The sequence below is a fragment of the Diadema antillarum genome, unplaced genomic scaffold (genome assembly GCF_040938485.1).
Source record: "Diadema antillarum isolate AM-2024a unplaced genomic scaffold, OU_Dant_1.0 seq00000389_RagTag, whole genome shotgun sequence".
In the NCBI taxonomy this organism is placed as follows: Eukaryota; Metazoa; Echinodermata; class Echinoidea; order Diadematoida; family Diadematidae; genus Diadema; species Diadema antillarum.
In genome coordinates, this window is record NW_027271386.1 from 287,615 (window position 1) to 415,423 (window position 127,809).

The window sequence follows — 127,809 nt, forward strand, 5'->3', positions numbered from 1 at the left end:
AGATGTTATATGTAAAAAAAAAAATTAAAAATCTTATACTAGAGTATGTCATATTAATATTATTATTAATATTTCTTCAAAATTGTAGAAAAAAGCAGGTAACACAGATATAGGCTTACAATTATTAATCATTACTTGCTCCCTTTTTTAAAAAAAAACTGGCATAATTTTAGCAATTTACGTAGTTTATTTGGAAAAATAGCAGTGGATATTGCACGACTAAAATTTGTTTTATTGATAAAACTTACAAAACCTACCCTAACAAGGCAATAAGGTTGATCTCGTCAACTCATTTCGTACTTACTTATGCACTTTTTTCAGTAAATAGGATATTTTATTTATCTTTTATATGAAATATTTTTCTTATGACATAATTTTCGTATATCATTAAACCATGGCTTATCTAAACGACGTTTACCTCTGCTCTTCATTTTAACAAAACATTTAAAATATTAAATAAAGCGTGAATTGGAAATAAAAACAAATGGAATATAGGCATCACAGTTAGCCACATGCGATATAAATGTGATGAGTTCATCATATTTGTATACATCTCTCATTCATCAATCGTTTATCAAAACCGTCAGAATCATTACTTTCACTAAAATTCCATAAAGTTACCTTAATGTTTAAGTGGTTACACGGTTAAGGTGATGTAATGCTGTAGCATGTCGATGGACAAACTTCATCTTTTGTCATCGGAAAATTGTGTTGCCATATTTTAAATGAAAATACAGGGTAATGCAAATTACCAATGTATTTGTTTGTTTGTTTGGTTTATTTTTGCATTTTCTTTCTCCGAATACAATTGCAAATGAAAACAAAATGATACAGATACATACAAATCAATACAAAGAAAAATCATTTGCGTTACAACATTCAGTCTGAAGTGGCATAATTATGAATCAAAATAACATATTAAGGCATACTGTATCTATTAACAAAGGAGAAATCAATACAGGGGACCGTCATCATAAGCAGAGCTTGACGTGGATGAGGCCCTATCTGAATATGTGATACCAATGTAATACAACACCAATTATATATGTACTCATAAAACTCTTAATCTTAATATACAAAACACATTTTGCTACAGAAAAAAAAAACAGAAAAGAAAAATAGTGACTTGGCGCTTTCAAAACAAAAAAAAACAGCACGCAGCACCATTGACTGCTGCATGGTATAGTAGACAATAAAAGTGTAGGTGTGTGCGAGTGACAGTGCGTCGTGTGTGCAGGTGACAGTGCAAGAGAGAATAAAGGCTGTAGCATGCCTATTTTGGGGGTAAGGTATACGCTTTAATGAATGTATGCAATATCATTATCAAAGAAAGGAACGGGAGGGAATGAAAAAAAAAAATAAAAAAAACACTTTGCATGGATCAGGGCTTACTGAGACTTCAGAAAAAAAGAAGAAAAAGTACATTGATCAAAGACTACTAACTGGAAACATATTTCAATAATAAATACTTTTTTAAATGAGCTTTAAAGGAAAACAGTGAAGTACACTGCTTTAATTGATCAGGTAGGTTATTCCAGACATCGGGACCGTAATGTCTAATTGATTTCTGAGCTAAAACAGTTTTGGGGTTTACAAGGTGAAAATCTGTCGAACGGCGAGTTGGATATGTGTGTATATTCGAATTTAAGTGAAAAATATTATGAAATAAAGAGGGAAGTTGATTTGTTGCATACTTGTACATAAATATACCTGTTTGTAAAATGTGGATGTCCTGAAGCTTCAAAGTATGCAAACGATGAAATAAAGGATCTGTATGAGATAAATATGTGGAATTAGTAATAATACGAATAGCACGCTTTTGGAGTAAATACAATGAATTCAGTTTAGTAATACTACAATTTCCCCATACAATATTTGAATACAATATATGAGGCAAAATTAAAGAATTATATAAAATAATCAGGGATCGTTCTGATAAGAGATCTTTCAACTTCCAGAGTACACCAATATTTCTTGATAGGGTCCTTTGTAAACAGGATATATGTTCGTTCCATGTCAAATGAGAATCGATTGTAATGCCTAAAAATCTAATAACCTGTTTCTCGCAAAGAGAAAACCCATCAATTGATATGTTGACATTAAGATCCTGTGAGTAGGGTTTTCTAAAATGAACGAAATTTGTCTTATTAACATTCAAAGATAACTTGTTTGATTTAAACCAATTCAATATATTCAATAATTCAGTGTTCAAACGATTAACAAGTGTCCCTATATCATAATCTGATGTAATAATGGATGTATCATCAGCAAAAAGTATAAAATTCAAAGATGGAGAAGAACCTATAATATCATTTATATAAATGTTAAACAACAGAGGCCCTAAAATGGAGCCTTGAGGTACCCCACATTTAATATCAAGTTTGTGTGATTCATAAGACTGAAAACTAACATACTGTTGACGGTTTTGCAAATAATTTATAAACCAGAGCAGAGCGTGACCTCGTATTCCATACGTATTAAGTTTATGTATCAATACTTCATGGTCGATGGTGTCGAATGCTTTCGACAAATCCATGTATATACCTATAACATGCTTTTTATCAGCAAAAGCTTCAATCATTTTATCACACATGTGAGCGATTGCATAGTCAGTAGAATATCCACTTCTAAATCCAAATTGATTGGGTATCAATAAATTATTGGTTTGTAAAAACTGATATAACCTTTTATACACAATTTTTTCAAGGACTTTGGATATACTTGGTAATAATGAAATTGGTCTATAATTACTCATTAATTTAAAGTCATCTTTTTTATGAATGGGAATAACTTTTGCAAGTTTGAATGAGTTCGGAAAAATGCCTGTTGAAAGAGACATATCAAATGAACACTAAGACCATAATGCCCACTCGATTTAGTTGTTTTCAGATTCTGAACAACATTGATTATTTCATGATCATTGGTAGGCGTGAGAAATAATGAATTTTCACAAGGATTGGGTAAATAATCAGTAAAATGTGTATTACATGAATTCATATTAGATGCTAAACTAGGACCAATATTTATAAAATAATCATTAAATGAATTGGCAATTGTGGTAAAATCAGTAATTTCCTCATTGTCAATGATGATAGAGTTGGTAGTTTCTTTTACCGTCTTTCCCATAAGAGCATTGACAGTTTTGCATAATGAAAAAAGATTATCCTTATTTTTTTCTATATTAGTTGAATAATACAATTTTCGGGACAATCTTATCACTGATGTTAATTGATTTCTATATTTCCGGTATTTCATAAATGAGTTATTACTTTGATTCTTTATTGCTTGCTTATATAACTTATAACGGGTTGATATAGACCGCATAATACCTTTGGTAATCCAGGGTTGTCTACTTTTCTTTAAAGGTTTCCGTTTAACCAAAGGAGAATTTTTCTGATAATAATACAATAATCTGCTGATAAATTTTTCATAAGCAGTATCACCATTGCTTTCATCAAATACATCGCCCCATTCTTCCTGCGCTAAATCAAAAATCAAAGAATTTATATTACTTTCTGTTTCCTTATAATACATTTGAGATTTTTTATTTTCAAAATATTGTTTTGTTTGCAAAGAACTATTGTTGATGGTAAAAACAGGTAAATGATCGGATATATCATAATAAAATATACCATTTGTGAATTCTGTGTTTATTACATTTGAAAATATATTATCAATAAGAGTTTTTGATGTACTAGAAATTCTTGTTGGGTTGTTGATATGTGGTTGAAATGAGAAAGTTGCCAATAAGCTTAGCAACTGCATTGTATGATTATCAGAATTATTTAAAAGATCAATATCAAAATCTCCCATTATAAAAGTGTCTTTCTTTTCCTGAGAAATAATACTCAGAATTTGATCAAATTCAACAAATTTAACAAATTCTTAGCATTTAACAAATTCTTAGCATTTGACTGGAGGTATGACACATTAGGCCAAAATAAATGTCAGATGTGCAAAAACGTGTTGCCATGGTACGAGGTAATTACGTCAGTTTCAGAGCACTTGGCTTGAAATTTGGCACATGTAACCGGAATAGTGTGTAGATATTTAAACTTTGTCTATCTTTTATTGTTCAACAGTTTGTTGCCAGGGTGACAGCATTTCCATAGAAATCATACAGAAATATTGTGGATCTAGTTTTACCCCCTTTTTTTAGCTGAAGTTGGGCAAAACATTAATAAAATTTGATATTTTCAAATTCAAGGAGGAAATGTGTGGTTTTTATAAGAGAATTATGCCTGGTCATCTCTGCCCCCTTACAGTCTTGAGTCGGAGTATCCACACAAAACTCGCAGTATATAGGTGAGATTTCCCAAGACCCCCGCAGCCGAGAAACGATATGATTGATGAAAACACATCTTCAAATCTATCACCAAATCTGGCAAGAAGTATCGTTATATAGGGTGGCATTACGTTTTCAACACAAGGACCCTTATTGATTCCTCTGTTTTGTTATAGAGGACCTTATTTTACTTTCTTTATAGAACCTTTGTTGAAATGTAAGAAAGCCAGTCAGGGTATATACATCAGTGTATATATTTCACGGTTATTTATGGCAGACCCAGTTTGCGTTGGGACCGATTTGGGGACCATGTAGTTTTTACCTTTTTTTAACTGCAGAGTCATATTATTTTCTTTTTCTTTTTCTAAATGTATGTAGTACACTTTGCAGGTTCAGTATATTGACCACTGTGACGATACATAAACACCATGCACTCCCGTGCTTTAGGTCCTTTTATTGAAGTTGCCGCCGTCATTGCCAGCCCCCTGGGTTTGCCCTGCTCTGAGAAGTGTGCAAAAACGCTTGTATTGTGACCCCGTCTTTTGTTCAGTGTGCGATCACTGGTTCTGTGACCGATGGTTGAATACCGTTAGAGCGCCAGCTTTTGATATGAGATTTGTCAAGCAGTAAATTTCTTCTTTCGATCATAGATGTGCAAGCTTCATCTTTCATCTATGTTGTAGTAGTACCATGTGTTGCCATAACAACCCTTTGAATGGAAATAAACTGTACTTGTACAAAAGAAAAGATATTGTAGACTAAGATAACTTCCTATTTTTTGAGCATCTTACCTGGAATTTTTCACAAAGGACCAACGTATACTTTTTTATTGCAAAGCCCATCCTCTTGTCAAGGTAAAAATGTTGCCATGGTAACCATTAGCTAAATTGCAATGTTTCTGAGTATTTGACTTGAAATTTAGTGACGGCCATAGTATGTGGAATTGCGAACTTCATTTTTCGTCAATAATATGTTGCCATGCTCACAACATTCTGTAATGAAAATCATACAGAAATATTGTAAATTGGCTAAGCTCCTTCAAATTTTATGAATTTCACTTGAGAGATGGCATGCGTACCCAGTATGATTTTTGAATGAGAAAAATACTTCTGTATTAAATGTTGAGGAATGTGTTGCCGTGGTAACAACATATTTTCGTTAAAATAGCTTACCAGGATATTGTGGAATGAGTTAACTCTCAAGCTTAGGTGGAGTTATTTAATCAAATGCAGTGATAGTTCTAGTTGGGTTTGGTCTTCCCATTTACTTATCCTTTATAAGCGGTTTCTCAAGATGGCGAGTCAACGGATGGAAAGAAAGGATACATTGATTTTGGCCCTGTGCATTCTGACGGCACTCGGCGTCATTGGATATCTCGTCGTACAAGACAATCAGTCCCCAGCTGAATTTGGCTTTGTCAGAAGGTGAGTTATCAGAAATTATCAGTTATCAACCCAAACTCCACTCCATGTTTAAGTTATATACCTTTAAGCATTAGAGCGAAATTAAACAAAAGTGTAATATATCCCATAAAATCACGCGGAGCTTGAGTAGGTGAAAAATACATTCCATAAAAAAGCCCATTAATTATGATTCCTTTAGAACATTTAATGGTGATAACTTTCTCGCTCTGAGAGAGTCTTGGTGATCTTACCAAAAAAAAAGCAACAACAGAAAACAAAAGAAAAAACACAGCCTCCTTTGAAATAGAATATGGTTCATATTAAAATATCAGAGTCTTGGATGGTAGTTTATATAGAGGATAGAGTTAATGCTAAAGTACTGACATGTAATACATATTGCATGAAGCATAATACATACGGAAACGCATACGCCAATTTTCTATGATATGAACATGATAAAGAAGTATGTTGTTGACAGTGCACTTGGGATTTTTTAGTCGTATTGAACATTTCGTCATGCGTTTTATGTTTGATACTGGATCATTTTTCCAATGCACAAACCTGCAAGTCTCTGGCTATTTATCTAATAATCTAAAACTTAATTTGATAATCTAAATCCGTTAAATCATTGGAGAAGTGGTGTAATTTTGTTTTCGTACTAACCATTGCTAACGCATCCAATTGCTTGATGTGTTTTGCAAGAGCAACTTTTGAATATCAGTTCATTGTGAATGTATTACAAAATCATAAAGGATAAGTACAGTGTGTATGAGCGTGTATGAATAATTATTCATGTAATTTCCAAACATAGGGCGAACCATATTACAACCACGGTCAGTGGTAAAAAGTACTATAAATGTGTGGTAATTACAGTCATGTATACACACATCATCACCATCCATGCAGACTGAGATACAACTTAGCAAACCTCATCAATTTGATACATGGTTGCATACGCAGGAAAGTGTGAACAAAATTGTGGGGAAGAAAAAACAAAGGTCTGTGTTGAGCCTATACTAATAGGTAGTTACTACCTCAAAGTGTCGAATATCGGTGATAGACTCAATTGACAAACTAGTCAGACTCCACTATTCAAACGTCTGTATAGGACAGGCCAGCCACCATGCTACTTCTCTCGTTTTGTAGAGCGCGTCAAAGTGGGAAGCAAGCGTTCCATCGCGGGCAGGTCTGATAGCTATACGCGACAGTGTGATTTTCCCCCACAGTTTTTGTGTAACTGGCATACTGAGAACGCGAGTACTCTAAAGCATTCACTATAGAATCTTGTATTGTTTTGCTTTCTAGTTTGTTTGTTTTAAGTTGCCATTTTTATGCCTCCGCCACGAAGTATCGCCGGAGGCATTATGTTGTCAGGTTGTCCGTCCTTCCGTCCTTAATAAATTTTGTGGACAGCGTAACTAAATATCCGTTTGAGGTATTCTTATGAGACTTGGTATGTATACATGAGTGGAAGAAGTTGTGCCTATCAATTTTGTGGTGCACATGCTCAAGGTCAAAAGTTCAAGGGAAAATGCTAAAAATTTCATTATTTCCCTCTTATGTATGCAATGCCTGAAGGTTTTTTCGTGAAACTTGGTGTACAAAATAAAGATTCTTCAGAGGGTGTTTCGAGTCATGAGGTCTAAGGTCAAAGGTATGCGGTCAAGTAAATGCTAAAATTTCACTTTTTCACGCATATTTTGGAAATTGTTCAAGGTATCTTCACGGAACTTAGTACATGTGCATGTACTGACTAGCAGTAATTATCTAGGGAAAGTTGGGGATAATGGGTCAAAGGTCATGGTCAACTCATAATTTCACTTTTCCCTATTTATGCAATACTTGCCGAATTTTTCTTGAATTGTGATCTATGCATGTATAACCAATAGAGATTCACTGGGAAGATTTTTCGCCCAAAGGTCAAATGAAAGTGCTTAATTTCATTTCTTGGTCCATATCTCGAAAGTGACTCAAGGTATCATTATGTAACTTGGTATATATCTATGCGTATTCTACCTGACAGCGATTCTCTTTGGAATTTTAGGGTCACAGGTAAAGAGGTCAAGGGTCAAAGGATAAGTTAAAATGAGAAAATATATATACTATTTGATAGTAAAATTATGTTTTCTCCATACCTTGAAAGTTATTCTATGCACAGACTTATGAAAAAAGGGTCAAAAAGGCAAGTGAAAATCTCAAATCCTCAAATACCTGCGCTCTTAGGCAGTATAGCCATCCATCCGATTAAACCTATTATAGTGCATGGAAAGTGAACATTCAACACATTGTGACAAACCTGTCATTTTGATATTTTGCTAATTATGTGAAACTCATTGTACTACAGACCTATTATCAGAACCATGCATTGATGGCGGAGGCATACCAGTCGCCATAGCGACATTTCAATGTGTTGGTTTTTGTTTTGTTTCTTGTCATACTTGTGTTAACAGGACCATGGTTATTCCATCAGTGGCAGGGGAAAAACGAATTCTCGCGAAGGGCAGGAGGAGAGGGACACCAGCAACAGGAGGATGCCACCCCACGCTAATTAACCTGTATGCGCTAAAAGTATTTTTTTTTAAAAATAGTTCTGGTACGCCCGCGGAATTGTCGAATTTGGTAGACTCTTTCGATATATTGCAAGCAAATATGAAATGTCGCAAAACGGGTTCTTTATCCCTTATGTTTTCACTTTAATTATCAGTGACCATACCGTCAGAGATAAAATCCTTAGTTCATGTAGTCTGCAAGCAAAGACTTTACGGCATGAGACTTGTGACGATGACACAGAGTTTGAAAATGATGTGCTCTCTTTCATGCAAAGTTCCATGTAAATGAAACCAGCGGCGACCATTTTAAAATCAAGGTCCGTTGCCTGTACATAAATAATGGATGTCAAGTGATAGGTTGATGATGATCTCATTTATTCCTCCCCATTGAACTCATCAAATAAACGAGGGTACAACTAAAGTAGTCCTTGACTGAACAGATTAGTGAGGCAATATTTCAATACGTTAATGGATTCTTCCATTCTAATCTTCATCTCTTGTTGCCGCATTTCATGGCATGTGTGAAGCGTCAAAGAGGGTCTCTATGTAGTGTTTCGTGTAGATTCGAATTTGAATTTGATGCATATCCCAAGCTCATTTTGTCTGTGCTAGAATTGAATTGTGTTTGTCTTTGTGCGCATTTGAGCGTAGAGAAGTTTTCCGTTTTTGTTGTTTGGTGGTACAAAACTTCAAAATTGCGTTAAACAAATACATACTGCTACTGAACGTTTTCGACGTGCACTCTTCGGAGTAGAAACCGCACGTATGAAACAGGAAGCGCGAACATAACAATATAAGCATGGTTTGCTCGTTTTGCTTATATTGTTATGTTCGCGCTTCTTGTTTCATACGTGCGGTTTCTACTCCGAAGAGTGCACGTCGAAAACGTTCAGTAGCAGTATGTATTTGTTTAACGCAAGTTTTTGTTGTTGTTTTTCTTTCTCAATGTAAGTAACGCGTATTTCATAGTTTTATTCTCATCAATTTCACACCCAGGACGAGCAACGATAATCAATCACTATCAAAACTCGAACACCAATTTTTCCAAGCGGTAAGTTCGAGGGAAGGTGCACTCGAGAAGACAAGACCACGACAAAGTGAGCAGAAGCGAATGCACAGGTACGAAAACGATGGATTGACACCAGCTTTCATCTCTTTACGTTATACAGATGGCACAGAATATCTGCATGCAGCTCAGAGAATTTTATTTGCTACGAGTCCCATATTGGACATATTACAAGGTTGTCGAAATGGAATTGTAACTTCTGTTATAACAAAGTCTTCGGGACTAACATTTTTTCTTACATTTCTTTTTTACTTAATGTACACATGAATTACCCAACAGACATTCTCTAGGAAGTTACTTGCTGAAAAGATCAACGGTCAAGAGTTCAAAGGTCAAGTGAGAGTGCTCAATTTCAGTGTTTCTCCATATCTCAAAAATGACTCAAGGTATCTCTCGGGAATTTTAGGGTTTATAGAGTCACAGGTCAAGGGTCAAAGGCCAGGTTAAAATGCTAATGTTCTCTATGTAATTCTGAAATTACACTTTTTCTCCATACCTTAAAATTACTCAATGCATAAACTAATAAGAGCGTCAAAAGTCAACTAAAAAACCTCAAATCCCCAAATACCTGCACTCTTAAACAATATAGCCATTCATCCAATTAAACCTAGTTCAAGGAATGTGAACATTCAAAACATTTGTGACAGCCCTATGGTCATTTTAATATTTTGCCAATTATGTGAAACTGGCATCACACATTGTAAAGACATTGTACTATAACCTATTAGGAGAACCATGCATTATGGCACAGGCATATCAGTCGCCATAGCGACATTTCTTTCGTTAGGATTTGAGGTGTGTCATGTACACAACCTCTCACAAATCTACATTTCTATCATTGTAGGTCTGGTAGTACTGAACCCTACGTGCACCGACTGCCGAACAGAAACGTCATCTTGCGTAGGTCCAAACACTGGGCGAACGAAACGCAGATCCATGGGCTCCTTGAAATGAGGGAAACTGGAGGAAAGGGGGGACATATTTCGGATGCGGAACTACATCTGTTTCTGAATACCAATGCGAATGAGAGTGCATACGCAGAACTTCAGTGAGTTTATGTGTTGCATGAGTAGAATTATTTCGTTATTTTCATTATTATCACATATAACATTTTGTTCTGTTTCTCACAGCGTAAACTTTCTCCTCTTTGCTCTCTGGAGCCAACCCAGTTCAGTTTAATGTCAACTTGGATAGTTGTAGTTCAAGCCGTCACTATTTTTGGCCGAGCATAGAAATAGGCTCGAAAATTTTCGCTTTCCTTTAGGTAACAGCTCATATAGTAGGGCAGATATGTAACAAAAATTGGTCGAAATGCTCACATCCGGCGGAAAGTATGAAATTTTGCATATTGGGGTATTTTGGGGCGCTGATTTCAAATATTGCCGGATCCAAGAGATCTGACCACGGGGTCGGCCGCCATTTTGAATTCCAATATGGCCGCCATCACAAAACAAATTCAAAGATCCCTATCTTCAGTTCTGAATGACCCGTGGCACCAAAATTTGGAACATATGAGCGTTTTGACATATTGAATTTGATGACAGATTGATTTAAAGTGTCTGACAAACATCGAATGGCCGCCATTTTGAATTCCAATATGGCCGCCTCGACGAAATATTCAAAATCCCTATCTCGATTTAATATTTTAACTCAGTATGTTAAAATACTTGTTTACACCTAATGTCAGCGTCACTCACCACTTAGAAATCGAGATAGGGATTTTGAATATTTCGTCGAGGCGGCCATATTGGAATTCAAAATGGCGGCCATTCGATGTTTGTCAGACACTTTAAATCAATCTGTCATCAAATTCAATATGTCAAAACGCTCATATGTTCCAAATTTTGGTGCCACGGGTCATTCAGAACTGAAGATAGGGATCTTTGACGGCGGCCATATTGGAATTCAAAATGGCGGCCGACCCCATGGCCAGATCTCTTGGATCCGGCAATTTTTGAAATCAGCGCCCCAAAATACCCCTATGTGCAAAATTTCATACTTTCCGCCGGATGTGAGCATCTTTTTCACATATCTGGCCCACAAATATGGTTTTCAAGTGACCAGAGATATTGGCTTTCTTAGAACAATATAGTGAGTGAGGTGGCTTTTTTTTCCATACTGTGGAATGTTCTAAAGATTTTACGCCTGTTGTAGAGGTTTTCCGAAGTCTGGAGATGCCTTGAGAGACATCATAGTTTCAAAAAACAACAACAACAAAATGTGTGTATCATGCCCAAATAAAGGTTGGTTAAGAAAGATGTGCCACAAAGTATTGACAAAATTTTCAGTCAAATTCAAGGGTAGAAATTCCGTGAATGCTACGGTAAAATACCTGCCAAGTGTTCCAATTTGATAGCAACTTTCGTATTTATTTTTCGGAAACTTAGAAAAGCACGAGGCGGACGCAGACCCCGCCAAGCCAGTAACCTGGCCATACACGCATGCAATTTCCGAATGTTTAGAAGCCTTTTGTTTAAGTCATCAGTTTCCAGCTGCGCGGCGCCTTTTCCGAGCAGAGCAGAGAAATTTCAAAATATGAATTTTGTCTTTTCTAGATACTTCCCCACTTCTGACTTAGAAACTTAGGAAGAATCTTAGGAAGATTTTCAGAATACCACCCGGGGGGGGGGGGGGGGGTTACAAATTAGAACATATCAGTGAAAATCTTAGGCTGTTACTCGGGTACAGACTCGTCCATGACAAAGAGGATATTGTAACTATTCATTTTTTTTTTTTTTTTTTTTTTTTTTAATGGCACTCATAGCATGTCGTGACTTCAAAAGATAAAACGTCTTCTTGATAGTTTGGGTTTCACTGATATTAGGGAAAATCAAGCACAAGACATGACACTGTCAAAATTTAAGTCAACGATGACTAAGAGATTATTGGATGTTAAGAAACAAGCTTGGCATGATGAAGTATATTCTAAAAACAGTGTTCAGTTTATAATATATCTAAATATAAACTTAAATTTAAGAATTATTTGATTCAATTAAGTCTCACTGATATAATTTTTTCTGTCGCTTTTGGAAGTTTTTATAACAGTTACCTGTGGTGACGGGACGTTACTCAAACATCCGAAGAAGTGAAAGAATTTGTGAAAATTGCTATCTCGGCCAGATTGGTGATGAATTTCAGTAAATTTATTTCATTGTCCGCTTTTTCAAACTTCCTGTTAACAAACGCTTAAAGGGGTCGTATAGTTTTGATTGAGACCTACCATCAGGTTTATTTTTTTTGTGACATAATGTGAATTATCTTATGAAATATGAGAGAGCATGTAATTTCAAGAAGGATTCAACATTTATTTGATGAAAATTGGTCTTGAAATGGCTGAGATATCCAAAAAAAAGGCGATCCTAATGAAATTGACGGGCCACGTCTTTTGATAGGATCTCTTTATTTTCCTTGTTTTAGATATCTCAGTCATTTCAGAACTGATTTTCATCAAATTAACTTTTGCTTCCCCTTAGAATTGTATCCTCTGTAACATTGCATCGAGTGGTTTCTAAATATCTCACAAAATGTTGCAAGCTCAATCCTCACCTCAACCATTACGGTACAGTCTCTTTATGAAATATTTCTTGATACTCCCAAACGTTAATATGTGGATTGTTATCACTCTCCAGGAAAATTGTTTCCACCAGAATCAGTCGATGTCTTGCCATGCAGATCTTCCGTGATGACGTACCGCTGAGCAGTATCAAAATGGAAAGCACGCCGGAACTTGTTTCAGAACGCAACCAAACAGACTGCGTTCCAATGCAGGGCAGTTGCGCCCTCGTCGGCAACTCGGGGATCCTTTTGGACAGTCGCTGTGGTGACGTCATTGACGCGGCGGACTTTGTGATTAGGAACAACGCCCCCTCACTCGAGGAGAGGTACAGGGAGGATATCGGGACTCGAACAGATGCTATGACCATGAACTTGTCCCTAATCCGCGCTCTCATTATTTGCACTAAGGTGCCAACTACCTGGAGGATTGGAAAACTACCGCCAAGAACCACGTGTCCTCAACTCATGAAGAATATGAATGTATTCCAGAACAGGCGCATTTTCTGGTTCCTCAAGCGGTATGACAGGAAGTTTCAAGCGTTCAAGTCCATGATGTCCGCCCTCAAGGCGACCCACCATCTAAATTTCCGATTAGCGTACAGTCCGGTGGTTCCAATGGCAGTAGCATCAAAGTACGTGTATGAGATATATAACTACTGTAAACAGTAATTGACTAAAACCTGTAAATACATTTGCATACACTTGTGTATTAGAATAATATCTGCAAATCATTCGGTAAAGAAGAAAATGAATTCCTAAAAAGACATTCGAAAGATGGCCCGCTCACATTTTCCATTTACATTTACTTACTTTTCTGATGCAACTTTTGATGAAACTCAATCGAACTCTATTCATAACAGTCCGCTGCAAAAAGTCCGGTGTTAAATATGAAACACCGAGCTGGTGTTAAAATTTCCGGTGCTCATTTGTGGTGTCAGATTAACACCTCCACGTGTCATTTCAAAATATAAAATTGTTTTTTGATTTTTTTTTCTTAGTTACTGTTCTTCTTGTTGAAATTGAACTTCAACAAGACAGTCAAGAATTTTCCGATAAAGTACTTGATTTTGGGAGAATAAAAGAAGATGTGAACACATTTACACCACAGTAACATCAGTTGGTGTCATTGTCTCCTATTGAAGCGGAGCGGGTGTTATACCATTGACATTAACACCAGCAATATCAAATCAACACCATGTGGTGTCATCGTTGAATTAACACCAGCACAGTGTCAAAAATATCACCAGCTACAGTGTCATATTAACACCACGAAGTGCCAGGTGAACACTTTTTAACACCATCACAACATACTTTCTACACCTGTGGGTGTGGTCCTCTATTGACATAATTGATCGTTGTTAGATCAATTAGCATGATGATATATTGTAGATAGATAACCATACCATAATACATAGATATCAACACGTGTGGACAGATAGATAGGTAAATAGATAGATAAATAGATAAATAAATAAAAATAGGTATAGATAGGAACCCAAGTCACATAAATGTACATTGACTTCGTTGAACGTACTTCTTTGTGGTTTTTACTTTTCAGTTTTCATTATATTGTGCTAGCTTTTGAACGTGTATTCCACATCACTAAGGAAAAAAAAGGCTAAGTGTGCACGTCAAAAGCTTCAGAGCCTCAACCATGAGAACGTCCCTCTTATCTTCAAGATAAGTAATTGTCCAGGCGTCTCAGAACAATATCAATGCACTGGCTAAAGTCCATCACCACATCACATTCATGACATTTGTGTGATATCAACACGTGTGGACAGATAGATAGGTAGATAGATAGATAAATAGATAAATAAATAAAAATAGGTATAGATAGGAACCCAAGTCACATAAATGTACATTGACTTCGTTGAACGTACTTCTTTGTGGTTTTTACTTTTCAGTTTTCATTATATTGTGCTAGCTTTTGAACGTGTATTCCACATCACTAAGAAAAAAAAGGCTAAGTGTGCACGTCAAAAGCTTCAGAGCCTCAACCATGAGAACGTCCCTCTTATCTTCAAGATAAGTAATTGTCCAGGCGTCTCAGAACAATATCAATGCACTGGCTAAAGTCCATCACCACATCACATTCATGACATTTGTGTGTTCCCTACGAGCTAAATCTCCTCGGGGGAATTTTATTCAAACTTGTAATGATGAAATGTATTGCGGGAAACGTAACTCACAGCGTCCTGCCTCCTTACAGAAAAAAACTAACACACTTCTACATGCTTTGCGGGTTTTTTTTCCCCTATTTAAAGACTGGTATTGGATCAAATTGCACCCTGATTCATCATTTCTGATTTTTCTCTTAAAATACAGATTGGCGTCTGTCCGTATACCGTCTTCGGGTCTAGCTGCTTTCGCCGCGTCCACCCAGTTCTGCCGCAGTATCAACCTGTTTGGGTTCTATCCATTCAACACAGCTCCTGGCAACCGAGCGGTGCCCTCGCATTACTACGATGAGTCTCTCAAGGGTTTCAGCATAATTCACAGAATTTCAAAGGAATTTCGACTTCTGGTTGACTTGGAGGAACAAGGAGCAATAAAAGTCATCAACGACTGTAAATGAATAGATAGTACTTTTCAATTCCCACTACACAATGTGTACACAAAAACAGCGTGCTAAAAACTCCGCTGCTCGGGTCCTCAGTGGAACATCTCGCTTCTCCAGCATTACCTTAGTTGTTAAAAATCTTCACTGGCTACCAGCATCCAAAAGGATAGAGTTTAAAATTCTGCTCCATATACATGGTAAGCAGTACGTTCTTCAGCTCCATAATATTTATATTTCTGAAGCCCCATCTCTCTGGAATGCTCTTCCACTGAGGAACCGATCAGCAGAAACTATTGAAACATTTAAAAATGCAGCTGAAGTCATATGTATAGCATTTTGTTTTGGTTGAATATTTGTTGAATAGCTTACCGGGTATATATATTTCTATCTCTTCCTTGTTCTTTAACTTTCATACGTACAACTATTCATGTCAATGTATGTTATTCTCTTTATATGTCCCTCTGCTCCTCAGAATAGGCCACTAGATCCATTGAGATCGATGGGGCATTACAAATGCTGTACTTCTTATTATTAAACATTCAACTTGTCGAGCAAGGATGTATCCATTGGTGGAGCTCATTAACACTCGTCCTTTCTATCGCAAGTGAGGAAAGTGGACTTTGCTCACATGTGCATCAAATTACGGTCACCTGTATGCAATTGTGTACAGAGTAAAATGTGACATGTGCTTGTTGACGTCTACGTGACTATGAGGTGAAATATCTGATAAGAACAAACACAGGAGCTGTGTAATATACCAATATTGCAGTCTGCCAAAGACAGACGCATTTGTTATGCTAGCGTGCTTTACATGTAATCAATACAGTGTAATAGAAAACCATGGCAAAGAATAGTGCCCACGTTTAATACAGCAGTAGGTTGCTTTCTGACTACAGCCATTGAATTCTTTATCTTCTTGCAATTATTAAACAGGTCAACGTGATTCTTCACATCAAGTAGTTCCTACTCGTACAATTGCCATAGAGTAATTTTGCACAGAGTTTAATAGTTGTCATAAATATAAAGAGGCTAAGTCTCAAAAACGGGTATGTTCTTGACTATATTGGGAGTGAGAACAAGTCGAGGACCATGGTATGGATGTCGGGTACTATACTCGGGTAGATAAAGTCAAGAGCTACACTCAGGTAGTCAGGAACTATACTCGGGTAGTCAGGAACTACACTCGGATAGTCAGGAACTATACTCGGGTAGTCAGGAACTATACTCGGATAGTCAGGAACTATACTCGGGTAGTCAGGAGTTACCGGGTAGTTAGATATTGTGTTTAGTCTTTAAGTCGTGCATTTCCTACTTATCCCTTGTATGCTTTTGATCACTGAGGTCTAGTTGTCTTTATAATTCTATGACTAAAAGGTGGCAAGGTTTTCTTTCCGATAGTTATAAAAAATAATAGAATACGATAATCTCATTTATCATAATCCCAGACCTTCAGCACTGCATATTAGTGCATCTTCTAATATTTCTTGAAGCAGTTCAATTTCAATTTCAATTTCAATTTCTATTTTATTTCCATTTCCATTGAATAAACAGAAAAAAATATATACAATACATTTACAGAACAAATTTATAACAATTTCAAAGAAAACGTACAAGTGGTCACGAGTAACAACAGAATTTCGTTTCTAAGGTATATACCTAATACAAAGATTAGAATGGAAATGGAGGGTCCCACTTAAATAGCAAAGCTTGTAGAGTATGGGACCCTCAAAAAATACGTACACAAAGTCAAAAAAACCAATGTCACCTGACATGAAATTAACTTAGGAAGGAAAGAAGGAAGAAAAAGAAAAAATAAAGAAAGAAAAAGAACAAAAAAGGGGGAAATGAGACTATGGTACAACACACGTCATCGTGGACACAAGCATACTGTACTTCATGATGAAAATGCAATAACAAAACAATACAACGCTCCCTGGTTTGAAATTGCGATTGATTGGGTGCATATGCCGGTATGAATGCAACGTTGCACGAAAGGGTTCACTGACAATGCACTACACAGGTCGGATATCATCGCTGCATACTTTATTGTTTATTCATGATTTATACCAGTCGCACGAAGGGATTCTGCAGGTACAAGTCACTCGCTTAAGTTCATTTAGAATATACTTGTGGTTGTATTCCAGTCTTATATTTATGTGCTGCTGTCAATGCAGATACAACCTTGTATGTTGGTTGTGTTTCCTTTGCAAACAAATGGCAATCAATTGAGCTGAAAGAGAGATATTTGCACTCTGAATCATTGAGTGAATAGTCACTGTTGTTTCACCCACGAGACAGCTAGGGGCCGCGGAACCGTAGAATCCCCCCCCCCCCCCGCACTCTACCCCCTCCCCCACCCGAAAAACGTTCCCCTGACCCGCATGCGTGACATGCATATATTTTTCAGCTCATCCATGTGAGTGCTGTTCTTATTAGCTCACATGACCTTTACCCACAATAATGTTTGTTCTGTTATAAGGAAGTTCCTCCCTCCTGTGAAGTGATTCTTTGTATTTTTTTTTAATTAACCCCACTTCCTTCTTCAATGTTTTGATGATACCATTAAACCAGATCTTACACTCTTCTAGCTCTCATTTGGTGTGAACACTTTGCTTGACTATTAAGTAGAGACTATTCTGCATTCTGAATGATTGGATGAAATGGTCCTGTTGTTTCCCACATGAGATATATGGCATTTATAATTAGTGTTCTTTCAGCTCATCCAGAGTACCATGTACACTATGTGAGTGCAGGTCTTACATGTTAAGCCCCCATGACCTTTACCCAGAGTGATATTTGCTTTCTCAATAGCAAACCAGTCCTTGTTGTAGCAGGGGCGGATCCAGGAATTCTCTAAAGGTGGGAGGGGGGGGGGGGGCGTGACTAATATTTCTGGTGCCACTTTCGGGTTTCATTTCAGTTTTTTTCTTTTTATTTTCTTTGTTTTTAACGAAAATTAAAGGGGGCCGTGCGCCGATTGCGCCCCCCTCTGGATCCACCACTGGTTGTAGTTCCCTTTAGAGCTGTCCTGAAAGGGTCAGCCTGTAATATGTAAGCAAATAATTCTACTTTTTCCTTCTTTTTTTCTGAGGGTTTCCGCTGTCCGTAAATCCGCTGCGTGTTTATTCTGAGTGTTTTGACGTCTCTGTTCTTGTACTCCTCACCACCATTATTTGATTGCCCTTTTGACAATTCCCACTCTCCCTTTTTTTTTCCATTGATATTTTTTCCCGAATTAGTATTGATCTATAGGCCTATTGCCTTTCTTCCAGCTTTGCCAAGGGTGATATTTAGGGCACTGACAAGCCCAGCTTCACATACAGGTGGATTGAGTGAATGCAGCAATATGAGTAGAACACATCAGTAAAAGTTTGAGGGAAATCCGATGAAACGTTCAAAAGTTATGAATTTTCCTTCTTATGCAGGGGATCCTTTTCCAGAATGGGACAGTCCTTTCAAACGGCTGTCTTCAAGTAATAAGCAGCGAAGTGCTTCACAAAGGCATTCTGAAGTTTGTTCTGTCGTCCACTTGCCTTTGTGAAAGATATTTTCATGCCATCTCCCGCCTCCCCCCCCCCCCCCCAAAAAAAAAAAAATAATGCAGTATGAAACAAATAAATAAATTTATAAAACAATTTTAACCATCTTGATAGACTCTGTGTGACCCTTTTTCTGAGTGAGAAAAACTTCAATTCCCACGTCATACCCGTTTGAAGCGTTATTGAATATCTTGACCGTAGCCGGAAGAATATCATGTCCTTCTCACTGCCCAATATAATAGCTCCTCTTGGGTAAGCCATGTGTTCATTGTTTTTCTTAGCTAGCCCTTTCGTTGGAATATCTTTCATTAATGTCACGTATTTGCTTCGTGTAGGCAAGGGTTTCCAGTGGATACGGTATTGGCACATTCAATTCAATTCAATTCATGCTTTATTTCATTTTTCGAAAAGAGTTGACAGGTCTCTAGCTGTCTCTCGATCTTGTCGATTGCATTGTTCGTCGCAGAGCGGGCCGTTATGGCGTGAAAGGCAATGTTAGGGTCTTCTTGCGCCTCTTCACAACCTGACAACTTGATGTTAAAGAGTCCATGTATTCGTTTGTTATTGTTCTTTCACCAAACTGCTGCCGCAGGTCTGTCAAGTAGTATGTCTTCAAATGTAGTAGATATTTTTGTCTCAGCGAGAAGACATACGGTGCTCTTTGGTATTGTCCTGTCATACTAAGGGTAACAGTTCTTTCCCTGCCTACCCCCTCCCTTACCCGTTTCTTGAAAAAGCATTCATTTCAGAAGCGAACTTGCCCTTAGTGATTGTCGACGGTAGATCCTCAGCAGACCCTTATTCTTAAGTGTGTCCATCACCGTTTGGGTGACCTAATAAATGTGTCCATATATCTAACTGGCTCTGTGAACCAGGCAGACTACCAACTGGCTTTGTTGTAACAGGAGCAGTACCATCTGGGTGTGATGCAGCAGGAATAGCACCAACTGAACATTTTGGAACAGGAACCGCACAAGCTGCCGAAGTGAAGAAAATATATGATATATGATATGTGATATGGAATCGCGAAGAAGAGAGAAGAGGCATGTTTCAGGTGGTAGTGGAACAAGTTATTAATAACATGCAAGTACACAAGTTACATACCAAAATTAATTTCAAGGATACGAAAATGATTGCCACTTCCGTTATGTGATGGGCACCAATAGATTCAAAATGTTAAACCTCAGCTTTACAAAAGATTGTACTTTGTGTAATAATGTATAGAGGTATTACAAATACACAAATACAGATATTAAATCAGATTCAAATCAACAATTGTAATGCTACGGTATTATAATTTTACAAATACAGTCATTAATTATATCAAAAAGAGCAATTGTTATGTAGTTTCTGCTCATTCATGTAAATACCATTTTGAGCCTACTAGTATGGCAAAGACAGATGAAAACCTGAAATGTTCGCTAAAATTTCTTAACGCATTGCATGTGCATTGCAATATAGTGGGTCAGGCTTTCTGAATTTTATTCCCTATGGCATACTGTTTTGTAACTTGGAAAAAACTTGAAATTTATAAGTCTGCCTTTTTTGCCAGATCAGAAATATGCAAACATGAACCAAATCTGAAAAATGATCCGAAGTTAATTACATTAACAAGCCATTTCCAGACTCTGTATCATATTGAATAGCTTCAATTTATTTACAACCACTTGTTTATATGTTTCACTCATTTTGAACTAAATCAAATTCAAAAGAGACCGACATTGTTTTGAACTGGTTCAATTTCCCTTGGTAGAGAGCATGCATATTTGGAACACCTGTCACAAATGTGTTACGGCACAAACATTTCTCCTCTCAGTTTGAATTAGTCAGGTTTTAAGAGGTACTGAAAGAGATGCGTGGCCGAACTGGTTCAATCTACTTTTCACAAATGCTACGATACAAACCTACACTGTACATACTGTACATAGTTTCTCAACTAATTAGAAATTGAAACAAATTCAAAGAGAGGCTGAATGCAAATGACTAAACTAGTTCAGTTCATCGTAGTAGAGAGCATACATAATAATTTTCGACACCTTTCTCAAATATTGTGACATAAATATATACCTCTATGTACAGTTTTTTTTCTACCATCATCTTGAATCAAAACAAATTCCAAAAGGAACTGAAGTACACACTTACATTGTAAATAGTCAAACTAGTTAGATGTTACATATTCAAGGGCACATTTATTTCCAACACATTCAACAAATGTTAAGACACAAACATAACCTCTATGTAGAGATAATTTCTTCCCATCCATTTTGTACTCGTACAGGGGCCTCTTCTCCCGTAGCCGGAAACGAAGCTTTAATATGTGGATGAATGCGAAATCTTGGTGTTTATTCACGATGCGTCTATTCCATAACTTGCCGAGAATTCAGTCCAATGATGCTTCGTTCTCAATCTTGAAGACAGTGCGTGTGTGTGATTTTGAGGATAAACCTCCATGTTTCTTAAATATGTCAAACGTTTACTTCTGTACAGGAACAAGTATTTGAACATTTTGGTCACTCTGTCGACGACAGTGTAGTTCTTCTTTGATCCTGACTTTGATGGTATGCATAATTTGAATAATGTGAAAGCATATTCTGTCTCTGTGCATTTCGAAAAAAAAAAATAATTCATCACTATTATGTGCTACATTTAAATAACAAGGAGGGGGCATAGAAAGCAGGAAATCTCTAAATAGATATGTTACTTATTATTTTGATAATCCCTGATAGCAATATATTACTCATTTGTGTCGATTGTCATATTTTTCATGAATTTTCAGTTTTACTTTGAGTACTTTCAGACTATAAAAAACCCAGGAAAACACATTTTCTTAAACAGATAGAAGAGATCTACACAACAATGTAGATGTAGTGAAAAGGTTCCTATAGCAGCATAAGTATAGTTGAGTGACCCGCACCTCGTCAGTAGTTAACAAGTTAATGTTTACCCATATTTGAATCACACGATATCACTGAAATTCTGTAAATCCTACTTACAGGAAAAATGCTGAAGATTCCAGTGAAACCACAAAGCACAGTAATCGATGTCAAACGTCCTGTCTATCGTTGTGCAACACGAACGATGTCATTTGCTGTATTTGTACGCATTCAAGGGGGGAGCGCACCTCGTCACCCCTACCCCCATTGACAATACACGTTCAACGCCCGCGCGGTGACGGTGATCACAAAGAGTTTACGGATTGTTGTTTACATCGTTATCTATTGTTGTTTTATCCAGTTAACAACGTTGTATTTATTTTTTACTTCTGCTGATAATATTTCCAATTCTAAAAACTTACGTAATATGTAAAGTGACAATTTTCACCATTATACTTTGAATTGTTAAATTCTCAGTTAGTAATGATTTGATCCTCCTGTCTTTCCTCTATTGTGCGTATGTTGCTGGCTGTTTGATATGTTTCTGTCCAGAAATGTATAACAGCGTCAAATTATTCAAAATTCCTTTATTGGAAACTTACCATAAAATCTTTCTTGTTAACGACAAAAGATTTTCTACTGAACTTGCACGTTTCGCAGGAACGATGTGTCTTCATGTTCCGATGATGAGTCGATTAGTATGTTTTGTATTTGTGTGTGGTGAATTTTCTAATATTTTATTTCATAAATTAATGACACCACTGTGCAGACAATGCACGAAAAACATGAACATAAACAGACGCACACACACACACAAAATAAAAAAACATTCATGCTTAAGGCACTTACGTATAGGCATACTATAGAAATAACCGAATGAAACATCATCCAAAAGTATCTAAAACACGTGAAAATCAGTCAAACATAAAGCAAGATAAACACTGCAATCTCCGTTACCACTATCTTTTCTTTATTTTTTTTAATGATTTCAGTGGCAAGGGCATTTGAAGACATCGTCTTCTACGAAATTCTGCGAAGGTGTGCAATATTTTGATGCTCCCAGTGTGTACAGTTGTAATCACATGCCACTTATGAAAATATCTCGATTCCTCGAGATTTAGGACGACTCGGAGGGGTGTTCTGTTTACAGACGCAGCATGGCTCTTCGTCATCACCGTCTGTGTCGTCATCATCGATGAATAGCCTTCGATTTAGCTGTGGTTGATATGCACCTGATGGGCCTGGTTGCGACTTATTGGTATGTTCAGTGTTCAGTGTCACCGCACCTGGTGGACCTGGTTCCAACTGCGTTTTCCTTCTGGCCTTTGCGGATGTCTTCTTCGCAGCCTTTCTAGATTTCTCCTCGCAAAGGAGTAAGTGGCAGCATCCTCTGTCACGCATTTTCCGGAATCGTTGAAGCCGTCACTATTTTCCCCCTACTTGTTGGGCGCATGTGGAGGACTCGGAGTTCTAGATTTGAGGAACTCCTCAGCAGACACTTCCTGAAGATCGATCTTGTTTGGGCCGGCATCACCCATGGCTCCTACTTTGTGAACACCATGGTTTTTGTGTACCTTGTCGTGGTCTATGGATCTCGGTGGGACCAAGATACTTGGTCTTGTTGCCTGATCGATGGCAACTGCGTCCGTATTGAAGGGATGTATTCCCGCCTTGCGGAATGCAGACTAAGCTTCTCCGCCTTCATGCCACAGAGGTACGCGATGGAGGACAGTCTGTCGACATTATACGTGGTGATGAGCTGCTCAGGACGCTGTTGCATGAACTTTCCACACTCCGTGAAATATGCCTTCATTGATGAGAAGCATGCGATATCCAGCGGCTGTAGTACATGAGAAGTATGGGCAGGTAGTACGAATAGTATGATATGATGTTGGCGAGCAAACGGCGCGGCGTCTGGTCGGGCTATTCTGGACCTGGACCTGGCCCTGGCTCAGAATTATAAGTTATCATTATACCCCCTCCAAACGAAGTTTGAAGGGGGTATATAGGAATCAGCGGACGGTTGGGCGGTCGGTCGGGCGGTCGGGCGGTCGGTCCGTTGCAAATCTTGCGTCGCGAACTACTTCCTCAGTTTTCAACCGATTCCCATAAAACTTGGCACAGATGTGTGCCTTGGGTTGTAGATGTGCAAGACGTATTTTTTGACAGTACCCAAAAGTACGTTGCCATGGTAACGGCATATTATGGGCAAAAATGGGTACAAATCTTGCGTCGCGAACTCCTCCCACAGTTTTTGATCAATTTTTTTATGAAATTAGGTACAGATGTTCATCTGAATATGTTAATGTGCAAGACACATATTTCCGCAATGGCAAAAAGTGCGTTGCCATGGTAACGGCATGTTATTGGTAAAATATAGGGCAAAATGCTTCATGGCAAAACTGCTTCATCAGTGTTCTTCCAATTCTCATGGAATTCATATTGAATGTTTGTCTTAGGATATAGGTCAGCATGACACATTTCTTGACAGTGACAAAAAGTATGTTGCCATGGTAACAGCTCACATATTATGAGCCAAAATGATGGAAAATTTTGTGTTGCAAACTACTTTCTCAGTTTTTGCCCAATTTCCATGAAACATGGTACAGATGTGTGCCTTTGGTTGTAGATGTGCAAGACGCATTTTTCGACAGTAGGCCTACCCGAAAAGTACGTTGCCATGGTAACGGCATATTAATGGCAGAAGATCAAAGGAAAGATCTTGCGGATTTAACTACTTCCTCAGTTTTTTGACCAAAGCTTATGAAATGTTGTTTTGACCAAAGCTTGCACTGCAAAAAGTCCGGTGTTAAATAGTGAACACCGAGCTGGTGTTAAATTTTCGGTGCTCATTTATGGTGTTAAATTAACACCTACGGGTGTCATTTCCAATTTTTAAACTGTTTTTTGAAGAGTTTCTTAGTAACTGCACTTCTTGTTGATTTTTAATTTAAACAAGACGATCAAGAATTTTACATTAAAATACTAGATTTTTGAAAAAATGTGAAAATAAATTTACACCGAAGTAACACCAGCTGGTGTGGTCCCTTATTGAAGCTGGACGGGTGTTAAACCATTGATATTAACACCAGCAAATATCAAATCAACACCATGTGGTGTCATTTTTTAATTAACACCAGTACAGTGTCAAAATAACACCAAGTACAGTGTCAAATTAACACCACGAAGTGTCAGGTGAACACTTTCAACACCATCACAGTGCATTTTTAACACCTGTGGGTGTGGTCCTTTATTGAAGTTTGATCGGTGTTAGATTTAACACCCGTGGTGTTAAATCTAACACCGATGTTTTTACAGTGTGTGAAATGTTGTTTGGCGGGGGTATAACCAGTCGCTGTAGCGACATTTCTAGTTTATACTAAGCGAATTTGAGCAGGCCTGGACCTGCCCTTGCCCTGTCTGGGGGTTGGGCCTGGCCTCGGTGATATCACTGATCAAATCTGTAGTTCGATCCAATAGACTCTCTATCTACTGTAGATCACAACGTGCGGTACAACGCATTATCTGCACGACATTACACGATCCGCCACTTTTTATTAAATGGTATCGCCCAATCGCACCATAACGAGTACGAACACGTCATTTGCAGCGAACATTGAATTGACCTTAAACTTTGAATTAAGTACAGTTTTATAGGATAATAGAATCATTTGCTCACTGTGTTTAATGCTAAAATACCTGCATTAAATATGATGTAATACTTAGGAAAATATCTCGCGAAATACTAGCGTTGCAAAATGTTGAAAATGTTGATCAGGGTGAAGCCGCACCCAGATGGCTCACTGGTCACCTCAGATACAGCGAGCGCGCGCGCATTGTACTCTCGATCAATGTGTGCGATGACAAACCAATCTGATGATCAATCAAAACCAACAAGAGATCACATTATATTACCTATGAATAAATAATCCTTAGATTTTGTTTTTTATCAGTTTTGAATATGAAAATAAATACCTATAAATAATAAGTTACAAACCTTCATAAGATCAAATCAAATAATATTACAATTGCTTAAAGGCATAATTTACCATTTGCAGATGAAACGAAAACCCAGCATTAGTGCTTTAAAATAGTTCTAAAATGTGAGTTAGGGATAGAAACAGCCACTGTAAAAATCTGAATCGGTAAAATCGATTTTCAGTACTGTTAAATACACAATATGTAAATAATGGTTATAATAAGAATGCTCCCAGACTAAATCGTCTACAGTTATGGTTTATTAACAAAAAATACTGATATCTCCTTGTATTTTGGGCTTTATTGCGAAAAATTCATATGATTCGATGTTTTTTGATACAACAGACCTACACATATGCATCAAATGTGATATCTGTAACATTTTTTAAATCACTGCTCCCAAAGGTAAACTGGATCTTTAAGCATTTTGTTGCAAATCTATTGATGCGTAATCGTAGTGCGTAAATTTGCAATAGATGACTGATCAGTACGTGACCCCAAAATAACCGATTTTATTAATATCCTCCTCCCTTGGCGGAGGTAATAAAAAAAAGGCCAGAATTCTATACAACTAATAGGAAGAAAGAATAGATAGGGCACACACCGGACTCGTACTCTTCTATTCTTCTGTACTCTTCTATTTCAACTGGTTCATTTCCGCCATAAGAAACACTTCCAACCAATCAACAAAAAAACACCTTGTCACTGTGGTTCGAAATCTTTTCCCATAAAAATACGTGTTATTTCGGGCTTTTTGATATATAGTTCGAAAACAAACAATTAAACAAAGAAGGTGTTTTCAAGCAACAACAACAACAAAAAAGCCGGAATTCTGCATATAGTACAACAGACATTGTATAGAAAATATCTTACAGGTTGATTCATTATTCGTATATTGTTTTGAACAGGTTCGATTCGTATATGAACGTTAAAGATAAGCATAATTCAGATAAGAAATTCAATATTTTTGTAATTGTTGTATACACAGGTCGTTGGAGGAGGTTAGGCACACGCGCGCGGATACAGACAGACTCGCGAGATACAACGAACTTTTCGGCATGAATAGGAATGTGTAATCAATCATGTCAAAGGTTAGGTTTGGAAAGTCAAAACTTGAATAGTGCATTGAATTTCACTCAAATATCAACCCACTTCTTCTTGAATGAAGTGGAAATCATGACGTAGGCCTATAATGTTGCTCATACATTAACCTAGACTCAGCAGTGCTCAGTATTACTCATCTCTAACGAAACCGGGTTATTTTGAGAGTGTTTACAGCAATGTAATCTGACATCTGAAGTATGGCTCTAATCCAAACAAATGATTATGTTATCAAACCGTGCCGGAGAAGGAGAAAACAAAAAATTGAAATAGAACTAACTTACTTATAACGGAGACAGGCAATTGCTATCGGCGTATAGGCCTTAATATACAGTGTTATAACCATAGTACCTACATAAACATAATTATAGTAAAGAACACCCAGTCTTCAAAATTGAAATTTAAAACAATGTCATCAACAGTAGTTATTCGGCAATGCATAAGATGGAAAACTGATGTTGTCCACTGTTGAATAGGGGGTGACTACCCCTTCATTAGGTCCTATAGGGCATCAGTAAGTCGTTGGCTGCATCTTTCCCCTTTGGATCGTGTTGGTACTCTGTATGTGCACCGATCAGCATACACATCGTGCATTTGCTATCGTAATCAAACAGAACCCGCAGCAACGCTCGAGAAAGAAGCTTTCCATACATTGGAAAGTGTAGAATGAGCAGCTTTACTTCCGCGTGTATGCTGCATTGAAATTGGATGCTCAGTGCATTTCCATCTTACACCCGTGTCTGTATACATCTGTATCATCAGCGCGAGAGGTCAAAGGCCATTGCTGCAAACAATATCAGTTCCATATTATTCTCTTTAGCATTATTTCATTATCACTATTGTGAACAAAGAAGAATAAGGAGACAAGTCGCACATTCAGTTGTTTTTAGGTTACAGTTCGAGAATCCGACGTTTTCCACACATATTGTGAGCATGTGTTGGTTTGTACGTGTGTCTGTATGTGTTTATCACGAATAAAAGGGACAATATAATATTTTTAACATCGGTTGCTGAATGTCTGAGATATCCAACAACACAGTAAAACAAAGCAATCCTTATAAAAGGTGAGTCCCACCTTTTATAAGCATATCGCTCTGTTTGGGATATCACAGCCATTTCAAAACCATTTTTTTTTCATCAAATAAACGTTGAATTGCTCTTTTATATTTCATAAGCCGTTTCACATTATCTCATACCCAAATAGAAAACTGAAGCCAGGTCTCAACCAAAACTACATGAAAATTTTCGGTCCACTGAATTAAAGGTTAACCTTTGGTCTGTGCGGATTCCCCTTCTCGTTGTCTGTACAATCCACGTGTAAAACTTACATAAGCAAGAATTAACCAATCATTGTGACTTCTTAACCTTCATGCATCTCGAGAGAATATTACCCAGGATGTTCAGGAAGATTCGCTTCCTTTTTTATTTCCTGTGTCTTATACAGTTAGACGTTCTGGTGTAATGCTATGAATTAATTTAACCCAACTGGAATAATAATCATAAAATGAGGAAGTGAGTGGAATGTTACACTATACTCTCCCAGGACCATGCCACTATTGTTGCTTTGATATAGACTTGCTCCAATGACCTCGCGTGCTTTTATCTCTGTGAAATTGCCTTCCAGTACCAAATGTGTTTCGGTGTTTTTCTTTAAGACGCATTTGAAACTAACGAGTAGCTTTGGAAACCAGTGATTCATACATTTACGGTATTTCAGATTTTATGTAATTGTTTATGCCGTGCGCAGTACATTAACACATATTATGACATTTGCAAACATCACTGAAAAAAGGCGAGTCTAAATTTACCATTTCGCCTACTACGATTCTAGATATGCGCGTTATCATTGCCATGTTGCACAACGAACAGTTTCACAATCTGTTCATTGCTTGTGTTGATACTATCTTTCCCTTTCAGAACATCAACGACTTGCATCATTTTTCTTCTATAAGTTAACTTCCAGGGCACGAGGATCTGATCTATCGATGCGTTATGGATTATTTTAGGTAATAGGTTGGGGATTTGGTTTGCGGTATCAATGAATCCATCTCGACTGTCAGTTTTTCGTCCATGCTTGCTGTGACTATGAAAGAGGGTTTTGAAAGCCACAATTGAACCAAAAAAAAAAGACATTGGGAGCCTATTATAGTTTGGTAATGCTTCCCTTGTGTGTGTGTGTGTGTGTGTGTGTGTGTGATAGAGGAGGATAGAGGAGGAAAAGAACGTTGCGGTGAAAGCAGGTAAACTTGGGTTTCATTTGCAAAAATGGGAGCAGGTGAAACTTTCATAGAGAGTGTTTATTTTATTTACTTTTTTTTTCATTGATTTATCCACATTGTTGGCAGGGGATAGGTGCCCATAGCACATTGATAGTATGAATAACATATGTTATTTTTTTAATCTTTCTTCCCCATGTCAGATGTATGGTCAGTTTAGGTTTGAGCCGTATTAATGTGTAGGAATCGGTATGTATCAGCATTATGGTGGTCACTTTTCATTTTCTTTCCCCATGTCAAACGTTTAGTTAGCTTCGGTTTTTTGGTGTGTGTGTGTGTGTGTCTAAATGTCTAGGAAACAGGTAACCATGATACCACGTGTATTGACTTGGTGTGCAAGTGTTGGTGTTTGAGAGTGCGCACTTGTGGGTATGTTTGTTGTTGTTTTGTGTTTTGGGTGTGTGTGTGTTGACGGAAAGTTACCAGGAAAGGGGGGGTATGTTAGTGGGGAAATAAGCGGGGATGGTCGGGGTTAGGTAGATGTAGTAAGGTAATAGTAGAGTACTCCGTAATGGTTAAGGGGTTAGGCAGGAATATGGTTTATTTTGATAATATACACATATGGTTATTTTGTTTTTGTTTTTGTTTTTGTAGGGGGGGTAGGTTGATAAGTTAGATAAAAATTATGAGTTTTGTTCGGTTAATTTAAGCATGTTTTTTATGACACGTTTTAGGAAGTGCTGTATTCTCAAGAGAGTGTAAGAGAATTCATGTAATGAAGCGGATATTGAGTAATCTGATCAAGTTGATCAAGACATTTTTCCTTTTTGAGAGTGATACTTAATCTGATATATTTATGTATATAGCGTGTGCTCTGCAAAAAAAAAGAAGAAAGTTATGTTAAAAAAGGAATGTAGTAGTACAATTTGGGGGGGTATGTGTGTAATAAGGCACATTTGGATAGGCTTGATTAGGCTGATCAAAATAGCTTTTTCTGAGAGTTATGCAGAATTTCATGTCATTTTTCTTATAAAAACATGGCATGATTTGGAAAAAACCCAAATATTTTGTACTGTATGCTTGAAAAATGGTTCAGCAGCTCAAGAATGAAGAATACAGCTGCTTTTTTTGTTGTTGTTGTAAGTAACATTAATTTCATCGTTAGTATGGATTTGATATTGAATGAAACTCAAAGAATATTATGAAATTTTAAAAAAAAAGTGTGTCTGTCTGTCTGTCTGTCTGTCTGCTGTTTGTTGTGTGCCTGTGTGTGTGCGTGTACATTTCATCGTTCATTTGCCTCTCTTGTATGTCCTTTGCGTTCTCCATGCATGTCATGTCCTACATGTATAACACTCACCCCATACTATCTGTAACTGTAATCGTGACTGTATCAAATGTCACTGAGAATATATATATTTGCTCTTGTGGCTATACTGTTTAAAAAAGAAATTAAAACAAATATATATATATATATATATATATATATATATATAATCCGTTATCTTATGAGTTGCCTTTGAAGTATTTACGCTTCTCAGCAACGCCAAGTTCTTCACTGAGGTACCTTGAATGAAGAGCATTTTGCTTGTAAAATGCTGTGTCCTTGATATTGCAATATAAACAACAAACATCCTCTCTGTATAATCAATGGAGTCAACTGATTCCTGCGAAAAGTATACGAAAGACAAATCCATCACTTTATAATAGCGTATTGCATATTGGTCAGTGAACAGTATGGAACTGTACGACTCTGCACTACTGAAAAATAGAAATATGCTTATAGATATTGTTATCAAAGCTTCAATACGTATAATTCATCTTCAAAAATGTTCAGTTTCTGCTGATAATGACCATTTATCTTTTGTATCAATATACAACGGTAATTTCCTTTTTTTCGTGGTTTACTGATCCACATCCTAGTCGCTTATCTCTTATATCAAATCTCAATTTGTAACAGACTCAGCTCATTTGCGTAGACATTTTTGTGACAGTATTTTACTCTGCGATAGAAGTGTTTGTTGCTTAAAGTTATCTCCATTTTGCTTGCCATGTTGATATCTTCATCGCTTTTTTGTTTCTTTTTTGTTCCAACTGTATCGGAACAATATTACAAAGTAATTCGTTTTCATCAATAACATTAGAATAAAAACTTCATGAATTTCCGCTTGACCTCCATTATCAAGTTGATTTGTCTTAAAAAAAAAGAGAATGAGGGTGCAAGAATTAGGCATTCATGAATATTTCAAAAGAAAGGTATCTGTTTCTTAGATCTGGCTCCGTTCTGCTTATCTTGTTGATATACAGCTGATATATGTTCCCTGCTTTTTCTAACTGTCTAGGAACAGTACTTGAAGGCAAAGTGATTCAATTCATCTATTGATGTTATGATAAGTGTAATTAGTATCATTATGAAAAACGTGTATTGAATATGACTATTTTTTTCGGGTATAGAGCCTCTTTCTCTGAATTCATAATCTATACTTAGATTCACAGTGCATTGTAGAAGATGGAAGTTCTTTTTTCTTATTCAATTCAATCATATTTGTACCTTCTATTTTCTGATCTAATGCATATTTGATGAACACATCGAGTTCCGTCTAACTTCTCTCCAATAGACCTACAGGATACGCAGTAAAATCAAAGATTTGCCAATTCAGTGACAGGACGTTCACGTTCTGCAGCAGAATTACATGCATGGATAAACAAACGCTTTAAAATCTCAATTTATTCCGCTGTCGCAGTGTATAGTTCTGTACTAAAGATTTCTTTTCTGGTATACTTTTCTACCCCGTGATTGTGAGCTACCAGCTTTTCACTTGCCATGCCATAAGTTGTGCCATTTTGAAAGTCACAAATGTGCTTGTTGACAGAAAACAAAACAAAACAAAAACAACTTATATCAGTTAAAAGTTAAAACGAACTTTACCACATTTTATCTATATCTTTAGTAAGTACATCTGTTTTTTTTTTTCTTTCTTTTTTTAATGAGCAGCTAACGTAAATCCGGCAATACAGTTCGAACGATTGTTTCATTAAGGATCTAAAATCAGTTTCAATGTGTGCGAACATACCTTGCCTTCTTCATAATGTCCATATAATCCGATTTAAAGTCTATTCCTAGTGTGTGTTCTTCTATACGGCAGGGGTTTGTACGCGAAATACAGTGTCATTAATGATAATCATTTATGATCGTTTATATCATTTTCTGTTACCTTTGTTCAATGTCATATTATAATTATGTGTATTTCTGCGTATTCATTAAGAAATTGTGAGCATGTTTTGGAAAATAAATCGAACTTCAACATTCGTGCAACTCTCCCGTGTAGAAATCGTTCATTTCAATATGAGCAGGGAGGTCACCTCCCTGTCATAAATATGGGGTGTATTTGTCGTCGTGAATTCCGACAATTTTGCAATGTTTCAAGAAATTTTGCAACTTTCAAAAAGCCTTCAGGGTGTCTTTCCATCCACGACGCGATTTTTGTCGAGCCCATCGGAGGTGCGGGGAGACTAAGGGAACGCCTGCGGCGTCTGTCCGTCCGTCGTCCATCCGTCCGTCCGTCGTCTGTCCGTAACGCTACAAAAACTTCAATAACTCTTTACTCTGAGCTTCAATTGCAATCAAACTTCATGGGAAGAGGGGTCATACAAATTTTCACATTTCGCCATATATAAAGGTCACCTCAAGGTCAAAGGTCACAGGCAGGGGTCAACGAAATTTAAGGACTCAATGTTAAGTTTTTATGGCACATTTCTTTTTTGCCATAAATTTTTACTCTTTTATATCTCTTTTTTTAATCTGCTATGTCCCATTCGCGTACAATTTCTTCTACGCGAATGGGCGAGACATATTATGGCACTTGCCTTGTTCATCCTATGGTTTAATACTGCACCATTATATAAACATCATGTATTATTATTTGTAAAACTTGACTTTGCCACTTATATCAACAGTAGAACGTTGAAACGAAGCAGGGATTTATGTATTTTTTTAAAAGCACACACTTAACAAATTGAAATCGATCAGTAGCCCCTAAATACTCAGCAACTATAAATAGGAAGACGTGAGCAGAAATACGCAAACATTGACACAATACGAAATGATGGTATTTGCGTGTGTGTATTAACTGTAAATCGTAAAATCGCAAAAGTCTCGACTAAATTGAACATAATTATGATCGAGCAGAGGTTGCAGATAACAGGACAAAAGCACTTATGTGAGAGCTATTACGGCAGGGCCGTCTGGTACAGCAATGAAAACGTTGAAGAGGCTACCCTGGATAAAGAAGACCGTATTATTGTTATACGTAGTATAGTAGTAGGAGTAGTAGAACTTTCCTTTTCCCAGAGGGCTATAGGCTTTCTTATAGTCGGTATAGAAAACAATGCCCATATGTACAGTATGGATATCAGTTTAGGCAGTGCAAATGTCCATGTACCACTTTATGTCAAATATCATACTATGCAATTAAAATGTACCGTAGACAAGTACATATCCCATTACATTGAGTCATGTTCCATAAGGGCAATCAAACGTCAAATGTCCTTAGTCTTTGAGCCCCTGTCACACTTTGCCGGATAGGCCCATCGTACAAGAAACGGGCAATATTTTGCTCATCCGTTATTCAAATCGTCAATCCGGTGGAGAGAGTGCAAAGTTTCCGTTTTAGAGGAGCGTACATGTACGGTTTAGGGGTCGGGCATGACGAAGAACGCACCTGGGGCGATTGTGTACAGGACAGTGGAACGTGCGCAAATGCATTAGAAACGAATATGAACTGCTTGCCCACAGGACAAAACGCACGAGGAGCAAATAGGAGAAGCATGAGACGTACATCGAACGTCAGAGATCCATTGACGTGACGGCTATCGTGCTATAGATTTATTGTATCATCTTGGAGCGTCCACCACTCCTCCAGTTCTGCTTCTACTACCTCTACACTTCACTTCACATCTCATACCCGCTCCCATCAATATGCCAAAGGGTCGAAGGCCAAGACTTAGCTTCCTCCTCAATATGGTGGCTATATACTTGTTGCTAGACCTTTGACACTACTTTCTTCATTTTGGTCCTAAATATTACTTACATGCATATTTACCAAAACGTTTCTCGCTTGCATACATACTTTCATACATGCCTGATGTTACTTCACAGATTTAACCTTCTTTTGCTTTTTATGCCTCCGCCACGAAGTGGTGCCGGAGGCATTATGTTTTCGGGTTGTCCGTCCGTCCGTCCGTCCGTCCTTCCGTCCGTCCGTAATGAATTTTGTGGACAGGGTAACTACCAAAACCTTTTGAGGTATCCTAATGAAACTTGGCATGTATGTGTATTAGGGGGTGAAGTTGTGCCTATCAACTTTTGGGTGCACATGCTCAAGGTCAAAGGTCAAAAGGTCAAGGTCAAATGCTTAAAATTTTACTATTTCCCCCATATCTATGCAATGCCTGAAGATATTTTCTTGAAACTTAGAGTATACATGTACTACCCAATTAAGATTCTCTGGTGAAAGTTTGGGGTCATGAAGTCAAAAGGTCAAAGGTCAAAAGGTCAAGTAAAATGTTAAAATTTCACTTTTTTCTCTGTATCTTGGAAATTGTTCAAGGTATCTTCATGGAACATAGTGTATATGCATCTACGGACTGGCAGTGGTTATCTAGGGAATTTAGGGTTCATGGGGTCAAAGGTCAGGGGTCAAAGGTCAAGGGCAATACTTCAAAATCTTACTATTTTCCTTATATTTATGCAATGCCAGCAGGATATTTTTTTTTAACTTGATGTATGCATGTCTAACCCAATAGAGATTCTCTGGGATTTTTTTTTTTGCCAAGAAGGTCAAAGGTCAAAAGGTCAAAGATCAAGTGAAAGTGCTGAACTTACTTTTTTCTCCATATCTCGGAAGTGGCTCAAGTTATCTTGAAACTTAGTACATGTTGAATTTATGTATGTTCTGCCTGACAGTGCTTCTATTGATGAAAATGATAACAATTTACTGTTCAATACAGAAATTGCGCTTTTTCTCCATACAGGTGTACCTTGAAAATTACTCAGTGCATAAACTTATGAAATGGTCAAAGTCAAGTTAAAGTTCTTAAATCCCCAAATACATGCTCTACTATTCATCCAATTAAACATAGGTCAAGGAAGGTAAACATTCAATACATTTGTGACAAACATGTCATTTTAATATTTTGCCAATTTTGTGAAAATGTAATCACACATTGTCCACATGTACTATAGACCTATTAGGAGAATCATGCATTATGGCGGAGGCATACCAGTCGCCATAGCGACATTTCTAGTTCTTTTTGTTTTTTATTGATTTTTTCAGACGTTCTCTATGACGATTAACAGCTGGATGAACGTTGATTTTCTCAAGTAAAGGCGCATGATTATTCTTCATTGAACTCATACATTGTATTTGAAGATCCTGAAGTCATAGAACATTTGACTGCATTCAGAATACCAATGTCAGCAATACATTTTCCAAAGTTTGGACAATTGACTCAAGGTTTGAAGCAGTCACTATTTCCTCTCAAACAGTTTCTGTGATACATCAAATCAGATGCATCGCAGTAAGATGGCTCATTTAGATTTCCTAATGCTATTCGAACCTTGACGTCATGGGTTTTAATTTTGATGGCTTGTACTAATTGTCTCACTTTCAACTAAAAATTCACTCACAACTTTTAACCTGTAAATATCCAACAGTTTAGCTCAGCCGATGCCCAGTCATATCGAATATATTTCATTGCCCCATGATGACGAATCTGATCAAGGCTGCCCATTTTGGTGGTATAACCTACAACTAGTGTATTATAGGTGATAACGATGCTTCTCTAAATTTGTTCACATCTCTCCTCATGATTAACAACAATCTTACACCAGCCATGATAGTAAACTGACTGAAAATGTTGCTTATCCGAAAGATTTGTTGTCCTGTCGCAGAGAGGTGAGAAGTTTGGGGTTTTTTTTTTCTCCCAGGAAGATGATGGTCTTTCCGACCTTGAAAAATATGATGCATTATGCTTTCTTTTTGATGTACCTTTCACCTTTTCACCTGAAACACAACATTTGCATGGTAAAGTTGGGGAGACTTGGCAAAATGGTTCGAATCTGTTTCGCCTTTGTGTCTATGACAATTGGTCGTACAAACCGAATTGCCTGTGTCTTTAAGACCAATTTGCCACTTCTTGGGCTGCATCTGCCTTCTCTGTTGCTTGTGTTGCCCCCTCCTGCAGGCGGCAATATACTTTTGGAGGGCCATGTTGGCATTTTGCAGAATCAGATCTGCCTATAAGGCTGCCCTGGATGTATAGCTTGGAGCCGGTGGCAGTTTATAGAGACAGAGAGGCATTAAATGAAAAGGGCGAGGTCCTATTTAGACGTTCTTTATGTCCTTGCAGGAGTCAATTGCATAGCAAGGCTGGTGGCCCATTCTCAGTAAAAGCGTTCAAATACGGAACTTTGGTGTCGCCGACATTCCATGACAGTTTGCGGTTCCCTGAAACCTATTAGATACTATTTAAATGTTTATAATATATCACGAAGACTTTATTTGTTGAAAATAAACACGATCAAATGCGGTTGTCTGCCTTTTTGTATAAAATTTTGCTGTTAAACTTCGTTAAGACCCCCAAAACGCAGTGTCGCCGGCTATTTCAGAATTATGTTTTATTGCTCCTCTCCGTCCACAAACACACTTTCCAAATATCATTTGCATGGACGATGAGCATATCATATGTGCTAATCACAATACTCAAAAAGTTCAAAAATTTTTATTGACTTCTTTTTTATAGCCTTTTGAAACCTGTCGCCAAGTTCACCGCCAGATACGTTACCAGTTTCTTTAGTGTTACAGCATTGCGAAAATAACAAGACTATGCAATGACCATGTGTATATGAAACCCTGAGGATATACTTCATACATTGCAAGTACTTAAATTTTTTGTACAACAGCTCTTTATTGAGAATACGGTATACAATGTTTGAAATATCGGTTTTCTACACTTTTTATTTGGACATATACGTTACATACTTTTCACGCCACCCACTGCGACAGATATTGCAATGTCAGACAAATTGTATATTATACATTACTCCTCGGAATGACGCATCGATTCAACATTACAGTTTAGTACAAATGAGAAATATTTGGTAGATATCGCTCTCATAATAATATGATCGACCATATACGTTACCACAGATACGTTACCCCAGATACGTGACCGAATTTTGTGCTCATTGGTCTTGTTCTTTCTGGGGATCAAATCTGGTCAAAATTCATCCCTACACATTACATGCTTCGTTTTGTTGGACCTCAGGATTATATTTTTACACCAAAAGGACAGAGAGGTGAAAAAGAGCAACACTTCCACATGATTTTTCTTTCTGTTTCAGTGTCTCACAACTTAATGCCAAGTTTTCCGACAGATATATCCGTTACCACATAATCAAAATGCTGAAAAGAAATTGTAAGTGTTTTTACAAATAAATCGTTGTGTGCTCATAAACTCCAAAGTTCTATTCTATAAAACCCAGCCACTTTCATATTCTATGCAAAAACTTTGAACGTTTATTTCACAAGACGAAGCTAAGATTCAGCATATCAGTTTTTTTGCTTTTCAGATTTAGCAGATACGTTACGTATAATTCAGGGCACCCACGGTGACAAATAAAGTTATGTAAAACAAAGTGTTCATAAAACAATTCTGCATAGAATGACGCTTCCATAAAAAATTAAAGTTATGTTCAAATGAAGAATATTCAGTAGAAATTGCTTTGTAAATCCACCGACAGATTCATTTACGGTACGCCAGATACGTTACCAAACTTTGAAAGAGTAAAAAGTAGTTTATGAAACGCTTCCGAGAAAAGTTTCAGTGTTCTGTTGCATATTTATTCTAGTGTTTTTCAACATATGAAGAACTACTAAAGATTCATTGATAAGTTGAACAATTATTTATTCATTTTCATTAAAAGGGATGAGCCAAATACGTTACCATAGGTCAAACAACTGTTTAGCATATAGACTTCATAGAGACTGTACCTATTTCCTTCGAAGTGCCTGCAAAAATATATTTTTTAAACCTTGTTTGCGTTATCCATCAAAACTTAATGAATATTTATAGTCAGATGGATAAATACATTCAGACGGAAGATTAGAATATTCTGTGAATGAAGAATTCAGCTTTCACATTTAGGGCTCTTTTCCACTACATTTCATAGTTTAAATATTACGTACAATGTTTAAAATGGTTAATTTGGGCTTACATCATTCATTTTTACATCAATTCATGAGGTAAATAATTAAACAGGTGATATCTATTAATTTATACACAACTAAAATTATTACTTATATATTACCAGATACGTTACCAAAGGTGATTCGATGTTTTTCAATAGTTATTTCCCCAGGAAAGCAATTCATATTTGTTTCCTGTGGAAAGTCCAGATCGGATCGTTCCCTTGGCATGATTTGTGGGATTCGAAACTTTATTTGTAAGCGAAATTTGCTAAAAATACAAAGTGAATCTTAAGGTTATATTTCATTTCAGCAAAAAACATACTGCAACCTACCACACAGAAGTACTTTCTACCAATAGCAAGGGATGACAACATCTTTACCTCTTGAAAAAAACCCAATATCTTTAGGGGGGACAGATGTCTTTTCCTGAACAGAAATTGGATCAAAACAATAAATTTAATTCAATGTTAGAAGTCCATTACAACATGTAAATTTGCGGTAACGTATCTGATTGGTGATCAAAAATCATATATGATGCTCTATTTCAATTCATTTTTACTCAATGAATGGCCATCATTTAGAATGTTCCACTTTTTGTTTCGTATTTGACCGGTTTTGAAGTTACCGAAAACACATCTTTGAATGTATTACTTTGTGGTTCATTTTTCGGTTTTACTCACATGGAATTGAACACTTAATCTGAGAATGGCCCTGGTATATATTCGTCAAACATTAGCTTCATTTCCTGTTTATATAACTTATCAGTTATAACCGTCCTATCCGTTTGTCATCGGTAACTACATGCGTTTTCCCCGGCAATTGTCATGTGGCTATGCCGTTGTTATGCGTGCGATGTGCTGTGTATACTTAGTCGTTTTATCCGTTCCATCTCTTGCAGCAACGGCTTTTACAGGAGGCCTAGCGGATAGAAACGCATGGAAAACGACAAAGTACAGTACAGATACAGGAGAAAACGTGCAACTATAGGACAAGGGTCGGATCGCGCGAACCGTTTTTGGCGAGGAAAAACTTTAGGCCCGCACAAAGTTTTCTTGCCGCTCTGACGGAAATCAGCGGAAGATAAAATCAATGTCCATCCAAATGATAAAAAGGACGTGAAACGCATTTGAACATATGTCAACGGATGCCAAAAATCGATCTTCGTTTTCCATGCGTTTGCCTTATCCGGCAAAGTGTGACAGGGGCATTACCAGTGGTTACTTGAACCGCATAAAACCACAATTTGACATACATTTATTGTATTGGGTAGTAGTTTTATGACTCCGCCACGAAGTGATGCCGGAGGCGTTATGCATCGGGGTGTCCGTCCGTCCGTCCTTCAGTCCGTAATCAATTTTGTGGACAGCATAATTAAAAACTGGTTGAGGTATCCTAATGAAACTTGGCATTTATATGTAAGAGTGAGCGAAGTTGTGCCTATCAACTTTTGGGTGCACATGCTCAAGGTCAAGGTCAAGTGCTCGAAATTTCACTATTTCCCCCATATCTACGCAATGTCTGAAGGTATTTTCTTGAAATTTAGTGTATAGATGTAGTACCAAATAAAAATTCTCCAGAGAGAGTTTTGGATTATGAGGTCAAAGGTCGAAGGTCAAGTCAAAATATTGAAATTTCACGTTTTTCTCCACATCTCGCAAAGGAATGGTTCAAGGTATCTTTATGGAACTTAGTATCACTTGGGAATTTGGGGGGTGATGGGTCAAAAGTCAGGGGGTCAAAGGTCAAGGTCAACTCCTCAACATGTCACTACTTCCCTCATATTTATGCGATGCCTGCTGGATTTTCCTTGAAACGTGCTATTTACGTGTGTTACCAAATAGAGATTCTGTGGGAACTTTCTTGCCAAAAGGTCAAATGTCAAAGGTCAAGTGAAAGTGCCATATGTCGATTGTGACTCAAGGTATCATGAAATGTAGTACTTTTTTTGGGGGGGGGGCATGTTCTACCTGACAGTGATTCTCTTGGGAACTGTAGGGTCATATGTCAAATGTAAAGGGTCAAAGGCCAGGTTTACATGCTAATATTTTACCATTTGATACTGAAATTACACCTTTTTTTTCCATACCTCCAGCATTACTCAATGCATAAACTTAGGGGTCAAAAGTCAAGTAAAAATCCTCAAATCCCCCAAAATACCTGCACTCTTAGACAATTTAGCCATTCATCCAATTAAACCAAGTTCAAGGAAAGTGAACATTCAACATATTTGTGACAAGCCTGTCATTTTGATATTTTGCCAATCATGTGAAACTGTCATCACACATTGTCAAGACATTGTCCTATAGACCTATTAGGAGAACCATGCATTATGGTGGAGGCATACCAGTCGCCAAAGCGACATTTCTAGTTTAAAGATTTGCCCGATTAAAAAGTCAGTACGAAGTGAATTGTTCTACTAATGTAATGCAATCTGCTTTCACTTAATCTATCCACATACCCAGGACCCGATTCAGTAGCAATGAGCATTGGACGCGCGCATGTCATGGAAACGCTTAAACACATAATAGTAGGGCAGATATGTAACAAAAATTGGTCGAAATGCTCACATCCGGCGGAAAGTATGAAATTTTGCATATAGGGATATTTTGGGGCGCTGATTTCAAATATTGCCGGATCCAAGAGATCTGACCACGGGGTCGGCCGCCATTTTGAATTCCAATATGGCCGCCATCACAAAACAAATTCAAAGATCCCTATCTTCAGTTCTGAATGACCTGTGGCACCAAAATTTGGTACACATGAGCGTTTTGACACATTGAATTTGATGACAGATTGATTCGGAGTGTCTGACAAACATCGAATAGCCGCCATTTTGAATTCCAATATGGCCGCCTCGACGAAATATTCAAAATCCCTATCTCGATTTCTAAGTGGTGAGTGACCCTGAAATTAGGTGTAAACAAGTATTTCAGCATACTGAGTTAAAATATTAACTGATGTGATGTGTCTGACAAACGCAATGCCTGCTATTTTGAATTCCAATGTGGCTACGAAGACAAACATCACGACTAACATTCACGGGCATGTCAAAAAGTGCAGCAAAAAGGAAGTATAATGCACCTTTCACTGACGTCACAATGTAAATACATCAGCGCGCACTCTATCAGTTACAAACGCGCGCTCAATCAGGTAGCCTAATTTACAAACCCGAGATAGAGATTTTCAACACTCCAACAAGGCAAATATGTATAAAAATTCAAATTGGCTGCCGTGCAGCTTGTCAGACATATCAAATAAGTCTGTTATTGAAGTCATCATATCACCATGCTTTTATATATCAAATTCCAATGGCTAATGTCATTCAGAACTGAAGATAGGGATCTTTGACGGCGGCCATATTGGAATTCAAAATGGCGGCCGACCCCGTGGTCAGATCTCTTGAATCCGGCAATTTTTGAAATCAGCGCCTCAAAATACCCGTATATGCAAAATTTCATACTTTCCGCCGGATGTGAGCATCTTTTTCACATATCTGCCCCACTATAATGTGTGGTCAACAATTATTTAAAAGAAAATTTGACATACTTTCACTTTTCTAGCATAACGAAAGAGCACATGACTAACAGCTTTCAGAAAGCAGGGGAATAATTACTACCCTTAACATATGTCAGTCTTAAAGTTGATAGCATGTGTAGTTTTCATGAAAAATGAATTTTTGTAGAATTCCTTCTATATTTTCCTTATATTGTTGTCCACACATGACGTCATAAACTCTAGTATTCTCCTCACCCAACAATTCCAACACCAATTATACTTCAGAAATTCATGACTTTTGCATCTATTGTCCGATTTTCCTCAAACTTTTACTAATGTGTTCTATTAATGTTGCTGCATTCACTCAATCCATATCTATCTTTGAGTTTTGGTTTCCTTTAATCTTTATATCAAGGAGAGCTCGCAATCAGGACGGTGTAAAAGATAAATGACCTGACAAATAATATTTACAAAATGCAAAAGATGAATATAAATTTAGGTACGATGGGGTGATCCATCGACCTTGTTATAGATCAATGCATGCTACAGGGGCGGATCCAGGAATTCCGTAAAGGGGGCGCACGCACATGCACCTGTTTCTGTCAAAAACGTCACAAAAGCATTCTATAAGCGTGCTTTCCTGCTTTGATCTTATCATCATTGCCGACGACCAGCCTTGGATAAAAGCGAGACCTAGCTTTGAGAAATCTAAGAACTACATGCGCAGAAGATAGTAATTCTCTTAAATCAAGAAAAATGCATGTGCAGTTGTAGTGTGCATTTGGAAATTATCGCTCAAGTAATTTCATTTGCGAAATGCGCGTACTTTACAAGAGAAAGTAATTATTTTGACAGGTTGGTTGTGATTTGTACTCTAAATTTCCCCATTTTTCGCAGATTGTTCCAGAGTAAACATGGACAGTAATCGTAGATGACAAGTATGTCCTATCATTAAGCCATGTTACATGCTTGACCACAAGTGTCCACTTCAGTAATTCAGTTTTTGTGACAGGAAAACTGTCATGTTTGCGGGTTTGCTGCTCCCTTTTATCGGTGTTTAGTCAAAGGCAGTTGAGTCTGAAAAGGCACCTCAGCAAAATGGGACCGCAATGAGGGAAATGGTTCTTTTGTCAGTGACAACGTGGATAATGCAGCACGATTGTACAATCGTCATTATCCAAGCTCCCGAATGTACTCATTAAGATGCAGATAATCGAGGGGCGCCGGTGATGATGGGATCAAAGAAAGACCTTCGTTTCTAGTCCATGTGTGTAGTAGGTCAATGCTCGGATGAATACTACTAGTATTTGGTTTTATTAGGTTGTATAATCGAATAGATCGAATAATATAAAACATCACTTAATAGCAATGCTCTGACACTCCAATACTTCCAACTTATCTTTCTGGGTAATATTTTGCATTTTCGTCATTACCCAACTAAAATCGCTATCACAGCTATATCTCCTACATTTCTTATTTGCATATGTCTCCATTTTCGAGTGAAATTCAACAGTTTCTGAAATCGTACGAGTACTGCTTTGTCTTTAACAAAAAAGAAATAATAGAAGATAGGCGCAATATTCCGGATGATTGGATTTTTTCTCTACATTGCTAAAGTCTGAGAATCATTTACATATTCTTAAAGGTAAAACATAGCTCTGGTACGCCTGTAGAACTGTTAAATTTCGCTCCAAGAATGTACACGTATGCCTGGGAAATATGTGAAATAACGCTGTATAATAACAAGATATTCATTGGGTATTCTAGAACTATGTTTTCACTTTAAATCTTTACAAAAGGATTTTTTTTGTCTCAAATTTCAAGGCTAATTCAATCTTTGAGTGAGAATGACGCAAGTTCCCGCTGTGATAGAATAACAAATGGGAAAATCAAGTATATCTGATTTTTCTTGGCATCCTAGACGGGGGACCGTATGACAATAATATATAGGCCAAGTATGCTACATTTTCATTGTTCCGCACACACCTCGCTGATAGAAAGCGTTCTGGTTCGATGGTGTGCGACTTTATGTTCGTTTTGAGGTGCATGGTCACATATAGGTTGTTTGTTTGTTTGTTCATTTCCATCTGAGAAGATGGCTGGATAGCTCATATTCAGCTACGTTAAGCTGGTCTTCCATGGGGTCCAGCTGGATGTGAGGTGCCAGTGGGACCACTTCACCGGGTTATAAACCCCCTGCTCTTTGCGATGAATGAATGAAGCGGGAGTTGTTGAGAGTTGTTACTCTCTCATACACGTTACCTCCATTTTATGTCCTATCCGAGGGACAGAGTGTTTTGCCTCTTGCTATAGAGGCGACGGTATGCTTATACACAATGTTGCTCAGTCCAGACTCGGGCTCGAACCAGGGCCCGTAGGATCGTGAGGCAGACGCGCTACCGACTGAGCCAACTCACCGCCCTTTTGGTTTGCATTACGCGTATTACTATGGTCATAAACTGACGAACCGAGCGATAATGTAATGAATTGTTTGCACGTGTTTGTTGGTTTTTTTCTTGTTTTTTTTTTTTTTTGTTGTTTTTTTTTTGGCGAGACGTGGTTTGAGAACATTTTGTGGTAAGCGAGTTTTGCTTCATTTTCCCATCCTATCCGACGGACACTACATTCTGCATATGACTAGAGAGATAAGAACACAAAATGTGTAGCTTCTTTCTTACCCGAGCGGTTTGATTCTCGGGCGAACACGGTAGCGATCAATGTACCATCCTATAGCATCCGCCTGAGCAATAATACTACAGACCTGACTGGCTGGCGCGCAGGTAATCTTTCATTTCGCACCCGGAGGGGAACTGCAGAACTGTCGGAATCATATCCGCCATCCCACTCCCGCAGTATCCGATAGGCCTATGGGTACCCTCCGCCGTTAATGATCTCCCAATGGCGAAACAAGGAGAGTCAGGGCGGAGGCGCTTATTCATGTTTATGTTCATCAATGCGATGGTTCTGCTCAGCTTGGTCTGGTACTTACTGGAAATGAATGTGTCCCCTACTACACAAGTGGTCAGTGGAAGCAGGTTAGTTTTAGCATGTCGGGCGTCGGTGAAATACAATGCCGACATGACAGCGCTTATATCTGGATTTCCCCGTAGTCTCAAGTTAGGATTGCAGACGTGTTTCACCAGATTTCTGTATCGCACTGACTGTTCAATATAGCAAACCTTTCAAGAAAGAATGTACCTTTAACAAGTTGATGCAATAATGCATCTAAGGCATGCCTTGGTGCTGCTTTTCTATGTTACTTCACCCGTTGTTCCAACAAAGAGCGTGTTATTCTACTAATATTGGAAGGTCACCAGACATCAATGGCAATATTGACCTGAGCTACCGTGGAAACCCAGTATAACGAAATCCTTTGGACCAAGACAATTTGTTCTTTATGTCAGTTATTTTGTTATATCAGTAGTAGTAGTAGTAGTTTATTCTTTAAGAATCACACCCGTCACACGGACGGCCGGCCTAAAAAGGCCTATGAGTGATACATGTGTACATCAAACATTATAAATAATACAAAATATATAAATGAATCATGTAAGACATACAGACAATAAAAAATAATTTAACATAACAAAAGAGAGAATATGGTGGGCTAAATAATACATAAAAGATATTCAGCTGTGGGAATATAATAAATTGTTACGGCACGTTAAAATAAGGTTGGCAAAACTGGCTACTTGACAGCACAGTGACTCTGATGACATTAAAAAAAAGGAATTGTTGGTAAATAGGTAACTGAGGGAAGGTGGGATCTCTTTCTGATATAATACTGAATAATTGTGATCTGAAATCATCATATGCCGAACAAATCATAAAACAATGAAACTCATCTTCTACATCACCAGAAATACAGATTATACAAAATCTTTCATCGTGTGGGACATTTTTATAACGTCCGGTTTCAAGGGCAATAGGGGCACAACCACTTCTAAACAGAGCTAATGCTCGCCTGTTAGATCTATTCTGACACTGCATAACATAATTAGAAGTATTCATAGAATGTTTAAAATTACGATATGTTCTGAGTTTGTTTCTGGATTGGGGAACTCTCCTTTTATCATCAAACAGTGAACATTTCCACTTATTTTCAACAAATAATTTACATGCTTTGGATACGGTGCTCACAAAATTATGTGTACTAACAAGCTCAGCCAATGGTTCAACATGCATACACTGCAATTTTGCAAATAATTGTTTAACCTTATAACACCAATTCTTAATACCATTATTTGCCAGGGACTTTGACCACAAGAAAATTTTTCCAGGGTAACGGTCACTATTATACTTACTCAGGTTACACCAAAGCCTAGCAATTGAAAAGGGGGATCCCAACCCATATCACCCATAACTGCATCATTAGGGGTATATTTCCCCACTCCAAGGTAGAAACGACATGCTCTATAAAAAACACTATTAATGGCTGAATATTCTTCTAAGCCCCAAATACCGTTTGCATATTGCAATATGGGCAAAATCATAGCATCATAAACACAATTTTTTATACGTCATAAACAGAGAACCACCGATCAATTTAAATTTACTAATAACCACTCCAAGGGCTCTAGTTGCAGATTGAGCCAATATCTTGGTTCCTTTTTGTAAACTTAAAAATTCATCAAACCACAATCCAAGATATTTGTATGAGTCAACAATATCAAGCTTTTAACCATTACAATGAAATAAAGATGTGGTTTTCGCTTGGGCTTTTCTCCTGAAATGTACAATTTGAGTTTTTACAGTATTAAATTCGATCCTCCACTTCTGAGCCCACAAACATATACTATCAAGCTTCAACTGAAGATCATTTTCATTGTCAGCAATTACCACAATGTCATCTGCATACATAAGCATATCAATGTTTGTATCTAACACCTGGATACATCTGTTACACAGCCTCACACTATCAACTATATCATTAATGAAAATATTAAACAGGACTGGGGACAAAAGACAACCTTGTTTTACCCCTAGATCCACATTAAAAAAAAATCAGTAAAGTTACCGTTCACATTTACAGTACATTTGGCATCTTGATAAAGAGCCTTTATGGAGTTATAGAACTTGCCATGAACACCAATATACCTCAGCTTGTACCATAACAAAATCCTGTTAACACGGTCAAATGCATTTTTTGCATCAATAAAGCAAACAAAAGTATCTTTTTTACACAGCTTTCTGTTTTCAATTATAGAGTAGAGGCTATATAAATGCTCAAGACAACTCCTTTTCTTTCGAAACCCGTTCTGTTCCTCATTAATAACACGTTCTTTTTCAAGGAAATTAATCAATCTTTCTTTTAAGATATCACAATAAATCTTACAAATCACAGATATCAATGTGATACCTCTGTAACTTAAAGGTTCACGTTCATCCATACCAGGTTTAAGAATTGGATGAATAATACCTTTTTGCCATATCTGAGGGGAAATACCATGTTCAAAACAAAAAGAGTATAAAGCATGCAGGAACTGAATAGAAACTTTATTTTTTACTACCTCAGCAATAAAGCCATCTATCCCTGCTGCTTTATCTAGTTTTGCTCTGTTTACTGCTGAAGTTACCTCTGATCAGTAGTCAATAAATAATACAAGTTGAATAAGTTTATTGAGACCGGAAAAAAAAAATAGTTTGTCATATATAATAATTAGGTATTTTGTTTTAATATATCAGATCTCTTTACGTAGAGTTTCAGGAATATGTGATGCAGAATAGGGTTTCTTTTTCTTTTTTGCACTCATAACAGGCTCCTATCGAAGCCCAAAAGTTGCGATATCACCCAAAGTGAAGGTAGCTATCATAATACAGCATCGCACTGAGCGATGATAATTATCAACATTGCTCAGACTATTGCACAATCTCAGTTCACGATTCAGTAAGGCATCTCTCACATACCTTAGCTCAGAACAACTCTGTTATTTATTTTTAAAAAATGGAGCAGCGCAGCGTTACAAAGTGCCAACTCGGCAAAAGATTGCACAATTTTAAATGTTATCCTTTTTTTTTCAAGTCAGTCGTTTATTTCGCATTAATGGATGTTACCACTAATAATGAATGCTGCAGCTGGCGAAATGCAAAAGCAAATTTCTTGCCTGGCGGTAGAACCCTTTAGATATAATGATGACGTTTGACGTTATTGATGAACTTTACCCACATGAAGACTACCATTTGGCTGCAATCAATTTGATTCTTATCAAATACGTCTGTGAATGTTATAAATGTATCTGCGTACATAATCCACTTGCTGAAAATGTTATCAAATACATCTATGAATTTAGCTGCGTACGTATCACATCCACGAATATAAAAATAAATGGCAATGGCCCGGTCTTCTGCAACTTGCGAAAAAGCAAAGGTTCCATAATGTGAAGTAGATATTTTTGTTTGATATCTCCAAAACGATTTTATCTATGAGGAAGGTATGAAAATGGAGCTAAAGTGTTGTGCCTTCATGTTTATCAACAAGTATCATTTTCCACGGCAACAAAGAAGAAAAAAAGAGAGGGAGAGAGAGAGAGAGTAAGAATCATTCGTCAAGCGGCCATGGAATGGCATTTCTCGTTTGGCATCATTCAACCGTTTAGTGTTTTTCTATATACCTGTAGTTTACGTAGGTATAGGTGGACCGTGTTTACCGGGTTCTTTTACGTGTGAGTCGTGACAAACTCACACACGAGACCTCCATTTTATGTCTCTTATACAGGAGAGACAGTATGATTACACAAAACATTGCGTCAGCTTAGTTTAGGAATCGCACCCGGATCATTCGGTTTGAGAGGCAGACGCGCTACCAATCAAACCAAATTAGCGCCCTTGAATGGCGAGATTTTCACCAAGCTTACAGGAATCACAGTCATAGATAGGGAATACAAATTTACACTGACGACACTAACGCCACTTATGAAATTGAAGGGATGGTATAGTATTGGTGGAGATAAAAATTGCATGGGCTTTTAACTTTTTGTGAGATGCCAAGAAATCGCTCATGAAATAGCACAGAACATACCATTCTAAGAGGTATTTAAAGTTAATTTGAAGAAAGTTGATTTTGGAATGGCTGAGACATCCATAAACAAAGTAAAACAAAGCGACCGTAATAAAAGGTGGGTCCCACCTTTTATTAGGATCCCTCTGTTTTGGATATCTCGGCCTTTTCAAGACCAATTTTCATCAAATGAATGGTGTATTCCTTTTGGAAACACATGCTCTTTCACATTTCATGAGAGGTTTCTTGTTACCTCACCAAAAAATGTTAGAAATCTGAAGTTTGGCCTTAACCAAAACTATACGATCCCTTTAATAACACTGGCAAGAATGACCCTCATGAATACTATAACATACAACCCTAATACATATACAACACATAATAAAACACTAACGACACTGATGACAATAATGGCAAAAGCAAGTGTAAGTGTCTTTAGTGACACTTTTAATACACTTAAAACATCGGTGACACTAATGACCTATATGACACTGATGGTACCTGTTAATATTGACACTAATAACAATGATGATATGAACTACACTGATAAGATCGATTACATTAGCACTACTTTTTTTTTTTAGCGAATGTATCATTCTTCATCAATGGACACACATTGTACAAAAACAAATCCTCCATAGCCCCTTCATTAAACATGTTAAACTTCCGTGGCCTCCATTACCCAATCCAAATGGAATCGTGTTGGAATTGGTGTTGTTGTTTCACATCATGTCTGCTATTTACAAATAAAAAAGAGGTGCTGTTATATCATATAGATGTTGATTTTGCAGTCATGTTTACAGCCTAAAATGATATTATAATCCGTGCACTACAATATTTTAAGTGAGTGATTCTATTTTTGCAGGCTTATTTTCATTTGTATTTATCTGTAATTGAATACATATTGTGTGTGTGTGTAATAATGTATTATTTGACATTGTGTGTAACTGTTTTACACTGATATAGCTGATTCTTGGTTCATGCGCTGGTTGGGGATGAAAGCCTCGAGCCTCGGCGATTAAGTTTGCATTTTCCTCCCCTGGCAACCAGCGGTTGGCACCTAGAATCATCACATTTTTTTTCTTTATATCATATGTAATAATTATGATTATCTATTTGTATTTTACGTTGAATGGCAAATAAATTATCAATGATAATGATGTTATTAATAATAATAAGAAGAAGAAGAAGAAGAAGAAGAAAAAGAATAACAAATAATAACAAATCGTCTTGAAAGACAATTGTTCAAAGTACAACACCTCAGTCGTCGTCATTACATACTATGATCGGTTTGACAAAGTCAACCTGCAAAATGTTGCTGCAGTCGAAGCAATGTGGTCTCCAACACACAAAAAAGAGGGATATGGCGTGTGTGTGTGTCTGTGTGTGTGTATAGGTGCGTTTATATACGAACGTGATTTCTACATGGACGAATATATAATACAAATTGAAGAAAAAAAAGTAAAATAAAAAAAAATTGTTTCGTGATCTTGTGGGGTTCGAACCCGCAACCTCACGTCTCTGAGACGGCGCCTTTAACCACTCGGCCATACGTCTCGACGAGAAAATATGGGGAACGTAAACTTATGTATATGAAAGATACATGAGGAATCGTTTTGTCCACATTCCATTTTCATTTTCAGTTTTAAACTGCAAAATTGTCAATCTGATGAGGAGATTTCAAAGAATAAAATGCATGATTACTGCAGCTTATTGTCTCAGCTACAACATACTAAAGTTTCAGAGGAAATGAAGCAAAATCAGCTGAGATAAAGGTGCTTAAACGTTGTTAAGTCAATGCATGCTTTTAAAAAAAATCACCTCCCATAGACATAACACGTAAACTTGTCCGATTTTGCATCTTTACTTTTAATCACAATTTAAAGTATGATGACGTCATCAAATTTCAAAACCATGACATGGACTTGAAAGGCAAATGTTTAAAGGACAACATATGTGAATTTGGGATAATATTGAGCTTAAACAACAGAGATACGAGCAAATGAATGTCAGAAACAGTACCTCAAAAAAATCAATTCCACTTTTTTTATTCAAAATGACGATATGATCACTTCATCGCGTTTTCCTGGCAATATTGATACTAGGAATGTTATTTACAATTCATATGCTTTTGTAATATGCAATAGAAATATCGGGTCAACGGACGATTTAAAGAGCTATGGCGAAATAAACAAAGACATGTTTTTTCACTATATTTGCAGAAAGACGCGCGCGCGGAATTTCAACTTTGACGCCAGTGCATTCCTTTGTTATAGGTCAACATCGATCGGAAATCAGTGGATATTGTTACTCAAAGTATCAGGAATCCAAATCAGTCAAAAAAATTGCATTTTCATGTTGGTTACGCCCTCTGCGCGTGAAATTGCGCGGACGGACGCGCACGCGAGAAAATGTTTGAAACGCTTAAAATTGTCTGAAACTTCGAGATTTCCCATTGGGAAGTCGTTTTGAGCCTTTTAAAATTTTGACGCGCGCGTAGGCGCGCGTAATGAAGACCTGGGTAACTAGCGTTAAAAAGTAAGATAGAGCGTGACCTGAACTTTATGTCCACCGAAAATGATGCAGAAATGACATCTAGTTATGAAGTTATGATCGATCATGTGACAAGGTCCGAAAATCACAAAATGGCGCCTAGATGACGTCATAGATATGTTACTGTCATGAAAACCTTATTGTGGCTAGATATTGTTATGAGACATGTTGTAATAATGATAAAACATTGTAACTGCATTGGTAAGATCGATGAAACCCACGACACTAATTTCACTGCAAACACCGAGGACAATACTGTTTCAGAATATGCCGATAAAGTAACTTGACTCACTTTGGCGATGATGCTACCAGTGCCACCAATGAATTATGACATAGTTGGCACATTATTCAAGGCTTCATCTTGCTAACTTGCCAAACTAACTACGTGCTCAAAATTCTACCGCTCGGCTCCGGAACGTCTCGCATTACAATCATCACTCCACTTCTTAAAAGTCCTCATTTGTTACCAGTGTCCAAAAGGATATACAGTTTAAAATCCTGCTCCACGCATGAAATGCGGATAGTGCAAACGACAAGTCCTGCCTTTTATATACCACTTCTCTCCATTTCTAATCAATTTTCAAAGTCACAACATTATTCTATTGCATTTTACTTCACAGTGTTTTCCTTGATTACAATGCCGTGCTGATTATGTCTAATTGTGTGTGTTCAGATGTTTATTTGCCACTGCGCCATTGTTGAAAATGAAATACCCGAAATTGATAAAAGCAGTACCTAGGATTAAAGATATTTGCAAAACAAAATTGTCTCAGAATATACTCCTGGCGGAAATCTCCACTCTTGTATTAAGTAAACAATTTTATTACCAGTCCAAAGAACAATCACAACTCTCGGAGAAAGGCTTTTCGTACAGTCTGTCTGGAGTACTTTTCCACTCATCAATCAGCAGAATCCATAAAAATTTTTAAAAGGATCTGATGTTATGCCTGTTTGCAGCTTGTTTTGGCTGAATATTTGTTGGTTTGTTTGTATATATTTCTATCTCTGCCTTGTCCTTCTCACTTTGATATTGACAACCTGTATGTAATTCACTCTATATGTCCCTCTGTGCCTCTGAATTTGTCACTAAATGGCGCATTACAAGTGCAAATGCGCATTATAAACGGTTGTTGAAGTTAACTCTATACCACCGGAATTTTATAATCATATGCTGCAGGTTGGGGTGGAAAGTAGGAGTTTGATTTTGAAAGATAATTCAAAAATTAATTTTTGATAATATATTGATCTTGATTGATGGATATACAATATATGATAAAGATTTATTCCATAGGAATGTATATAAAGTTCATCATTTCGTAGATTTAAATGGAAATTTAAGGTGAGAGGGGATTTCATAAAGAAATTATTGGTAAAATGTATGAAATATTTTTAGCTTTACCTTCATCATGGAATCATACCCAGGGTACACGAAAGAGAAAATTGATTATGGAGGATACTAGATTACAAATCGAATTTTATTTTCAGAATACAATAAATCATAATTTATAAAGGATATAAAATTAGACCCTTTTCATAAAGCATTGATGAGGGATGAAATTGAAATATCAGCCATTACTGTATATCAATTTAGTTGGTTTAGGTATTTTGAGGAAATAAACATTAGATTATTCTAAGGCCTTGGAAGTCTACTCTTGTTTGTAACCTGCGTGTGGCTGCCTCACTTCACGAGATTCGCTATAAGGTGAGGAGTTTCGGTCGAGTTCGAAGAAGACAAAACACTCCAAAAGAAATTGATTCAACTGTCGAACTTGTCTATGGAACAAACTTCGCAAAACGAATCATTTATTGCGTTCATCACTTCCGAAGCAGTTCATCAAAAGCCGTATAACAGTCGCAAAGAACAGCAGATGAACGTTACGACAGTACAACAGTAGATAATATACTAGAATGAAACAAACAGATAAAGCACATGATAAGTTTGAGAACAAAGATATAAATGTAACGAGAGTGACTAATTCTAAAAGACTAGTTTACAAGTGCGAATATAATGATTAGAGATGTGTAAAGTTAGCAAGAATACAGCTACAAAAATACTATTTCATGACTTCCTTTATGCTTGTTAACTGCTTATTTCAGTTGAAAATATATCAGTCTAATTCTGTTACCAAACTACCAAAATGACCCAAATCACACACATACAGAATTGCCACCCATAACCAATATACTCTACAGTTACATCAAAAGTTATTTGTGTTTACAAGCAAAATGTCCCTATCGAATATTACAAACCAAATAGCATGCTTCATCTTAAAAATGTCAGAGTCACTCTAATGTACACTGTAGTTATATGTATCAAGACACTAGAATATGTATTGAATGTTAACTCTGATGACGAAGAAATCCAAGAAGTAGAATGCTTAAACTCTATGCCAAACTCTTCAAACATTAAATTCTATGCCACACATTGTGCAGTTGAAAATGAAAACAATACTGTCAGTTTGCTAGTTTCACACTCAACAAGTTACTGTAAAATAAAATGAAATGTTTAGCTTACCAATTGGAGGCTTTGAACTGTTTAAACTGGGTAAGAAGAATTTTGAAAAGTACGAGGTTCGAGCTGTGTGATCCTATCACGCTGGCGTTCGAGAGGTATACCACTGACCAGCTTGGCTTTCTGGTTAGCTTTTCAAGCCAATGTTATTGCAAAAGCTAACTTCATTCCCACTCCAAGGCTACCACCTATTGTCACTATGAGTTATCACAGTACACAAGTTACATTCAGAATACATCTGAGCAATATATACACGAGAAATAGCGATGAAATAGAATTAGAACTCTTATGTCTCTTCACTGCATACTGCTGCTGTGACACTGCGTAATCTTCAATATTAACTTTTGTATGGTTTATACTGAAGGTAAGTTATATTCCTTTTGGTTTTTCAGGAGGTAATCGGTGTTCATTTTGACAATTTGAGGTTGAGATCTATGAACATCTGTTTTTTGATTGTGGGAAGGTTTACTCAGGTTTGGAAATTGTGTTGTCAAGTTTTCATTTTACTCCAGATGCAAAATTTAAATTTGCAATCTATTCAGTCATGTAGGTATTAAAACGCAGGTCGAGAAGAAGAGAAAACGAAATTAGCAATAAAACGAGGTGCGTTGGCCTTGCACGGCAGAAAATGGATCGATTAATAATAGATAATAACACGGGGTTTCTATACTAAAAATCTATAGCCCCCATTTTTTTTTTTTTTTTTTTTTTGTGTGTGTGTGGGTGTGCCTTAATATGCGCTTGTATCTGTGCTGGAGTGAGATATACCTGGGATATGCCTAGAGTGTGAAGTGTTGATGAGGTGATTCAGGTGAGCGATGGAGGTGTAGTGTTTTATAGGTATACAGACATTACCCAGATCATGTACATCATGTATATCTTTTGTATATAATGAGGGTGTGCACATAGGTATATGTACAGGCTTTTTGTTGACCCCTTATCAATAGTTGATTTCGTTATTTGATAATTACTGCTGTGACGAGTAGTACCTATATATGAATACAGTTAATGGGTAGATTTTTTATTGGATATTGTACTTAATTATTAAAATACAGGTTTGTTGGCCCATTATCAAGAATTGATTGTATCATTTAATCATCATTGCCGAGATTCCAGTTACTGTGCACTGTTTGTGTACAGCATAATGAGTAGAAATTTGACACAATGACAGTCCTAAAACTTAGGGTCCTACTTTGTAATATTTTTGATATATTTGAAATGTCACGCAGCTAGCAAGAATAACTGAATATTCAACTGAAATCAAGAATGAATGAGCGAATCGAAATAAGATATTGTTTGAAACAAAAAAAAAAGGTACTGTATCCATTGCTATTAAAGGCTTCGGTGACACTGAATACCCTGTAATAGTGAAACTGAAGACATTAATAATAACAATGACACTGATTTAACTAGAGACCCTTATGAAACCAGTGATTAATGACTTTCACTGAAGACAATGATTTGACTTAATACACTATAATGGCTAGTCACACTGGTGAGGATATCAAAACAACACTAATTATTCTAATCACACGGATCAAACTATGGACACCGGTAAGTAATGACGTAAGTGACATTATGGCACACTTTTGACACCACTGGCACTGGTGAGTGTGCAGTGACACTAATGATGCGAATGATGCTAATGGCAAATGGGTATCACTGATGAAGCTAAAGAAAAAAAAAACCTAGACAATGTATGTGGCTAGCTTATGGGTTTCGATTAGTAGCACGCAAGATCAGGAAATAAGGTGTAAATAAATTTGATTCTGATTTCTTGTGAAATTACAACAATGTGTGCATTTTTACTATCTTTTCTGTTTTTCTTTATCTTTCATGCGACTTTCGTCGTTCCATCGTTTACCAGCTGGTCTTTTTTTTTTCTTTTGTTCTGTTCATTTTAGGATTTCCATTCAGGCCTTCCATGGACCTTCTGTGCTCGTTTTCATAATGAACGTACAGGCCTACTGATATCTTAGAAGAATATGTTTTCCGACTTGCCACTATGAAGGTCTGCAATTCCTTTTGTTCTTATTTTTGTCACGCTCTTTATCTCTTCAACTGTTCTTGTGTCCAGGATACGGGCTAGACCTATCCCGCATCAAGCGGAGAAAACCAACACCAAGAATAAAACTGGTGAAACACACAGAGAAAAAGAAGCAGAGCCCAAACCAGCCAACAGGTATGATCACAGCAAACAAAAACACACGATCGTTTCTTTGCCTATAGTACTTCAAGATCAGTGATGGGCTATTACGTAAACGGGCAAAATTGCGGGGCCAGGCCTCGCAATTGAGGCTGGGCTCGGCCGCGCCTCGACCGCGGCTCGACCCAGCCCCGCACTGTAAACGGGGTCTCAGACAGTCGTATCAATATGCTTTACTAGTATACTTGCCGCCACGTATGTTGCGTTTTCCCTGTTTTACTACGGCTTTCTCGGTTTCTCATCAGCACCGGGAGTCTCATCGCGTTGTCTCACATCCGTTCCGTTGTGTCAACGGTGGCCTGAAAGGTGATTGCCATGGCCACCGGAAACATTAGACGCAGCATTACATTGTTATAGAGATGCGTGGCGAATATTAAAACTGTCCATTCAAACATATTAAACATCAATAATTTGTCATGAATTTGCAAATAGTATGTTCGATTCCCGACCTCATGGCAAAGATCCGTGCATCATAAAGAGAGGGGAATACAATTCCTTCTATGATCGACATCTATACCGAACTCGCCGAACATGCTTGATATTTTGTGAAGTCACTGAATGGAATCAGCAAATAAAATCAGACCACGTCGTGTATAGGCAATGCACATCAGTTCAAAGATGTAATCCTTTGTAAGCGTTTTAGTGATCTTTAGCCGGGATAAATGTCATACCAATCGATGCAAAGTTAATCTAATGATTTGACGTATGATTGATATGCATAAAAACATCAACAGTAACGAAAATCTTTCAAATAGAACATTGTAGAAGGTACATTGCTTATGTCTCTCATGCATTTGCCCGCTTCGAATACCACGATCTGCAAAAGCCATTGTCAGCATTCGCTTGGCATTGCTTATTTGAGTTATGTATTTAGCCGTACTGCCGCCCAGGTTGGCTTGCTGTTCATGTTCAATTCAGTTCATTTCAGTAGTAACCTAAGTTTATTAAGGGCCTACCATTCATATCGTGCAGACCATGCACATTCACCATTGGTAGACTGCCTCTTCAAACTCGAAAATGCCATGGCGCTTGCATTCTAAAATCTTACGTATGCCTTTCCAGTAATTGTTTTTAAGCTGGGTATTGATATAGTAGTGTTCTGTGCCACCTTTCCTTTCGATGAATATCACATTTGGGTAATTCAATTAAGTAATTTCACTTCTTTTCAGTATATAGCAATGAATGTACATACTATTTGTGTTTTAGCTATGACACGTCGTCTACTGCTCTTATATTGGTCCATGTATGACGTCAGTAAAACCTTCGCCGAATTTTCCCGCATTCATTCAAAGTGCTTGCATTACCACAGACATCGCATGGATATTCTCTTTGCTCCTTTTGCATTTTCCGTTTTGGAATGAACAAACCTTTACATTTTGTCATTTCCAAGATTCTAGCATAGACACAGCATATAAATCTGCGCCAAATGGTAATTCGCACAAGGAAAATGAACAGCGATGGACTTTGTACTTTCCATTCCCCTATATCCGTATTACGGAATGGCGTGTCAGCAGAGCATGCAGTGTCCTTCATTTGTACGTGATGTACGTCTGAAGATCTTAGTACTGTCCCAGTTGTCTCATAACATGACATCAATTGAATGGTATACCACTGGCGTTACCAATCATTGACCCTATACAGTATCAGCATAGACTGGAATATAATTATAATGTATTTATGTACAAAATTCTGAATGGCCTTGCTCCTGTATATCTAAGACGAGTTTTACCACAACGAGCTAATCCATACTCTACGAGATCAGTCTCCATGCACCAACTATATCTAGCTAAACCCAAGACCGAGTATAAAAAACAGTCTTTTTCATACACAGCAACGAAGCTATTTAACTCACTACCTGCGTTTATCAAATCCCCCGCCTCACTGCCCCCATTCAAACGCAATGTCCGCAACATCCAGGTGGTTACCAGCATGCAGTAGCTAATTTCTCGTTTCTTTGAAAGTTGTACACATGTATCCTTTCTGTCACTTTTCTTTCTCTCTCTCTCTCTCTCTCTCTCGCTTTATCTATCTACAGAGGATCTCCACTTTTATAAAATGTCTTATTGTGTATGTTTGCATATGATTGTTATGTATGTATTTTATTGTATCATAAATGTGATTTGTTACAGCAGGGCTCCCTTGGAAAGCAGGCCTTGCGGCTTGAATGGGACTACCCTGCTTGTATAAAGAAGACAATAAATAAAAATAAAAAATACCACCTGAAACATTTTGGTTGTCACTTACCATTCACAAATTACCATTCGGTATGCCATTCACTCTACCATTCATTTACCTTTCACACTTCATTAAACTATTCACCATTTGGAACTACCATTCAAACTAATTTAAATTATTGGAACATCTAATTTGCATATCACTGACCACTCACAATATCATACAGCATACCTTTCATTTACCATGCAACATTCATTTACCATTCACCCTTTAGAACTATACCTCTTAAGGTCTACCCTTCGTTATACCATTTAACTTACCATTCAGCATGCCATTGATTCACCCTTCAGCACACCACTCAAATTACTATTGGTCTACCCTTCACCTCACCAGAGTTTACCATTCAACAATTACCAATGGCGTAACACTCACCTTTCACCATTCGCATAGTATAGACTTACCATTGGCTTACAATTCAGCATCCAAGAAGGGTATACCACTAACATACCATTGGCCTTCCACTCACAATTTAACAGGTATCACATTTTTATATGAACAGGAGAATATTTGTATCATTTTTGTGCACGGTTACTACCAGGTTACTAATAACAATCATTACACTCTTGTTATTAATATACGAAAGTACTGCCTAATAAAAGTTTTTGATGAAACAGCGTAAAAAGATACGATTTCTAACAATGTTGAGAGGTTCAGTCGAAGCATGAATATGAAATAATGCAATGTTTAATTTATTTTCTTTAGTTTTCAAAATTTAGATTTTCACTTACACATGTATTTATGATTGGTTTACCATTCAGCTACCATTGGTCTCACGTTCATTTATACAAAGGTATTATTATATACTGTATAACAGTAACACTTAGCAAAAAAATGAAGAAAGTAAACACTTTTTCCAATACATATTTTTCATAGAAGATTTTAATAGAAAATCATTGTGTAATATATCATATTAAAGAGAATTGAATTGGCTATCAACCGAATACGTTGGAAATTCTGTCCATTTCACCATTCTATATATATGAAATATATGTGCCGAAATAAACTGTTGGTGAATACAGCATGAATTCGGTTTCAGTTTTGTTTTTGATGATATTATCACGCCATCACGTGGACAACTTACTCAATATATATATTTTCTATATGATAGATAATATGTATACATTACCAGATATTAATATGATATTCATGTATCTTATAGATAGATAAATGGAGTTTGAGATATTCATGTCTCGCAGTAATTGTAGACTGAATTGCACAAAGAATTCCAAACTTAAAGAGGTATAAGCATGTATTCTAATAAATATATATCCATGTATACATGTGTATTAAAAAACAGTAGGAAAAATTTGAAACAACCAAAGAACAAAACAAATCACTATGATCTAGAGCTTTGTCTTTAAGTGTGTCGTCTTCATGGGTTCTAATACTAATCCTACCATTGAAATACCTTTCACAATTAACAGTTACCAATGATCATGCACTGGAACCTACTCTTGAAATGCCTTTCACCAGTGACAGTTACTGTTGACCAGCACCAGAAAGCTCCCAGTCAAATACCCTTCACCATTGAGAGTTAGAAGGAGGTCTGGAAAAGCCACCATTTAAGGAGACTTCCGGATGATTTTCAGATCTTTACATTTGAACAACTATGAATTAGTTAATATGAGGACAGAGTTTCAGAATTTATGATAATTGGGATGAAGAATAAGAATACTTTCGAAATTCATAACAAATTGAAATAAACAAGGATGATGACATGGCAGGGTCACCATAAGAATGCATAAGTTAGGGCTCAAGGAAGCAGCACAAAAGAAGAAGATATGCATAGATTATACACAGGTGAACTCGCAAGCAAGCGGTATTGTAATGGAATTACACTGCTACATTTCTGAAATATGTGAGCCTCCTATGTCATCATCCTTGTTCAGTGTAATTTGTTTTAAGGTTTTTCAAAGTGTTGTTTCTCTGCTCAAGAACTACGATAAATTCCACTAATATATACATGGAGCTGTTGATTTATGTACTACATGATGTGACATTATGAAAATCGTCTGGAATGCCCCTTTAGATACTTTTCACCATTGACAGTTATCACCGACCACTGGAAACCTATACCATTCCGAATTAGTGTGACGGGGGTATACCATTGACAGTTACCACTGATCACTGGAAACCTACCATTCAAATGCCCTTCACCATTGACAGTTAAAACTGACCATTGGACACCTACCATTCAAATACCCTTCACGATTGACAGTTACAACTGACGACTGGAAATCTACCATTCAAATACTCTTCACCATACAACTGATCACTGGAAACCTACCATTTAAAGGGGGTGGCTAGTAACCGATCAGTGGGAATCAGTGGGAATGCCGAGGGATGATTGTTCCAATCCTTGTGGGATTCGTTTAAGAGTACATTATACATCTACTGTTGTGTGAAAATTATTTGCTTCAGAACGGTCTCATATTCAAGTAATGTGCAGATTAATGCCCCGTCACTGACCAGGGAGGCTTACCTGGAAACATTAAACTGCACATTACTTGAATATGAGACCATTCTGAAGCAAATAATTTTCACACAAGAATAGATATATAATGTACTCTTAAATGAATCCCACAAGGATTGGAACAATCATCCCTCAGCATTCCCACTGATTCCCACTGATCAGTTACTAGCCATCCCCTTTAAATACCCTTCATCACTGACAGTTATCACCGACCACTGGAAACCTACCGTTCAAATACCCTTAAAGGGGACCTCCGGATGATTTCCACACTTTTACATTTGAACAACTATAAATTAGTCAAACTGAGTACTGAGTTTCCGAATTTATAGTGATTGGGATAAGAAATGAGAATGTTTTCAAAATTTGTAACAAATTGCAATGAACAAGGATGATGACATGACAGCCTCACCATAAGAATGTATGAGTTGGGGCTCAAGGGAGCAGAACAAAAGAAGAAGGCACGCATAGATTTTTCACAGGTGAACTTGTTGAGCAAGCGGTATTGTAATGGAATTACACTGCTACATTTCTGAAATATATGAGGCTCTGATGTCATCAACACTGTTCAGTGTAATTTGTTTAAGATTTTCAATTTATTGGTTTCTCTGCTCAAGGACCACAATAAATTCCAAGAATCTATACATAGAGCTGTTGATTTATGTACTACATGATGTGAAATTATGAAAATCGTCCGGAACGCCCCTTTAACCATTGACAGTTACCACTGATCACCGTGACTGGAAACCTAGAATTCAAATACTTTTCACCATTGACAGTTACCATTCAAATATTTTCACTATTGACAGTTACCACGCACTACCCACTGGAAAGCTATTATTCAATTCACCTTTCACCATTGACAGTTACTCCTGACCCAGCACCAGAAAGCTCCCATTCAAATACCCTTCACCACTGAGAGTTAGCAATAAGGTATGGAAAAGCCACCTTTCAAATACTTTTCACCATTGACAGTTACTTAACTAGCCATGCTGAAGAGTCCGGATTTACATGGGGACGAAATTGTGCATTTTCCCACTGCAGGACTGACAATATGAACAAATCGGACACGTTCGAGCCTTTTGTGCATCGACTGTCGTCCAGCCAGGCATTTCTGAGTCATTCTCAAAATGGTGCCAACGAATTAGCAGTAAGCGAAGTCAATCACACCAACGAAGGCAGAAGAAGCGAATCCCAGTGGCCAAAGGCTCTCATCCAACGGTTTCTGAGGACTAACGTTAATGAAACTGCCGCCGTGGAGCTGCGGTAAGTTCAAATAATGCCGTAACTATGGTAACACAGTAGTGCTGAAAACAAAATCTTATTAGTTTGGTTCTTGGTTCATGACTGTGTGGGGCGAAGCTATTTAACTATTGTTCACGTGCGGAACCTTAACAAAGTCACGGCCCAATCGCTTATCAAATATTGGGCCAACTATATACACATGGGTATTGAGGAGCGTTTGAAATGAATGTTCTACAGGGCAAGTTTCAAGTTCGTATAGCAGCTAAGAACTCGAAGCACAACGCCAAATCGTATGCATACATGTATATATTATATAGGCCTAGATGGCAATGCCCCTTCCTTATGAGTACCGATCTGCCATACTATAATTCGGTATGCATTATATAATAACATGCATGATTTTATGGTGTTGCATTATACAGTACATAGCTCAGGCAAAAAACAGAAACAAAACAAAAACAAAACAGACGATGATCATCAACTATGTAGTGCTGATAAATCGAATTGCACACAATAGTCCATGGGCCAGGCCAGATATTGGTACCATCTGAGGTGGCAAAACCTTTTTGGTGTCATTTTGTTTATCGGGCATAGATATGCTTATCAAGCTATGATAGCATTTCCAAATGAGTAGCTTAGTCATAGTAAATGAATTTTTAACCAATTTGGTCTCGTTGTTATATCCCTATACTTCTGAATCGAAACTAACCGCCATACAAAGAAGAGCACTGTCTTCTGTATGTTCCATAGAGCTGTAAAATGCAGCTCTATGGTATGTTCACAGATATTCTGTTGTAAACGCGGTGCGCTTAGTCTTTATTCAAGGCAGCGAAGGGAATATCCAAAGGTTACGATGTCCACAGCGCTTAGTCTTTATTCTAGACGGCGAAGGGAATATCCAAAGCGTATGATACAGTGTATATCCTTTTATCTAAAAGCAACAACAACAACAAAAGCAATTCTTAGTGAATTTTACCGTATTTTTCAATCATTTATCATTTTCCGGTGAAAACGCTACGGTGAAAACGCTGATACCACGCCAATGTCGCTTTATTTCCCTCCAACAATATAAGATAATGCAAAAACAATGTACCGGTACACTACGATACATTATAATGAATGATATTGTAAATGAACAGAGTGATTTTTGTTTAAAACTGATGTATTTGTTGATAGGTAGTATAAAACAGTATAGATAATCCCTTTTATGAGGAACTTTAGATATGATAACGGTACATTGGTCTAGATAAAGAACTAAGCGCACCGCGTGACAGCTGTGGACGTCATAACCCTTTGGATATTCCCTTCGCTGCCTTGAATAAAGACTAAGCGCACCGCGTTTACAACAGAACACCTGTGGACATACAGAAGGCAGTGCTCTTCTTTGTATAGCGGTTTAGTTTCGATTCAGAAGTATAGGGATATAAATACGAGACCAAATTGGTTAAAAATTCATTTATTATGACTAAGCTACTCATTTGGAAATGCTATCATAGCTTGATAAGCATATCTATGCCCGACAAACAAAATGACACCAAAAAGGTTGTGCCACCTCAGATGGTACCAACAACCTATTTTTCGGGTCTTGGCCCATGGACTACAACATCTGTTCAAGTTTACAATGAAAGCAAAGTAACGAAAATAGTGGTAACAGTTTCATTTAGATTTGATATTGACATTGGTAGAATAAAGATCTCTATGGACTTTACTATTACAATTTTACGGAGTTTCTTCCACCAAAAACAAAACACTGCAACAGATTGAGGAAATGGTCAATGAAACATGATGAGTCTGTGACATAACTAGGCTAATTTGACGATAATGTTCTATGGTATTGATAATAACAGTGATAATGATGATAACTAGTGATATGGCCTTGTTTAACTAAGATGGTATTTCCTGTATAAGCATTTCTCTCCAGGTTTCTGTCAATGCTATAGGTAAATACCAATTTTCGCTACCAGGTTAAAGGTCCTGTTTACATTTGGGAGCAGTGATTTGAAAAAAATTTCAAGATATCACATTTGATGCATATGTGTAGGTCTGTTAAATCACAAAACATCCTTCCATATAAAATTTTTGCAATAAAGCCTAAGATACAAGGGGATTTCAGTATTTTTCTCATTAAATCATAACTGTTGACGGTTTAGTCTGGAAACATTTTTATTATAACTATTGTTCACATTTTGTGTACTTAACAATGCTTAACATCTTAAAAAGTTCAATTCTTTACAGTGGTTGTTTCTATCCCTAACTCACATTTAAGAACTATTTTAAAGCACTTATGCTGGGTTTTTGTTTCTTCTGGAAATAGTAAATTATGCATTTAAGAGGATTTGGAATTATGGTTTATGTTCGGTTTTGGGGGCACTGTGGCATAGTGGATAAGACTCCCGACTCCCAGTCGGAGGACCAGAGTTCGATTCCCACCCAGTGCTTCTATATAAGTCCTTGGACAAGATGCTTACCCATCGTGTCCCTCTTGACCAAGGCGCATAAATGGGTACCTGCCAACACTGGGGTAATACGGCAGGGCCCTCTTAGAGAAGTAGCAACATTGAAGAGGCTACCCTGGATAAATACGGCATTATTATTATTATTATTATTATTATTATTATCATTATCATTATTATTATCATTATCATCATCATTATTATTGTGAGGGGGTTTGGTGAGTGTGCAATAGAGTAGCAGGTAGATCTGAGGTTGGGTTGTATGGCATGACAGTGTGTAGAATGGACAAAAATGTAGCTAAGACACCATGACCAGAAAGTAACAAGCGGGAGTCGGGTATCTATAAACGGCAAGCAAAGGGTCATATTTATTAACGCATAGTATAATTATATGTAATATAATATATATAAACGTAGTCGATAGTCACAGATCTTAAGAAGCCTTTGTTTACACATAGGGACATCTTAAACTCATTCAAAAAAGGCTCCAATTGAGCTGTTACATAGAAACACACATGTAATGCATAAATCTGTGCTATACGTCACAAACAACACGTAAATTACATCGGGTAGCAAATGATACATGCGGGACATTATTATGACATCGACGAGCAAATGATACATGTGGGACATATGATCTATACTTGGCGCAGAAATGTTTGGACCTTAGTTTAAAGGGGAAGGCTAGTAACTGATCAGTGGGAATCAGTGGAAATGCTGGGAGATGATTGTTCCAATCCTTATGGGATTCATTCAAGAGTTCATTGTATATCTATTGTTGTGTGAAAATGATTTGCTTCAGAACGGTCTCATATTCGAGTAATGTGCAGATTAATGCTCCGTCACTGACCAGGGACGCTAACCTGGAAGCATTAAACTGCACATTACTTGAATATGAGACCATTCTGAAGCAAATCATTTTCACACAACAATAGATATACAATGAACTCTTGAATGAATCCCATAAGGATTGGAACAATCATCTCCCAGCATTTCCACTGATTTCCACTGATCAGTTACTAGCCTTCCCCTTTAATCTTTAATACCAAACGCACAAAACCAACCCATCGGGGTGATTTTGATATCAATACAATCTGCCCTGTAGGCCTAATGGCTGCAATCATCTCATGTTGACATTATAATGTGGCCACCCAGGAAAGTAGGCCTACATGTTTAGTATATCAGGCGTTATCATTCTGATAGTAAAATTATACCTTCATTGTCCTCTTTAGGAGCTATTTCAAAGCACTGTGAGTAATCTTTGGCATTATCACCAGCCCATGTGACATCTTCAACAGACATGCTAAGTAATGCCTATATTATAGATCACAAATGATGAAACATATCCTCCACAAAATGTCCCTAGTACTTAATTGTGACAAAATGAAGGGATGCCAAATCATATTGTATTAGCACTTGCCTCCTCAACGTCTAAACCTACCTATGGAAAACAGGCAAAAAAGTGTTCACAGGCAACACGAACATGTGCTGTATAAGGTTGGGGAATTTGCTAATTGAGATGGAAAAATATTCAAAATTAATCTATGAAAACAAAGAGACGAACAAGCAGAGGCAAAAAGAAATAAAAACACTCGAGCATAATTATGCTTTATTACTAACGATATCCATGAATATATTCTACATACTGATTAAAACAGTTCAGAAACGTTTTATTGTGACAATCTTGTCCGTGAGACAAGGTGGATATCTCTGGTAAATTCCCTCGCTCATCAGACATAGTATTGTCTGAATTCGTGTTTTGAATGAGGAAAAGGAAAAAAAAGGTGGCCCACATATTATGTAAGCATGTGCATGAATAGAGAAAAAAATCATGTAGAGTGAGTGTAAGATAGACAAAAGAAAAAGAACTCGTTTAGGGAGGAAAAGTGAATATAATAGAGATGGGCAGACAGAAGAGAGAGAGGGGGGGGGGAAGGAGAGGGACAGAGATGGGATTTTTATATGTTTCTGTGTGTAAGTTTTTAACAAAATTATTGAAGGAGTGGGTTTGGCCTTGGAACTAGGATAATCATAGATAACTATTATGAGACGAAAAGGACTATACATGTAATTTCAAAATTGTCAGCTATGGAGAGCGCAATTTGCTTGTGGGGAGAGGGGAACTCTTCTTCTTTTTATCGGTACCTAATTATGTTGACAAATGTCATGCATGGCTGAACACCTGAACTTTAAAGAGTTCAAAAAAGAGTTCAAGTTTGTGTTTAGGGTTTGTGTTGAGGGTTTCTCCTGACATGTTACGTTCTATATCCTTTCACATGGTCACCTGTCCAGTAACTTGGTCACTCCCACTAAAGGCCAACCCACAAAGTCCGTTTTTCTGTGTTCATATTGAACACACAGTTCGCAGCGACAAACCGTGTATGTTTTGAATATGAAGAGAGAAAAATCGATAATGGTTTACCCTTTATGGGAAGGACTAAATAATCGACAAAATGGCCATGTTGAAGGTTATGAACCATAAAGGGTAGAAGAAATCCTAAACACGAGCCTGTAGTCATGCAGGCTGGCCTGATGATTTGACCACTTTCAATGACAGATCTCATCCATGCAGTGAGACATGCATTGCTCCTTCACAATAACACGCAAACCTGGAAAAAGTGTAATTTGTCATTGTTGTCTTTAAGTTCATGTGCTCGTCATGCATGACATTGGTCAACATAATAGGTATCAATGGAAAGAGGATGAGTTCCCCTTTCCTAACAAGTAATATTGTGCTCTCCATAGCTGACAATATTGTAGCCCTCCAAAATTGGATTACTTTTTTTTTGATACGCGCTGTACATTGTACACACGCATCTCTAAACATATTTTGTTAATTCCTCAAATTTGGCAAATCCACATTGCCTGTGGGATTTCACCACAATGACGACACCAAAGGCATTACGATTCATACAAGATTATTGCGCCTGGTATTGACAGCTTGAGTTTAGCTTTGCCAGAGTAGAGTTGGAGCGTGTCTTAAATTGTGTGTTTCATTTTCTTTGAATGAAATGAGTACAGATTGGCCATATACACACTAAGAAAAAATGGTTCACTCTTGCACCTTTTAAGGTTCCAAAATGATGTCACACTGGTGGCTCCCTATGGGTGTTATCTTGCACCCTCAAGAAATGGGTGCAAAAGTTGCACCATGGTGCAATGGTATAATTTTGCACCTCCAGAGAGGGTTCAAATTTGCATCCTTTATTGAGGGTGCAAAGTTGTTCCCTTGGGTGCATATTTCCACCCACACCAAGTGGTGCTAAGTTGCACCTTTTCTTGAGGGTGTATCTTTCCACCCACAGTAAGTGGTGCTAAGTTTGCACCTTTCGTGAGGGTGCGATCTTTCACCCTTTAGTTTTTCGGCGCAACTTTGCACCCTGTCTTGCCTTTACTTTTGGTGCAACTTCACACCCTTTCGTGAGGGTGCAAAGAAGCACCCAAAGTTACAAGATTGTACCCTCTCTTGAGGGTGCAATTTTGTGCTTTATATATAGGTATAATGTTGCACCTATGTGGTGCTTATTTGATCCATGACTGCTGCAAAATTGCTTCTTTAAAGGAGCCAGTCAGTGTCACTGTCTACTCCTTTAGAGGCGCAATATTGCCCAGTAACCTCAAGTGCACCTTGAGATAGTTGGGCAATATTGCGTCTCTAAAGGAACAGGCAGTGACACTGATTGGCTCCTTTAAAGAAGCAATTTTGCAGCAGTCATGGATCAAATAAGCACCACGTATTTGCAACATTGTACCTATAAGGTATATATACTTAGCATCACATTACCGGGTACAATTTAGTTACTTAACCACTTTAAACCTTAAACAGTGTGAACTGATGCAAGCCTATTTGCTCAGAAACTTATGTTGTTATTGCACTCTGCAAAGTTAATAGGATTGGTGTAATTTGGATCCTGTGAATCATGAAATGTGTGTGTGTGTGGAATTTGTGAGTTTTGAAATGTTAATGTAGAAGTTAACTTAGTTGTGTTTGAATGATATACTGAAACCAAATATTTACCCAATTACCTTTCCAATAAGGTGAGCACTATCACTATCTATCAAACAAACCCTCTAGGCAAGAGTATACATCTGCATGAAGGAAGAGGTAAAATATGATATGCATTTGTCAACGTTTGTCTGGATACGTTTTATTCAAAACGTACTTTAATGCGTATTTATTCACATAATCTATAAGAATAAGATATGCTTCTTACCAGTACACAAAGCCTCAAAAACAAGAGCATGCTACTTACATTTCTAAAGTATGCACCATATCTTAAAAAAAAAGTGTAAGAGGATTTAACAAGTTGTTTGTAAGGCCTACATATTTCCATGCGTACAATATTCATGTAACAGTGACGTCATCATGAATCATCAAAAAGATGTTTCCAGCATAGACATGAATTCATCTAAAATCTAAAACATGTCTTATAATTAGGAGTTTGTTTTATAATGACGATGCCAATATTTAATTGTCTTAAAGTCCTTATCACGACATGCCTTGGGGTTCACACTTATTCAAAACATGAGATTCTTGGCACGTAGATTATGACTACAATCTATTATGGTTTAGATACTTAACTGACATACGCATACCGTATACGGGCATTTCGATGAAAACATTTAAATACAAGGTATATAATATGAAAATCGAACGTGTGATACCAGCCCTTATGGGCTACCAATGGAGACTATGCAGGATCGCAGTTATGTGTTCAGATTTTGTTTTGGGTGATACACGCATTCCGACCGGATTGATCAATTCGAGTCCCTCGAGGTGAGATTCCGGAACTGCAATGAGCAAACCATCATTATGACTAACAAAGGGACTGAGAATAATACATGCACCAGTTTCTGTTTCGTTGTTATATACACAGAAAGTTGTTACGTTTTCCAATCCTGTGTAGGCACACAGGATTTGCAGATCACCTTTGGCCAGCGGCGGATCCAGAGGGTGGGGGGGGGGGGGGCGCAACCGGCGCACGCCCCCTCCCCTTCATTTTTCGTTAAAAACAAAAGAAATAAAAAGAAAAAAACATGAAATGGAAACCCGAAATTGGCACCAGAAATATTAGTCACGCCCCCTCCCCCCCCCCCCCCCCCTTTACAGAATTCCTGGATCCGCCCCTGTTTGGCTATAACGCCATGGTCGCGTGCAAAATGAATGCAGCTTATCAAACTTGTAGTTTCCGAATAGGGGACTACCGTGCTTATACATATTAATCGGATAATAGACCTCGTCGAAGAGTAGATTGCGGATATCATATACCATTGTCAAATCCACTTTCTGTTCTATACACAGTTTCATTGTAATCTTATGAACCACTTAGGCATTACCAAATCATGGAGTATAAGAATATCATATTATTTCCTTGAAACGGCTGCATTTGTATGAGCGGGAACAGTTTGGCATCATACATAGCAAGTGTCGTGACTACAAAACTAAATACATGTATTATACAAGGTTTCAGGACACTTTGAACCGTGTTCCCCCCCCCCAAAAAAAAAAACAACAACAACAACAACAATGACAACAACTAGTGAAATGTTGTATACCCTAGGCCCATTAACCTATGATCTTTGACCTTTGAATACATTGCCCACATTTTTCAACGAATAGGCATCTGGATGCAACGTAGGTATATATAAAATGAAAAATGTTTTCGGAAAATACATTTAACCACTTCAGAAATAACTATGGAGCAAATGGCATAATATTGACATGTTCAATTCTTCCTTAATGACAGGACAGAAAACTTTCCTCACCGAGTCATTCTGTCGTTATTCGAGTACAAGTCATTGATAATTATATACCTAATTCGATTAAAAGTATACATGGAGTCATTGCAAAACCAATGAAAAGTATGCTTCAGAACTACATCATTGTCATTTATTCTAAAGCTAATAATAGAGATATTGTTCCGCCATATTGCCTAACAGGTTGTAGTACTCCTACGACGTTTGTTCAGCAAATAAGGCACGAAATAAAATTTTGCGAATTTTGCACGCTGTTGCCAAAGTCTTAAATCTTCTTTACCACTATTCTCAGACATGTATGCTGATGCTGTCTGAATTAGAAACGGAAGCTTCACAAATATTCACCATCTACCAAAGTAAAAGCGAAGTGATGTCTTGCCCACATATCGGAATTTGTGATTACACTGATTTTCAGATGTAAGCTCATTGACTTTTTGACTGTTGACGTAGTCGGACTTCACCAATTCTAACACTTAACAGTCATCTTTAGATGATCTGAGGAGTGAATTTGGTGGTCATATAGCTCAAAAGTGTGGAAAGTTTAAAAGAACACCACAATACTATGTCGACAGTGCTTATCAGGTGAGATACAAAGATAGAGCACGAAATGACATTGTAGAATTTGACAATGACCTACAATATTTGACCTTGAACGCTGGCACCCACAAGGTGGTAGAAGTAACTTCGTCCAATCGTACATACATATGCAAAGTTTCATTTGGATACCTCAAACAGTACTTAAAGGGGAATGAAACCCAAATGTACACGTGGATTGGAGCAGTATCATAAGAACACATAAGTGAACATGGAAAATCGTATGATCCAGTGCAAGTTATGCATTTTTAAAGTTTCAGTGTCACTTTCACGTATGGAAACGTATATGAAGAAAATATCAAGGGAATTCCATAAAATCTGATTCTTAATGAAACGTACAAATTGCAGCGACTTATTTGTCGTTGCCATAATGTTAAGGGTAATATTACCCCCCCCCCCCCTTCTGGAAGAAGTAAATCAAGTGCTCCTTTTGTAATGCTGGAAAAGTGAAACTATGCCTATTTTCTTTACATTTCTTTATATCATTTTCCATGGTTGACGTCAAAGTTGTAGCTTTCTCATCTAGTAATGGCGGCACTGAAACTCTAAATAGATGTATATATAGCTCTTCAACGGATTTTCCGATATTCCTCAATTTGTCATGATGTGTTCAACTGCTAAAGTAATCTCCCTGCATTAACTTGTCCACTTGTATATTTTCGTTTCATTCCCCTTCATGATACAATGTTGCCATAATCGATTACAGACTGATGTACGAACGGATGGACAACCTGAACAACATTTCTCTGGTGACAATTCCTTGCGAAGTCATGAAAAAAGTATACACCATAAAAACTTTAGGCTGGTAAACTATATCAAGACAATTATTGAACAATATTATTAATGAAATGCCGTAGGTTTTTTGTGATAGTTGTCTATTCAGATCAAGGCTTGCAATGTACTGCTGAAGAATGCATCGAGTGTTTCTGCCTTGTCTGGGATACTCAAAGCCACAGAGCATAGAAGGCCGCAAACATTGTAGCGAAGGAAGACACGATTGTATACAGGAATTCGGGCAGATTTCACAACCATCCAGCCAAATAGTGATGTCACTAGTGCGCAGCATTCACATAGTGAAGATTGTGGGATTTAGTCCTGCCAGGTTCTGAAAGAGATTTTGGCATGAATAAATGATGACTGAATACAATTTCGAAGGAAATAGGTCGTTTACACTACGTAGTTTTGTTGCTTACATAACTAACAGGTTGCAACTATGACCATTGACCAGAAAATGGAAAGTTAAATTGATTGCATAGTTTTTGTTGAGATCTACTTTGGCTGAGATAATGAGAAATGGTTTTGAAATAGCTGCGATATCCAAAACAGAGCAATAATATAAAATGTGGGACCTACTTTTTATCACGATCGCTGCGTTTTACTTTGTTTTTAGATGCCTCATCCATTTCAAAACCAATTTTCATCAAATAATCTTTAGAATTCCTCTTAGAATGGCATACTCTCTATTATTTCGTAAGTAGTTTCTTGGTATATCACAAAAAGTTAAAGTTTTGATATTGGTTTCTGAACACATCCGGTTGGATGGATTTATTTTAGCTATTTGTCATATAAGTAAAACATGATAATGGTGCAAAGAAATATTCCTCTTATATTTCTAGTCACAAAGCAGATGGAATTCCCGTCTCCCATTAAAAAAAAATGCATCAGCACTTACTTTGTCACAGACATACTAGTCCGGGAGCCAGCGGGGGTCAGCCTAGCTGAAAAGGTTACCAATTTTTATGTGTATAGCAATTTAGTACATATGCCCCTGAGTATGGAAATGCACGTCTGGCTGGTCATCGGTGGTGGGTGTGGCCAGGAGAGCCACAAAAAGGACCCCCCAAAATTAGGCTAGCCTAGCTGGAAAAGTAACCCCATGAAAACAACTGGAACTTGTTCGTTACACTTACAGGATAAATGAATGACCATTGCCAGACGTTTTAAGTGGTGGGGGGTAGCCGCCAGACGCTCTTAAAGGCCCAACTCCAGCTAGGCTAGCCTAGCTGAAAAAGTAACCCCATGAAAACCACTGGAACTTGTTCGTTACACTTACAGGATAAATGAATGACCATTGCCAGACGTTTTAAGTGGTGGGTGGTAGCCGCCAGACGCCCTTAAAGACCCAAATTTTTCCAGCTAGGCTAGCCTAGTTGAAAAAGTAACCTCGTGAAACCCACTGGAACTTGTTCGTTACACTTACAGGATAAATTAATGACCATTGCCAGACGTTTTAAGTGGTGGAGGGTAGCCGCCAGACGCCCTTAAAGACCCAAATTTTTACAGCTAGGCTAGCCTAGCTGAAAAAGTAACCTAATGTTACCCACTGGAACATGTTCGTTACACTTACAGGATAAATGAATGACCATTGCCAGACGTTTTAAGTGGTGGGGGTAGCCGCCAGACGCCCTTATAGACCAAACTTTTTCCAGCCAGGCTTGCCTAGCTGAACAAGTAACTTTGTGAAACCCACTGGAACTTGTTCTTTACACTTACAGGATATATGCATGACCGTTGCCAGACGTTTTGAATGGTGGTGTGTGTGGTGGGGGGGGGGGGGGGGGTAGCCACCAGACGCCCTCGAAGACCCAATTTTACCAGCCAGACTAGCCTATATATAGCTGGAAAAATAACCTCCTGAAACTTACTGGAACTTGTTCTTGTGATACACTCAAAGGATAATTGAATGATTGTTGCCAGACAATAGCCGCCAGACGCCCCAAAGACCAAACTCTTACCAGCTAGGCTAGCCTAGCTGAAAATTAGGAAAGTAACCCCATGAAACCCACTGGAACTTGTTCTTACACTTACAGAATAAATGCATGACCGTTGCCAGACGCTTTAAGTGGTGGGGCGTAGCCCCCAGACGCTCTCAAAGACCCAATTTTACCAGCTATAAGGTTCACATATTTCAGAAATGATAGCAGTGTGATTCCATAACAATACCGCTTGCTTGCGAGTTCACCTGTCTATAATCTATGCACGCCTTATTCTTTTGTTCTGCTTCCTTGAGCCCCAACTCGTGCATTCTTATGGTGACTCTCCCATGTCATCATCCTTGTTCATTGCAATTTGTTCTATTTTTTGAAGATATTCTTATTCTTCATCCCAAACATCACAAATTCTGAAACTCTGTCCTCAGTGTAACTAATTCATAGTTGTACAAATGTAAAAATCTGAGAATCACCCGGAGGTCTCCTTTTATGGGGGAGTTTCTTGAGAGCACAGGGAAACATGCTTTGAAATATCAATAGGGCAAGTGTTGAGACGAAATACTGTAGAAATATGAGCATATACAGTGCTGTGGTTTTTGTAGAAGAAATAGGGTATCTGTATTTGTCCTCAGTGATAACCAAAAAACTTATTTGGGAAGAATAATAGACATCAAAAAAGAATTGCCCAATCAAACATGTCAGGATTTTTCTCAAACATCAGTGTTCTCATTTTCTTTGCAGTGTAAAACAAAAATACAAAACAAAAAACAAAAAACAAAACAAAAAAAAAAAACAGGGCCGGGTACAGTATCCGGATGGAAATTGGTGGGATGGGCTAAAACCCGCGGGTATTATAACATACTGACGTGAAGGAAAAAAACAAGACCAAAAACTACTTTCTTTCTGTGCCCTGGGGAGAAATATTCATCAATTGCATTTTGGAAATGAAGGGTTTGTTTGCAAAACCGATAAGTCCATTTTTGAAGATTTTGAAGTACGACCTCTGTCATTAAGTACAAAATAACACCTTTAAAATAATATATTGGCCACTACATATAAAGGTATATTTTTGAAGTTATGGTCAAAAGAAGCAAAAATTTTCTTATTATTTTCTTCATTTTTCTTGACCTTAAATCGCAAATATCTCCATTTGGCAAATATGGACTTATCGGTTTTTGCAAACAAACTCTTCAAATTGCAACTGATTGACAAATTGCCCTACATCGACGTAAATAAGCACTGAATTGATCAGTGTCTTAGTAGTAGCCATGATAAAAAATCATGGGCGTACATACTCGAGCAGGATTTGAATCTACGACCTCCTGATCACCGGACAGGCGTCATCTCCACTAGACCATCGAGCTTTCGCCCGAAAGCAAGTGTTGGTTCTAATCCTTATAGCATGCAGCGGGTACTGCTTTGTTATTCAAATTCATGATTTTCTTCCGTCGAGATGTTTTCATTGCAACTGATTGACAAATTGCCCTACATCGACGTAAATAAGCACTGAATTGATCAGTGTCTTAGTAGTAGCCATGATACGCCCATGATTTTTTATCATGGCTACTACTAAGACACTGATCAATTCAGTGCTTATTTACGTCGATGTAGGGCAATTTGTCAATCAGTTGCAATGAAAACATCTCGACGGAAGAAAATCATGAATTTGAAAAACTCTTCAAATGTTGAAAATCACAACTTTTGATAAAATTGTGTCCTACAGTATCTCTTCTTATATGAAAGCTTTTTTTTAATTAAGTTTCTTTCCTCTATGACCATGATAAAACAAACCCCTGATGATTAAAACAAAAGACAATCAAAATTGGCAAATGAACTCTTTGGACATTAGCAAAACTCATTAACAGTTTTTGCAAACACTTTATACAATTGTCTAATACTCCATCAAGCTCATAAAAACTACAATTCTACTGCAACAAGAAATCCATTCAGTAAGACTCGTCCTCGGTGTACAAAGCTTAAAATGCCAACTTTTAAAAAAATAATGCCCCAGCTCTTAAATTTACTTTAAAAAGGGGAAGTAAAGCTCAACACCTTTGGCCTGTGACTTTTTAGGTGCCGTATCACCTTACGGTTGAGGAGATGGGTAAAGAAAAATCATTAACAAACTAAAACTTATAGGAACATGCTTCACATGACCTCACCGTTTTCTTCTCTTAAGAAAGAAACGAAATCTGAAAATCGTTCAAGAGTGTTTTTGAACATAGTACATTGCAAAAGCAGAAAAAATCAGTGTTTTTAAGAAACATAACTCACAACAACAAGGAATTCCTGTCGTGTCTAATATTGCACGTTTTTGGTTTGGAGGGTTTTGGATGCTAATATTTCAAGACAAGTTTATGCTCCGGCACTTCAATGAACTTAAATGTAAAGTAATGTTCAACCTCTCTTGCCAATAAACTAAACATTTGCTGTTCTTCAGTAAAGCATATGACAAACATATGAGAAACATGTCTAAAATTCATATGAATAAGCTCACAGCAACAACAAAAATATTATATTATCTATAAACTAATGCTGCATGTACTTAGTTTCGAGGGATTAAGATGCAAAATGTTATGACAAAAGCCCCTACGTGGCTACCAGCAATTACACATCCTTCAAATTCTTTAGCAAATGAGCTCATGTGTATCATCTTCTTGTTGAGAAGACGAAGATGAGTAATGATAAAATAACCAAACTATCAACTTTCCTTAACATGTTTTACATGAAATCATTATTGCTTTCTCGTAACGAAATTGAAAACACCAGAACATCTGAAATTGTTCAAAATCGCTTCTTGATAACGATGAAAGCAAAGGAAACTTAGTGTTTGTAACCACTATGACACGTGTCTACAGATCTGTCATGCTCATAAGAAACGTAACTCACAGGAATATAATTTTATACAGTAAGTACTTGGTTTGGAGGACATTTAGATGCCAACTTTTCAAGAATAATACACCAGCACTGGCATTAACTGATGAAAATAAAGGAATGCTCGGCTTCTTTATCCAATTAGCTCATAGGTAATTCCTTGTAGTTGAAAAAAAAAACGAGTACACATAAAAATATAGACTTCCCGTAACATGTATCACAGGTCATGATCTCCACATTTGCTCCTCTTAACTTAAAAGAAATAAATATATATTTAAATTTGTTTTAAATGACCTTTAAACAATATGAAGAAAAAAATTCTGTGTCTGCAAAGGCTTGACACGTGTCTAATACTGGGTCACGCTCATATTAAACGTAGCTCACAGGAACAAGGAATTCACATGTATATAAAATAATACTGCAGAGAGGGTGCAAAGTTGAACCCTTTATTGAGGGTGCGAAAATGTTCCCTTGGGTACATCTTTCCACCCACACTAAGTGGTGCTAGATTGCACCTCTTCTTGAGGGTGCATCTTTCCACCCACACTAAGTGGTGCTAAGTTGCACCTTTCTTGAGGGTGCGATCTTGCACCCTTTACCTTTCGGCGCACCTTTGCACCCCGTGTAGCCTTTACATCTTGGTGCAACTTTACATCCTTTCGTGAGGGTGCAAAGAAACACCCAAAGTTCCAAGATTGTGCCTTGTTTTGAGGGTGCAATCTTGGAACTTTGGGTGCTACTTCGTACCCGCAAGAAAGGGTGAAAGTTACACCCTCGGGAGCAACTTTGCCCCCTTGAAAAAGGCGCAACCTCGTACCTTTAGGTGCAACTTTATGCCCGAAGGATGCAAGAATGTACCCTCTCTTGAGGGTGCAATCTTGTGCCTTATTGGTATGATGTTGCACCTATGTGGTGCTTATTTGCTCCATGACTGCTGCAAAATTGCTCCTTTAAAGGAGCAAGTCAGTGTCACTGCCCGCTCCTTTATAGGGCAATATTGCCCATCATCTCAAGGTGCAACTTAGCATCACATAATCGGATACGATTTAGTTCCTTAACTACTCTAAACCTAAACTTATGTTGTTGTTGCACTCTGCAAAGTAAATAGGATTAGTGTAACTTGGATCTTGTGAATCATGAAATGTGTGTGCGTGTGGAATTTGTGAGTTGTGAAAATGTTAATGTAAAAGTTAACTTAGTTGTGTTTGAATAATATACTGAAACCAAAAATTTACCCAATTACCTTTTCAATAAGGTGAGCACTATATCTATCATACAGTTAACCTTCTCGGCAAGAGTATACATCTGCATGAAGGAAGAGGTGAAAATATGATATGCAGTTGTCTGGATACGTTTTATTCAAATCGTTCTTGAATGCGTACTTATTCACATAATCTATAAGAATAACAAATGCTTCTTACCAGTACTCAAAGCCTCTAAAACAAGAGCATGCTTCTTACACTTCTAAAGTACTCAGTATACACCATATCTTAAAAACAAAATGTAAGAGGATTTAAGAAGCTGTTTGTATGTATTCAAACGAATCCATATTTCTATCTAAAATCTAAAACGTGTCTTGTAAAAGGGGAATTCGTTTTATAATGACGATGCCAATTGTCTTAAAGTCCTTATCACGACATGTCTTGGAGTTCACGCTTATTGAAAACATGAGATTCTTGGCACGTATCACTATGGTTTAAAGAGTTAACTGAGATACGGATACCGTATACGGGCATTTCGATGAAAACATTTAAATACAAGGTACTGTAAATGATATGAAAATCAAACTTGATACCAGCCCTTATCGGCAACCAATAGAGACTATGGAGGCCTGCAGTTATAATTGTGTTCAGATATTGTTTTGGGTGATACACGCATGCCGACTGATTTGGGATCAATTCGAGTCCCTCGAGCTGAGATTCCGGAACTGCAGACTGAGAATAATGCATGCACCAGTTTCTGTTTCGTTGTTCTATACACAGAAAGTTGTTTCGTTTTCCAATCCTGTGCAGGCACACAGATTTACAGAATTCAATCATCTTTGGCTATAACGCCATGGTCGCGTGCAAAATTAATGCAGCTTATCTAACTTAACCTGTAGTTACTGAATAGGGGACTACTGTATATTCAATGTATACATTATTAGTCGGATGATAGAATCTGTCAAAGAGTAAATTGCGGATATCATATACCATTGTCAAATTCACTTTCTGTTCTATACATAGTATCAATGGAATGTTATTAATCACTTCAGCATTACCAATCATTATCATAATTATTTCCCTGAAACGGCTGCATTTGTATGAGCGGGAAGAGTTTGGCATTATACATAGCAAGAGTCGTGACTACAAAACTAAATACATGTATTATACAAGGTTTTAGGACACTTTGAATCATGCCCCCCCCCCCAAAAAAAAAACAAACAAACAAACAAAACAAAACAAAACAAAAAACCCAACAACCAACAACTTAGTGAAATGTTGTACAATGTATGCCCTACTTCCATTAACCTATGATCTTTGACCTTTGAATACATGGCCCGCATTTTTTCAACGAATAGGCATTTGGATGCAACGTAGGTATTATATAAAAGAAAAAATGTTTTAGGAAAATACATTTAACCACTTCAGAAATAATTATGGAACAAATAGCAAAATATTGACACGTTCACTTCTTCCGTAATGACATGACAGAAAACCTTCCTCACCGAATCGTTCTGCCGTAATTCATGAGCAAGTCATACGATAGTTCGATTAAAAGTATACATTGAGTCATTGCAAAAGCATCTACAATGAAAAGTATGCTTCAGAACTACATCATTGTCATTTATTATATAGCACTAATAATATAGAGCTATTGGTCCGCCATATTGCCTAACAGGTCGTTGTCCTCCTATCACTATACCACGTTTGTTTAGCAAATAAGGCACAGAATTTAATTTTGCACTTGTTGCCAAAGACTCTAATCTTCTTTTCTTTACCGCTATTCTCAGACATGTATGCTGGTGCTGTATGAATTAGAAACGGAAGCTTACAAATATTCACCATCTAACAAGGCAAAAGCGAAGTGATGTCTCGTCCACGTATCGACTTTGTGATTACAGAGATTTTCAAATGGCATATGCCTAGTTCATTGACTTTTTGACTGTTGACGTAGTCGGACTTCACCAATATTAACACTTGACAGCAATCATTAGATGATCTGAGGAGTGAATTTGGTGGTCATATAGCTCAAAAGTGTGGAAAGTTATTGAAAGAACACCAGAATACTATGTCGACAGTGTTTATCAAGTGAGATACAAACATAGAACAAGTTCCAGTGGGTTTCAGGAGGTTACTTTTCCAGCCAGGGCTATAGTCAAGCTGGTAAAATTGGGTCTTTGAGGGCATCTGGCGGCTACCCCCCCCCCCCCCTTCTTAATACGTCTGGCAACGCGGCCATGCATATATCCTGTAAGTGTAAATAACAAGTTCCAGTGGGTTTCATTAGGTTATATTTTCAACTGGGCTAACCTAGCTGGAAAAAGTTGGGTCTTTAAGGGCGTCTGGCGGCTACCCCCCACCACTTAAAACGTCTGGCAATGGTCATGCATTTATCCTGTAAGTGTAACGAACAAGTTCCAGTGGGTTTCATTAGGTTACTTTTTCAGCTAGGCTAGCCTAGCTGGAAAAAGTTGGGTCTTTAAGGGCGTCTGGCGGCTACCCCCCACCACTTAAAACGTCTGGCAATGGTCATTCATTTATCCTGTAAGTGTAACGAACAATTTCCAGTGGTTTTCATGAGGTTACTTTTTCAGCTAGGCTAGCCTAGCTGGAGTTGGACCTTTAAGAGCGTCTGGCGGCTACCCCCCACCACTTAAAACGTCTGGCAATGGTCATTCATTTATCCTGTAAGTGTAACGAACAAGTTCCAGTTGTTTTCATGGGGTTACTTTTTCAGCTAGGCTAGCCTAATTTTGAGGGGTCCTTTTTTTGGCCCTCCTGGCCACATCCACCACCGATGACCAGCCAGACGTGCATTTCCATACTCAGGGGCATATGTACTAAATTGCTATATACGTAAAAATTGGTAACCTTTTCAGCTAGGCTGACCCCCGCTGGCTCCCGGACTATACAGCATGTCCTCTCCAAGAAGACAGGGAATTAGGAGACAGCATGCAGACATCACTATGTTAGTATAGAGCTGAAAAAAAAAAGAATAGATGTGGAATAGCCTGAGTAAAGTCATGTTGAAAAAAAAATGTGGCGAATTTGGACTGAGATGAAAATACACACCTTTTATGTAGGCCTGCACACATTTATGACATAAGGCATATTCAAATATTCCCACATTTTTCCTGACCAACTCAAAGTCTTCATAACATAAAATAACACAGTAAGACAACATCATATTACATGCCAATTTAACATCAGTTTGCTGTATATTTTACACAATTAGGAAAGGATTAAGACTTATATAGACCTCAGCCATTCAGCCGTTGCTGAGCTTGCCACAGATGATGGTCCGGGTGCTGGCCATGGCAATGGGTGTAATGATGCCCATTGTGGTTGACACCTCTAATCCTGTCACCACACAAAAAAGGGAAAATATAGCCCCACTACTTATTCAGAACATTGATTTGATTTACTTTAATAATACTAGTTACAGAAAAGAAGATTAACCCCTCCCCCCCCCCCCGAAAAAAGGGGGCTATTCAGGGCATTTGAAGATTCTTGCGGGGTAGAGGTGCTGCCTGTATGAGTGACAATCCATCATGAAGTTTTCAGGGGAAAAAAATCCCCAAAAAACTGAGAAGACGTAGAACGGAAAAGGCAAGGATGAATGATCGCAATGGTTCAGTTGAGTAACATTATCTATCGATTATTGATGGTATCAAAAATTGCACTATAGTCTTATCAAATTTTTCCGCAACCCACTAAACGGTGGCTATACGTTATAGTAACTGATAAAACTGCGTTCATGTGTAATAATAAGCTTTGATATAATATACTTCATGGATATCACATGCTGATAATCTAGATGAATCAAATACATTGTATAACGGATTAATACATATATTACGGATTAATCCATTAATGAAACTTACATATATTCTGTTGAGGAATCACTCTGTCCTTCAGAATTGCATAATGTTTACGTGATCAGAAAAATGCGCGCAACTTCATCATATTGTATCTTACTTGAACACATGAAAAGGAAAATCAAGTGTCATGAGTTCAAGGCCACTGCTCATGCGTGTGTAATAATTTTGCAGAAGAGCTGACTTGTGTAAATGTGACTACATAACTCTCTCCATGGCAGCTGAAGGTATAGTTCAATTCTAATGCACTGCCTTGCTGCATACAGGGTGTACTTAAGTCCACCACTAACACTACCTGACTACAGAGAATTATCCCAGCATATCTAAACGTGCAATGTTTGCCATTATAAGTTTAGTTAGTACACTGGTCTATTTATCCATAAGTTTATCAACAATTCAACAACTTCCGTTCCTTTTATTCGTTATTAATCAAATGTGGTATGGCACGACGCGATGTATTATCCTTGGGGATGTGTGTGGAGGGGGGGTGGGGAGGGGGTGTAAAGGTTATGTGAAGGATACATGCACTTCCTAGGAATATCCGATTCCACGTTTTCTTAACTATTTTGTTTTGTTGTTGATCGGTAAATATAAAGAATTATTTGAAATTTGTGATGATGTATGTGTTCACTGTATTGTGAGTATAAATTATGCTTGTATGATTGTGCACGTAGTGAAAATTGTATCATTTATAATGTGTACATGTACATGAATATATGTATGCATGTATAGCGTAGATATTCCTATGTGCACGCCCATATGCCAACAAAAAGAATTTCCTAAATGGACAATAAATGAATCTGAAATCTGAAATCTGAAATCGGAATGGCATGACGTCTTTAGCAAGACATTTTATCGTTAAACCTGATATAATTCCACAGAATGGTTACGAAGCAAAACAAAATAAAACAGAAAACAGCACGCACAAAACTAGCCAATTTTAAGAGAACTCTAAAATTAACATTTTAATATTACTGCCTACAGGCCTACATTATAAGACATGGATATACAACCAAAAACATAACAGATACAAGAAATTTGATGAAGGGTAATATCGAGAGTCACAAGGCCTTGGTCGAGAACATTGTGGATATTTCAAATCATGCTTTACGATAATGTTTTAACTCACCATTTTCCACGTAGTAGGAATCTACGGGGTCTTGATATTATGAAGTGGACAAAATAATTTTGAAGTCAGATGAAATGATAGATAATTGAAAAATACGCTAAAATTCACGAGAAATTGCTTTTTTGTTGTTGTTGTTTTTAGATAAAGGGATATACACTGTATTATAAGCTTTGGATATTCCCTTCGAAGTCTTGAATATTAGACTAAGCGCTGTGGACATCATAACCCTTGGATATTCCCTTCGCTGCCTTCGAATAAAGACTAAGCGCACCGCGTTTACAACAGAACACCTGTGAAAATACAGAAGACAGTGCTCTTCTTTGTATAGCGGTTGGTCTCGATTCAGAAGTACAGGGATATAACAACGAGACCAAATTGGTTTAAAATTCATTTTATTATGACTAAGCTACTCATTTGGAAATGCTATCATAGAGTGGTAAGTATATCTATGCCCGACAAACAAAATGACACCAAAAAGGTATTGCCACCTCAGATGGTACCAATATCTGGCCTGGCCCATGGACTAACTGGGTTCGTGAATTGACACTTGAGGAAACATCCATGTCATCATTTTGCATCGAATGTATTCTATGGATTAGGCGTTTTAAAAAACATTTTCCACTTTTGATTCTTGATATAAATTCAATAACTATATATCAGATAACACTGTCATTGATATGAGTGATAACTGTATAGTGTACAATTTTGTTGGAGGTGGTTTAACACATAAATCAGTTTCATGAAATCCATGATAAATTTCACAGTTAGGTTACAGATTGCTCTATTTCCAACCCTCTGTACAAAACTTTCACTTTGCACAGGGGTCAATGGGTGTGTATTGGAGTATGTGGTTAACACCCTGACAATGGTGCTGAACAATGGCCAGGGTTTAAATGCTTTATAAATTATTCATGGGAAATTCCATCATCACAGCTAGTCTTTATTCATTCTGAAATGTGATGTTTGCAAGCACATGCATCTAAACATGTGCTTACATTTTTTCATGTGCATGAATCCATGGAAAAAAAAATGAAAAAAAAATCAACCCTTAAAAATAAATCGTGTAGTTTGCACCCATATATCCGCGATTTTGCTCTCGAAATGATTTTATTTTATCATTTCATTCATTTTTTTAAATAAAATATGCATACATAAAATGTGATAATGGTATGACAAGTGTAAAATGACAATGTGACAAACAAACAAACAAAGCAAACAAACAGCAAAAGATATCAAGTGAAGGGGGTGAGTGAGAAGGCAATTGGCCTTATCTAAAACTAAAAGTAAATACATCGTATATACAGAGAAAAACATTGGCACACACACACACACACACACACACTCACACATACACACATGCATACACAGACAAAAACATGGACCAGCGCACATTAGCAATACGCAAGATGTCATTTTCACAAACACACCCTATCTTGCTAGTCTCTTATAAAATCGTAAAATGATATTGGTAACTTCCAGAAAACCTTTCAAGTAAAATACGCTTGAAAGCTTTCTTAAAACTTTGTACCGTTTTCTTACATTTCGCATCAGAGTGGATGGAATTCAAATATATTGACTCTTTTTTTTTTCTTTTTTCTTTTTTTGCTGTTCCGAGATCGAGTCGCAACGAAAATCTTTAGCGTGTAGTAGGGTTTGACTCCATCATCGCACAGTAAGCATGCAGGGAATGCTGTGACATATTTCATTTTGATTGGTCAATACCAGACGAGCAGTCGGGTATTCTTCGTTAGCTTGTTCGCAGACCCTTTCATCAAGGACTCAGCTTCATTTAAAAATGCTCCGATGAATGATTATGAAATTATGGGAGAATATCAAGTTTATGATGTCTAAAAAAAAACATGTACATAGTAGCACCACGACGGTATGCAATATTGTATTCAAGTGTCGATCAACACCACATAGGCCTAGGTCTTTCTTTGAGACCAGTTATGGGCACAATATTGCGCCTTAGCAAGAATGAACCACAAACAGGAAGATATGTCTTTGTAATGGTAATTACGTTTCGACATCCCAACCAATTCGGGTACACGAATAGAAATTGCTCCAAAAAAATAGAATAAAAAGATCATTATTCGAATAGGCATGCCTGGGCAGTAATCTAATATATCTATTGATAAAGAATTATATTTGAAGATTCCTATCAGTTTGATTTGAAAGAATCATGAGGAAAAGTGATAGAATAAAACCGGTTATCCAGGGTACTGTTTAAACACTTTCACATGAAACAGCTCTGATTTACACTTTTGCATAATAATATTTCTGTTCAGAATTGACTTTTGCTTTATATGTTTTTATCTTAAAGTAGGATTTCATTTTATTTAATAGATAAACAAGCAAAATATAGCCAAAATTATGTTAACGTCCAAAATGAATCTTCAGATTGCTGCATCGAATCCCGATCAGCGAAGGCACCTGTGGAATTGTTTTGTACAGCAATAGAAATCTGACGACTATTTGAACTATTACAGCCAGTTGGAACTTCATCTGTTTAACCTCCTATATATGTGTACAATGTGATTTGTCAATACCAGACAAGCAATCAGGTATTCTACGTTAGTTTTTTAGTAGACCCTTTTCATCATGGACTCAACTTAATTTGAAAATATACTCTCGATGAATGATTATAGAAAATGAAAGAATTATTAAGTTTCCTGATATCAAAAAATATAAAAAGGATATGTAATATTGCATTTTAGTGTCGAGCAACACCATAGGAGGTCTTTGTTTTCAGACTAGTTTGGGGCACAATACTGCACCGTCAATGACCGTGGCAAGATCGAACCCAAATGAATCATATAAGATGCAAAGTTCCACCATTTTCGCAAATCGTGTAACTTGCACCCATTTCCGCGACTTCGAACCCTTCTAGCTCCCTGATTGAACCTTTTTTTTTTCTTAGTGTGTAGACATAGGGCCTATAAGGAGCATAAAATAAAATGACTGACACACTTATGTTATTTTTCGCATTTGGACTGCAACAATTATTTTTAAACTATTTTCCTGTTTGACAAAGAAACAAAGTGAAGAAATTGAGAAAAATTCCAAAAACGTTCATGTCGTCTCATGCTTGGCCCCTCATTTGTAAATTACGCAAATGCATTGATTGTCTGTGATTTACCACGGTTACGTCATCGCCGTCTAAAATTGTGTCAGCTACGGGCTGCTATGATCTTTCCTTTTGATGAAATGCACCAAGATCTATCTATCTATCAGTTCAGTTCAGTTCAGTTCAAATTTATTTCATATTTCCATTTTCTCAATGATGACATTACAAAATTATTGACAACAAAACAAGAGTACAAAATATATACAATCATGTCTTTTGATTGTAAAACTGTAGGTTCCCGAGTTCATAGGCATATAATTTTACACGGAGAACGGATATGTTTGTCTTGACCAACAAAAATTACACCAGTACAAAAAAAATAGATGAGTAATAAACTAATGAACCACATAGATATCGCACAAACCAGACTGCATACAAATCTCGCAGTGTTTGAATAACAAAAATGCTGTATTATTAAAAGATGTATCGGTACCATGAAATAACTTAAGTAACTTGGTGCTGCGGACAAGGACAAAAGACTGGGAGCGTAAAAAGGTTGCTAAAGGCTTGGTAGTGTGTATCCACTAAGTAATAACTGTTTTAATTTGCGTTTGAAGGTGAATAAAGATAAGGAAGAAGTGATATCTAGAGGGAGATCATTCCAATATCTGGGTCCAGTAAATATAATTGTCTTCTTTGCAAAAATAGTGCGAGTACGGGGAAGGTGATAGGCGTCACTCTGGCGAGTGGGATAACAGTGGATAGAACGATTCCTTTTGAACATGTGGATAAAAACAGATGGTAATTCATTAGTTGTTAGTTTATACATGAAAATTCCGAGATTATAATAAAATAAGTCTGAAATTTTCAGAATTCTGTTTTGATGGAAAAAACAATTGGTATGGGCAAAATATCCGGCGTGGTTTATGATTCTTATTGCACGCTTTTGAATACGGAGAAGGGAATCTAGTAATGAGTGAATTGCATTTCCCCACGCCAAAATTCCATAATTGAAATGTGGAGATATTAAACAAGAATATATACTCTGCAAAATATGAACAGGAAAAAAAATGTTTTAGCTTATTCAAAATCCCAATATTTCTAGACAAAATTTTACTTACAAAATTAACATGAGTTTTCCAGGATAATTCTTGGTCAATCCAAAGCCCTAAAAACTTTGTGTTATTAACCTGCTTTAAACATAAATCATTTATTTTGATATCATATGGAACAACATTCAAAGAATTACTAAATACCATATAATGAGTTTTTTCTATGTTCAAGGACAATTTGTTCGCATAAATCCAGGATTGCACGGACTTGAGCTCAGTATTCATCATATTTATTAATGCATTAGGGTCTCGATGTGAAAAAAAAACAAGCTTGTGTCATCGGCGAAACAAATGAATGACAAAATTTGCGATGATTTTGGAAGATCGTTTATGTATACTATAAATAAAAGTGGGCCCAAGAGGGAGCCCTGCGGGACTCCACATGAAATAGGCTTTAATTGCGAATCATGGCTATTGATATTAACAAATTGCTTTCTTTCTGTTAAATAACTCTTAAACCATTCTAAGGGGGTACCGCGGATTCCATAGTGACACAATTTATAAAACAAGATTTCATGATCTATCGTGTCGAAAGCTTTAGAAAAATCAAGAAAAATTCCAATTGTATGTTCAAAACTATCTATAGCATGAGCTACCTTGTCTATAAAAGTAAGTAAAGCATGTGTTGTGTTGTAATGTTTTCTAAAACCAAACTGAGAATCCGACAGAATGTTATGATTTGTGAGAAATTTTAATAATCGTGTGTAAACCACCCTTTCGAGAATTTTAGAGATTGAAGTCAACAAAGAAATTGGTCGGTAATTATTCACCAAATCTTTCTGTCCCTTCTTAAAGATAGGGACAACTTTTGCGACCTTCATCTTATTGGGGACTTTGCCATTAAGTAAGGATTGATTGAAAATGTATGTAAGAGGAGTAATGATTTCGTTTAAAACATTTTTTAAAAGAAAATTTGTAATTCCATCATATCCTGAACTTTTTTTATCGTTCAAATTCTTAATAATAGCTATAATTTCTTCTTCAGCAATAGGTTCAAAAAATATTGATCGAGAATTCCTATTACCTAAGTATCTATAAAATTCAGTTGATGATTTCAGGATTTTACTGGCAAGATGTGGACCAAGAGTTGCAAAATAATCATTGAAAGATTCCGCCATATTGACCGGGTCGTTAATCTGGCGGCCGTCCACTGAAATATATTTAGGAGGATCAGTATTGTTTTTATGTTTGAGCGCCTCATTAATCACCTTCCACGTACTCTTCACATCAGATTTATATTTAACAAACTGTCGGGAAAAATAATTTCGCTTGGCTATACGTATTATGGATGTCAATATATTCCGATAACGAACATATCTTAATTTGTTTAAAGGGGATGGATCTTTACGATACTTATGAAAAAATTTATTCTTGCGGTTAATGGACCTGAGAAGAGATTTTGTAACCCATGGTTGTCGTGGTACTTTTTATAATTAGAATGGTGAGGTCTACGGAGAGGAACACAAGAATCATAATTAGCAATCAAAATATTTATAAAATTTTCAAAGACTAAATCAATGTCGCTTAGACTGTATACGGTGGACCAATCCTCTGAACTTAACTTCTCCCTAAGTTTATTAAGGTTGGATTCCGACATTACACGAATACCTGGGTTATGAGTGTGAGAAGCATTAGCAGTCATAAAACTGGACACAAGGGCGTAAATTGGGAAATGATCAGTAACGTCAGAAACTATTATGCCAGATGTAATGTCAGAAAATGAATCATTTACAAAAATGTTGTCAATAAGAGTAGATACATCATCAGTTATTCGAGTCGGTTTCCTTATAAGGGGAATAAATGATTTCGACAACATAAGATTAAGAAAATCTGCGCATAAGGGATTATCACTGTAATTAAGGAGATTGAGATTAAAATCACCCATGACAAAACATGTCTTACTGTCAAAGTAAGTGTTCGAGACAAGGCCGCAGAATAAATCTAAAAATTCAGCAGGGTTTGAGCTTGGGGGTCGATAAATCTCCCCAAATTATAATATTACCTTTGTTTGAAGTTTTGACCTCGATAAATACACTCTCAAATGTATCTGACATCACGCTGTATTTTTCTAAGAAGACACAGTCTAAATTCTGTGACACATAAAATCCGACTCCCCCACCTTTCTTCCATGTTCTATTATTTGTTATGAGTTTAAAACCGTCTATAATAAGCAGCGAAGAGGGTGATGTCTCCTTCAACCAAGTTTCACTGAGCCCGATAATATTATATTTGGATTTTAATATACTCACAAAAGAAAGAAATTGATCAAAGTTTTTATTTAAGCTTCTGATATTAAAATGTTAAATAAACAGTTGATTTTCGTCGGTATGAGTGAGTGAAGTAAGCTCATCCTCTGTGTGGTAGTGAGTGAATACATTTTGGACTGCTGTATCGCTACAGTCAAAATCCAGTCTTAATTCAGGAGTTTGCATATTTAAGAAAGTGACGATGTCGGAATCCTCACCCTCTTCGCTGTCTACTGAAATTACTGGTGTCATATCAGCAAATGACTGAGGATAAAGGGTGGCAACTGATGCGGCATTCGAGTTTACAGTAGTATTTGAATTCATCATTGTGACTGATACAAGGCAGGTGAATATGAAGACAGGATGTAAACAGGAAATAACTTCTTAAAAACACATCTGCTGCTTGGTTTTATAGGGAGACAAGTGGGAGAACATTCACCCTGATAATATATGGGAAAAGAATGTCCAATGGCCATACATAAAACAATGCATGCCAAAAATTCAAAGGTAACTGCACCAGTATAGTAAGTAGGGAATGAGGTTGTTGCTAGGCTATATGAGGCCAGAATTGCACTGAAGAGTTCAGAGAAGCGAATGCCAGAGCAAACAGACAACAAATAATTGGGGGTGAACAAAAACACCATAGCAACACATTTATGCCTACACAATGATAACAGTTTGCAGAGGGTAGGAGGCAAATTACGTAGAGGAGTCAGAAGCACCGGGATGACACATTTTTGCATAAACATTGATAACAAATCACTGAGAGGAGTCGGAAGTACCGTGATAACACGTCTTTGCATGTACAATAACAAATAGCTGAGAACAGGTAGTGAATTGATTTGCGAGGTCAAAAACACCGGAATAATGCATTTTTGGATACACAAGGATGACAGATTGCTCAAAGCTGGTGACAAATTGATAGCGGTCGAGAGCACCGGCATAACACATTTTTGCATACACAATAGGAAGTTCATTAACACTGTTATGTAAATTTTTGTGAATTTCGCCAGGAGAGAAAGCACAGTGAGCGTGCATAGAACAATGTAAAAAGGTATACCGAGTACTGGTTCTTTACATAGTGGATATGGTAATACAGTTCTCAGTTCAAATCTAAACATACGAGTGGTTATACGTACGTTCATAAGTATGCACTTGGCACAATTGTGAAAAATCAAATTAATATATCCAGGTAAGACAGATATTGATGTTACGTACATGGAATGTATGTCAAGGCAAAATGCAAACACTGTTGAGCACATAACAAAATCATAAGTTGAAATGAAATTCAATCGCTGTGTCGTGTGAGTACTTAAAACACACAGAAAGATACATAATCAATAAAAAATTACTTACATACATGTCTTCTTTAGACCGTTTTCTCCAGATGTTACCCGCAGCCACCCTCCCTCCCTCACCCTTGAAAAATCCCTTTGCAATCAAAGTACAGACATTATTGCGATTTACTTCTTTTCGCATTACGTGTAAATTATAATTTTGTTATCATTTTCATGGAATTGTGAAGAAAAAAGACAAAAGGTTATAATAGTTTCAGTCATAACACAGTACAGACTATTTCATGTCGGATATACTATAATCACAGATTGCGATAAAAAGCATATCACATTTTACATGTTTTTTCTCCAATAGCCGAGTATTGGGACATAATGGGAAAAAATAGAGGAATTAAGAAACATTCTTCCTACCAGTAAACAGACCAAATCTGTTGAACAGTAAATTAGATCATTACTTTTCAATCACATAATTTAAACGTGTTATGAAGTCAGAGGTTAAGTTCCAGTCGTAGCATAGTACAAGCCATCTCATGCTGGATATGGTAGTCTAAGATTACGAGAAAAACAATTTTCCATTTGCCGAATATTAGAGCAGATGTAGAAGAAAGAAAGAAAATGTAGAGGAAGACGCTTACTTCCAATCAATATATATACCAAATCTGTTGGGCAATAAACTTCCGAGTTCAATCATTGCCATTCAATCCCATAAACGTATAATGAGCGCACTGTTTATATTTAAAATCAATTCAACCAAAATGAATAATTGACTGTGTGAGCCACCTATCCACCTATCTATCATTGCTTGTGATGCAAGATTGATGAGAAAGTATTATGTTTGCTTTAGATTATCTATAAAAAGATATTCGTTCAAAAAGTAGCTTTATCATTATTAAAGTGGGCAACATGTCAAGGGAAATACACATACACACAATTGAGCGACACTCGAATAAAACAGCTATACATAAGGCCAACCCCTGGCGTCACCTTATAGCGAATTACTTATATGAATACAGATATGTATATATATTTAATCTATCTGGCTATCTGCGATTTCACTCGATTTGTAATGCTGTCAAGGGTAAGTGTGTTACAGTACTGTGTATACAGTATTTTTACATTCTTTGTTATTCATTCCTGCTGGGGTATTTTCAATACCAACAACGAAAAATGTTGAATTTCATTTCAGGTAATTTATTGAATTTACTCTCAAATCGCGTACGTATCAATGTACTCAGACAGTTAAGGATGGCTAAATATCCACTTTACTGGGACATGTATACGCGACAAGATGTTGCCGACAAGACGCGACTTTTTATTTCATTTCAGCAAAAAAACAGCTGTTGTTGGGGTTTTTTCGGAAAAAAACAACAACAACCGGTGGTGCAAATGAACTAAATGAATCAAAACGATATTACAATTCTTTTCGTTTACATTTGTGTTTGATATCTGTTCTGAATGTTTCGTTTGGACTGGTTTTGCCCTTCTGTAGGAAGAAAATTGCTGCAAAAATCACCCAATGTGGAGCTTTGGCGATCTATCGAGACCACGTTCCGCCGGGCAGTATAGTCATGGAGGATTCGGCTGAAAAGGCGTTGAAACGCAATCAGACCGACTGCGTGACAATGAAAGACAGTTGTTCCCTCGTCGGTAACTCAGGGATCCTGTTGGAGAGCGAGTGCGGGAGCGTCATCGACGCGGCCGATTTCGTAATCAGGAATAACTTGCCAAGTCTCGACCGCAAATACGAGAAGGATGTCGGGACCGTCACCGACGCCATGACCGTAAACCTTTCCCTCATCCGTGGCCTCATCATATGCCTCGTCTTGAAGTCTCCTAAAAAGAAGCTAACCAAAGCCCAATGTGAAAATTTGTTGAAAAAGATTGAGTTTTTCCGCGGGGGACAGGTCTTGTGGTTCCTCAAGCGGAATCGGGCGCAGTTTAAGGAGATGAAGTCGTTATTGTCTGTCCTAAAAGTGACGCACAAGCTAGATTTCCGCTTCGCTTACAGTCCCGTAATGCCGATTGAGCCGGCGTCTAAGTGAGTTTTTAAGTTACTAAAGTGAAGGGATTGTGTAGTTTTGGTTAAAATGGAAGATTTAGATTTTTTTGCGACATATCTGGAAACCACTTATATATTTCAAATATGAAAGAACATACCTTTCATAGAGCAATTCAAATTTTATTTAATGAAAATCAGTTTTGAAATGGCTGAGATATCCAAAAACAAAGTTAAAACAAAGTGGTCGTACTTTATGAAAGGTGTGTCTCCCCTTTTTTTTAGACCACTTGTTGATTTTCATGAAATGAACTTTGAATTCCTTTTAGAATATTGTATGCTATTTCATATTAATGAGAGTTTGTATCATCTCACAAAAAAAGTTGGAAACCTGAAGCCATCATCTTAACAGAACTATACCATCCCTTTAACTGGGACCTTGCTAAAATCATTTCATAATCGGCATTGATTCATGATCTGCATGATTCATTTGACATGTTTGGGAATGCTTTGTACTTCCCTTCAGAATCTGTGCTTAACATATCAATTAGCCGCCAACTTCAGGCCCCCTCTGAAGTTGGACCTCCGGTTTGCCTATCAAAGCTGTAGGTTTATGTACCTGTAATGAGGCTGCCTCTTCATTTTCTGCTTGGACAGTTTAAATTGTTGTTCGTAAGCAAGAAATAAGTTCAGATTAATTTTTCTTGCGTATAGGGATATAGATACTAAGAGGGTGGGTCTATCACCACGAATGCTTTGCTACATTCTATTGATGTAATGCTCGATAAAGCATTTGTATAACACCAAGACCAACTCCGTCCAGATTAAAGGGTGTGTACAGTTCTGGTCGAGGTAAAGATTTAGCTTTTAACACGTTTTGTGAGATATTCAGAAACCACTCTATGAGATGTCAAAGAGCATGCAGTTCTAAGGGGTATCAAAAGTTTATTCGATGAAAATCGGTTTTGAAATGGCTGAGATATCCAAAAACAAGGTGAAACAAAGAGGTATTAATAAAGTTGGGGCATGTCGCCTTTTATTATTAGCACTTTTTTGGATATCTCAGCCATTTGAAAACCAATTTTCATCAAATAAACGTTGAATCCTCCTTAAAATTACATGCTCTTTCATATTTCATAAGAGGCTTGTCATTATCTCACTTAGGAATGTTCAAAACATGAATCCCTACCTCAAGCAGTACTGTACAGTCCCTTTAATCCAAGACTTTGTATTTTCCAAGACTTTGTATTTTCCAAGACTTTGTATTTTCCTTGATCATTCAAGGCATATAATCTTAATTTTCTTTTCTATTTTTACATTTTCATTGATTTTGTAAGGGGAATATACTCAAAAAGTAAACCCCCTCCCCCCCCCCCCCCCCGAATAAAAAATGAAATAAAATGAAATCACAAATATTGAAATTTTTCAAATATTCCATCGAAAGGGTGAACCATATGGCTGAATTTAAATTCTGAAAATGTTTATTTACATCTTGGTTTTTATATAGAATTCCAGCGTTTCGGAATAACGGACCTTATATTATGTGACATGTAACATCACCAATGCAGACACGCTCTGTAAACAGTTTGTACTGCTGTTTATTTTCATAAGCGATTGGCATTTCGTTATAACGAGCACATTTCATTTGTTTTTCTTTGTGGACTGCACTCGTGTTTGCTGTTAGTGAATGTTGTCCCATCATCTTTAATCATGATAATGTTGAGATCTGAATTTTCCTGCTTGGTAACGAAATTTCATTAAAACTGTGTTCGTTAAGACGGGAGCGCACTGTACAGCAGAATTAATGTCAGGTGTATATCACACCCTTTAAATGTAATGAAAATATGTTAAATTTCTTAGAAACGGTCAATAGTAAACACACAATGTTTATGAACAACAAAATGAATGATCGGTTGATTGCCGACGAGGTAAAAGAGTGAGGAGATAAGTCAGAGACTAATTATTGGTCTCACACCTGTAGACAGAAGGGATCGTTCCCATCACTTTCTCGCCCCAACGATTAAAAAAAAGTTGAATGAAATATCAAACAAAACAAAAATCATTACTCTAGTTGGATAATTGAAGTCATTAAAGGCCGTAGCCTGGCTTGATGAGAGGTAATGCTTCGTCAAAATGCACCTTACTTTTATTTGAAGCATACTTGTAGAATCAGACGAGAAACAGTTGATTTTAGCGAAGCGTTTTTTAAGCGTGCAATTTTTAGTGGTGAAACATTCAAAGGACCCTTGCTCCTTCCTCTTGCAAATGTTACCACATTCAGGAAATGTATGTGAAACATGCTTGTTAATCATTATTTTCCCCTTCTCCTTGTAAATGTTATTACTTACGTGAAACAAGAATGTTAATCATTATTCTACCCGCTTTAGATTTTTTCTTTTTGTTTTGTATTTGATATACGCATGCCCTAACTTAACTACAAGTGGAAGCTTTATGACATCAATATCGTTTCATTACTCAGCATGTGAGTTATTTATACATGAAATTGATTTCTGGCCCTTTACATGCAGTCACCATAATAGCTACATGTCTCATTGCCAGTTTTGTTTTTTCCTCAATGTATTAACAATGGAATACTTTTCTTCTTACGTATACAAGATATTGACCGCATTATCATTATTGGGTAAAAGCGGTCAGTATTAAAATTGTGTTATAGAATGTGACCTAAATTAAAAAAAAAAAATATTTAAAAACTTCTCTATTTCCTTTCACCTGGCAGGTTGGCTGGTGTTTACATGCCCTCATCTGGTTTCGCTGCCTTTGCCGCCGCCACCCAGTTCTGCCGCAGTATCAACCTGTTTGGGTTCTATCCATTCAACACAGCCCCTGGCAACCGCACGGTGCCCTCGCATTACTATGATGTGTCTCTCAAGGGTTTTAGCAGAGTTCACAAAATGCCCAAGGAGTTTCAACTACTACTGGACTGGAATAAAGAGGGGTCAATAAAGATAATTAACGACTGTAGACATCAGTGATTAGGACCTCATACAGAAACTAGAAATGTCGCTATGGCGACTGGTATGCCTCCGCCATAATGCATGATTCTCCTAATAGGTCTAGATAGTACATGTGGACAATGTGTGATTACATTTTCACAAAACTGGCAAAATATTGAAATGACAAGTTTGTCAGAAATGTGTTGAATGTTCACCTTCCTTGAACTTGGTTTAATTGGATGAATAGGAGAGCATGTATTTGGGGATTTAAGGACTTTGACTTGACTTTGACCCATTCATACATTTATGCATTGAGTAATTTTCATGGTACCGGTATGGAGAAAAAGTGCAATTTCTGTACTGAATAGTAAATTGTTACCATGTTCATCTGGCCTTAGACCCTAAAATTCATAAGATAATCACTTTCAGGTAGAACATGCATAGATATGCAGTAAGTTTCACGATAAATTGAGCCACTTTCGAGATATGGAGGAAAAAGTTAGTTCAGCACTTTCACTTGATCTTTGACCTTTTGACCTTTGAGGCAATTAAAAAAAAAGAAAAAAAAACTCTCGAGAGAATTTCTATTAGGTTACACATGCATACACCAAGTGTAAAAAAAAAATACTAATCCTGCTAGCATTGCATGAACATGAGGGAAATAGTAAAATTTTGAAGTGTTGCACTTGACCTTTGACCCCTGACCTTTGACCCCATGAACCCTACATTCTCTAGATAATCACTGCCAGTCAGTACATATACTATGTTCCATGAAGATACCTTGAACAATTTTCCAATTTACAGAGAAAAAAAAGAAGTTTTAATACTTTTACTTGACCTTTTGACCTTTGACCTTTGACCTCATGACCCAAACTTTCACCAGAGAATCTAAATTGGGTAATACATGTATACACTAAGTTTCAAGAAAATATCTTCAGGCATTGCATAGATATGGTGGAAATAGTGAAATTTTATCTATTTGACCTTGACCTTTTGACCTTTGACCTTGAGCACGTGCACCCAAAAGTTGATAGGCACAACTTCACCCCCTAATACACATACATGCCAAGTTTCATTAGGATACCTCAACAGCTTTTGATAGTTACCTTGTCCACAAAATTCATTACGGACAGACGGAAAGACGGACGGACGGACGGACGGACGGACGGACAACCTGAAAACATAATGCCTCCGGCACCACTTTGTGGCGGAGGCATAAAAAAGAATCGCAAATGGATATAGTATGATTTCCATATACATGCATTCAAAATGCTATGAATGTGTGTCTGGGGAAAAATCAGTTTGTATTCATATCCACAATCTACGCAAGAAATGTCAGATGGTACAGTACATCTCAGTCTTATCTGCAATTCCTCGTAGTTAAGAAAGGATGCAGTCACGAGTCCGACACCGAAGAGTCATACAGCTCATGTGTCATACAGCCCATGAGTTATACAGCTCACGAGACATAACAGCCCATGGGTTCGACACTAAGTTAACAAGGCCCACGAGACCGACCCGTGTTGTATCTGTCGAACTCATATAGTGGGCTTTATTTGCCTAGTGTCGAACTCATGGGCTGGATGACTCGTGAGCTGTATGACTTATGGACCTCTTTTCAATATCGAACTCGTGGGCTGTATGACTCGTGGGTGTCGGTCTTGTGGGATGACCCCGTTGACAATGCTATTGCAAACTCTACATCATTTTCATTAATCGTTCAATCAATCGGTGAATTTTGGTTCCTTCGTATCTTGGAATGAATCAGAAGACTTTTCTAAATCATTGAGAATGCGTCGGGAAAGAAATGATGATCTACACTTATCTTGACGTGTTATTGTGTGACGGCATTAATTTCGTATCAAATATTTCTGAAGCAATATTGCTTGGAAATGAGAAGAAGATGCCACTTCCATGTATTAAAAGTAAAGCAAATCATGTCGCGTTCATATTTCCGACAAGACGTAATTTTTGATGGAGATGTCTCAGGAAAGTATCACTTCATTACTTCGGTCTTTCAAAACAAACTGTTGATTTTTGGTTAGTTTTTTTTTTTTGGTTCGTTTTTTTGTCTTTTACTGGTGCCCGATTTAATTGATACGCTCGAAATAATGGAACCTTTACTATATTATTATGCACTTTGTGTATGACGTCATCCTTGTGGGAGACGTAAACACGGGTAATTTTAGCAGCTGAAATGAGGCGATACAGAAAGTTCAGTACAAATGGCAGCTAGACAGTGATAAAAACGAGGCTTTAGATCATTAAAGGCACTCATTACCATCATTCGCAAAAACCTGCTTTAAATATTTCTGTAAATTGTGAGGTTGGGGGAGAAACACACATTGTAAAAATATTAATCTGTATACTAGTAATGAATATTTTGTATTCTTAAATATACAAAATGAGCCCAAATGTTTTCTTAGAATTATTTTAGAATCAACCCCCTACAGTAATGTGTGTTTTTTTTTTTACACAAATATGGATATTTCCTTATATTTTTGGCTTTATGCCAACTGACCTACACAATACAATGTGACTTTTTAAATCTCTGTTCCCGATAGTAAACAATGTCTTTAAGCTATGTTTTAACATTGTACCCTGATAACGTTAGGACAAGAACATCCGGAGGACAAAATTCCTCGCCTCTGGAAATTAAACCGCAAGAGAGAGTGGGGGCTTCGTCTACTCCAAAAACAGATACACACCGAAGCCACCGGATAGGTTTCCATAGCAATTGTTAATATATGCCATGTGTATGCCGAGACGTTAATGTGCATTTGTATCTTTAAACCAGGCCTTTGAATAGGCCAGTTGAACTACATCGCCTTTTTGCCTTCTGTCTTCCTAAACAAAGAGCAGGGGTGAGATGAAGTGTCGCCCCAGTTTCTCGTCCACGACACAGTACATCTACGTGAAGTGAAGTTCATTTACGTTTTCGCTTCCTCACAAGGCGTTCTGTCACTTCTTTTGCATTCGGTTGAACTTGTCATCTTGCCTTCCTACCAGCTTCCATTTCACGTAGACCCAACTCTTGTATCAAAGGGCTAATAGACACATACTTAATCTTCCTCTTCGACTTTGAAACATTAATCGAGTTATACCTTTGAGATTGCCTACACATTCGTGTGTGTCATGTGTGTTTTCTTTTCTCAAGACGTATTAACATGATAATACGAGTGTATGCAAGTTAATCATCATTCTTTTTGACTCAGGCCTGTAAAGAGAATCTTTTGTGAACGTGCAACAAAATTGGAAATTGTTGACCTACGACTGAGCTGCGTACGGTCGTGAAGGGGTATATGTTTAAACGGAAAGAGGAATTAATTTTTCACTTCCAATAGGTTTGTTTGACACATGCATCAGACATGAAGAAAATTCTTTGATCGTCGTGCCTTTATGCCGAGTACTTATGAGTTTTAGCATATCATCTACACTAAGTTCAGCACCATCTTTCATGGATTTGTGTTTGGCGTAGGATATCAACCAGCTCTTTCAGGATAATTTCTTTCTTGTAACGAAATAATGTGAAGGAGTGCAATAGACGTTAATCGAGTTCATGGCCTTAGTATGAAATAAGAAAATGTTTTCTTTGTGGAATTCATGTCGTGTTTGAGAATTTTGATATTGCATACTGTAATTCGTTTGCGTATAAATGTATTTCTACTTCTTTTTTTCTTTTTCTTTTTTTTTGGTCGCTTTGTCCGTGATTGTGTAACTGTAATTGTTGAGTGTGCCTTTTATTATGTAAGATGTATTTACATGTTATTCGGTTTTGTCCTTTGTCTTTACCATGAATCCAAGAGGCAACCTAGGCCCTTTATGTCTCATTGTTTGTTCATATAGTAGTAAAGAATGTTAAACAACAACATCAGTGTTTGTGGGGACACACAGGAAAGGCAGTTTCTTCTGTTCTTTTCTTTTTTTGCACTTGTAGAACTGTAATTAAAAAATCTGTTGCACTTGTTAGTGGAATATTCGGGAGATTTTCAATAAAGAAAAATATGGAGATACTTTGGCTACCTATCTGAAGTCACTAGAAAAATTGTCACATTAGCTAAATTCTGTAATATTGTTGCGTGATTTTCTCATTTAGTAATCAAATTATTTGAACTTCTAATCTGAGCGCAGCAACCAAGTACAAATGTTTTATTTTCACAGTTTTACTGTCAGAAAACAAAGCATCAATGCTGAGCATCATCTTTTGCAATAAAATGACTTTATTCAGTCATGTCAGATATGTATTGTCCCAAGCAATTCAAGTACAGTATTGTACATGTCAGCAAAAATCAAGCTTAGATAACGTGTCAGTGGTACAGATGAAGGAGATAGTATTGTCATTACACCTGTATTGCACGAAATACTTACGCAAATATTATTGATCTGACACAACCGTGAAAGCTTGGTATCAACGCAAACATCACAAACTTTCGTGGGGGGGAAAAAAATCTTCTAGGGCTGTAGTGGCAATGCAATATGGCTGTATATGAAAGGGAAAGAACACGATAGCTTTAGTGCATTTATGTCTTGGGAAATTACATAGTAGATCCTTTGGTGCACAAAATAATCATCTCTTGCAACTGGCGTCGTGCCAAATGAATTAATGAAGATCGCAAAAGTTATTCCAGTTCACGAGAAAGGGGAAAATGATGACGTCAATAATCACAAACCAATAGCTTTGTTAACTGCAATTGCAAATATTTGAAAGAGTAATATACATTCGAGCAGTAATTTTGTTAAAGATTTGTACGCATTGCAATTGGGATATTTCACGATTTATTATTCTTCATCGAAATAGTCACGTGCTTAAATATCCCACGCGACAATCCAATTTATCGAATTCCATCTTCAATTATTCAAAACAGTACAAACCAAACATAAGTTCGTTTATACTTGACCTTAACTTTGGAATAACCTTGGCAACAGCTGAAAAGAACATTGTAAGCTTATTACATTTAACATAAGAAAACATTTGATAATACATTGATTTCAGCACATAACAATAGATATTTTGTTATATACAATAACATTCGTGCTTTCATTTCCTGACGATGGAGTGTCGTGCTCTCTTGAAATATGCAGACTTCTCTACATACATTCCGTATACTGCTCTTTTCCCTTTCTTAATTATAATAGTAGACATTTTTAGAGCGCCTTTTCCAATGGATACAAAGCGCTATGAGATGTCATCCCTGGTCGCCACAGGAGATAAAATATATACAAATTACCAGGCAGCGACAGTACAAGTCCAGTGCACATATAGGGACATCAAAATAAGTAAGTCTTCAAGTTTTGTTTGAAATGATCAGGTGTTGGTGATGATTTCAGAAGAGGAGGGAGCTTATTCCACAGCCTAGGAGCGGAAGAAGAGAAAGCTGCATCGCCAGCTAGTTTTTTCGTGTGTGGTTGAGTGAAGGTAACGGATGATGAAAGACGAGTGCGCCTAGAGTGAGAGTGTCGTACCAGACACTCCCCAATGTACTCTGGAGCTCTATTGTTGACTACTTAGTGGACCAGTAGGAGAAGCTTGAAGGATATTCTTGCTTTGACTGGCAGCCAGTGGAGTTGACGTGTAAGAGGAGTGGCATGAGAACGTGAACGAACTTGGTACACAAGTCTAGAGGCAGCATTCCGTACTCTCTGTAAGCGATCCACATCAGCCTGACTGATTCCGCCAAGAAGAGCATTACAGTAGTCGAGTCGCGATAACACCAATGCACGGACTGCTGTGTGACAAGTTGAAGCATCAATAAATTTTCTGATCCTCCACAGATTTCTGATGTAGTAGTTAGCTAACTTACAGATCTGTGAAACATGCGTGCTCATCTTTGCATCAGAGGAAAAGCTAACTCCAAAAAGCGTTGGGAGGCAATAACAAGAAACTCTGTTTTATCTTCATTGAGTTTCAGCTTGTTCACAGTCATCCATTCCTGCACTTTACCCACACATCTGGACAGTGCATTCAGAGTGAGTTCAACACTGGAAGGGTCTACGGGGTCAAACTCAAGATGGATTTGCACGTCATCTGCATACATATGATACTTTTCAGCACGAAGAAGATTTCAAAGAGGACTGGTATAAATGGTGAACAATAGGGGGCCCAATTACATATCCCTGTAGAATACCAACCAATGAAGTACACTCCCAAGACAAGTGACAAGACACGCAGACGCGACTCCTTCGATTTGTGAGGTAAGAAGCCATCCTGTAGAGCTGAACCTTTGATACCAAAGGTGTTGTGTAGGCGATCGAGCAAAATTTCATGATCGATTGTATCAAACGCAGCTGACAGGTCAAGCATTACCAGCATAACCCCTTTCCTTTTGTCAATGCTGCGAAGGATATCATCTTGGACTCTGAGGAGGGTTGTCTCGCAGCTGTGGTTACTCTTATAGGCAGACTGAATGGACTCGGAGAGATGAGACTCGTCCGTGTACTGAACAAGAAGAAATGTGACTACACGTTCAATGATCTTGGATCTGAACTCGATATTGGAAACTGGTCTGTAGTTCTTGAGAATGTCTTTGTCACATGAGGCTTTCTTTATCACTGGAATCACAATAGCTTGCTTCAGTGAGTCTGGGAAGGTTCCTGTCGATAGAGAGACATTTACCAAAGCAGTGAGCGAAGGAGCAAGAATCGGAAGATTGTATGCTTCTTCAGCAACCATGTAGGTAAAGGATCAAGACTGCAAGTCTTAGAAGGACTCTTCATGATTATCCGTGTAAGTTCAGTAGCAGTTACCTCAGAAAAATCAAATTCATGTTGAGTTTGCTGATCTGCGAATATGGGGTTCAAGACCAAGTTGCTGCACTGGTTACTCAGGTCACAGCTAATATCATTGACCTTATCAGCAAAGAAGGATGCAAACTGGTTGCTCACATCTACTGGCGAATCATGAGCTGGTAAAACAGTGTCCTTGCGGTTGAGGAGAGAATTAATTATTCCAAAAGCAGACTTAGGAGTACAGTCTGAAAGCTTTTCCTTAAAGTATCCAGATTTAGCAGTGAGGAGAGCCTTCTTGACCCTGTCCTTTGAGTCATGGTAAGACTTGAAGTTCTCGGGGGATTTCGCTTTGCGCCATCTCCTTTCCGCTCTACAACGTTCACGACGGGCAGAGGATATGTCCTCATTGTACCACTGAGGATGACGTGTGTGTCTAAATGTCCGCACTGTAACTGGAGCATGATGATCAAGTACAATCTTCACAACAGAGTTAAAGAAATCAACAAGTTTATCAACATCTCTACAGTCATCAAGAGAAGCACCCTCATCGAGCAATGTTCCAACATCCGTTGAAAAATTCTCATGGTTTATATCCATGTACTTTCTGAAAGTGAGAGTTTGACAAGATACCCGTAGCTTTGGTATGTTTAGATGAAGACAAATAACATAGGCCTAGTGATCAGATTCGTGGTTGTTACAGACCTCAATGTCATTCAGAATTGACTCATCCGATCTGGTGATCAAGGGGTCCAAAGTGTGACCGAGTCTATGAGTGGGTTGATTAATGTGCTGGACAAGATCACACGACTCCAAAGCAGAGTTGATTCTACTCATATCAGCCTGACTTGGACGATCAAAATGAACATTTAGATCCCCACCTATTACCAACTTTCCTGGAAGCAGATACAGTTCCTGGACAAAATCCTTCTTCTGTCCTTTTTCTTGTTGTGCTTCGTTTTTGCAATGCCATTGTGTTGACCTTGTACAATGTTGCGACTTTTGTGTGTGTATTCAGCCGTTGTTTTTTGTGTGTTTTTTTTTTCGTGAACAGGTGGAAGCGCATGTGTGTAATTATGTAATATTGTTGTTGTTTTTTCACCATTTTTTTGTTGGGTACATAAAATCTTCACCGAAGACTGAAAGCGTATTTTACTCCAGTTATGCCAGTACCTTTACGTTTTGAGTGCTCCACGTGTTGCAAGCTTTACCTTTCGGACCACTCTTTTTCCATACTTACATTATTTACGATGTACATTGCGTTATGTAATTATTCTTAAAATAATGTCTATTTTTTATTTTGTTTCACTCCTTTTTTCTTTTGATCAGAATAGATAAAATTGAATTGAAACTGGAAAAAAATGACTATACGGGGGTTGCACCCTTCGATTTGTGTGGATTTGTGTTCATGAAGACTCAGATCGGCGGTCATTTCTTTTTATAACATGCATTTACAAAGAGGGATCATGATAACTATTTGTGATTTGTGTGTGTGTGTGTGTGTGTGTGTGTGTTTTGATTTGTTTTGTTTTTGTTTTGTTTTGTTTTTTTGTTTTTTGTTTTTTTTTTTTTTTGGGGGGGGGGTTCTTGGCCAAGAATATTATGTACGCAGGCTGGGAATTTACTGTTTTAAATAAGGCTTGATTATGCAAATAATTTGATGCGGATAGAAGAACTACAGGAAGTTCAAATGCACATAAAGCTACTAAGCAATAGTTGTTCACACGAAAGAAATAAACATTATTGAATGAATGCAAACATCCAAATCAAGTCAAGTCAATGATGACTAGTCAAGCACAGACACACAATTGATCTTCTATATGCTCCGTTATTGTCAAAACAGAATCCAGGTTTTATGTTTTGCCTTCAAGCTTCTTTTCTCACATACATGTACTACGAGGGATCATAACAGCTCTTTTGTAGAGGGGGGCGGAATGTCATTTACAAAAGCTATTAAGGTCGTTCTGGATTGATTATTCTCCAAGTGCAATTACCTATTTGCTTATTTGTTTATGCAAATAAAATCGTCTTATTCTATAGAACTTTGCTTCATAACGGAGTTTGGATAATTATAGCATTCTTGAATTATACTTTGAGATATATGGGTTTGCAACTTATTCATATCAAAATAGTGAAAATACCTCTTGCATTCACATTTTCCACAATTCCACCAGACTATCATGTACATGCATTCATTTCAACATTTTTGCAAGGCCTTTTTTATCATGATTATTACCGGTATCAAAAATGTGGCGGATCTAAGGGGTTGCTCGTATCATTTTATTTTACACACACTTTGTTTTGGGGTGTAGTCAGCGCCCCTTGTCAGCCGATTTTGAGAAAAATGTGGCATCAAAAGAAAAAAAAAAGTTCAGACTTCTTTCTTTGTCTTTTTTTTTTTACGTGTCAGCCGATGTTAGGAGAGAATTGACCCTTACTTTAGGTTTTTTTGTTTTTTTGTTTCTTTCTTCTTTTTTTTTTTGTCTGTCATAATTATACCCAAACTTAAACCACCCCCATCCCCATGAGCACAAAGGTTGATCCGCCCTAAGCAAAACTGCACTGGTTGATATAAATTTGGTGCCTTATTTCTTTCATATAGCAGAATTATCTCGTATAAACATTTGAATCCTGTGTTCGTAAATGCTTTGTCATCTCGTCGATCCCCTCGTTGTCGTTACTGCTCGAGAGTTGGTGTCAACCTCATCACTCTGGTTACTGGTTTTATGTCGTCCATGATGTCGAGCACTTCGCGACAGATGCATCCATGTAGTCCCCGACGTCGAATATTCTCCCTTAGAGGTGCTAACACCGTTCGCGACGTCGAAGATTCGATGATCTTCTACAATGGAAAGGTGGTTGCATGCTACCACACCGCAGCTTCTTTCAGTTACATTGACACCGACGATATACGGTACGATACATTTGAATTCGTGCTTCATTCGCCACTTAAATTTTCTATCGAATCTTGACGTCATATCTGACGTCGTCATGACTTTAACGTTATTTTATTTTCATCTTTTCAACTCAAATCCTGTGATCGACGATTACTCTCCTATTGTGAGTCTTCAAACGTTGTATGCAGTTATCGTCATCCGACTCTGCGCGCATATACCTCAAAAAGAAATATATATACATATAAACATATATAATATATATGTAATATACATAATGTATATCTTTTTCTTGTCAGAGTCGACGAGAGCCGAGAACCATACGCAGTTTATTTTTGGTATATGTTGCATGGAATTAGATGTTTGTTTGTTTGTTTGTTTGTTTGTTTGTTTTTTACCCGACACCGAATGCTGCATGTTTGATACATGTTTTTCTTTTTTTTTTTGTAACGACTGTGAACGCAATTCGTTAGTTTCAGTTTCAGTTTAGTTTATTTTCATATATCTCGAAAAAAATCCTTTCAACCCAAAATACAAAAAATACATGCACAAAACACATTTAACAAACAATAATAGTAAAAATTGTACTTTTACAATTATTACTGTGATACTGAGAGCTAAGAGAGGGAGCAAAAAATAAGTGAAGGAACAGGGGAACATGAGATCGGAAATGAATTGAAGCTCTCAAAAAAAAATCATACAAAACAGGAAAATATCGGTAATAAGGCACAACCGAGGTGTAGAAGTAGAACCGTGTTCTGAGTAACTCCCTGTATAAGTAATTACCTAGTGGCACAAGTGGAATACACCAGAAATGACATATGGACTTCGCGTAATTGTTATTATCATTATGATATATTACTAGTATATTACATTATACGCATACACGAGGCGATCATTTAGCAGATGCAGTTCTAATTTCAGTTTGAAAGTATGAGGGTGCATACTCCGAGATGAATTATTAAAAGGCAAATCACTCCAGTGTTACGATCGTGGAATTTGTTTCTATATTATTTGCGACAACCTGTTCGAGTATACGCGGAAGACAATACTGTCAACTGGGATACGTATGAACCAAACGCTTTCATTTTAGTGTGTTTTGAAAAACTATCGGTATTTCATGTTTTTTGTTGTTCAACATTCCTTATTATATCATAAGCAATGTAACATGAAAGGCCTAGGTTGTCTCCTGGACTGAACAGGAGGTACAAGGCAAAGACAAAGGACAATACAGAAAAACATGTAAATACATCTTACATAGTAAAAAACACACTCAACAAATAGTTAATACTCACAAACAAATTGACCAAAAAATATATTTATACACAAACAAATTAAAATATGCAATACATGTATTTGATATTAAAACATACCTTTCTATCATGATAACTTCATCTCATTCTATTGTTTTCATCTCTTTACGTTTTACTATATAAATCGTTCTCGTTAACTTCTCTCTCTCTCTCTCTCTCTCTCTCTACCTTCCCCTCCTACCTTTCTTATACCTTTCTTTTACTCCATTACCTATTATTTCATTTTACACCTTCTTAATTTCCTCTTCAAAAAACTCCACTTTAAGTTTCTCATTAAAATAACAATTAATTAACAATACCAAATCATATAACATCAAATCTTATATATAATATCATATGCGAATAATAAACTTAATCTCAAATTCTTTTTTTCCTTATATAAACCTAAACAGAATCTTAGCACTCAAAAAAATACTTTACTAATAATATGAATAGATATAGATGTACAAACATCCTATCTAAAATCATCAACCGCCATACATTATACTCATGGTAAATCAAAACCCAAATGCTTGTTTTTATTTTCACTGTGTAAGTAAAGCTTTGACATTCCACGTGGGTTCCTCACGTGCATTTTAGGTGGCATAAGATGAAACGATTGATATTTTACACAGGGCCTGGATGTAGGGTTTCAATTTTGCCTCTTTATCTGCGAATCTTAGTATGGAACAGATTTTCTTTTTGTTTTCTTTCGTAACTAGTCCTCGGGAGCCAATTGCGAAGCAAATGAGATCACACTTGTAACCATGGGATACAATGTCTGCTTGAAGGGGCGCATATTTTTTTTCTTTTCTTTTATTTTCATCTGTGATATTGGGCTCAAATGGAACTGTCAACTCTGCAATTACAACTTGCTTATCTCTTGTGTTCACTCTCACAATATCGGGGCGTTCTGCTGTAACCACAACATCAGGTGGTATGGTGCCACCGTTCACGCGATGACCATCTAAATCTGCATACAAATCCATATGGTTTCCACTACAAGTAATGTTATCACTGATAACATTTTTCACATAATTCAAAATGCTGTCATGTCTGTAATAATATATCACTCTTGTTCCAACGCTCTTTTACAATTGTTCAATATGTGGAAAAGCGTTTCATGATTACCACACAAATAACTACGGGAATTTATTTTTTCCCCATCTACGGAGATTATCACCTGAAGGTATATAGACAGTTGATGGACGCTCTTGTGACAAAACTGAGGGCGCTTTTTGGAAAAGAGGACATAATTGAACGCCATGTCAAATCCGAATTCTCTAATTGCAACAGCTTTAAAAAGTCACCTTACATGACAAGGGGAGCTACCTTTTCCCTCCAGAATTCTTTAACTTCAGTATATAAGGTTTATTTCACTACATTTTTTTTTTTACCTTTTCCCAATCAGATACAGCCACATCAGAACAATACTTTTCATATGATTAAGCATTGCAATAGGACATTTTTTCGAACATTGCCCTTCGCGAGAACTATATAAAAAAAAAAAATTGCAAGGTTATAAACATACAATTCATTTATTTTTAGGATTGTATTCCTACAAATTATTTATTAGTGTGGGAGAGAGAACCAGCGTGAAAAATAATTCGAATGGCACGTATTTTAAATCTTTGTTGATGAGGGTTTTCGAACAATTTACCAATGCAAAAATACTGTAATTCAGTCGTGGAGATAACAAAGCTGATGATTTAGCATTGCAATAGGACATTTTTTCGAACATTGCCCTTCGCGAAAACTATATAAAGAAATATTGCAAGGTTATAAACATACAATTCATTTATATTTAGGATTGTATTCCTACAAATTATTTATTAGTGTGGGAGAGAGAACCAGCGTGAGAAATAATTCGAATGGCACGTATTTTAAATCTTTGTTGATGAGGGTTTTCGAACAATTTACCAATGCAAAAATACCGTAATTCAGTCGTGGAGATAACAAAGCTGAGAGCAAATTCAATACGATATTTGATGAAAACGTTACTTCGTTTTGTTAAGATTCCTGTATTGCTCGATATCAGTTTATTTATGGGGTATTTTGTGAGACTTCCAAAATAAGTCACAGTGGAAGAGCTAAAAATGTGGTGGACTCAATATGAAAAAAAAAATGTAATTAACCTTGACATACTTGAGTAATAATTTAAAAAATACTACTCACAATATAATCTGATAAAAATCATTAAAGAAGCTCTTAAAAATATCCCCAGTGGAAAAAAAAACACAGTGTCTTACAATGTGAAACACAATGTGATTTACACTGTGAAACAGGACACTCTATATGAATACTTTTTGAAAAGAAAGGCACACCACAGTGGGAAATAATCGTCACGCTGTTAAACTCGTTCGTTTTCACATATTGATAGTCGACTATTAATACAATTGGGAACACACTATGGGACACTGTGTTCTTTCCAGTATTCCAATAATATCATTATGGGATTTAAAAAAAGAAGAAGAAACGTAAAACGTATGAACTATATTGTCGTGAGAATGAAAGCCAAGCATGAGATTTTTTTTCAAAGCCGAACTGAGAGTCAGCTAAAATATAGCATTCATTTTAGACATTCAGTAAAGGAAATATACACTCAAACATTATAAACATTAGAAAGTTGACGATCATCTAAATCCATTTACCTTAAGGAATATCAAGCTTGTCTGACTCTTTTTCGATCATCACCACCCCTTCCTTTGCTATATTAAGGGTGCAGAGTTTAACCAAGTTTCACCCAATGAAAAAGGTATTATATGAATTCTACAGTCTTACTAAAAATCATGATAAATGTAAAGATGAGTGTCTCGTATCTTACAATGCAAAATAACAGATTCAGTACTTACTCTTTGCAATAATAGAAAACTTTCGACATGATTTTTGCGTGACTTCTATTACCTTTGAATCATGATAATTTGGGTTTTAAAACGAACATCCCAGTGATATGGAGTACATGCAATTAGTTATCTGAAAAATGTCTGAATTTGTTGATTAAGTGGGTAAAGAAATCTGATCGGTGAGCAGTTTACTCATAATACATATTTCAGTTAGAAGCAGCTTTTTATTATCATGCATTTCAATACAACCTTAGTTCCAGTGAGCAATATTTTTGTGGAGACACCTTTCTGCCATCGGAGGTCATAGGCAGTCTTCGTAGGCTCACCTCTTCGAGGACCGAGCGGTAGATCGGTAGGCTACGCGCGGTGATTCTGCGATCGCGGGGTCACTGTGCTTGCATGGTTGTCGTCGGCTCGAGGTTGACGTCGACGCGTCACGAATTCGTTGAGAACAAGATTTTTGTCACACATAAACACAAATCTGGCAACAACAGCTCTCTTGGCACGGTCGATAAACAAACATGGATGATGCATTCCTCGTCATATGGCCTGTCAAATCGTCAGATACTTCACATTTTCAGTAAAGTTATATACTTTCCGAGAAGTGCAGCATAGAAAGATGACCATCAGTAGGAAAGAGATAGGTGCCCCCTACCTGTGTTCGCATCCTTCCCTATTCTGGTCATAGCAGTACATGGATTTTATATCATCTTGATAGAAACTATACACTGTACAATGTTTTCAACCTTTTCCCTTTATACATACTTCCCAAAATGTCATTTAAAATTGACTGGAATATTCAAGTAACAATGCCTGACGATACGTCACTTTATTGCCCTATGTATTGACAACAGCATTTTGTGTGTGTGGTTTATTTTTGAAAGAGCGAAGTGGTACCAATTTACGTAATAGTTATAAGGTTTTAAGATACAATTAAGTGCAAAATAGGTGCATTATCTGCATGATCCGCCGTGCAGACGTAGCACTCCCAAGTTGTGTAGTTGCAGCAGAAAAGAGAACTCGTCATTCATCGAGTGCACTCGATTGGCGTCAGCCAGAGTACTATTGTCATCATAGTAATGATAAGGCACCTCCATCTCCTCGTTACTAAACCGCGCAGAGAACGGCCAGAACCCGAAGAGATTCAGCTCATCACAGACATGTATTGCACTCATTGCCATGTAGAATCCTGATTAGAAGAAATGAAATCACAGTCAAATTACGGGCGAAAAGGTTCGTCAACATTCTTTTGAAATCGTCTTCCCGTTAAATGTCTTTTGACGAGGTGACATGACAACAATAAGCCCCAAAAAGGAAGATTGTGGCATATACATGCCCCCATCCATATAATTAAAAGGAGGAACAGAATGTTGGTTAACGTGATAGGATGTTGAGGTTTGGTTGCCCTCATCTTTAAAGCTAAAACGAGTTTTAACCAGACCCAAGCATAAACAAAAACTTTTCCATTGTTATATCCTACTCCACCGTTCATTCGGCATGATGTATTGGATTTCTGGAACAGCTTTATGTCAATACTCACATTATAATTTAATGTTTTGTTTCGGTTTTTTGGTTAAAGAAAAAGAAGTCTTATTATTATTTTCTTAAAACAATTTTCATTACAAATCGCTGAAAAGTGCAACTGAAGTGTACATAGCACACTATATTGGCAAATTTTGAATAACCTAACCCAGTGAAATATTCTTGAGAGCATTTCTCTCGTCGGTAATATTCAATTCAATTCAATTCAATTCAATAGTTTATTTATTTCCATCATCACAAAGAAAAGAAAAGAAAAAGTTGACATAATCCAAAGTGATACTTTTTTTTTCATTTCTCTTACACTCGTCTGATAAAGGATTTTTTCAATACAATATAAAGTATATTATACACGAATGATGTCGTAAAAAAAGAAACAATGCACTTTGTCATGGCAACAAAAATAGTAAATAATCACAATGATGGAAAACAGTGTTCCACTAAAGAAAATATAGACGGGTGCACGTCACGAGACCGTTACCCACGAGTCATACAGCTAACAAGTCATAACAGCCCATGAGTAATACAGCTAACGGGTAAGTTCTACACTAGGACCTCGTTTACAGTGCGAGGCACGGTCGCGAGCTCGGCCCAGTCCCGCTTCAGTGTAAACGCGCAAAAGGCCAAATGCGAGGCTAAAATTGGCCTCGCATTTGGCCTCGCTCTGGAGGTGGTCTCGGCCGCGGCCGAGCCCGGCCTTTTCTCAGTGTAAACGTAAAGGCCGTGTCACACCATTCCGGGCAAGCTACGCGGGCTTGTGGCGGGGAGGTATATAGTATCCAGCTCGTAGAAGATTTTTAGCGGGCGAACAAGGATTTTCATTCATGCCTTGTCATACCGTAAGGGGGAAGTTTTGCGGCTTGACTTGCGGGGAAAAAAATTTACTCCCCGGAGCTCTCCGCAGTTGGTCCGCACCTGACAGTATCTAACGCGTAGTTGCCCCGAGGTGCTCACGCAAGTCCGATTTAACCGCAGCCAAGTTTTGAGCATGACCAAAACTTTTTCCGGGTGAGTCGCGGGAATGCCCGTAGAGGTCCACGCAGAACGCCAGTAGGAGGCCCTAAGCGGCAGCACTTCCCAGGCAACTCCCACGAAAACTATTATAGTTTAAGGTGGATTTATCCTGCAAAGGATTTTTTCCTTTGGCAAAGGCCTTTACTCTAACGGCGACTTCGTCGCCACGGAATTCATTTGGCAAAGGGTCTGAAAACCAGACAATACCAAATTGCATTTGTTTACAAGCAGAGCGCCACTATGACAACATAATCACATTATTGAAAGGTTTGAATCAAAAGCGCGGCCGAGCCCGGCAGTGTGTATGGACAAAATTGCGGGGCCCGGCCTCGCAATTGAGGCTGGGCTCAGCCGCGGCTCGGGCCAGCCCCGCACTGTAAACGGGGTCTAGGCTAACAAGGCCCGCGAGACCGACGTATTAAGCCCCGTGTTGTATCTGTCGAACTCGTGTCCTGTTTTTACCTAGTGTCGAACTCATGGGCTTTATTTGCCTAGACAAGTGTCGAACTCATGGGCTGTATGACTCGTGAGTGTCGGTCTTGTGGGATGACCCCTTCTATAGACCATGACGAGGAAGCTTACCTGTTGACAGCCTGCTTGTAAACGAACGTTCGGCCCAAAATTTCAGTGATTGTTCGAAATGTGCTGGGTATCCACAGACAACCATTGGATCAGATCCTTTGTTAGCCTTCATAGCTCGTAACGACACCGAGAAGTACTGTGGAAAATTTAGGCACGGAATCCAAATATAACCCTTGTAGTCTGCAAATACGTTATTGAGTGATGTTTGCTTCTTGCTGTTGGTCAAGCTGACGTGCCTGGAAAATGATTGCGATAAATTTTTGTTATTCATTAAACAAGCGCGTATTACGAAATAAAACATAATACATAATGTCAGTTCTGTTGCCAGTGATTATACAACTGTACAGGAACAACACACAATAAGAATCACAAATCAGACACCTGGACATCAATGATGTCATCGGTGCTATCAAAATCTATGCAGAAATGAGGCCATTGATAAGATCTGAAGTACCATCAAAATTCATTAGAATTAGGTCAATATTGTTAATCAAGTTTGCAATATTTCTTTCCTAATAGGAAATGGACTCTTTCTTTTTCTGTGAGCTTTGTGATGTACTGATCTGCATTTTGATATTGTATTTTATGTTTTAATGCAACAATGGTCCCTAACTTAATGTTATGTTGTATTTGATAAATTAATTAGTAAGCAAATAATAGGATAAGATATAATTTTCTAGATTTTGATCATTATATCCATCGTTTCCATTACTCTACATCAAAACAATTGAATAGTCTGTTCCCAAAATCCACTATAGACATAGACAAGGTATTTTATTTTACATATATAGATTTGCAATTTTTCTAATGTGAAGTTATTTTTAGCACAAGATGTATCTACATCAAAGGATTGCAGAACCACTTTACATTCCAGTGGTTTCTTTAATATGATATTGATTTGACTTTTCAAATTATGTGGATTTAGCTGATTTTGGAAACAAACACGGATTTAGCACGTTTTGGAAACAGAGTCATTTCAATGTCTTACAATTCTTATATTTCTGAATTGAAAATCATTAAACTGGAAGTGTCACATTGTGGCCAGCGTGATGAAGAATAGATTACAGTGAAAAAGAAAAGTAATGAACGGTGAAAATAATGGATTTAGCAGGTGTTGGAAACATGCTCTTCAGTTGAAGGATACAAGAAAAAGAGCTGGAATGAAGTCATGTTGCATGAAAGAATATTTTGATTGGATTTAAGTTTGATTTTGATATGATTTATTGGTTTCTGTATTATCATTGTATACGCACATGCACATAAATGCACATGTATAATATGCATACATAAACATAAGTTGTTCACAGAATATTTTTTCTTCATTGCCTTTGCACAATGTATAGCAAAACGTATAGGCAATACAACAATGAATAATACAGAGGGGCTACAGCATAAGCGTGGCTTGATTTGCGTGCAGCTCGCGCACATAATACACATGGGAAAGAGAATAGGAGGGAGGGATAACTTGCATAGAGATAAGATAGTAGAAAGGAGAGGTCTGTCTGCTTTCACTAAAGGTTTACACAAAGTAAGTTCACCTGTATCACTGATCAGCAAAGGCATGACAAAATATTTTCTCACCGAGGTAAAGATGACCAGTTAATACAGTTCATGGTCGGTTACATGATTACGTAATAGATTAAATGCGTCGATATTTCTATGAAAGAATTTCGTGTATAATACACTAACAATGACAATGGCATTACTAATATCCAGAAAGCAACAATGTTTTTACAGCTTTCTTAAAAAAGTACATGGACTTTAAGCTTCGAATTTCAGAAGGAAGATAATTCCAAACATCGGGTCCGATGTGTCTGACAGATTTCGGAGCCATCACTGTTTTAGGATTATATAGATGAAATTTAGCAGATTGTCTTGAATTGAAATAATGAGAAGAAAGAAGATGGCAACTGACCATTATGTAGGCGAAACATAAAGAGCGAGTTTTGCACAAAAAAAAAATAATGTACTGAGACCTCCAGATGATTTTTAGATTTGTACATTTGAATAACTATAAATTAGTTATACTGAGAACCGAGTTTCTGCATTTATGATACTTGGGATGAAGAATAAGAATATTTTCAAAATTAAGAACAAATTGCAATGAACAAGGATGATGACATGGCAGAGTCACCATAAGAATGCATGAGTTGGGGCTCAAGGAAGCAGAACAAAAGAAGAATGCATGCATAGATTATACACAGGTGAACTCGCAAGCAAGCGGTATTGTGATGGAATTACACTGCTATATGAACCTCCTATGTCATCATCCTTTTTCAGTGTAATTTGTTTAAGGTCTTTCAAAGTATTGTTTCTCTGCTCAAGAACCACAATAAATTCCACAAATCTATAAATGAAATTGTCGATTTATGTACTACATAATGTGACATTATGAAAATCGTTTGGAATGCCCCTTTAAGTGTTTTTGATTCTGCGAATTTAAGGATCTGAATGGTCTCGATAACCTGAGTTGGTGCATACAACTGTATACGTATAGCCTTCTTTTGTAGAAGTAATATACTATCAGTGTGACTTTTTGAAATTGCCCATACAATGTTGCAATATGAAATGTACGATAATATTAACGAGTTACATAGCATAAATAAAATATTCTGAGAGACGTAATACCTTAACTTATGAAGTATACCAACATTACGAGACACTTTATCACAGATATACTGCACATGAGTGTTCCGTTTAAGATTTTCATTCTAATATATTCCGAGAAAATTGATACTTTCTTTTTGTTCCAATTTTATCATCCACCATAGTATTTAAATGTTGCATTTCATTCTCATGCTTTTTATTATAAAAATACATAAAATTTGTCTTTTTCAATTTAAGTGATAATCTATTACTCTTAAACCACGTATATCATTTCGGTAGGTCAGTATTGAGAGTTCTTAGGAGTGAAAGAAAATCAGAATTGGGACAGAATACATTGATGTCATCGGCACGCATAATATATTGCAGTGATTTAGATGAGTTTGAAATATCATTTATATACACTAGAAATAGCGGTCCGAATATGGATCCTTGTGGGACGCCACATTGTATAGGTAATATTTCAGAGTCAACAGATTCATAGTACACATATTGCTTTCTATTCGATAAGAACTCCATAACAATGATCACGTGATGTCAGAGTAGCGGCACCGCATTTCAAGAAGCTCCCGGATTTTTACAAGAAATTGGTGGAAATACGCAAACTTTCTCCATAAACTACCAACAAAATGGATGTGAGAAAGAAGGACTATAACTTTCGTTCGAATACTGCAACGAAGAAGGTGTCATATTCGTCTAATTCGAAAAAGGAGACTGTTCAAGGTGTGGCTAGGAATGCTCCAATAAGTGGCGCCATATTACCTACAGTAGCAACGGGTGGCGCCTGCAGTCCTGTTAACACCTCCACAGCGTCCAGCGCCAGCGATGTTTCACTGGTAGAGGTTAGCGGCCAGCCGGTTGCTGCCCCCATAGTCCCACCTGAACTTTCCGTGTTCATGCAGGAAATGAAGAACATGTTTACGAACTTTACCACCCAGGTGAATACCAAATTAGACTCAGTGGTGAACGAAATTACAAACCTGAAAACTGAGCTTAAAAACACCAAGAAGACTATCTGCGACTTGGAAACTGGACTGACTCACACGTCTGATCGTCTTGACGCCGTTGAAAACGACGCCATTCCAAAAATGCGGTCCTACATTGACAGTAAAATTGCTGAACTGGATGATAAACTTACCTTAAGCGAGATCCACGATAGGAAGCAGAACCTTCTTATCTACGGAGTGCCATCAAAGCCAAACGAAAACATCCTCGAATCTGTGAACGAGATCTTCTGTAGCTTCCTGGATATCACCGAACAGGATGCTGCCCGGATTCCTCTCGTGGCTGCTCACCGGCTGCAACAACCCCAGCGAAGCTCTACCAGGAGCACCTCGGAACCCCAGCCGCCCGCTATCATTGTGCGCTTTGCCCGGATGAACGACAGAGATAAGCTTCTCCACGCCTACGAGCACAGGTCTCGTCAACCACGACAACCGCGTCGTCAGCCGACTCCTCCGGGAAGTGACCCGGTCCAACCCACCTCTGCCCTCGACAGAGTCTCGATCCGCACGGACTTGCCCCCGAAAATGAAGCGTGAGAGAGGCAGACTTGCATCACTGGCCTACAGTCTTCGGAAAAGCCAAAATCTTTCGACGAGGATCAAGATAGCTGGTACGCGAGTTCTTCTTCAAACAAGGAAAAACATAAGGAATGGAGGAACGCCTGAGCGCTGGTCAAACTATACGGAGTGATTATCTACGTAATGTATCCATCATTTTTTTTTTCACTTTTCGACAAAACAATGCCAACTGTGTATCTTAAGTTCGTTTGCCATGATAAAAAAAAATAATAATAATCATACATATACTTACTACATAAGTTCCTGTTCATGTCAAACTGAAACAGATAGGCATATCGTTTCACTCTTCTCCTGACCCATCGATTTGTCAAAATTACAATCCAGTTATACATTATGAAAAAAAAAATTGTCATGCTGCGATATCACATATATACTTAATATACGTTGGTTGTACTTTGTGTTGAAATTACTGACCAAGATCTCATCGAGAATACAACTTGTGTTAGAACTATTGACCCAGTTTCCATTGAGGTTCTTGGGATTGTTTAATTCAGATGTTTTGATATGATGTGAAACAAGCTCCCCCGGTTTATTTAATGTATAAAGTCTTGTTGTTTGATTGTAATATGACATTGGCCAAATTCTCAAGACAGGGGCTAAAGAAATTGTTGTGAAATTGAATTTATTCCAGTCAAAAGGTTTTGACGCAAGTTGTTGTATTTTTAGAGGCAGCACAACCAGTGTAGCCAAACAGACTCATGGTGATGGGCATATTCCACAGCATTGTTTCTTTTGATAATTTAATTGGGCTTATCATCCAAAGGCACCACTTCACTTTCATTCTCGATGAGATCTAACAACAATCCTCAATCATGCTGCAATGATAGAGCTCATTTTAGTTTGTATGAGCTCAGTCCTGAATTCTTTGACCGCTGAATGTAATGAGTTGAAGTTTGAAGGACATAAAGGTTTTGTTGCTGGTGTTTCAGATACGAATATTATCCATTCTATAACACCTTGGATCTACGACATGTATACTTTTATATTTTTGTCCAAACACTTATCTTAATTTCACCTGTCACGATGGAAAGTTGATTCCCAATCGCTCTGTCCTGGATACTGATAGGATGATTTTGTATATTCTTTTTTTTTCTTTAATACATAGACTAACTCTGTCTATAATGTAGATACAACATGTTTCGATCATTTTTCGTACATTACTAGAAAACTGAGTAAAACTGGTCATAGAATCATCATGAGGTAATTGCTTTACTCTTGATGATGTTTGTTTGTTTGCTTTTGGTTGGGTGCTAGTAAACAATTTTGACACGCACTTTTAGTGAGGATGAGGATATGGGGGGGGGGGGGATAGTCCGACATAGATTGCATGGAGGAGACAGATGGAAATAGTTTTGACTCTGCGCGGACCCACATTCATGTCCTTTTTTCATGCTTTGGCTCAGGTTATCAACCTCACTTACCTGATTTCGTTACGTAAGAAGATTTCTGTACAACGCAATTGTACATAGTCAACCCGCAGGAAAAAAACACAAACCTATCGATTACGTAAGAGCAGTGACTCACTGCGCTCGTGCGTTCAATAGCATTAGCGTATCGTTATCATTTTACAGACATAATTTTCATAAGAATGTGAGTAGTTGTACGCATTCCAAATGCCACGTAAACTGGCTGCGGCATTGTCCACTTCAAATGCAGAATACGTATTGCAGAAGTCTGTAGGCGAGGGTTCATGACTTACCCTATAGATGTCATCCTTGTAGCGTCCTTCATGATGGAAATTGGGTGAGGAACGACAGTCACTATGGTCACATGTGTTGCTCCTTTTGTTCTTATTTTTGTTTCATCACGAGTTTGCACCATTGGTTTGGCAGTCTTGGGCTGCTCGAAGTTTACTAGATTTGGTTCTTAAGATGTCGAGATGTTGGCAAGTCTCGCTAGTCACTCAATCTCTGGATTTTAATTTTGTTTTGATTTCTATTTTATAAGTGAGATTCAATGAAATACTCTAATGTTAACTATATATAAGCTAGGCACCTTGATAGGTGGTAATACTCTTGACAATTCAAGACGATTTGTGTTTATTTGGCTCAAACAGAATCATTGACTCATTTTTATCGAGGCTCTAGGGACTCTCCAATTCAGCTGTTTCGATATTATATGAAACAAGCTCCCTTATTTTGATTAGGAAGTGTTGTTGTACAATTGTAATTTGGTCTGATTCGATTTCTTAAAGCATGATAAAAAGTTGTTGCAAAATCATATTTATTCCAGTCAAAAGCTTGTTGACACAAGTTGTTCTATTCAGATATCCGTATTGCCAAACAGACTCATTTATGTGATGCGCTTATACCACAGCGTGATTTCTTTAGATAATTTCAATGGGCCTAATGTCCAAAGGTACCACTTCATTTTTATTTTCGATGAGATCGAACAGTAATCCTCATATTATGCCGCAATGATACGGCTTATTCTAGTATGCATAATCTCAGTCCTGAATTTTTTGACCGCAGAATGCAATAACTTTCTGAGTTTGAAGCACATGAAGATTTTGTTGTTCTTTTTCTTGTTGTTTTCTCACAGATGCGAATATTGTACTCATTTTATACACCTTGCACCTATAGTTTCATACTAAATTGTCCAAACCCTGATTTTGATTTTGTCTGTCACGGTGCAAAGTTAATTCGCATCATTGCTCTGTCCATAATGATTATAGGATGATTTTGTAATCCTTTTGCTTAAATAGACCAACTTTATTTGTTAGAGCCTATCATAGATATTATGTCATTTATAGACATTTCGAATGTTCTTGTGTGTTATGTTTGAAAAACTGAGCGAAACTGGTATTACAATCATTATGAAGCAATTGGCCTATTGCTGTTGTTGCTTTTGCTAGCTGTGAGCTAGTATACTATTGTAATACAATGTTTTATAGGATGAGGATAGGGGGGGGGGGTAGCCTGACATAGTTTCTGTGGTGGAAACAGATGGAAATAACTTTGGCTCTACGCGGGAACCATGTTCATGCCTTCTTCTGTTATTTTTCCATTCATTGTACATTGTTTGCTCAGGGTATCAACCCTGCTTGCCTGATTTTTACGCGGGAACCATGTTCATGCCTTCTTCTGTTATTTTTCCATTCATTGTATAATACATTGTTTGCTCAGGGTTCCAACCCTGCTTGCCTGATTTCTTTATGTAAAAAGATTTCGGTTTAACCCAATTTATATAGGCAACTGGGAGAAACTGTTTTGATTACGTAAGAGCAATGACACACTGCACTTGTACGTGCAGTGGCAATAGCGTACCATTATCATTATCCTGTAGTCGTGATTTTTATAAGAATGTGAATAGTTGGCCGCATTTAAAACGTTATCCAACCAGACTGCATTTTCCCCATTATACATTTAACGCATAATAATGCATGCCGAAGTCTGTATAGACAAGGGTTTGACTTACCCCAGCATCCCAGTATAAAGTCCTTCATGACAGAAATTTTGGCGAGGATCTCAAGTCGCCGTGGTCACATGCAATGTTCCTTTTAGTTTTTGTTTTGGTTTCACCATGATTTCGTGCCATTGAGTTGACGGTCTCAGGCTACCCGAAGCTCACTAAAACTGGTTTTTATCACGTTGTCAAGTCTCGCCATGGTGTCACTCAACCTCACTCTGAATTTTATTTTGTTCTGTTTTGTTTTGATAGATAAACCCTTGCGGTAGTTTGATGCCCCCAATCTCAGTATAAAGATCCGTAATATTTGTTTTGCATAGGATTTTTCCCTTCTATATTGCATCAAACTTTGTCAGTTTTCACAAGAATAATATAAAATCCCTTTTATAATCTAATACTGTGTAATAATGTATATCTCATTCATATCGTAAAAAAAAAGTATGATTAATCTTACGCTTCTTATTGATTGCAGCATGATTAATGTCTGCATTTTCTTTAAATTGCTCTTTTTAGTGCTGCTACAATTTTGTATATTTCCATCGTTCACTTCCGTCATTCTTGATTATCTTATATTTCCTCACATACTTTTTGCCAAGACAAAACGTAGGGAGCTTCTACTGTTTTTCTACTGTTTTTTTTTTCTCTCTGTTTATATGCCCTGTACTGATTCTGCTGAATTCCGTTTGCAGACCTTGTCATTTAGTGTGTACGCTTTCTACTTGTATTGTTTATGTCTTCTGTGTTCTTTGATTGTGTCGCTTGAACTCTATGTTAATATGTTTTTGCCTACACGCTGTACTATCCCCGAACTCGAAATTGTTTGTGATTCATTTACGTTCACACATATCATTCTTTTACAACCTTGCCAGTTGACATGCCTTCATATACTTTATGTTCTGCGTTATGGCTAATCGACTTAACGCAGCATTTGACTCCCTTGATGACGATGAACTCTTTGATTTGTTTAGACGCTCGCCTACAGAATCAAGAAGTCAGATCAATTCACGTTCTTCTGCACTTTATGAAAACCTCGTTGCCAATAATGTTAATTTTTTTTCTAATGATTTGTTTAATGATTTTGACTTTGAACATGATTCCACTTTAATCTCCTCCAAATATGTTATGGTTGATCAATTTAAAGATTTTGTGAAAGATTTTTCAGAAAGTATATTTTCTATAGTACATTTGAATATTAGGAGTATGAATAAGCATTTTGATGAATTACAGGTATTGTTAGATAATCAAAATAAACAACAAATATCTGTAATAGGTTTAACTGAAACATGGTTATCATCTGATATTAATTTACCGTATGCATTGAATGGTTATGATTTGATTGTAAATAATAGAGTGAATAGGACCGGCGGCGGGGTTGCGATTTATTTATCCAATGACCTTGAGTTTGATACTTGTGATGATTTAAATATAATGAATGATATAATAGAGTCTTTGTTTGTTGAAATCTCCATCCCTCAAAGTAAAAATATTATAGTTGGCGTTGTTTATAGACCCCCAAACTCCAGTTCTAAAGATTTTTTAGATAGTATGACGAATTTATTAAAAAGCCCTCGTTTTGTTAATAAATGTATTTATATAATGGGTGATTTTAATATTGATTTGATTAAGGGTGATGATAATACGTCTCAAGAATTTCTTGAATTATTTTTATCATCCTCTTTTTTGCCATTAATTTCCAAACCTACACGTGTTACAAATCATTCTGCCACCCTCCTTGATAATATTTTCACTAATTCTTTACAAGTTTTGAATTCTTCTATAATTTTATCCGATATGACCGATCACTTTCCAATTATAACATGCTGTGACCTTAAACATTCAGTTAATAAGTCTTATTTTCCTTTATTTAAACGTAGAGCCACACCAGAAAATTTAGCTAGTCTTGACGCTTGTTTAGACAGGGTTGATTGGTCAAGTGTTTGTGATACTGATGATGTTAATGTATCATTTGATAATTTTATGGAGATAATCAATAAGCATTTAGATGATTATATTCCTAAACTAAAAGATAAGTCAGTAAATTATAAAACAACACCTAAACTTCCATGGATTTCGAAATCTCTTCTCCGTTCAATTAACAGAAAAAATAGGTTGTATTATAAATTCAAAATGAAAAAAACTGAGGAGTCAAAAAATAAATATACATCATATTTTGATTAAGGTCATACGATCTGAAAAGCGGAAATATTATACCATTCAGATAGAAAAATATAAACATGACGTGAAGAATACATGGAAGATATTAAAGCAGGCCATGAATATATCAAAAAAGAAATTGAATATTACAAAAATAAGATTTGATAATAAAATTGTTGAAGATCCTGGTGATATAGCAAATATTTTTAATTCTTATTTTGCAATGATTGGAGAGAATCTGGCAAAAGAAGTACCGCAGTCCGATACGCATTTTGCAAAATTTTTAGGTCAATCCAATCCCAGTTCTATTTTCTTAGCTCCAACTACGAAATATGAAATAATAGACATTGTTACTGCAATGAATGATAAACGAAGTGCCGGTTATGATGATATAAGTAATTTTATTATAAAGGGAATTATATTGTCTATTGCTGACCCACTTTCTCATATTTTTAATAAATCCATATCACATGGTGTTTTTCCTGATTGTATGAAAATAGCTAAGGTGTGTCCTTTATTCAAAAAAGGAGACAGTTTTGATATAAGTAATTATAGACCTATTTCTCTACTTTCATCCATATCTAAGGTTTTGGAAAAATTGATATTTACAAGAACGATTAAATTTCTCAATTATTATAATGTTTTTACAAATTCTCAATTTGGGTTTCGTCAGAAACACAGCACCATTCATGCTCTTTTGAAGTTTATTGATAACGCCGCACATACTATAGATGACCATTCTCATCTTGTTGGTATCTTCCTGGACTTCTCCAAGGCCTTCGATACAATTAATCACGAAATTTTACTTCATAAATTGTCTCATTATGGTATACGAGGGAAGGCCTTGGAATGGTTCAGGAGTTACCTGCAAAACCGAAAACAATATGCATTTTTGAACGAGCACAGTTCTAGTCTTGAAGTTATTAAATGTGGCGTCCCTCAGGGGAGTATATTAGGACCTTTACTTTTCATCATTTACATAAATTATTTTTGTAGATCATCCGATATACTTTCTTTTATACTTTTTGCCGATGATTCAAACATTTTCTTCTCCCACCAAAATCCAATCACTCTTGTCGATACTGTTAATTCTGAATTAAAAAAAGTGACTCAATGGATAAGAGCCAATAAATTATCACTGAATCTTCAGAAAACTAACTACATGTTATTCAGTAAGTCTATAGAAGTTTTACGCACAGATATCATCTTTGATGACGTTCATTTAGAGCGTGTATCACATACAAAGTTTCTCGGTATTACAGTAGACGATAAACTTTCGTGGAAGCCTCATATTATTAATATTAGTAAAATAATTTCGCGTAATATTGATATTATTAATAGACTTAAATCTCATATCCCGTCGTCTTCCTTGCTGACGTTGTATTTTTCATTGATATTACCTTATTTAAATTATGGAATTTTAGCATGGGGCAGTTCCCATCAAACTTTATTAGATAGATTATTGTTATTACAAAAAAAGGCACTTCGTATCATTTGTGGCGTTTCTCCATGTTCCCATGCAGATCCATTATTTGTTAGATATAAGATTTTAAAAATCAAAGATTTGTTTTTCTTTCAGCTGGGTCAGTTTATGTTTAATTATAACACAAATGCACTTCCTAGCATTTTTTATTCAATGTTTCCACGAAATCAATCTTTTCATAATTATCCCACCAGGCGATCAAATGAGTTTCATTTACCCCTTCTGAGAACGTTATTGGCTCAAAATACATTTATATACAGTGGCCCTAGATTTTGGAATTCTTTAAGTTGTGATATAAAAAATTCTTTATCTTTGAATTCGTTTAAGCGTAAGTTAAAATTTTTTTTGTTGAACTCATATTAAGCTATATATGATTCATTACCTAGCTGGTCTTTACAGCCTAAGGGTTCATCGTCAATCATTGATTTCATCATTGTGTATTTTTTACATTATCTTATTTGTATAAACTTTGTTCGGCTGATCGAGCTGAAACACCTCAATTCCCTCTTCTGATCCAGATGTACAGCACCTCAATTCCATCTTCTGATCCCGATGTTCAGCGTGTTGGCTTTTCCTTTCACTTCCTTTTTCTTTCTCTCCTTTCTTTCCATTGTTCTTTTGTGTTTTATTACTGTCATGGTATACCCTACTGTAAAGTCATGTAAAGTCGTTGTGTTTCTACTGTCTTGTTCTGTCCTGTCTTGTTCTCTCCTGTCTTTGTAAAAAAAAAAAAAAAAGAAGTTCAATGTATTCACAAGAATCCTTTGAGTGGTTCACAATTTACAAGCATGCTTTTCAGTGAACCTCTCAGTTCTTTCTTTCTTTTTTCCCCTCCAAACATAACTTTGTATTTTGCCGATATGCATGTATAATTTCGTATTTGTTAAACATTATCTACCATGTAAAGTCGAATACATGCCTATGTTATATCTTCTGATTCATTTCGTGTTATGTTTGACGAAAAAGAAAGAAGGAATGAAATAAATGAAATGAAATGAAAAAATGAAAAATGCAATTTATGTATGAGGATAGTGTGGTCAAGAGTGTCGAATGCCTTGCTTAGGTCCATGAAAACACCGATGACATGTTTTTGTTCAGCTCAGGAAGTCGACACTCTAACGTATAATTGGGCTAATGCATATATATGTATGTCATAGAATGAAATTTCCTGAAACCATACTGGTCTTGGTTAAGTATATCACTGTAATTGTAAAAAACATCACAGTCTGTTATAAACGAGCCTTTCTATTACCTTAGAAGTACCAGGAAGAATAGAGATAGGATGGTAATTTGATACGAGACAGGAGTCATCTTTTTTTAACAAAAAATATAGGAATAACTTTTGCAATTTTACATGCGTGCGGAAATATACCAGTTGAGAATGACAAGTTACAAATATGTACTAAAGGTGTCATTATACTACCAACAATTTGTTTTAAAAGATAGGTGCTCATTTCATCGTGACCAATTGTATGACTTGATTTTAATGAATGCACAATGTCAAGGATCTCACTGTAATCTGTTGGTTAAAAAAATAATTAATTATCATTTGACGCACCTAAATACTGTGAGAAATCAGTTTGTGTGGGATCTATTTTTGAAGCTTGACTAGGACCTATATTAACAAAGTACTCATTAAAACAACATGCTACATCCCTCCGGTTACAGAGTGTTTGTTCGTCACGCATAATTTGAAATGTTGACACATTCTCTTTCTTATCAATAACATCATTAATAACTTTCCAAGTGGCTGATATGTTTCCAGTTGCATCTTTAAAGGCTTCTGTATGATACATCCTACAAGAAAGCCTTATGATTTGTGTCAATTTATTTCTATATAATTTGTATCGATTAACATTATCATTACAAGGATACCGTGAGCTATGTTCATATAACATATTTCTTTTCCTAATTGATCGCAAAATTCCTTTTGTTATCCATGGATTTTTAATTTTTCTATTATTTTTCCTTTCGATTGTGGGGATATGTTTGTCAAAATAAAAAAGAAATATATTCTAGAACGTATCATAAGCAATATTTGGGTCTGCGCAAAATAATACATCATCCCATGTTTCCGTGATTAATTCATCGTTGAGTAATGATATATTTTCTTATGTTAATTTGCGCTTCTTCTTACTTTCTGTTTGCTTGACATGGGAACATTGTGTGTCGCAAACATTTTGATGGCAAACACTAAAAAGAAAAAAGAAACAATAGTCTTGAAGGGGGAGACGGCGAGGAACAGAAGCATAATCAAAATCATATGCTGGAAAAAAAGAGACAGAGAGAGAGCTTAGGACGATAGAACTCAATAAAAGGATTTGACCAAAACAATTAATCGAATGCAGAACGAAAAAAAATCTAATCAGGAAGCAGATTTTCAAGAGAATGTATTATATACATGACATCGAGTACCATGCACAGTATACCATGCACAATGAGCAAACGATGAGAAGGTTACCCTGGCATTATAGTGATAACGAATAGTACAAGCCCTTACATCAGATATTTGTCTCCACCTGAATTTGCGTGCCAAAACCGATTTTATTGGCTAAATTTGTCAATTTGGGGCAGCTAATTTAGGGTACCATATTTTTTCTAAGCCGATCTTCAGCCACCATTTTCAATTTCAGAATGGTCGCCATTTTTTAAAAATAGGTTTTCGTCCTATATCCGTACTTATAAGGGATGGAAACCATATAAAATTGTACGTTACCCATATTTTTGATACCATAAATTTCATGTGAATCATCACTTTTGTTACACCTCATCAGGCTTGGCGGAAATCTTAAATTTCAATATGGCCGCCAATTCAGAATAGGTTTTGTCCAGTATCTCGTCTGAGTGATGAAAAGCCTTTCAAATGGAGACAATACCTATGTTTGTGACACCACATATTTTATCTAAATAATCAACATCTGGCACGACACCGACTCTACGCAAAAATAAAAGGCTCACGAGACCGACGCTACGCAAGCGAAGCCCACGAGACCGACGCTACGCAAAAGAAGCTCACGAGACCGACAATGCATAAGAGAAGCTCAAGAGACCGACACTAAGCGAAGAAGGGTCGCGAGACCGACACTAGGCAAAGAAGGCCCGCGAGACCGCCAGGATGCACAGCGCCATCTTAAACCAATGAAGAGTGCATAAAGGGCGTCCTGATGGTGGCATAACGAAGAAACGAGCGATGAGTAAGGGAGTTGCTAAGGTGTTAACCCGTTGAAATTATACCATTAAAGAATCACTGCCATTCAGATGAGATCTCTTGCATAAAATTGCTGTCGTGGCTTTTTTTTTCAATGGACAAGATGTTTTCTCACTTACAAAATTACATTGGAATGTGTAGCTTACAGTATGACTTTATATTTTTATGCCTTTTTGCAACTTACAAATTCCCAGTTTATAGACCACTTCCGGGCTTATTAAGCTAAAAAAAAAAAAGCCTTAACAGGTATTTTCTCGAGCCACTTCTGGCTTCCATCAGCCGCCAGGCAAAAGAAGAAGAAGAAGAAAAGCCAGGCTTCCACGCAATACATTCGGCTGCCAAAAAATGGTTTCTTTCAAAATGAAAATGAACAAATATTAAAGGGGGCGAATGCACGCATAATTCTTTATGTATGTTATGTATGAAATTTAGAAGAATTGCTATTTATAGGTAATACAGGTGAAAGAATGTTCTCTTGACCAAGCATGAAATGAATAAGATTTTGTGAGAGCATGACATCTTCAACTTAATTTTGTAGGGAATGTTTTCCTCTTTCTTTTGAAGTTGATTTATTTTTGGGTGGATTTCTTCTTTATAAGAGATGTAGAAAACTTATCTCAATCATAGACTTCTTCGATCAAACAAAAACTGATGGTTAGTGCATGAGTTAGGAACGCATGAAACCTATTAAAGTAAATACCAAGTACTTGTATTTCACCAAGGGATTGCTTTTCAAGATTTTTTGTTTGGTTGTTTGTTTTTCGGGAGGGAATGTTTTCGTCTTTAAAGTTGTGTATTGGTTAAATTCATTCAAGCTTATCGTGCGAAGTGTCTGGTTGATTCCGTCTGCTGCTTATTGCTAAACACCTATTGCGAACCACGATGGGTCTCCATCATTTGCCTGCTTACTAATTGTGTGGGTGGGCACAGGCATACAGGGGGGCCACTTCACCGGGCTGGCATCCTGCTCCTTGCGATGAATGATGTTTGCGTGCGTGAGTCGTGGATAACACGCACGCACGGGGCCTCCATTTTATGTCCTATCCGAGGGACAGAGTGTTTTGCCTCTCAGAGGGCACGATATTCTTACACACAACATTGCTCAGTAATACTATGGAGGTAT

The 127,809-nt window shown here is 37.1% G+C and overlaps 1 protein-coding gene across 1 annotated transcript; it reads left to right on the forward strand.

Annotated features, from left to right (window-relative positions):
* The first annotated feature begins 44,772 nt into the window (after positions 1–44,772).
* On the forward strand, positions 44,773–95,522 carry LOC139731950 (alpha-2,8-sialyltransferase 8B-like). The gene is made up of 5 exons (XM_071642821.1): positions 44,773–44,909; positions 56,014–56,118; positions 61,892–62,113; positions 91,900–92,448; positions 95,144–95,522. The coding sequence occupies exons 1-5, from the start codon at positions 44,773–44,775 to the stop codon at positions 95,397–95,399; spliced, it is 1,269 nt and encodes a 422-aa protein (XP_071498922.1). The 3' UTR covers positions 95,400–95,522.
* The last annotated feature ends 32,287 nt before the right edge of the window (positions 95,523–127,809 follow it).

Excerpts from the sequence above, each read along its gene's own strand:
- LOC139731950 (XM_071642821.1), top strand. The coding sequence starts at position 44,773 with ATGGCGAAACAAGGAGAGTCAGGGCGGAGGCGCTTATTCATGTTTATG. Across the intron at positions 56,119-61,891 it reads GAGCCCAAACCAGCCAACAG|GACTGACAATATGAACAAAT; the intron begins GTATGATCACAG and ends TTCCCACTGCAG. Across the intron at positions 62,114-91,899 it reads ACTGCCGCCGTGGAGCTGCG|GAAGAAAATTGCTGCAAAAA; the intron begins GTAAGTTCAAAT and ends GCCCTTCTGTAG.